Genomic DNA, 136,046 nt, shown 5'->3' with positions numbered 1-136,046 from the left:
GTTACATCCACATCAGAATTATCGCAACCGTCGATTAACAAACCAATGAAGTAGATCCGACGGGCTTACCTCCTCCCCGTATTTGTCGTCGGGCACGCCGAACGCCACGCCCTGCGCGATGTCTGGGTGTTCCAATAGCACCGCGTCCACTTCTATCGGAGAGATCTTCTCGCCTAAGGAAGAGATCGAGAGATCAGACGGTTGAGATTGAAAAACGGACGCAAGGGACGATGGGATTTGGGGGAAGATGGACGCGTACCTCCGCGGTTGATGAGCTCCTTGATGCGGCCGACGAGGTGGAGGTAGCCATCGGCGTCGAGGAAGCCGACATCCCCGGTGTGGAACCATCCAAAGGCGAAGGCCGCCTTGTTGGCTTCTGGGTTATTCTTATAGCCCTTGGCCACGTTAGGGCCCCGGATGCACACCTCCCCGGGAACGTTTGGCGGGCGGCGCGCGCCCTCCTCATCCAGGATTGCCATCTCCAGTCCCGTCGGCCGCCCCACCGCGCCCGGCTTCCGTGGGCCGTCCTCCGGTAGTGGATTCGACGCCATCTGGTGCGCCGCCTCCGTCATCGCGTACGCCTCCAGCACCGGCGCTCCAAAGGCCGCCTCCAGGTGCTCCAGAATCGCCGGCGCCAGCGACGCGCTGCAGCTCCGGATGAAGCGGAGCTCTGGGTAGGCCGGCTCGGGCCGCGTGGCGTGGCGGTCGAGAAGGATTTGGTGGATGGTGGGCACTGCTGAGTACCACGTGGCACCGGAGGCGCGCATGTCGGCCCAGAAGGTGGAGGCCGAGAAGCGGCCGGCGGCTGGGAGGGCCACGGCTGCGCCGGCGGAGAGGGAGGAAAGGAGGGCGGCTACCAGGCCGTGGACGTGGAACAGGGGGAGGACGATTACGGTGGAGTCGGTCTCGCTCAGCCGGTACACGGAGCGGATGTTCTTGACAGAGGCAGCCAGGTTGCGCTGGGTGAGGGGAACGCCCTTGGGCCGGCTCGTGGAGCCGGAGGTGTGCAGGAACAGCGCGACGTCGGAGGGGTCATTGACGCGCGTGTCGAGCGGCAGCGCGGTCCCGTCTGCTGCCGTACTGCCGGTGGGGAGGGAGAGCTCGAGCGTGCCGGAGGCGTCGGGGAGGGACGCGGCGGAGCGGGGGATCCCGAGCTCGGCCGCGGCGGCCTCCGCAGCCGCGTTCCCCTCGGCGTTGATCACCAGGAGCTTCGACTCCGAGTCAGAGAGGTAAAACACGAACTCATCCTTAGTATATGCGGGGTTGAGCGGCGCCGCCACAGCCCGGGCGCGGATCACAGCCAGGAACACGATCACAAGCTGCACGAACACAAAAGCAACGGCATCGTCAGCGGCACGGCCGGCAGACTCCGCGGCGGATATTAATCAAATCAAAGCTAAAGGAAGCCAAACGAACCTCGACGGTGTTGGGGAAGGCCAGCGCAACGACGTCACCAGGGAGCACGCCGGCGTCGGCAAGACGGGCGGCGGCAGCATCCACAAGCTGGTGGAGGCGGGCGTAGGAGAGTTCGAGGCGGCCCGAGATGGATATGGCGCGCCGGGAGGGGAAGTCCCCGGCGGCCTTCCTCAGCACTCCAGTGAGAGTGAGACCTTCCATCGTCGTCACCCGCTTCGATACCTACCCAAGCAGAGAAAACAAAGCTACGACACAAAACTGCACCAACCGAAAAGGGTACAAGGGACAGTGGAAGAGGGATAGAGGGAAGGGAGAGAGGGGATGGCTTTAAATAAGGAGAGGACGGTGGAAACAAAATAGCAACGACACGTGTCAACTGTAGGAAGACGCGTATGGGCGCACGGCTCCCTTCGCGTTCGTGGCCTCAGCGGTGACGGGAGATGTGACGGCGAACTCCGCGGTCGTTGGTTTCGGTTCATCGCAAGCTGTCGCTGTGCGCGGCTTCTCTTGTCGTGTAGGAGGAGAAGGGAAAGGGTGTGGAAAGCGGCATACGCGACCGGATCCACCACCTTGACCGCGGTTGCGCGTGCGCCAGCGTCTTTCTTTCTGTCAGACGTGGTTATGGTGTTTATCCGGTGACGATAAGCCAATGACCGCGTCGTCTCAGATTTAGGCCCCCCGGGGGACGGGGGGAGGGAAAACAGCTCTTCGACCCCTCCAAGAGGCAAGCAGGACGCGCCGACCCCATTGCATCCCAAATGCCTCGAGAGAAATACAAGTAAATATATTGTTATTGTTATTGTTATTATTATTATTATTATTATTATTATTATTATTATTATTATTATTATTATTATTATTATTATTATTATTATTATTATTATTATATTTAAAAAACCTCACATTTTGAGTGTTTTTTTTTACCGGTGTCCTTTATTTTATTTTTTAAACAGTATCCTTAATTTTAAAAATACCTAAACTTCTTTCAAAATTTTGTTTTGATCTTATTATAATATTTTTTGATCAATTATAGTATTTTGACCATTATAATAAAAACACTATAAAATCTATTAAAAAATACTATAAATAATTTAAATAGAGTCATAACCTCATTCAAATTAACTATAAATTTTAAAATATAATCTTGTAATGATGTATGAGTAATGATGAATTAATAATATTTTTTAGGTCACTTAAACCAATCAATTAGTTGGATTCAAAACAATCATATCCCACTGCACATCTCCATGACATGTTGATCAAATAAATAATCAAGCTAAAGTGATGCCGACTCAGCATCAACATGAAGGTTCATGCAGTCAGTCCTACATGATTTATAGCTTGTTAGAAGAAAATAAAACTGGATACATATATTCATTAGAAAAGATTCTCTCTCCTACACAGACTTAACTTGACTGACTTTTAAGCTGCACCGCACTCAACCTGTGCACCAATCGATTCAGCCTTTGTCTAGGCATCAGAAGTGGCTGTGTAGGAGGCTGCAACCATTCAACGTTGCTCGGAATGGGAATGTGGTGGGCGGCTGTAACATTCATCTTTTTTATTTTATTTTTTTTTCTTTTTTAATATCGTAACACTTCACAATCTCCCATCCAAAGTAATAAAATAAAATTATTATTCATTTTTGCTTGTCGAGTCATGATTTCGTCTCCACTAAACCATTAAAGAATCCGTTTCACATTAGTTTATTAGTTTTAATTAGTTTTTTCATAACATCTATTATGTATGTATCCATGATATTATCCTTCATTATTATTTTTTTTAAGAAAATAGATAGCATCCTTCATTATTTTATTTATTATTTTAAGAAAATAATATTGAACTCCTATGTGTTTTTACCCATGATATAAGATTGAATTTTTGCTTATGTCTCCACTAAATTATTCATATTTGCTTATCAAGTCATGATTATATCTCTACTAAATTATTCATTTTTTATTATGTCTCCACTAAACCATTAGAAAATCTGTTTCACATGAATTTATTAGTTTTTATTAGTTTTATCATAGCATGATTATCCATTGTGTTGATCTTCTATATGTCTATGATATTAGACTTTTATGTGCTTTGAATCAGAATATAATATTGGATTTCATACGATGTATAAAGCACTTTGATTCACAATACAAATAAATATTTTTCTTGTGCCCAAGTTCTTCTATTAATCTTATAACTCAAATTGCCTCTTTCCAAGCTTGTTTAGTTGTTATATACTTGATGTAATTTTTTAAAAATAGTTATATCTTTCTTTATTTTCTGTCTCAATTAATTTACATCTTTAGAATCTTATTTGCTAGTCCCAAGTCCCTCTCTTGCTAGCCAATTATCTTTAATTCTTTGACTTGATGTTTATTAGATAGTCATTGACCAACAAGTCATCAACATACAATATCAAGATAAGAAAACGAGCATCATACAATATCAAGATAATAGATACAATAGTAGGAACTGAATCTATTATGTCAAACACTAGCAATAAAGGAATCAAATCTCTTGTACCAATAATTTGATTTTTGCTTTAAATTAAATGATATAGATATTTGTTTAACCTACAAACTAAGTTCCCTTTTCCTTTCTCAACAAAGCTCTCTGGTTGGAGCATATAGGTTTCTTCTTCAAATTCACCATAATAAAATGTTTCACATCTAATTATTCCAAATGTAAGTCAAATAAGTATTTGAACTATAGTAAGTCAAATAATAAATTTTTTTTTATTAAAATTAGTATCTTCTTTTTTAGCATATTTTTCACCCCACTCAACTTTATTGTTGTTATCTCTCTTAATCTTATAGACCCATCTATTTTTAATAAAAAAAAATTTATGGTAGAAGAACATGTTCACATATTTTTATTTTTGTGTAGAGCTTCAATTTCTTGCTAGATTGTTATCATCTACAAAGATATATATGGACTACATGTAGCCTAGCCTTCTAGAAAATTGATGACTCTTCATCTTTTGTTAGAAAAAAAATAATACGCATAACATTACCCTCTCATGAGTTGATTGTTAGACTTGTTAACCTTGAATTGCATTGATACTCGTTCATTATACTCCGACATCATCGCTTATGAACAATTTTGATTTTTTGATATTGAATCTTTTTTACTCGAACGTAGTAGTTTTTGAACTTTTTATCATCATGTAAACACCAATACCCTTTTGTCCATATTTAACAAAGCTAACATCTATACTGTAATTAACTTGTACTTAGTGATATCCCTTAACTCCATCAAGATAACTCGAGAATATATTTTTCTGAACTTAGAATCAAGCTTTGTTCTGTCTTTAAGCATTGTACATACATTATAAACGTACGTAGGACAACCAAATATATGTAAAGAAGAAGCTTACCAATCCATATATTTATTGATAGGTGTCTTAAACTCAATTGCAATCGGGAGACTAATTAATAGCATAATAAATAGGTAGTCTTTACTGCTTTTGCCCAAAATGACTTGGGCAGACATATAGTATTAGTAATGCTTTAGTCCTCTTCAAAAGAGTGAGTTATATGTTTGTTTATCCGCTCGATCATACCCATTTTGTTAGGACTGTACGAATATCAAACTCTCTCCACTCGTATATTCTTCTTCTCCATTATCTATCTACAAACAAACACTTGATCCTTTTCCCATATTCAAGTCTTACCATTGATTTAAAAGATGAAAATACTGAAAACACATGTATTTTTCTTGTTTGAATACACTTAGCATTAATGAATAAGGGAAAATAATTTATGCCGCTTAGTGATGTAATTGATGACTGACTTCCAAATATCAAAATGAATCGATGCAAGCATGTATGTTAATCTAACAAATTTTAATCTATGTTTTTTACTTGTTACACAATGCTTATAATAATACTATATATATATATATATATATATATATATATATATATATATTTATATTTATATTTATATATATATTTATATATATTAGTTGTGATCTTCTCTTCCTTTATAACTAGCATACAATCTTCTTAATCTTATTCTTAGGGTATGTTGTTAGATTTTTATGCCCTTTATAATTGGATAAGATATATAAAATAATTAATTGGATTCTTATGAAATATTTTAGCCAGGATTCTTTTGGAGATAACCTTGATGGGAGGAAATATCCTAATATCTTATCCTAAATCCTTTGCTCTCGTCTATAAATAGACAAGACTCTATCACGTACAAGACCTTTAGGACTGAAACATGTATACATAATTAAACTAGATCTAAGTAACTGATTTCAATCCTGGCGTACAGATTATTTTCGTATTTTAATATAGCATATTACAGATTTTTATACTTATATCATAGCCTAGGTATTTTATATCAAATGTATTAGATCTATTAATTTATTTACGATGCATGGATTACCTTTATCCTCTCAGAATTGCTAAGCAGCAATGGTCATCGTCAACCTTGCTGCGAATCTGTTGGCGGCAACGTCTCCATGCCTGCCTCAGCGGTTGTAGCCGTACGCGGGCATCACAGTGCCCATGCGACGATCGACCGCATGCAAGCAGAGAGCCCCGACGACAGCCTCGCGCGGGTGGGCCGCACCCATGCGGCGACCTCGAGCGGCCAGGTGCCGCGCACAAGCGGCGTCCGTGAGCGGGTAGGCCGCGCCCAAGCAGCAGCGACCGCGCGTGGGCAGAGGCAGCCCTGCGGCGGCAGCGACCGTGCGCGGGCAGGTACCGCCACAGCGACCGCGCGCTGGCAATAGTCACAACCAGCCGTGCGCGTCGCGCGGGGGCAACGACAGCATCGCAACGGTCGCGCGCGAGCAGTGGCAGCCTCGTGGCAACAACGCCGTGGCGGCAGCGGCCGTGCGTAGGCAGCCGCGCCGCTGGTAACAGCAGCAGCCGTGCGTAGGCAGCCGCGCCGCTAGTAACAGCAGCAGCGCCGCATGTGCAGGCGACGACGACAAGGCAGATTAGGGTTTTTGGCATAATTATGGTTTTGACCTCGAGGCTAGATTTTATAAAATTATAATTATGCCCTTTGTAAATTTCGTAATTCCAATTTATGTTCTGTCAACATATTTATAGTTTTGCCCTCGGGTCTAATTTCTGTCAAATTATAGTTCTGCCCTTCATAAATCACATATTTCTGATTTATATCCTATCAAATATTTATAGTTTTATCATTATGAAATTAAGAAATTTAGTTTATGTTCTCAATTATAAAATTAATAAATATGATTTATTATAATTATGATTAAATTTAATCATGATTATATTTTTAATCATTTGATTGGATTTAATTTTGATATATATATATATATATATATATATAACTATAAATTATGGTTTAGTTTTATAGTTTTCTCATATGAATTATTGATTATACATGTGGTAAATAAAATCAAAATCTAATTATTATTTTTAGAATTTTATTTACTTATTCACATGTATATATTTGAAATTATAAAATAATGTTTACTTTTCATATGAAGGCATGATTTATATGTTATCATGATTATCATATGAGTTTTCTTTTGTTGATTAATATTCAATTATTATGGTTGTTATTTTATTATTGAACTGCTTAGCATTAATGTTCAATAATTATTATGGTTGTTATTCTATTATTGAACAACTTAGCATAAATTAAAGAAATTTGATGAATATTATTTGTAATTCATCTCCCTAAGTTTTATCTGATTTGTAGTTGCCAAAGTGGCCTGGGATAATAGACTTTTATGATATGAATTACAATAAAAGTTGTATCATTTATAGGATATTTTAAATTTTATTTTATATTATTGTATTGGTCTTGTAGTCACTAAAGTGACATAGACTAATGACTTATAAAATAATATTAAGGAATTAGTCCTAAATGATATTAAGAAAATAATATTCATAATGACACATATAATTAGGAGATTTGGATAATCCTAAAGGAGAATCTAATTCAAATAATTATGTGATGGGGGTAGAATATCCTTGTAGTTTTGGGTTGTATACCCAAAGGTAACAATACTATTCCAAAAGGATTATATCAATCCTTCATAAATATTCTTGAGTGAATACTAGATATGTCAATATTTCACCCAAAGGTGTAATATAGATGATATCAATAGCTCATCAATTTCTAACAAACTCAAAGTATTAATGTTATTCTATATTTTTATAGCGGTACTTCCGCCTATACATTAGTACTCTTTGGATCAAATTATTCAGAATGATTAGAGCATGTGAAATTTACACTGGGTATATTAGATCTTGATTTAGCATTACTTGTTGAAAAGCCTACAGACTTGACTGATGAAAAAAGTACTGTAGAATAAGTCAATGAAATAAAAGCTTGAGAAAGATATGATAGACTTAGTTTAATGTTTATAAGAATGACAATTGCAAATAACATAAAGACTTCATTACCGATTGCAACTAGCGCACACAAATATTTAAAGGTTATTGAAGACAGATTTAAATCTGCTGATAAGTCATTAGCTGACACATTAATGAAAGAACTGATTATGGCTTAGTATGATGGCACTCGAGGAATTCAGGATCACATCCTCAATATGGCTGACAAAGCTGCAAAACTTAAAACATTAGGCATGAATGTTGATGAGTTTTTCCTCGTGCAGTTTATTCTCAATTCTCTTCCTTCTTAGTTTGGCCCATTCAAGATTCACTACAATATAAATAAGAATAAGTGGGACTTAGAATGAGTTAACTAGCATGTGCGTTCAGGAAGAATTGAGATTAAGGTAGGAAAGTTCATATAATGTCATGACTACTACTCACAGAGCTGGTAATAAGAAAAGAAAGTTGAAGCATTATCCATCAAAAAGATTTGCTGGGTCTGGAAATATTAAACAAACTAATGAAAAGAAAGCTTTTATTGTAAAGTGCTTCTTTTGTGGTAAGAAAGGACATGTGAAGAAGGACCGCATCAAATGTAAGATTTGGTTCGAAAAGAAAGGTATTAACTCGACTTTTGTGTGTTTCGAATCAAACATTATAGAAGTTCCTTCTAACACTTAGTGAATTGATTCTGGTGCTTCAACTCATGTTACTAATAACATGCAGAGATTTTTTTCAATTTAGAAACCAAAAGAACATGGAAGATTTATCATTATGCGAAATCGTCTTAAAGCGAAAGTGATATCAATGGGAACTTATCGTCTATGCTTAGAGACGGGTTATGGATCTTATTGACACATGTTATGTTCCTATAATTTCTAGAAATTTAGTTTCTCTTTCTAGAATTAATAAGTTAGGATATTGTCTTTCTTTTGATAGTGGCAAACTCAGTATGTTTTATGATTCAATAAAAGTTGGTTATGAAATTCTGTGTGATGGTTTGTATAGAATTAATTTAGATCTTGAGTTTGTAAAGACATTAATGACCATACAATCAAGTGTTAGATTGAAACGTAGTTTCAATAATAAAAGATCTATATTGCGGCATAGACGATTGGGGCATATCTCTAAGGAAAGAATTAAAAGATTAATAAAGGATAATATTTTGGAACATTTAGACTTCACTGATTTTGATGTTTGTATATATTGTATTAAGGGAAAGCAAACTAAACATATAAAAAAAAATACCACAAGAAGTAAATAACTCCTTGAGATTATTCATACTGATATTTACAGACCACTCCATATTCCTTGTTTTAGTGGAGAAAGGTATTTCATCACATTTATAGATGATCTATTCAGATATGGCTATGTTTATCTAATACATGAAAAGTCTCAAGCCGTTGATACTCTTGAAGTATACATAAATGAGGTTGAGAGACAATTAGATAAAAAAGTTAAAATTATGACAGAGGTGATGAATTTTATGGCAAATATGATGGATCTGGTCAGAATATTGGTCCTTTTGTTAGATTCCTAGAACAACGGGGTATTTATGCTCAATATGTATTACCAAGTGTGCCACAACAGAATAGTGTTTCTGAAAGGCGAAATCGTACTCTTATGGATATGGTTAGGAGCATGATGAGTTATTCCTCTGTACTTGAGTTGATGTGGGGTGAAGCTCTTAGGACAACTATGTATATCTTAAACAGGGTTCCTAGTAAGTCAGTTACATCAACTTCATTTCAGTTATGGACTGGTAGGAAGCCCAGTCTGAGACATTTACATATTTGGGGATGTCTTACAGAGATAAAAGTATTCAATCCACATGAAAAAAAATTGGATCTAAGAACTATTTCAGGATATTTTATTGGTTATCAAGAAAAATCCAAGGGATACAGATTTTATTGCCTTAATCATAGTATGAGGGTAGTAGAATCTGGTAATGCAAAATTCCTAGAAAATAGCGAAATAAGTGGGAGTGAAAAATCTCGAAGGATTAATTTTGATATTAAGGAGAAAGGTTAATTCTCCCATATCATTTCCTATTCGAGAGATTGCTATTCCTAAAATCAATAAGAGTATTGATGAGGGTGCACAACAAAATAATATTAAAGAACTCTCATATGATGTTGATGTCGTCGCTGATGATCTTGTAGAACAATCACAATTAACAAATTTGAGAAGATCTCAAAGGAAAAGGAAACATATCATTTCTTATGATTATGTGGTATATCTACAAGAATCAGATTATGATATAGGAATAAAAAGAGAACCCTTATCATTTTCACAAGCTATAGAAAGTAATGATTCTAAAAAATGGTATGATGCAATGAAAGAAGAGTTAAAATCAATGGTCTAGAATAATGTCTAGGATCTCGTTGAATTACCCAATAATTGTAAAAGAGTCGATTGTAAATGGGTCTTTAAGACAAAACGCGATTCAACGAGCAATATCGAATGATATAAAGCCAGACTTATGACCAAAGGTTTTTCTCAAAAGGAAGGCATCGACTATAATGAGACTTTTTCTTCTGTTTCTAAAAAGGACTCATTGAGAATCGTCATAGTATTAGTAGCTCATTATGATCTTGAGTTGCATCAGATGGATGTGAAAACAATATTTTTGAATGGGGATCTAGATGAGGAAATATATATGGAACAACTTGAAGGATTGGAAAAAGAAGGTTGGGCTTGTAAACTTAAGAAATCCATTTATGGCCTTAAACAAACTTCTAGACAATGGTATATAAAGTTTCATAATACTATTACTTCTTTCGGATTTAAGAAAAATACTATTGATCAGTGTATATACCTGAAGGTAAGTAGGACAAGTTTATTATATTGGTCTTATATGTGAATGATATTTTACTTACCAGTAGTGATCTTGGTTTATTGCACGAAACCAAGATATTTCTCAACAAGAACTTTAAGATGGTTGATATGAATGAGGCAACCTATGTTATTGGCATTGAGATATTCAGGGATAGATCTCTAGGATTATTAGGATTGTTTCAGAATAGATATATTAATCGTATCTTGGAGAGATTTAATATGCAGCTTTCCTCAACCAATGATATACCGATTACTAGAGGTTAAAAATTCAGTCAAAACCACTGTTCAAGAAATGACTTAAAAAAGAATCAAATGAAAAATATTCCTTATGGGTACGTAATTGGAAGTCTAATATATGTTCAAACCTGTACAAGACCATATATTAGTTTTACAGTTGCAATGCTGGGAAGATACCAAAGTAACCCATGAATGGAATATTGGAAAGCTGCAAAGAAAGTAATGAGATATCTGCAAGTGATGAAAGATTATATGTTCACATATAAGAGATCAGATTATCTTGAAGTGACAGGATATTCAGATGCTGATTTTACAAATTGCCTCGATAGTAGGAAGTTCATTTCAGGATTTGTATTCTTATTAGTTGGTGTGGCAATTTCTTGGAAAAGTGCAAAGCAATCGCTTATTGCATCATCAACAATGGAAGCTGAATATGTGGCATGCTTTGAGGTCACAAATCAAGCTTTATGGTTGTGAAATTTCATCTTAGGACTTGGTGTGGTCGATTCAATTGCCAAGCCACTAAAGATATTTTGTGATAACACCGCAGTAGTTTTGTTCTCTAAGAATGACAAATACTCTAGTGGTTCCATGCACATTGAGATAAAGTACTTGATGGTTAGAGAAAGAATCTAGAAACAGCAAGTATCAATTGAAAACTTTGAGCATCTCTATGATGATTGCTGATCCATTGATAAAAGCCTTACAGTGTAAAGTATTCAAAGAAAATATTCTTAGAATGAGGTTTGTGAGCAAGTCATGGTGATGCATATTTATGTGGATGCTAGCTATTATTGACATTCTTCTTGTTTAATTAAAGTTATTTGTTTCTGCTATCCTATTTATATCTATATTTATGCATATTATGGTTGAATGTAATAATAGGATTGTCTTGACAAGATAAATTATAGGGGTCATTATGGACTATATTAGGAAAGATTAATAATGTTGTGATACATAGAAGGGAGTATGACATTGATGAAATACAACTGTTATGACTAGCATTGATAGTTGGACTTAATATAATATTATTATGTTTATTGGACTTATTGGCTTATTTTAAAATTCATGGGTATGTATAAAATACTTTTTTAAAATTCTTTGGAATCCAATTAGATAAAATTATTTTTCAAACAAATTTTATTTTATTTATTTTGATTTTAAATATATCTTTTATATCTTATTCTAGACCCTTTGTTCTTGCTTATAAATAGATAAGACCTCTAGGGACTGCATAGACGCACAAGACACGCATAGACGCATGTCTCTATCTGGGATTATAATTTTCTCAACTCTCTCCCTAAAACCATCAATCTAGTTAGTCCTGTGAAAGGATAGGAAGAGAGGAGAAATAATCTAGTTCTTCCATACAGATTGACAACGATTTTGAATTAAGGACGATGCTTTGCAAATCAAACAGAAATATCTGAACAGATAACATCAAAAGGTATGCATCGTTAAACTAGATTTAAGTAATTGATTTCAATCCTGATATAAAAGTTATTTTTGTATTTTAATATGACATATTACAGATTTTAATGCTTTCATACGTAGCCAAAGTCATCTAACTAACCTAATGGCATATTTTTCTTTAGGTTTTTGACATGTCGTACCCTGAATAGTGAGAATCATACCATCATACATCTTTATCCTAATAGTATAATTATCAATAATCTTTATAGTATGATCATTACCCAGAAAAAAGATCCTCCTAAGATAGATAGATAGATTAATACTGATATAACTATTCTCTCTTAAATGCCATGCATCTATAGATGTTACTAAATCAACTAGCTAGAAATGAACAAGCTTCTTTCCACCAACTTTGGGAATCAGTGCCCATGACCTGTAAAACTAAGTAAGCAAATTGCAATCGAAGAATCTCCAGCTTTATGAAGACACGAGTCAGGAATGAGTCTACCACCACTAAGAAAAGCGGTGAAACTCCATGGGTAAGTGGATTCACATGTCATCATCTCCATCTCCATCTCCATCTCCTTTGGTGGATTCGTATAAACAGACCAAGACCCGACCCTCTTTATGCAACATTCTAAATGATGACATCTATGCAGTTGGAGCAAATAACAATGTGATACGAAGATAAATACAACTACGACGACATAGAAAAGAGACGCGCGCGAGCACATTTCCTCCAAGCAATTTCAATAGTGTGCCTTAGTCTCGTTATATGAAGATAATACGACGACAACATAGAGAAGAGACACATGCAAGCAAGCACACATTTCCAAGCAGTTTCGATAGACGACATCATCTTCCTTCTCTGATGCAAACATCTTCTTCGCATGAGTGAGAGAGAGAGAGAGAGAGATAGCACAATAAAAGACATGTGGCTTCTTCCATGGTTATAAAACCATGATTAATAGACATGTTAATCAAGATAGATATTTCCATAGGAAACAAATTAAATGAAGAAAACCTTTATCCTCCTCCTCCTATGTTGGTCACTTTCCTTTTATTTTTCGTATGTGTAATGTACTCGGTACATCGATTCTCTTCCCATGCCCATGTCCGTCCAACTAGAGCTTCATGCACTAGTGGTTCATCATTAAGTTACTTAATCATCTTTTTTCATTAAATATAAATAACAATATATATATATATATATATATATATATTCGTTCAATAAAATCATTAACTGTATATTTAAAATGAAGAGAAAAGGGGTAGGAATCTCTTTTGGTCGTTATGGACGTCAACAGCAGAATAAATAAATAAAATACTCACATAATAGATGGAAAAAAGGAAGTAGGACACTTTACTTTGCTCGTCCGCACTTGACATATATGCATTTATTCATTTGGAAAATCCCGAGCAAAATTCATATCAAATTTCTTCTTCGGCAATATCAAGAAAAGAAATGGTCATTCGAGAATGGGTTGGGCTCAGTTTGCCAAAATAAGATGGATATAAGGCCCGGTCCAGCAATTTGGAGCTGCGATTGATTAAACATCCCTTCTCCTAGTTTTACCATCACAAAAAAATATGAACATCTCTCTCTCTCTCTCTCTCTCTCTTTCTTTTCCATCACAAAATTCTCCCCCTTACGAATAAAATGATAAGTAGAAGAAGAAGAAGAAGAAGAATTAGTAGAGCCTCCTTTCTACTCCTCAGCAGCAGATAGATAGAATTAGTAGGACATCACTCGAAGAAACAAAGAAAAGGAAATAAAAAATCACTTGGTGTATAAATTAGTCTGTGGATGCAAGGAAACCAGTTTGCAGTATTTGTGTTTCATTTAAGAAGCCTTGTGTAAAATTTAAAGATCATTTAAGACATCTCTTCTCTGTCTTGAATGCTGCTATATCCTCTGCATTCATCAATAAGCTCATCACCTTTGGAGTCCGATTTGGTTGTAACAAGGAACTGATTTGGTTGTTTCTACAAATCTATGTGACGTGTGTAATCTCCTAAAACTTGTTGTTTCCTAACAAAAAACTCATCATGAAATTACCGGTAGATCTAATTCTTTAATTTAGATAAACCTTTTTGTCCTTCTTTATTGCAAGGAAAAAAAAAAAATAGACCAACAAGTGTTTCTTCATCGGTAAGAAACAAAACGAATAAGAAAGACAAAAAGGAGGAACAAAACGAATAAGAAAAGCAAAAACTCCTTGTTAAGCAAACAGAGTTGATGTTCTACTATAGCAAAAGCTTATTCAATGAATCAGTGAGCATAGCAAGAACCTGGAAGATGATGTCTGTTGTTTGCCAAAGCCCAGAGAGAGAGAGAGAGAGAGAGAGAGAGAGAGAGAGAGAGAGAGAGAGAGAGAGAGATGAAGATTCAGCAACCGACGGAAAATTCCTAAGGAATCGCATGATCTCCTAAAACCATAGGTGGAGAAAGAAGGCAAAGAGGAAAAGGGAGATCAATGCGATCCCTTTGGAATTCTCCTTCAGCTGCCCATACCACGAGACACACCATCCAGCTTCCATCTAAACACACACACACACACACTCTCTCTCCAGATTGAGATAGAAGAGGACATGGAAAGAGGAGATGAGATTATAGATATATATATATATAGAAAGAAAGAGAGAGAGAAAGAGAGAGAGAGAGAGAGAGAGAGAGAGAGAGAGAGAGAGATCGGGGAGGTGAAATGAAGGTTGTAGTCTCTCGTGGACCAGTAGTTGGTGTTGCTGCTACTGTTGTTGGTGTTGTTGCTTTGCTTCACGTTAAGAACACGAGGGGCGGGAAGGTGTGAACGATGGACCCCCAAACAACGACTCTTCCTCTACTCTCGTAATTGACCATAATACCCTTAACATTTACAAATATTATATATATACATTTTTTTATTGTAATATATCCATTTAGGAGAGTAGTTACGAACAAAGTACGATTATATTTATGTCACTTTATTATTTTTTTTAAAAGATAGATGATAAAAATTAGATCGAACTTGGTTGCTTACGATAAACTATCAAAATCTTTTATCACGCCTTCACGTTTGTCACTCACTCGTAAACTTCACATTGACGAAAGCTTGATTAAATTATCTTATTTTTATATTATTAGAATTATTTATTTTTATATTTATGTCTCTTTCCATATGCCTTTGGCGTCGTATCAATTTATGACAAGAGCCCTCTATCATATCTAAATATGCATATAAATATAAATATTTTATTTATTTCACAACGAGGTTATATATTTTTGTCACCTCTCTTTCCATAGATCCTGCAGAAAGCCTTGTCAATTTAACTTATTACTAATGAAAATTCTTTATCGATTCATTTGGCTAATTATTCTACCAAAGAAACATTTTATGGCATAAAATGTTCTACAACTCGAGGATGTATATATTTTCTTATCCTTCTCATCCTCCTTGTTTCTTGGGTGGTCCTCCCTATTGATTGTTGCCACCAAGTCCAACACACAAAAAAGTGTAATCGGACTTTAGTGTAGTGGTTGGCTCCTTTCTTCATCTTGGAAAATGCCTAAAGTCTCAACTATGATTTGGATGCATACAACAGCTCCCAATGGAAGTCTTTGTTTGTTCCTCACAATAATAATAATAATAATAACTAGAAAAATAAAAAAAATCTATGTGATAATGTCAAGGAGAATTTTGGCAATATGAGTGAGATAGCAATTGGTCAAGTTATCCACATCACAAGCAGACCAAACTTTAGAAGCCCATGCAACAAAGATGCCGTCGCTTTCTCTCACAGTTGGGACTCTTTCCAACCTCCACTTGACATTAAGCAGGATGATGTATACAAGGAAGAGTGCTAATGATACTAAGGTATCTGAGAGAAACATCAAATCCTTTGGACTGGTCATTAAGTTCTTATACACACGGAAATCCTATCTATTTATTTATTTATTTAATCTTCTTTGGAGAAAAATAATATTTTTATTTTTTTTAATCCATGAAATCAAACTGAAAGACATATATCTCGACCGGTCAAAAAAAAAATAAAAAAAATCAAATTTCTAGTAGTACACGAGTTGGAAAAGGAAAAAAAAAAAAAATCCTCGAATGAGAAATTAATATCATTAAATTAAGATGTGATTAGATGCCACAAAATGAGTAATTTTGTGATGCATTGCATTGCAGATGATATGAAAATGGTAGGTTAACAAGGTATGGGTTATGAAGTGAACTCTACACTTGCTTGTCTCTAGAATTCTTCCTCAGAAAAAAAAAAGTTGACTTTTGAGACGAAGACACAAAAAAAAAAAAAAGTATTGCTGCCATCAGTCACAGAGGAAGAAACATGTGGGACAGTGCGTGCGTGTCCAAATGCCAGAGAAGAAAGGAGATAAAAAGTTACATACCTCGCATACACTGAAGAAGGCCGGCAGCGGTTGCCATCAAGAGGTAGCAAACATTAATAGGAAGAACGTGGGCAACAATTAATGTGGGAGACGCACTACGAACACAGCTTAATCAATCCACCTCTCAAGCTTATATTATTTGCTCTCCAAACAAAGTTTCTTACACGTGGCTGCAAAACTAAAGATTGAAGTAAACTAAAAATTTTTCAAGCCAATCAGGTATTCTATTTAATTATGCTTGTGTAATCCAATGTTTGCAATTCAAAAGGAACGACAATAACAATTTACTAACTCGTTATGCTCCTGCAAGTAGGTATCACGACAGGGATGAAAATGACTTTGGAAAAACTAATTAAGAATTCATAAAATCATGATAAATTACTAAAACAAAACACTATTCAAGCTCACAAGAAAAAACCCCTTCAAGGATTGGATAAGATGCCAATTATATTAGTGATCTCAAATCCAAAATAAAAGAACGAGAATAACTACTTTTTATCAAAAAAGAAAGTTGACCCACTTACCTCAATCATATGTGCCAATACTTCTCTACTACTGTATCTAAGTCATCTCGATATATGCTGATTGGCATGACAGTCCTTGTCATAGAAAAAGAATCCTGGAGTTTCCAAGAAAGAAAAGAAAGAGAGGATGATCTAATGTTTGTTATAATCTTAAGAAACCACAAAAATAAGCACTTAACAAAGGCAAGTAAACATCAAAATCTCAGCAATTAAAAATAATAAATTTAAGGAGACAATTTTAGTCTCCCTTCCCTTTTTGATATTTTATTGTGTTCTCCACTTGAAAACAGGTGTAAATACATGTAGCAAATTACAAGTACCTTGTTATTTCCAGATGCACATGGCAAGGTGACAACAGAGCCTGGCCACCACAAATACAACAGTATCACCATTAGCCTAAGACAACATCAGAGATGAAGAAGCAAAGGAGCTATTGCCAATAATTTTTTATTGAGAAAGATTTTAAACTCTATGAATCGTATCGAAAAGTGGGTAAGATACACATACATCTCATACATCCAAGACAAAGACTTGGATGCTAAATGTGAGACACATTGCCTCTGGATCAAGCAACAATAATATGGTCACAAAAACATACAAGGTAAATACCCTAGAGAAGGCTATGCTCAAAGTAAAAGAAAAAAAAAAAAAAAACTTTAGGACATTAGTATCAACCAAATAATTCATTTGGTTCAAGTGCTTTCCCACGGAACCAAGACATCTCACATATCATGTGGAAAAATATGTACTTGGGAGTCGCAATCTTCCCAGTAGACATGGTCATGTGAAATGTCAGCAGCAAAAGGCACCAACTAGCGGCCTGCAACATTCCACAGGCCAGAGATAGAGCAGGCCGGCCCCACCAGCTCACATCAATCCGATGTCACCGTGCTCCCTTGGCCTGGTTCATGTGGACCCGACCCTTCCACTTGCACCGCAACACAAAGGACTCCTCATAGACTGCCATTAATCCCCATCACTTTCTTACAACCATGGATGTTGAACAGTTCTTTAAGAATGTCTCCATGTGAACCCTTTTCATCTCATAGAACAACAGCATGACTTTATGGACCTGTGCAACAGTAGCAAATGCCGAGGCCCACTTCAACGGGATCATGATCATGCACAGGCTAATGGCTATCATCGCCAAGCTGTGGACCATCTGTGTTTTTGGTCGCATCTTTAAAGCATTCAGTGCATATTTGCCAAGAACAAGTACTCACAAGCGCAAGAGTCTGGCAATTGTTACCCCCAAGTTGATGATTAAAGTTTTACTGTAATAAGTACAAGAAAGAAGGAAAAAGTCATGTAAGCAGTTGATATATTTCAAAATCTTGTCTAAATAGCAAAACTATAAGAAAAAACAGTGGCTGAAATAATCAGAAACCTAAAAGTAGTAAAAAAATTTGTTTGGACACCTTTGGTCTGAGACACACCAGTCTGATCATAGATCACTGGAACAAAGGAAGTTTGAAACAAAAAGCGGCCACAAAATCCCAACTGTTTGGGGTCAGCTAGAGGGACATTTTCCCATCATCAAGCTCTGATTAGGTCAATATCACTAGTCAAACTAAGAAAAATCAGATCTTTTATTGTGACCATCTCAACAACTACAAGAGCTGGAACACCAACTCATCAAATACTGAAACCTTCCATCCTTGACAAAGCAAAAGACATTAGCTAGATCAGATAATAAAGAGAACAAGACTTTCCTGGCTATAAAGTTACCGTTCAGAATGAGAAATATATAATCATAAAGTTTGTCTATGTTTCTGCTGATCGTAATGCAAAGCAGATGGTAGGATAAGGGACTGTGCAAGAGCCTCAAGAAAATACATAAATTTGCTAAATAACAATTAAGAAAATATAAAATATTACTAAATTTCATGGTAAAGCTATTAGCATGCTGATAATATAGAAAAAAATATACAAATTGACATTATTCTCTAAACCATAACAAATCAACTTTATTGAGTGGTTAGCACTTTGCCCTTATAGACGAATCAGCAAGATATGAAAGCAGCTAGGATGCCAAAGTTTAAGAATGAAACCAAATAAAACAGTTTTAATCATGGCCAATCACCATCAACTAGCATATAACTGCCTTGTTGAGGATACAAGAGTTATCACGAAGCCAAAGCAAGTCTGACTGAGGCATACATGGACAGTTACAGACTCAGAAGTGACAATTAGGCATCACAATCAGGGATATCTATCATGTTGCGTAAGAACATTCCAAAACAAAATTAAGCTACTAAACATGAATGGTTACAAGAGTGGAACGGAACCAAGGTTTCAAATCTCAACCTTACCAATTGGTATATAGTATATACCTTATTTACTGGTATAATACCATTCGCTACTATTTTTTATTATTTTATCCAATAAGACCAAATGGTACAGGTTGATACTCTGGTACCATATCGGTCAGGTAGCTTACCAAAACTAGTATGGGACTGGTATTAAATCCTTGTCACAACAGGCAATCTTTACATGTTGGGTATGAGCTACACTAGCACCAAAACACAATTTGGCAAATAGCTGTGACCCCATGATGTGTCAGGGAACAAGCAAGTTCTTCAGTCAGGGAACAAGCAATTCCCTGAAGAGTTACACATATAACATGTTAGAAATTAATCAAAGGTCACAGCAAAAGGTTTCCAATGAAGATGCAAGTTCACAAGCTCAGGATTCATAGAGAGAGCAAAATGAGATATAATCAAACAATAAGCTCAGAAGAAATAGTTCCAACAGGCAAAATTTTAAGGAAATCTCCAAACGAATGAATGAGGAAGGATTAAGTGCTTATGAACTATTGAATAACTGATTACAAGAAAATTAAGAAGACAGCTTCATCTCTAGCATTGTCTTACTCACGGATGAGATCTCACCGGCAGTGTAGACCTAGGTTGATGACGATCATGTACGAAGGCAAGGTATCATGCAAGATGCAAGATGCAACAATGTTATTGCATGTAAAGCCATCACCAAATGAATAACTAAAGAATAAACAGTACAAGAATAATGACTGGGGACTATTCTTTTAAAAATTGAAAGCCAAAATAACATAAACACCTCCCAACTTACTACGTCTTTTGGCTGTTCTGTGAAGAGGCCTTTTGTTTTCTCTCCATAATTGATCAATGTCACTAAATCTTAAAACTTCCAGTAAATCAACTGCATCCTGCAATTTCTGATGCAAATTAGATCCAAAACTTATTGAACCTCTCCGTTTTGATTCTCTCTGGCAGACTGGGGGTGTATCAGGTCCACCTACATTGCTTGATCTGCAAAATTTTGATAAATGATCTAATATCCTGAAAAAGTTATATATGTTTCAAGAACAAAGGCCTAAACATGGAATATCATATCAAAATCTCATCTTCTCTAGGAAATAATTCACCATACGTTTGCATTGAAGCATCATAGTATGTTATTGAACATAATAAGGAACCATATTTAACTCTTTCATAGAAAGAAGGGCATTTCAATTACATCTTCGACAACTGAGAAAATAATTTGCGAGAAGTAGAGCTCTTTTGTTCCTTGCACCTTTAAGTCTTTTTCAAATAGTCTTACAGTCTCAAAAGTCAAGTTTTATCTGATGTGTAATAGAACAAAATGAAATACCAGCATGCTTGACAGCTATTCTATAAGACATGGATACTTGTATTCCTGGACAAAAGTGAATTTAGCATTGTAATGACAGAACTGCATCAAGAAACTGTTAGCAATAACAGACTTAAGAAATCATACAGTTCCATTTCTTACCTCTCTTCATTGCGCATCGCTTGTGGAAGAGATATAAACTCCTCAAGAGATGGCCGACATGCCGGACAATAGAAGGTCTTTTGAGGTGGTTCATGCAAGTCAATGCAATCAAAATGGTACCATTCATCACATTGGTCACAAGCAATCATTGCTCTCTGATCATAAGGCTTCCGACAGATGCAATAAAGTAAACTTCGAGCTCTTAAAGACTGAATCAATTTGAATAAAAATGAGGATGAGTAATAGCTGATTGCAAGAGTCTCTCAAATTCTACATTGTACAAGAGTATATACCTTCAACTCCTTCTCCAAGTTAAGAGGTAAATTTTCACCTTCACTTATAAGCTTATAGACCTCGCTTAGTGCAAGGTCCCCTGAATCTGATATAACCTGAAAAACAGAAGTACATTGGTTTGTATTATGCATCTAACACAAAGTCAAGCAACATTTATGGAGTGCTAAGTCATTTACACCTTTTTGGCAACATCTGCCCATCGCAAGCTTATCTGCCGAACTTCTGCAATTTCCCTCATAAAATGATCTTCAGATGCTATGCCCATAGCTATACCCTGCAATGTCATTACATAGAAACCACACCTGAATGCATGAATAGAACCCTACAGCATCAAGCAGGGGGAAGAGAAGAGCAAATGACATAATTTATGGTTTTTCAAGTGAGCCCATTTCCACAACAATTAAAAACTAAAAGGTTCAACACTGTAAGATCAGCATCCTTCAGATAGCCTTGGATTCAGTAAGGTTATGTCTAGAACTAAATAACTATTCACATGATCTGTAGTTTGTGGATGATAATTCACAGAGGTAACTGGTCAAAGTGTGTTCAGTGAAATCTGAACAGGATCTAAATGTTCGAAGAGGGTATGCTTTCTCAGCTATTGCAGCAAAGCAGTAATCTTTCTGGGTTCTTTTAACTCAAGATAGGCACTAAAGGCTGAAATATCAAATAGGATTTTGAAAAACCATACTATTTCTGTAACATAAATAGCATTCTGCTTAATGTGTTAATGGGAATGATGGGTCAACAATGGCTTAGGTCCGTAACATGATGTTCTGGTAGGCTTTCTTTGGCCCACACCATGAGATACTGGGAGGCTGTCTTTGGCCAGCACCATCATGTCTTGGTACGATCTTATTAAAAAGATAGTGGGAGAGTAGATAAAATGAAGTCTCCACAGAAAATATGAGCTTAATCCTTTTTTTTTTAAGATGAGCTTAGTTAACTTATAACATCTTGATGGAGAATATAATTAATACACCCTTTGGTTTCAGCTCCTATCCAGGAATTTAATTTACTAGTTCAAGTTAGAGGACAGCTCAGACAAAGTATAGACAGTTCTTACATATGGTATTTTTCTGTTTAAAATCAACTATGACAAGGTCACGAAAACAGCTGGAGGTTTTTCATTTGGCAGATTGGTGTCAGAATTTTCTTTAATTAATAGGATAGTGCTCAAAGGAAGCCTGCTTGCTGAAAATTAAATGCTTTCATTAATTCCCATCAGAAAAATATTTTCTTGTTCGCCATCTTGCTGGACCTCTAAATGAGCTTGAGTTTGTTAAGCACATGACAGATCATCTCATCACTTTAAAGCAGATGTTAGTATTGATTACCATATATTACCCCGAGGTTTGCAATACCATCTGGTATGGTTCGGTACTGACCAGTCTAATAGCCTACCAGTACATGGACCAGGATAAATAAACCCGATGATAGCACAAGGCTTGGACCACCTAATACAGGGCCCACACCACCCAATATATCTAGCCTAGGGCCTATACCGTCGGACACAGGACTTGTACTACCCGATACAGGGCTTATACTAGGCAGTGATTTTTTTATTTTTCAGCATTTTCAAAACACGGTATGTGTAACAACACACTATATGTCAGTATGGCTCAAACCTCTTCTGGCCTTGATCTGGACCTGTACCCAAAATTAAAACTCTTGATACTACCCATGAGGAGAATAAAACAGACAAGTATCTGGCAATCTCTTGAGGGACAGTTGAATATATTCTTTATGCAAAGGTCATCGTCCTGATGGATTTAGCCAAAGATGATTGGTCTGTTAGTCATGGAAACTGTTGACAATGTAGAAATAAGGGGGCTAAGCATGGACAGAGTGTGAATCCAAACTTTAATTAATCAAACCCCCTCTCTGCTGCTGCGTGCTAAAGTGAAAATCGACAAAAGCATCGATATATAGTTAGCTAATGTGTACTTCTATATATTACAATCAGTCATTACTTGTGATGGGAAAATGCCAGAACCAAAAGGTAGCACTGCGAAGCATGAGCTTCAAGAAAATTGTTAGGTAGTTGAAGCTAGCTGTAGTGGAGATCAGCTCCTAGAGGTTATTCCAATTCAAGATTAGCCATTGACAAAATCAACCAATGTTGCATTTCCCATTGAAATGGTCTGTCATTGCTAAGATTACTCGATTCAAAGAATAATTCTACAGTATTAATTTCACTTTCAATATACAGAGAGGGATTGGTTAATTGATCACTTATCACACCTATAGCATAGCTACGATGAGATATGAATCTTGTTATGATATCTCCCCAGCTTGAAAAGTATGTTAAAAGAGAATATTGCTGGGTGGATTTATGAAAAAATAAAAATCACATAACTTTGGATTACAAAGAATATCATATTTGAACCCATGGAGTGGTTTGGTCAATGACATCAGTACAAGGATTTTGATGGGTCAAGATAATATGTAGCCCTTTTTTATTTCACATGAGCTGCACCTTTGACATAGCAAATTGCAAATTTGACATGAGCATGAATTTGCAAATTTTTTTCCTTTCATGGTCAACTTACAATAGATGGTACGGTTCCTGCATGGATGTTCACACGAGTTTCTCTCATTGCTGAAAAAGTTCCTAAGAGGTTTTATTCAAAGGATTTCAGTTTCCTGGCACATAATGTCAGTAATCTGATGGCACTGTATGAACCAAGCAGCATAGTCAGCCATTATTTCATGGAGATGAACCTTGCTTTCTTGCTCAGAAAGAACAAAGCCGGAAGGATTTTTTTTCTGATGAAATTTTATTCATATTAGTTACCACCTACAAGTCTATTAGATATGAAGGATTAATAACTAGTTGACACTACAATTAAAGTTACAATTGGTTATCAGTGGAAAAAAATCTGGACATGGAGCAGATGTTCATTTCAAGCTACGGATTATTATTTTTATATGCAAATATTTTTGATAAAATCCCCAAATCTAACTCAAAAGACTAAATATCAGATAAAGAAATCCAGCAATGACAAAACAAATAATGCTTTTTACCTCTTTAATAAGACGCTGAATTTGTTGGAGGACAGGCTTCTTTGATCCCCTCAAAAGCTTTTTGACTCTGACTTTCCATGAATTTTTAGACAATGCCAACTCAAGGTTGCAGCAATCTTCATGATCATATATCCCAGCAACTGCTATTGCCTGATAGATAGAGACCATGGCTGAGAAGTTACCATGCATGGAAATTAAGTAAATGAAACCACCATAACAAAAGTATAGCTACTTGTATTACTTTTTTTTTCAGAAAATAGAAAGTATTATTCCTGAAGAAGGTTATTACATACTAAACCATGCTCCTTGGAGCACAAAAGAGGAAAAAAAACCCGGAGGCCATTCGTTTTTCCAGGTCTTGGTGGCCTTTGTGTTTTTGGCATATTGTGCCAACTGCCAAGTGCCAACCAATGTGCACAATTATTTCCTTCTCTCTAAATGTGAAGGAATTTGCAACTTGTATTATTTAAAATTAACGTCGAACTGCATAAAGAAAGACAAAAGAAAAGGAACCTTCAAGGCATTCAGAAAACTCTCTGAGATAGAGCTGAGGTCATTGCCATGGTAAGTAGTATGATGCACTATTTCAGTTAAATTAAACTTGCACTCCAGTGCTTGTTTAACAATTTCTTCTACCAAATTCAATTCTTTGAACCTGCAATAAAAAATCAGTTGACCAATAACATAATACTACTAAATGAAATTGAGAAACTTAGACAAAAAAAATATACATTTTTTAAGGATTTTAATCAATCAGGCAAGTTCAATGCTGCACATAATACAAATTGATGCTGCAAAGTCAATAGTTTTGGAACAACAATATCTCATGACAGGAGAGAAAGATCATCAATTTCAATCTATGACTGTCATTTAATTGAAAAAACAAAGGGCATAAGAATAATAAATCTCATGTAACCATATTGACTGTCATAAAAAATCTATGTTGAAAAAAGAAGTCCTCGTGAGAAAATTAGTGAAATACCAAAAATTCAATTCACATACTTATTTACAAAATTGAGCACTTTAGGTAACAACCTTAACTGTTGTTTTTATTATCAAAAGCATAACTACCAGATCTGGATTTGGCAGCAACTTGACCAAGCGTCTGGTTAATGGGTCAAAAGTTGGACAAATTGGTCAATCAATTGGATCACGTCTCCAGGAAAAAAGAAATCAATTGAATCACGTCTCCAGAGAAAAAGAGATTACAAAAATAAGAAACATATATAAAAACATAAGAAACAAAAAATAGAAAAAAGTTAAACATTAAGAATTTTGATGAAAATAAGGCATAAGATAGTGACTAAGGACTTGATTCCAAGGTCTTGAGGGCTCTTTTAGATTTTTTTCCCTCTGCTATTAAGATAGCGACTAAGGACTTGATTTTTTTCCAAGGTCTTGAGGCATAAGATAGCGACTAAACACAAATGGACAGAAGTAATACCAGTCAATGACTGTTTCAAACAGGAACAAGAGAGGTTTTTCGCATTTTAAGTGATTGTAGAGTGGCCCAGTCTGGATTTGAATTGGCTAATTCTTTCAGCTAGCAGAAAACCAGCCAGAACATTTTCAATCCAACAGTAGAATCCGATCGATGAAGTAACCACTTTACAATTTTTTTGGTTTTGTTTTTTTAGCAAAGGATAAGTGACGAAGGTAAGATTTGAACTCAGGACCTTGCAATCAACTATCAAGGTCTTAACCAGCGAGGCTAGTCAGAACCTTCAAAAACTATGTTGGATGAGGTATCGAACCCTCAACCTTCAGTGGTAAGTGAGTCTGTGTTAGGACTCTAGCTTGGAGAGTCCTAATTGAGAGGGACATTCATGTAAAACTGTTAGGACTCTAGCTAGGAGAGTCCTAATTGAGAGGGACATTCTGTTAGGACTCTAGCTAGGAGAGTTCTAATTGAGAGGGACATTCATGTAGGAGGTTTTTTCTTTTAGAAGAATTAGGAGTTGTAAGGGAATAGGAGTCTTGAGTAGGAGTCCTATTAGGAGTTGGTTAGAAGTAAGAGTCTTAAGTAGGAGTCCTATTATGAGTTAGGGTTTAGAAGCCCTATAAATAGCTATGTATTCCATCACTTTTCTTAAGCAATAGATGAATCTTTTCTGCAGCCTTTGAGCAGCAACTTGGAGGGAGGAACCCCTATAGAGTTCCAAGGAGGCCGATCCCCTAAAGAAATCAACCCCAAGTTTAGAATCTGCAAGGGTTCTATCACCTGGTATCAGAGCAGCGTTCTTGGCATCTTGCTGCCCTTCCACTGCCATCCATCAGCCCTCCACAACCGCCAAAAGCAATTCCCACAATTGCTTAAAAGATCGTCGCCGAATTCCGCCATCATCTCCACCACCGCGGATCATCCTTTGATCTCCCCATGAATTGCAACATGTTCTGGTTTCCTACCTTACTGCTGCTACAATTTAGTTATCCTTATTCGAAAATCCAAAAAAAAAAAAAAACTGTTCCTATATTGCTGCATAAACCTTTCGTCACAAAGTTTTCATCTCTACGACGAAAGATACATTGCAGAATTCTAACCGCATAGTACAATCTGTTTGATCTTGCTACTGTGCTTTTTCTATCCAAATTTCTATGAAATTTTTATGACATCTTTGACACTTCCTAACAGCAGATTTCCCTTTGGTTTTTTCAAAAAATTCTCAATATAAACCATTGATCTTTTACGTCTAATCTGCTATACTTGAAAATCTGCACTGTAAAATTTCAGTCGCATAGCACTGTTTGTTTGATCTTGATACTATATTGTTTCTATCCAAATCTCTACGAATTTTTTAAGACAGCTTTGACACTTCCTAACAGTGGATTTCCCTTTGGTTTCATCAAAAAATTCTCAATATAAACCACTGATCTTTTACGTCCAATCTGCTATACCTAAAAATCTGTGCTGCAGAAAATTTCAGCCGCATATTGTTGCCTTAACCCATCTATTTGTAATCTTTTTTGGTTGGATCTCGCGCGCGGAGCGATATTTTCAGTACCACAAAACCGCGGATGCATCTATGGTGAAAATTGCAGCTATACATCTTGAAGGGGATGCTACACAGTGGTTTGACTGGTTTGAACATACTTATGGAGTTCTTTCATGGCGACAATTCAAAGAAGGACTGCTAATCCGCTTCAGACCAACCGATTACGAGAATATTGACAGACAACTAGCAAAGATCCGACAAACCTCCACCATTCAGGAGTACCAAACTAGGTTTGAAAGGTTATCTAATCAAACTCGTGATTGGTCTCAAAAACAGCTATTGAGGACCTTCATTGAGGGCTTGAAGCCGGAGATCCGAGGAGAAGTTAAAGCGCGACAACCGTATACGTTGATGGCAGCCATCTCTTTCGCATGACATCAAGAGGAGCAATTGAACCATGAAGCTCGGAGGACTAGGGTCGCTCCTCAACCAGTAATATTGAAGCCCTCAGCCCCCCCTACAATCGACCAAGTCCCTACACCAAAGAGGTTAACAAGAGAAGAGCTTCGGGGGCGATATGCGAAGGGGTTATGTTGGCATTGTGACGAGCCGTGGAGCTGTGAGCATCGCTGTAGTAAAGGGAGACTTCTTATGATTGAACCAATAGAAGAAGAGGTCATTGAACATCCAGAAGAGAGCCTTGAACATGAAGAAGAAGATGAAGATGAAGAGCCACAACCGACTGAAGTTACGGTACATGCACTAGCCGACTACTCAAACCCGCAAACGATGAAAGTTGGAGGCCTTCTCAAACAACAACCGATCACTGTTCTCATCCACACGGGCAGTTCTAATAACTTTATAAATAGTAAGGTTACTATCCAGATGGCCTTATCTATTGAGAATTGCAGCAGGTTTGACGTTAAGGTCGTCGACGGACGGATTTTGAATTATGATCGTAGGCGCCCGCAGGAGAAACTATTGCTGCAGGACCAAGAGATAATTGCAGATTTCTTCCTTCTCCCTCTTGATGATCATGAGGCCATGCTCATAATTAAATGGTTGACGACATTATGTGATATTTCTTGGAATTTTATGCAACTAATTATGAAATTTTACAGTAAGGAGAAACAGGTGATACTGAACGGGAAACGTGAGGGTGACATAACGACGATTTGCACACAACAAATGAAGAAGGTTTTGCATAAAGCATGCAGCGGCCTTTTGGTACAACTTGAGCAGCAAACTAAGGGAGAGTCAATAGAATTTGAAGATCCAAACCTACTTCCTTTGCTTGCTGAATTTTTAGATATATTTGACGAACCGCACAACCTATCTCTTACCAGTCGGCATGATCATTATATAACAATTCTTTCAGGCAAACCTCCAGCAAATACTCGGCCATATCAGTATCTACATCTCCAGAAGGATAAAATAGAAAGGATTGTATAAGAGATGCTCGAAACAAGAGTTATTTGGCCAAGTTGCAACCTCTACTCTTCACCGGTGCTACTTGTACGCAAGAAGGACGGAACATGGCGAATATGCATTGATTATTGAGCTCTCAATGGCATAACCATCAAGAACAAATACCTTATTCCAATAGCAGATGAATTGCTAGATAAAAGGGAGCACAAATCTTCGCAAAGCCGGACCTTCGATCCGGGTATTATCAAATACAAGTGTATGAAGAAGTCATATCGAAAACCGTCTTTCGAACACACAACGGCCACTACGAATTTTTACTTTCTTCAACAAAAGGTGAAATATCTTGGGCATATCATATCAGAGGAAGGTGTGATGGTGGACCCCTTCAAAATTGAAGCAATGCAAAACTGGCCTACCCCGAGGAACATAAAATTGCTACATGGCTTTTTGGGTTTAACAGGCTACTACCGTAAGTTCGTGAAAAACTATGGAAAGATCAGTGCACCACTTACTTCCTTACTGGAAAAAGATGTCTTCCAATGGTCGGACAGAGCCTCCACTGCCTTCGACAAACTTAAGGTAGCCATAACGACGACGCCCGCGCTAACACTACCAGATTTCAACCAACCCTTCGTTATTGAGGCCGACGCATCTGGAGTCAGAATTGGAGTCATTATCATGCAAGATGGTCGACCATTCGTATACACTAGCAAGGCATTATCTCCCTCCCATCAAAATAAGTCAACATATGATGAGATGCTTGCCATTGTGTGCGCAGCAACGAGGTGGAGACCCTACTTGATTGGTCGACGATTTCAAATTAAAACCGACCATAAAAGCCTAAGTACTTTTTGGAGCGAAAGATATTATCCCTTCAGCAGCAAAAATGGGTAACAAAACTTCTTGGATTTGATTATGAAATAACTTACAAAAGGTGAAAAGAGAATGTTGTTGCAGATGCGCTTTCGCAGCTACCCGAGCAAGCTGAATTTTCGGTCGTTTACTTCCAACCAACGACTTCCTTGAGGATATTAAGATGGAATGGCAGGAAGATTCAGAGACCAGTAAGATAAAAAAAAAATTAGAGGAAGCACCAAGCTCCGTGGCTCATTACAATCGGGACTCAAAAGAATTATGCTATAAAGGACGCATTGTGCTTGTGACAAATTCTACTTGCATCTTTAAGAGCAGATTTTGGACAAAGTTATTCCATATGCAGGGTACTAAATTGAAAAGGAGTACGACATATCACCCACAAACCAACAGCCAGACGAAAGTTTTAAATAGGTGCTTGGAGACAGCCCAAAGCCACCCACCAAATATGACTACCCAAAGAGAACTCCAGACCCAGCCATGTGCCATTATTGATCGACGGATCGTGACTCGACGACGACAACCCGCTAATGAAGTGCTAATACAGTGGGCGAACCTACCAATAGAAGATGCCACTTGGGAGAACTATGATGACTTGAAGATCAAATTCCCAGAATTCACGAATCATCAGCCTCGAGGACAAGGCTGATTTGAAGAGGGCGGGTCTGTTAGGACTCTAGCTTGGAGAGTCCTAATTGAGAGGGACATTCATGTAAAACTGTTAGGACTCTAGCTAGGAGAGTCCTAATTGAGAGGGACATTCTGTTAGGACTCTAGCTAGGAGAGTCCTAATTGAGAGGGACATTCATATAGGAGGTTTTTTCTTTTAGAAGAATTAGGAGTTGTAAGGGAATAGGAGTCTTGAGTAGGAGTCCTATTAGGAGTTGGTTAGAAGTAAGAGTCTTAAGTAGGAGTCCTATTAGGAGTTAGGGTTTAGAAGCCCTATAAATAGCTATGTATTCCATCACTTTTCTTAAGCAACAGATGAATCTTTTCTGCAGCCTTTGAGCAGCAACTTGGAGGGAGGAACCCCTATAGAGTTCCAAGGAGGCCGATCCCCTAAAGAGATCAACCCCAAGTTTAGAATCTGCAAGGGTTCTATCAGTCTAGTACATTTTTCTTGTTGAACCAGCTAATCTGATCTAGTTTTGAACCTTTTGAAAAGTGATAACTATGGTCAAATGTACTCCATGTGTCCATGTTGAGCTCTCCCAAACCGCTGGCACTTCAGTGATGAAGATAAAATTGATTAGTGTTAAGAATTGGAATTGTAGAAGTTATGGTATGTATTTAATTGATTAGCACTAGGATTGATAGGTGAAAGGTGTCGTGCGTGCATGTGAGTGGAAAGTGCTATGGAGCAAAAGAGAAAATGGCCTTTGTGTGCGAGATGTGTGAAAAGAGAAGAGAGCAGATAAGCCTTATGACTTCGGTGTAGGTCTTATCTCTCAACTGCCAACTTTTGCTTTGTATTTTAATTACTTGCACATAATCCCTGAGTCAATTGAAAATTAGTGTTACAAAAACAAATCGATGTGAATTTAAATCAGCACCTAACCTGCAAATGTAGATATCATTGAATTAATTAAATTTCCAAATTTACATTTATTGAATAATTATTAACTAAACAAAGAAATGACTATAACAAGCCATTTTAGTTTCTCAAAATAAATTCTATAGCATAAAGAGGATTTTGAAGGTTCTGAGATATCACATCAAATTTCAAATTCATCATGATTTTACTTGGTTAGCAAATTTCAGTGTCCTACAGAGAGATTATCTTAATTTATAGTACTGTTATTTGTGAACCATAATGTTGTCATCACCACTAGTACACATAAGGTCATCCTACCAAAAGGTTGTAGGCCACTCACCACACATTCCAGCTTAAGCAGAGGCTAACAAGAACAATGAGAATAGATAAATGAAAGTCAATATTTCTAGTCTTAGAGAGGTTGTAGTGATACAAAGGTAGACAATCAATACATGAAATGCTATAGCAATATGATACAGCCTCCGAATCGAGCAAATCACATTATGCAATCATTGAAACCAAAATCAAAAAAGAAAAACCTGCTTAAGTCAAAAGAATTTGAATAAAATTTTCAAATAATTCATAACTCTAAAAATCTTCAGGCAATGGAAATGAGAACATTTATGTCCATAAATCAGTGTTCTAGTTTGTAATTATTTAAGTTAACTAGGCTGTTTTATTAAATATCTGCACTTCGTTAGAAGGAAATATCACATTGTATAATTAGGTACGCATCTCAAAAATAAAACATCTTAGATTCTCTTTACCTTGCATGGAAATCCTTTGCAGCATATAAAAGTTCGCAGAATGATTTAATTTCCGGGCAGTTTCCTCTAGATATCTGTAACAAGCAATACCAACATAAGATGAATGAAAAGTTCCCTCAATATATCCAATGTGGAAATTGACTATAAGATGATTACCAATGTTTGGTTTCCATTTCTTGGTAGAGATCCACTTTCCACACACAGGCAAAAAGGACAAGAATACTCACTAGTCATCCCAGCATTAGCAAGTGGTGGTCCCACACATGAGTAATGGAACCTGTCAACTCAATTATGATATTCCTCAGAATAATAAAACATACATGTCAACCCTAATTGACAAATAGTCAATTCCGCATATTCTAGCTTGTCAAGATACACATTTGAAACAGTAGAATCAATTATACAAATGCAAATTAACTTAAATAGCTTTTAGCTTCTATCTGCTTCCAATTTCCTCCTGAGTCAACATTTCACAAAAAAATTTACAGTTCTGAATTACTTACTAAAAAATGTACAACCTGATTTTTTTATTTCGATATTTGTATAATAAATAAAATGTTTCAGTTGATTGCTTCTTCACATGCTTCCAGTAGCAGGCATATATCCAGAAGTGGGAGAACTAGTACATAGAAGCAGCACTCCTTTAAAAAAGTGATCACAACCAAACAAATACAAAGGTACTCAGATGATGAGACCACAACAACTAGCCAAGAGATGGTGCCATAACCTGAACAAAAGTCTATTGCTACAGCTAATTAGCAGCCTAAAATGTGCAATTCCAAGGGAAAGTCCAAATCAAGCAGATTAATAAGGAATATACTTCAAATCACTCAAATTGATTCAAGGCAAAAGTGATGTTCAATTTAACCGTGTCAAAGGTGCTAGACGCTAACAGGTGGCAAGGTAGACATGGAATTAGCAGGCATATAACCAGAAGTGGGAGAATTAGTACATAGAGGCAGAACTCCTTTAAAAAAGTGATCACAACCAAACAAATACAAAGGGACTCAGCTGATGAGACCACAACAACTGGCCAAGAGATGGTGCCACAACCTGAACAAAAGTCTATTGCTACGGCCAATTAGCAGCCTAAAATGTGCAATTCCAAGGGCAAGTCCAAATCAAGCAGATTAATAAGGAATATACTTCAATTCACTCAAATTGACTAAAGACAAAAGTGATATTCAATTTAAGCCTCAAGCCAGTGGTGTCAAAGGTGCTAGGCGCTAAAAGGTGGCAAGGTAGACATAGAATTAGCAGGCATATATCCAGAAGTGGGAGAATTAGTACATAGAAGCAGAACTCCTTTAAAAAAGTGATCACAACCAAACAAATACAAAGGGACTCAGATGATGAGACCACAACAACTGGCAAAGAGATGGTGCCACAACCTGAACAAAAGTCTATTGCTACGGCCAATTAGCAGCCTAAAATGTGCAATTCCAAGGGCAAGTCCAAATCAAGCAGATTAATAAGGAATATACTTCAATTCACTCAAATTGACTAAAGACAAAAGTGATATTCAATTTAAGCCTCAAGCCAGTGGTGTCAAAGGTGCTAGGCGCTAAAAGGTGGCAAGGTGCCAAAATGGCTGCCTGAGTGAAGTGAGGCACTCACGAATATCAAAATATAAAATATATATAATTATTGAGAAATATGATCATTAAAATAAAAATGAGAGGAGCAAGGAGCTATTGGGGAGGAGGAAGGAGAGGGGGCTATCACGGTCTATGGAGTTTCGGATGGGAGGGGAGCATTAAGCTATCGGAGGAGGAGAGTGTGGTGAATGTCGGTTGGGAAGGGAGGAGGGAGGAAGGAGGGGAGCTATCAAGGAGGAAGGAGAGGGGTCCAATGGGTCCAGAGAGGAAAGCTATCAAGGAGAACAGGAGGATGGACAGGGGGGTTGATGAGGTCTAGGAAGGCTCAGTAGGGAGGGGGAGGGATAGTGGAAGATCAGAAGGGATGATAGTGATAGGGAAAAGAGAAGGCAATGTTTGATATGCTCAAAATGGCACGAAACGAGCGATATGTACTGGTCAACTGACAGGTACACAGATCAGCCCGTTTCGAGTGGTACGTAGGAAAAGGTCAGGTATCAGTCGACACGGGTGATGTAGCTATATCGACCGATACAAGAATTTCCAATCAATACGGGTCAGTATCTGTCAGAATATCAAACCGATATGGGTCCCAAATTGTGTCAAGTTTAACCCCAACCATCAAATTGACCACTTGGGCCTCTTTTAGGGCTTTCAATCCCCTTCTCCCCCTCTTTCACTCAACTCTCACTCACTCTCATTCACTCTTTTATTCTCACACTCTTGCATATGATTAAAGTTCGTAGTCGATGATTAGTGATAATTAAACTATTGATTTGGATGAAAAATGGATTAGAAGTCAAGATTTATTGAAATTAATCTCCAATTTAAAGATATTTAGCTTCTTTCTATGTTTTATTTATGCAAATTTACAATGATTAAATATAAATAACATTATTCTCCTTTTCTAGACCCAATTAAGTATATTATCTTACATTTACAGCCAGATTAGGGGTATTTAAGGTTAATCACAGCCTTATGCATTTATTTATGCCTCATATATACTCTATTCTTAATTAAATATAATAAAATTACCATTAAATTAGGACAAAAAGTCTAAGGGATTTTTTTAAAATTTCTGGCCAATTTTCAGCCTTTTTCCAAAAATTACTATGTACTGGCATACCAATGTATTGATGAACAAAACGGTGGTACTGACCAATACATATAGGTCCATCCATTGACTGATACCACTAGTCAGCAAATACGATGGTCCTTGGGGGAGAGAGAGTTTACCGCAATAAGAGCCCATTAGAGATCCACTCAACGCATAGAAGTCGCTCGCCGAAGGAAGACAACATCATTCGTTTGCCGAGGAAGATGTAATCGTCATTCGCCATTAAAGAGGAAGGCGCTATCACCATTCATCGTTGGAGAGGCAGAGACACTCTGCCACTGATTAGGTTTACTAAGGAAAAGAAACAAGTTTTCATGGGTGAGTGGGTGTTGTGTGAGGAAGAATTAGGCTCACATTTTATTGGCTCAGTCAAACCATAATCAACAAACTAAGCCCAATTTGGTGTGGTTCAGGCTTGACTCAATTAGATTTGGTTCAGGTCCGCTTGAAGCACTCGGCGTTTGAGATCAAGCGTGTGCCTAGGTTGCGCCCAATTGAAGGTGCCCACCTGAACCTGTTTTCAACTGCTCGAGCCTCATCTCACCACACTTTGCCCAAGCACCCAATGACTTTAGTTAATTCAAAATTAAAAGCTCTTCAAGATCAGTCCCATGAACTTTTCTTATATGACTGGGACTTCAGATTAGCTTAGCTCTATTTGGCATCCACTAAGATGGAACCCAATCAGTAGAAATAAGTTACACAGCATGTATAATATATTACATTATGAGCATAATCGAGCCCGGCAATCTTCAGGCCTGAGAATTGATTCAAAGCCCACTTATACTATCAGCCAAGTTAATCCAACTCTAAGTGGCCAAATCTATTAGCAGATAAGCAAGTCTCGTAGCACCAATTTATGTCGTAAAACTTCAAAATTGTAATCTAAGTTGACAAGTTAATCAGGCACCTTACCGATCATCACATACGAGACAAGTATATACTTCTTCATTCCCTGCATAATTGGGGCAGCAAACAGAGAATTCTCTGGCTCTTCGTCCTTTGGAACCACGATAGACACACAAAGCCTTGTCAAGTGAACCTTTGATCTGGGAAGGTAATAATAACTGTGTAAACTTCTTTAGGAATTCCTAACCAATAATATATGCAAAATTGATGACATGACATACTTGCACTAGCCCAGCTGACAAGGAATCAAGATCACCAACTACTGGGTCCAAAAGAACATGGCACTCAGACATCCAATTCTCAATCTTTCCTACTTCAGAAGCTACTCTATAAAACTCAGAACACTCAAAGGCAACAGCTTCTCCATGTTCCTGCAATGATGAGAATTTAAATGACCAATGCAGACACCAAAGCAAGACTATTTAACTTAGCAAGTTTTATATAGGTCAGTAAAATAGCAAATGATTCAAAAATTCTAAAGAAACTACAATAATCATAGACTGCTGTACTGCCCGAAATAGTATGATATGGCCAGTACATACCGGTCCAAGCATGGGCCGATATGTAGACCACCCCTGTTTCGGGCAGCCCAGCTAAAACAATAAAAATAATCAAAAGAAGTGGTGAGCCCCTGTCCAACTCAGCAATTAAAAAAACAAATTAGGGCTCGCGAACGCAAGCCCTCTTCTCATGTACAATGCAGCTGCTGCTTCCGCTTCCACTGTCACTTCTGCTTTGCCACTCCCACTTAACTGATGCTTCTTCTCATCCTCCTCTTCTTTCTTCTTATTCTTCCTTTTTCCTCCTCCACCGCTTCTTCTTCTTCCTTCCTCCTTCCTACCATCTTTGTTCCTCTACCACCCCTTCCTCTTCACCCTCTTTCTCTTCCTTGTCAAAACACTAGTACACACCGGCATACCATGTTTGGTACAGATCAGCATGTATCGGTCTGATAGGTTGCCGAAATGGGTCTGGTACCCGAAAAGGCAATCCTTGATAATAATAATAATAACCATCTAAAATGTTTTGAAACAAAGTTCAGCACATCTCTAGTTCCTGATTTACAAAACTATGGTCTTCAAATATCTTATGTAGATTACTAAATAAATAATACATATAAAAATAATCTCTTGTAAGTTAGAAAAGCCAAGAATTTCACTTAACTGTCTAATATGTGCATTCATGCAAAGAACCAACATTGGTAGTCTAAAGAGGAGACTAAAAACTGCGACATCTATTGAGATGTCTTAGTGACACAAACAATTGCTAATTTATTGGTAAATTTGTTTGAGACTATGATGATCACGACAAATTATTAATAGACAACAAACACCATCTATTTGAGCCAATAAAAGCAATGGCTATAATGTGGCCGGACAGTTGATTTGTATCTGGTAAGAATGGAGAAATTATCTAGGGCACTCGAACTATTTGATCATAGCATGTGACTGGCTTACCTTAAGCTCCAACAAAGAAGGCCAAAGCTGTTCACTAGGCAGTTGAAAACAAGCATTAACTTGCTTCAACCAGGATCTGCATCAACGCATTGAACAGATTAGGTTTAGTTAAAAATATGAAGAAAAATCCGATAATGATCCCACTTAGGCTAAAACAAAGGACAAACAAAGAAGAACAAGGATAAACAAACTTCTTTAAGCTTTCCACTAAAATATGTAGTGGTTTTAGTTCAGTTACCTCGATGCTTAAACAAATTGTGACCATGATTGAGTTGCATTAGTGTTTAGAGCTTTACAACAAGATAAAAATGTTTATAATTAAACCAAAAATAAGAAACTAAGAATATCCCCATTCATGGGACTGAAAAATTAGATTGTTTGTTATTTATACCTAATCAAACAAAACGTAGTGATGCAAAGCAGACTGCAATAGAACTAGTTTACAAGAGACAACTTGAAAGTTGATTAATATTAAGGCAAAGTTAAGCAAAAAATAATATAATACTTGCACATTTGGGAAAATATATAGAGTACCATCTCCAACAGCAATTTTCAAGGGCACATCCATCAAATTCATTAATTAAACAGTAAATATAAACTGAAAAGCAAAATTTGCAGCTAACTTCTATGGATCATTTACTCGTACTTGAAAAGACACCAATTCTATATCAAACTATCAATAGATATTAAATATTATTTTTAACTGAGGATTTCAAAAGTGAAGCTCCTCTTTGTGGCAGCATGCTTGTAGATAAAGAAGTAACTCATGTACCTCTCCATTGGCATGCCTATGTGCAGTATTCTCTCAAAGTGACCATTCCTAATAACCTCTGAGAGAAAAACAAGAAACTTCAATCGGTTCCATGATATCACTGGTGGTAGCTATTCAAGTCATTTCCCATTTCTTATAATTCATTTTAGATCAGAAATTTAGACAAAAACTGCAACAAAATTAGGAAAATGATAGCTAATCATCCAGTTTAAAATTAGAGTAAATACTGGCATCATTCTACCATTATATAAAACATTTATCATGAAATCAACCTCTTCTTAACCATGCTTTCACTACTCTAGGTTCTGCTTACAAGATGATGGAGTTGGTAAGTCTGTATGTTCCCTGTTATGGAGCTCAAACAGCATTAGGTGAAAATAAAATATTAAACATACATCAATAAGTAAAATATGATTTTCTTCCAGTTAACCACTTGAGTCCGAAAAATTCTATGAACATTAGTTCTTTAAAGCTATGTCTTAGAAAGACCATCAGGAAAAGGAATTTGGTAAGATGATTGGCTAGTGACAATCTTACAATTGCCCATATACAACAATTCACAATAACATCTTAAGATAAGTTCTGAAATCTATACACATAAAATGTTTGTTCTACCTGATATCCATGTTACTTGTGGTTACAGATGTAGATTTTGCAGGCTATAAAACCCATGCTCAACATTATATGAAAGAGAAAATATAGAGAAAATGAAGACTAACTTATGTTTCTGGATGGCACTTTGAATCTGAGAAACAATCAACGGATAAGGAACTATATATTTCTGCAAATTGCATTGGAAGCATGTTAGTCAAGATTGCCCAGCAACAACAAATCAGATTAGGTCAATAAACATAATCAGAAGAATGAGTTAACCTGAATTTCATCTAAAATTGTTTCAACATCTTTCAACTTGCACCTTTTAAAATTATGAGGTTCTGGAAGTATAGAAAGTGCTTTCCTAAGACAATTGACTCCCACAATCAACACTTCAGCGAGATAACTATCTGCAAAAATGATGGGAAGACAATCTGCATCTTCAAGCAATCTTTCAACCTCCTGTCAACCAAACTGAATTAGTTTTTCATCTAAAGGAGCAACCATGAACCAATATCTGGTACTTTATCTAGTAACAACTTCCATGAAACCTAAGCAAAAAGGCTACACAACCTCCAAGTTACACATGAATGTAATACCAATAACTAATGAAGTTCACCTTGCCAGAACCAAAAATTAAAGCAATGTCAAAACGTTCCACTAATAGCAACCTTAGAAGAAAAATTAAGTAAACAAACTATCCAGTCAATGCAGGATACAAATCTAGCAACAAAAAAAAAAAAGCAAACCAATTAATAAGCCAAGGATATATCACTAGCAAGGAGAAGAAAACCATCAAAGCTACATTCTTGAGAACAAAAAATATAAAGTCGAGACATAGGAATGAGGAAAAGCCAGTGTTCTAAACAGCACTATACGTTATAAGGTGACAAGGTCCCCCATTGCTCAAGATGCTAGGTGCTAGCTTAGGTGCTCACCTGAGTAAAGTAAGGCACTTACTTTACAAAAATCATTAAAATAAAAACAGGGTTGAGAGGGCAACGAAGCAAGAAGAGGGAGGGAACAGGGAGGGAGGGGACAGTAATGTAATCATGGTAATTGGTTATTGGGAGTGGAGCAGAGAGGAAGCAAGAGAGGAGGGAAAGGAGAGAAGAAGACAAAGAAGGTGGGAGATAATGGGTTCGGCCATAGAGAGAGGAAAGGAGACGAGAGAAGTGAGTGCCAAATGATGTGCTTGCCTAGACAGCAACCAATTATGTCTCGCCTAGGCCCACAGCATTCGAACCTTGCCTAGGCAAAGGCCCAAGCCTCTCGTCATCATTGGAAGAAACAAAGCTTTTATTTTGGACAAACAAGTTGTATCATATTACGATGGCAGTATCAGCATGGCCAGTACAGATTCACCTGCCAATCCATGCTGGTAGCATTCCACAAAACATGGCAGCACATCAATAGCATGGTCCCTCACCATTAAATTCAATTATTGGAAATTAAAAAACAAATTTTTTGAAATTGAAGAATAAAATTTGATAAAACACGGATACCAAGAAATATGAATAAAGAAATCACCATAGTCACAAGCAAGAAGCAACAAAAAGAAGCAAATGTGGTGAATAACTTTTCACACACCAGATTGAAACCTGTATCATATAGAGAAGAAAAAAATAAAGAGTCATGTTTTAAAGGATTTTTAAACACAAATTGCGAACCATCTATGCTATTGTACAACTATTAGCCCAAAGGTCAACCTTAGGCCTTATGCATGACAACTAAATTGTTTTTCTGGAAAGTTATACTTTTCATTAGTGTTGAACAAGAATTATACAATAAAAAGTTATTAAATTAACATGCTTTGGTGTAAGACACGCCAGATAAAGTCTTAAATCCAACTAGTAGTATAAAATGCATCAACTGAGATTTTAAACACTTGTCTGTGAGAGACTAGGTCATACCACATCAAACAAATTAATAAAGGCAACAAATTAATAAAGGCGATAGGCAACTGCATGTTGATAACTGCATATGATGCTGTTGACATTACAAGATTGACAAATTCCAAGCAGACCACAGAACAGATTTCGTCAATGCATAAAAGGCGCAATCCTGATGTTTGATGCAGAAAACACTGTCAGAGGGACAAGGATAAGAATAAGGCACAGTCACAAAGACTGGAAAGCAAATGAGGAGCTGAGATGATTCAAAGAGAAATACCATGAATCAAGGATCACTCACATAAAAGGATTTCATTGACTTACAATTCTATCAGCCTGGTTTATGTTTGATTACATTGAAGACAAATACACACAAGGTTAAATGATGTTAGATGCAGAAAACTCTGTCAGAGGGACAAGGATAAGAATAAGGCACAGTCACAGAGGCAAGAAAACAAATGAGGAGCTGAGATGATTCACAGAGAAATACCATGAATCAAGGAGAACTCACATTGTAAAAGGATGTCATCGACTTACCATTCTATCAGCTTGGTCAATGTTTGATTACATTGAAGACAAAATACACACTAGGTTATCTGAAGGTTTGCACATTTTTTATTACTGAAAAAAAGCACTGTTTGATTTAACTCCTGGGATAATGCTGAGCCCCTCTCCGGGAGTCCATGTTCAGCTGCAATGAATATGCAACCTGTATCACCCTTCGTCATCACCAGCTTACATACCAAGGCTTGTAAGTGGAATAATAACTGTACTCCCAGTCTGTATTAGTCTGTATACACTAACCCCCATGTAACAGATACATAAGATGGTATCAGAAATCCAACAATTACTTCCAGTATCAGAGTTATCTACGCGTTATCACCATGATACAAGCAACATCAACTCATTCTAATACAGTTGCACATAACAGCCATTTTGCACCATTCTTGATGCACCCATTCTAATGAGGCATCACCTACAAAACCACTGATATTGACAACAGCCACCAGAATCAATAAAACCATAATTTGTCACAATTTTTTCTTTCAAAGGATGTCAGCAAACCAAGTGGGACCTAGCTGACCAAACTCAAAAAGTACCAAACTGGTTGGCAAATAGATTAGATGGTATCAGAAATCCAACAATAACTTCCAGTATCAGAGTTATCTATGTGGTATCACCATGATACATGCAACATCAACTCATTCTAATGCAGTTGCACATAACAGCCATTTTGCACCATTCTTGATGCACCCATTCTAATGAGGCATCACCTACAAAACCCCTGATAATGACAACAGCCACCAGAATCAATAAAACCATAATTTGTCACATTTTTTTCTTTCAAAGGATGTCAGCAAACAAAGTGGGACCTACCTGACCAAACTCAAAAGTACCAAACTGGTTGACTTGACACTCAAATCTTAAATATCTCTAAATATAAGGTTGTCTATGTGAGACTTGCATTCCCGACACAGAAATGCCAACTGCAGCCACTAATGGAAACACCTGGGGAATCCACATGGCTCTCCACTAAAAATGATGGAAGAGACAAAGTGAGCTATACCAAATCCCACCTCTTAATGTTTTTAATATTAAGCTGCCAGAATTTTGTCCACATGACTTCAAAATTCAAATAACTGCAATTATGGAATAACAGGCTTGAAAAGCAACATACCATGTTAGTTTCTTACAAAAACCTAAATTTCACAATTTTAGCTTCTAGTGACTTTTTTCTCACATGGATGCCTTGGGCAACCTTCTGAACATAAGTTCATGTTAATTATATAGAACTCATTCATCAGTCAAGGAAGTAAAGTGGATGCTCTAGGTGAGCAACGTGCAACTGCAAACATCTTTTAGCATGAATTTATTAATGGAAACCATGAATAATACATGAGCATTTGAATAAAAAAGAAGATAATTACATGACATTTAAAAGCATGAAGTGCAATTGTAGAAAGTAGCAACAGGTACAGTTCCATACATGGTCTGCCGTACCAAAGCATACCGCCCGGTACCGTACCGGGCGGTATGTACCGGTCCGACAGGTTCTCGGTACGCGGACCGTCCGGTACCGCTACAGTGCTACAGTATTATACTATAGTACTGCTACAGTATAAAATAATATAAAACTATCGGTACACCAGGGTGTACCGCTCGGTACACCCTGATGTACCGCCCGGTATACCGGTACCAAACCGAGCCCGAGTCAAAATTCCGGTACGGTACGGTATGGTATGGCGGACCTTGGTTCCATATAATCTAATTGGACTGATATTACCTCAGGTACAAATGACCCACTGATACGTGGGTAACCAAATGCAAACCAAAAAGAGAAAAATTACCTTTAGTAGCGGAACCTTGTAGCAGAAAGAGAGTGCTGTCGAGCACCACTGCAAAGATGAAGATGCATTTCGCAGTTCAGGCAACTCTTTAAAATGAAAACACAAGGACTGCCCGTCTTCTATAGCAGAATCAACTTTGCTGAGTAGTTCTACGATCTTTGTCAAAAAGTTATGGCCAACTATGAGATCTGCATGATGTATATTAAATAAGGATTTTGCATGTTCCAATAAAGAATAAGCATATTGCACCCATCGTTCAACTTCCTTCAGAATGCTCTGAAGCTTTTCCGAAGCATCTACAGTGACTTTTAAAAGTTCAGACTGGGAAACCAACTCCTGCAAAAATGAGATGCAATTGAGACAAATTCTTAAACATAGCTTGTATGAAACAACAAAGCAATTCAGGAAACAATGTGAACCTTCAACTCATCAAGTTTAAGCAAATGATCTGATGGATTCCTGTTCATAGTTTGTTCCAAATACGGCTGAGACCTACTTATCCATAACTGAGCCACTGACATTGCATCCTGGACATTAGCAAGAGAGGGAAGACCAACTAATATCCCCTCTGAGTCCCTGAATTGAACAATGATTATACTGTGAAAGACTGACCACAATGCATAAATACAGCTTATAGTAGCCTACTTTTCACCTTATAATGTTCTGAAAATCAGAGATGTGTGCTACATGTTCTAGAGCAGATTTGGCTCTTTCTTCCCAAGAAACAGCTCTTCTGAGAACTTCAGAAATATCTATAAATAATTGTTCATTCTCAATTTCCAACCTGAATAGAACATCACATAGAATCAGAACATTTAGAAAATTATACATGTTCCTAAGACGAAGTAAACTAAAGCACCACCAAAAATTGAAAAAAAGAACTTACTGAGAAGCTTCATTCAACACTTGCTGAATGAAACCCAAAGGCATAGGAGTAGCAAGTGCCTGCAGTAGCATATAACTTAATCCATGATGATGAAGTACAAAGTAAACTACAAGAGAGCAAGTAGCTAAAACAAACAAATTTAGACCATTGCATATTGTTAATCATAATTAACATACACATACAGAATAACATAACTGATTGAAGAGAAAATGATCAAAAGGTTGAGAACCTCAAAACTTTAAACCAGAAGTAGAGGCACAGAGGGAATTAAGCTACTTATGTTGGACCTTATGGTCTCAAATAAAAGATACATGAAATCGATTTGTAATCATCAACTTATTAAATCAAAAGTACATCGATTAAATAGGAAAGTCATTATTTGGCTGGCAAATAGGCCAGATTTGAACATATTTTCAACAAACAGGTTGTAGAAAGTGAAATGAAAACCCATTCAGGCACACACCAGTCCAAAATTACCTAATTGTCAGTAAAGCTGTAGGTAGAACCGGAGAAGGATAAATGAAAGAGCTACAAGAATCTACACCAAATAGATCTAACATCACAAACCACTTACACTATATGAAATAGACAATAATTCTGTCATGTACAACATTTGCTACATTGACAACAACCCTGTTAAACTTGACTAATATGATTAAGGTGTTTTAAAGGGTCTATCAAATTCTCATTCAACTCCTTCCAATGTGAACTCGACTCCTTTCATGTGAGAAAAGAACATACACCAAATGAGATCAAACATCACAAACCACTTACAATGTATGCAAGAGGCAATATTTTGTCACTATAATATTTGCTACACAGATAATGCCCCTGTTAGATTTGACTACATATGTAATTAAGATGCTTTGAATGGTCTAACAGATTTTCTATGTTCAACTCCTTCCAATGTGAGCTCAATGCCTTCGAAGTGAAAAAAGGCCTACTCGTACTCCAAAGTGTCTGCTACATTAGCATGTAGATGAATTTTGGGGTATAAACAGAGTTTCATAAGTCTGTGATGCCTTTATCTACTTTTAAATAAATGAAAATGAACAATAAACACTAATCACTAAAACACTATCCATTCTCTTTCTTCTTTGTATAGTATGAGATATTCAAAACTAGAAATTTCAAGGTACTGCAGAAAAGAACTAATACCTTTAAAGCGTTCTCTCTACATATTGACTTTTTTAGTTCAGCTTTTACAAGAGGCAACTCGTCAACTGGTCCACAAAGAAAAGTTGAGATATGATTGTATAAAGCATGGGGGAAAATGTACCCAAACATTTTTCCCTCCAACTATATAGAAAAGAGAACAATTTTGAAAATCCATACCCTGCACTCTCAACAACTCTCCAGCTTTCAAGATGTGAGAAAGTTCTATAACAATGTTCCCATAGTCGTTTCGCTCATTAAGATTTTGCAAAACATCTTGAAGATGGCAAGCCCAGGAACAAGCATCAGATCTGTATTTCCTTAGGAGATCTATCTCTGGAATGCTGACTATCAGATTGTCTGCAACTATAAGGAAATCTTCAAGTTCCTGTACAAGGAAGTTGTCAATCTTCAGTTCTGAAATATAATTACAAGTGGATTGCAAAGTATATAACACTAATACATTAATCACAGAACATTTATGATGATTACAACCTTCAATCTGAGCGGCCCTTTCAAGATATCTTCACATCTGATTTTCCATGATTCAACGTCTTTATACATGTTTGAAAATGAATCCACTTCTGGAAGGCTAACATGAAGCTCTTGCATCTATCAAGTGTGAAGATCGTTTCAAACAAAAAAAAAGCTCCTTGGATCATCCAAAATCAAAAACAAGAAAGTAAAATAACATAGAAAAAAATGTAGGTATATATATCATCTTGTTGCAAAGATACCTCTGATTTTAGCTCGTTAAAGAAATCAATGTCGATAGAACCAGGCTTTTTCTCCATCAGGCACAAATGAGCATTATTTAACCAATTCTGCAGTATCATGAAAAGCAGTAATAAAGGTGGTCCTGAACATTAGAAACATTTGGCAAATAGCAAAGGTAGCAAACGAGATGGTAACAGTGAGATGATCACCAACTATAAGACATGATACTAATAACTGCCCCTTTTTGAGCAGTCCATTTTGGTTTATTATTTTTTCTCAACACATGCCACTTGGGATTTGCACACAAGATGCTGAATTGTGAGTGTCTGCCACTTGTGTCACTGCACATCCAACCACAGGCCAGGACATGAAAACTGGATGTCCCACCACTACTCCTCTTCCTCCTCCACCCTCCTCTCCTCCTCTCCTCTTTCCCACCTACTCCTCTACCTCCTCCCCCACACCCCCACAACCCTTGTTGGCACAGCGATATATAACAACGTACCAACATACCATGTATTGGTATGTTGACATGGACCGGACCCATATTAATCCAGCCATGGACTGACATAGGTTAGGTAACCAAAATTGTAATGCTTGATTCCTAATTACAATTATAGTATTTAGTATTACATGGCTTGACAGCAAAAGGAGTTCCACTTTTTGTACACTTCTCACTTAACAATCAACTTCATAAAAATGTTGGCTTGACTTGGTAAAAAATTATAATAATCCCAAGAGAGAAATCAAACAAAAATTCAGCTCATATTAGATATCTTCTGAAAAGAAATCAGAATGAATCAAATGTCCCGTAAATTTGTAAAAAACACAATTCCGAATCTAATCACAATCATCTTAAGTTTATCTTCTGATTCAGAAGATCTAGACCAGTAGGATCAGTTTTCCTCCCATCTCTTTCAAGCCTATATAAATTAAAAATAAGAGCTGGTTGCTACTTTTTTTTTTAAATTATGAAGCATATCAAAATTTAGATTCAACGAAGTTATTCTTCTACCTCCCTATTGGTGCAGGACCGTCATCAATGTAACACCTATGCACTATGAAGCATATGTCTAATGTGAGACCAAGATCCCTAAATATGATGCCTAGAGACTACAATGAGTCCACATCAAACCCCAATTATCTTCTTCTCTACTTTCTTAAATTTCTTAACATCTCTACAATTACTTACTAGTCCTTTAGACTTCCACATGCTTTTACTGTGAACTATTGCATTGAAAGTTGAAATTTCTTTAGTTATAAATTATTGGACAGTGAAGAAGTAACTTGGCATGACTATTTACTGTTCTACAATTCCAGAAGTCGTTCTGACCTTAGAACATTGTCAACAATCTAAACTCTCTGTTATGCTTCTAGTCCCACATTACAAGGAAACAATAACCAAAAGATTAAACATAGTAGAAATCATAACATCAGCTTATGTAAGCTGATCATCTCACAACATAGTGACACTGTTTGACTAGTCCTACCTCCATAATGGAAAAATAAATAAAAGAACAGCTGACAACACAAAGCTGATTTCTAGTATTAATGACTATATAAGATAATGAATCATACCTTTGCAGAAGCAATTTCACAAGATAATCTTTCAGTTATCTGAAGACTAGCAGGAAATTCAGTAGTTCTGTTGTACAACATTTCCAATTTGTCAATCTGCAGTTCACATATTGAGGAAAAATTAATCTGAAGTTAGAATTTGACAAAACTAAGGAAAAATTAATCTGAAGTTAGAATTTGACAAAACTAAGTGCAACTGTAACTTGTACGACAAAATTACATGGTCAACTAATAACGGTAATGAATGTTGATAAAGCCTTAATCAATGTCATAGAATGAAGTAGTGCAAAGGAATTCATAACCCAGTCAATTAAGCACTGTTATTAATTGAATACAAAGTCTAATTCCATCTGATTGACGTGAGACAAAACAGTAAAATCAATATATCCATCAGATCTTTACTGGTAGACAATGGCAAACTTATTTTTACATTCATATCATGAATCATTCACAGTTTTCCACTTACACTTAAGTAAGATGAAAGAGCAGATTGTACTTCAATGACTAAATTCTGAGCGTCCTCTGCCAATGTCTGTACAGCAAAAGAAAGTTAAAATAGAACTGACATGGCAAAAGGCATAAAAGCAAAAGTTTCTGGAATTGAATACAACGCAAGATTAGATAGCAGATTTATAAACCTTCAATTTGCTGGAACCAGCCTCATAACATGGTAAAGGTCGAAAATTCAGCAATTTTTCTAACTCATCCAATGATACTCTCTCATTGTACTTCTGTGGACAATGCATGAAGCTCTCTACTTTAGACACACAGCTATTTATATCAAGCGCCCACCTTTGAGCTTCAATTAGCTTAATTTTCATATCACGCACCTATCAAATGTGACATTGAAACTATTAGACATAATATAGTAATTTTGACAACTGTGCAAATGCAATAAGACATCTTACAGGATCCATGTCATGATCAGCCCAAAGAAATTGTTGAGCTTCCTTTAGAGCACTAAGATAAGCAGAATTTTCAAATGGAATCTCCAAAATGTGGCAGGAATGTGAAAGCCAATCTTCAGCAAGTTGTGAATAGGAAATATCACCACCTTTCACCTGAGTAGATCAAAGACCTTTGTCAGTGTAGACAAGAAAATGAAAAAAATATACTAAATCAAAGCCAAAAAAGAATGCCATTATTTCTGTCCAACAACTCAATAATGTTACAAAATTCACACACAATTAACAAATTCAATCTCAAGATAGATTTAGGATGTCCAACATAGCTTCCAGTATTATTTATGAACTCCAATCCAAATTTACAATGGACCAAGAATATGCCAAACTAAAGTACTAATTTTATACCACAGGTTCAAAAAAAAAATCTTTAAAATCTAAATTCAAATACATTCTCATTTTGATATAAAGTGACAAAGTTATTCTAATCCTCTTCCTTATCCACAACCTCCTCATCACCACCAAGCACAATGATGAAAAGAAGACAAGGGAAACTGCAATGTGAAGTGAACAATAGTGTTGATAGAGGTTGAAAGATGGAGGTGGAGCAGTGGTGGCATATTGGTGAACGAGTCATTAAATGTTGTAGGGCTCAACACGGTAAGGGGGGCACTAATAGTGGTGAAGGTTGAGTTAATAAATAGCAATAGTGGTGACCGTGGTATGGTGGAATAGAGATGGGCAGTTCTAAGAGATATATAGAATATAGGTATATGTCATTCAGCCAGTACACCTAGCATCACATAGGGTTGGTAGTTGGTACAACACTGGACTGTTGTGTACTGGTGCTAAGGACTGGGAATTAAATTCATAATTAAAAGAGGCAGGTTTCACCATTTCGAGTATCGGATCTGTTTTGGAGATGTCGGTACAATATGTATTAGTCTACACCAGTATACCAACACATGATATGCTAGAGCATGTCGACGGGGACTCAGGCAAGCCGCATCTAGATGGTGAGTTGGACTAGTACGTACCGCCCATACCATGCCGACTCGAGCGGTACAACAAACTATGAAAAGGTATTAAACATTGGCACACCATGGTGTTTCAATATGTCAATAGCAACATAGGGTTAGTGCACCCATGTGCCAACACAAAAATAGCCTAAAACTACCCCTGCCCCTACCATAGTAAAAAATAGTCCACAAGAGCACCACAGTTCTATCACGGACTTAGCTGGCTTTGCATAAATCGTGCGACACCCTTGTGTGTCCGTCCGCAAAGGGTCAGCCTCCCCGAAACATTTTATGGTTCCTTAAGGACCTACAAAAGAGAAGACAGATTAGAGAAAGCGTTTAACTAGGGATCCACAAGGAGCCATTTCAACAAACACTTGATAGGTAATGCAGATTACAAACATGGACTTCGTAAGCTCTGAACGATCGCGCGACAAAGGGTCGAAGGTGATTCGCCACAGACCAAAGTCCTCATAATTGCCCACATAACACTATTGTGGAACAATGCAGCGAACCAGCCATAAACACTACCTCAAAGGCCCATCCAACCATGTGCCACACCAAGGTAGCTCCTAGGTGTTGTATTGGCTAACACTCTGCACTACTCTGCGGAGCTTGTTAACCCCCCAAAAAGCTACCTGGATGGTCTGTTTCTAGGCAGTTTTGCTTCTGCACGACAACTGCACACAACCTGCGTTTACAAGCCTGAAACGGTAATAAAAGCCAACCAAATTGGGGCTGCCATGCCTATTGCCAACCCTTTACACGTTGTGCAAAGCATGAATAAAACCAAAAGACATGAACATACATAAGCATTACATCAAACACCCCGTTTATAGCTTTGTCTATAACATTCTCTCCCACTTATTCCTTCAACGTCCTCGTCGAAGCCTTTGCAGACACTGCATCTCCTCGCCTTTGCTAAATCATCAATCTTTTGCTACAGCTACAACACCCTCTTGGCTCCCAACTGCTCTCCACCGTTGTTGTTAAGTAGTCAACTTTTGATTCGCCATGCTACTTTAATTCGCAAATGACTCTTGACTCTGGTGTGGGGTCAATTGAGTTGTGCTGATCCTTATTGGTTCCTACAGATCCTTTAGATGAAGGAAAAGACCTTCTTTATTATACGTCAATCTCTTAAACGTCTCACACCGCTTGAACTGGATGGATGCCTCTTGGAGCTTTAACGAGCATTGCCTTATAAACTTTGAAGTTTTTGGGGTCTTTCCTTCATAAAATTTGCCCATCGATTCCTCTTCAACCTAGTTGTCACCTCCAAGTAGGTTTGCATCACTTCTGCTTTTGATTGGCATTCTGTTGGGAAATGAAGAGAATCTACTCCTAGTAGCACCAACACCATTAGTGAGGATTTGACAATTGTTATCTTTCACTAAGTTTCTTCGAAGGGTCTTTGAACATGTGCAAAGCTTCTCTGATTGATAAATAAAAAACATGAGGTACTCGGTTTCGCTCATTCTCTTAAGAGTTGAGAAGGCAAAGGTTACTTGACTTCGCCCACCTCCTCGAGGGTTGCACTCCATGCATCAAGCTGGTTACTAGCCTTCACCTACTCTTTGCTCGCACTTCCGAAGCACTCAAAGTGTTTGCACTCCTTACATTGAGTTAACTACTACAATTCGCTTTCTCACTCTCATCGTACTTCTAGAATGCAAGAAGTTTATTCCGAAAATAGCAAAACTTCGCCCCGACTTGGAGCAAGTCTCTACTAGTTTTGGCCACCTTTGAGATTGTACTATCTCCTGCATATTTTCTATCGCCTACTCCTCTGAGTAGAAAAGGTACAATACCATGTACAGCCTACTTCGTTCCATGGTCGAGCACTCCTGCATCGACCCGAAGTCCTCCACTTTTGAATATTTTGATAAGAAGCCCATTAACACCAATCTTACAAAGTTCACTGGCCTCTGCCCTTCAACCTTGTCTCGATACTTGAAGTTTGCCTCTGCATTCTTCACCTCCTCGGCCCATTTCAGGACTAAGCGCTCTCCCTCCAATGAGAGCAAGGGATCGATAATTCCACGGAAGTCTCGCCTATGTAGTACCATGACGCTACCATGCCCATGGCCCTATAATCTGTCTTCTTGCATATGTGTCCCTGTCTTCGCGATCGGTAGATCCGCCTCTACGACACTACAGCACTCCTCCGAGTCTACCTCTATTCTAACCAACACTTGATTTTGGGTAGCTGAGTCCCTCGCTTCCTTACCCCTTTCGACCACCTACTTCAACACCATTGTGGTCTCCAAGCAATTCCCCTTGGTCGATGGAAAGATAAACTGCAACTCTCATGCATGACATCCACTGTCATGTTGCAGAACTCGCTCCGATTATATTCTCCTTAACTTCCTTGGTAGCAACGTTCGCTTACTTAACTTTGTCCTCTAACTTGTCAGGCTCCTTTAAGCGAATATGAGCTTTGGAGCAATCTAACTCTCCAGTCGCTCCGATCATACCTTCGTATGATCAAATCCCCCCCCCATGGGACTCATTGGTACTTGCACTCGGAATTCCCCCTCGGTAGTACACAACCCCCATATGCTAATGACTAAGGCTTTCATCCAATACAAAATTTGATGCACACAAGGAATATCCACCTCTGTGGTACCATGACATTCACTCCTTGAATCCATAGCCCTTCTTGCCATCGTGTTGTTCACTGAAGTGGAGCTCCCAGTAGCTCACGATCATACATTTATATGATTAAGTCCCTTGCGGGATTTCTCTCGCGTATGTCGCATTGCCTTGGATAGTTCCACCACAATCTGGTGCACCATGTCGCCTCCTTGTGACATCTTTATTACATTCTGATCTTTATAGGATGAACTCGGTCTGCGATCTCTCCATGTGTGGCCTCTGACAACACATCGCAAGGCCTCTGCCACATATGATTGTGGTCGCTCCTTTGGCAATCGACATTCGTCCACTCGCACTCGGGTCACACCCGGACAATGCACAACTTTAGGACAGTCCGTCACCTAGTAGCTTTCGAAGCCCATCGACTTCACTGAAGTTGGTGTATCATTGTTTGGATCCTAGGCTTTTGCCCCCCAGTACAATCTCTGATGTGCACCGCTTCTTTCACGACAACTCGAATGGCAGCACTGTGGCATATTCTTCAAAAGTACCCGCCTTTGCGTCCTCTTGTCCCGTGCCAAGGCTTTCTGATCCCAACTTCGCTTATGCAAGTTAAGTTGTCTTAGTTCCTCCGTCAAATGCTTCATCGAGATAATATGCATATGCCTCGAAGCTCCCTTTGTCATTAGCACCATGCAGGATAAGTCTGCTCCATCAGAATGAGGGACCCATGGATCAACATGATCTCACTCTTGCCTCTACAAGAGTTCATATCCTTAACCTCTGTCCAAAGAAAGCTTCGTGCCCCTGCTCCATGTTCTATCTTCTATGTCGACTCCCTTCATGCGGCTTAGGCACTTCACAAAGTTCCACCAAAGTTGCTCCGCCCTTTGGTTTGCATTGAGTTGTTGGTGGCCCTCGCACCCACTATTTCACATCGGCTCCAAGTGTGCCTTCATTTGGTATTGCCTTGGGTTACTCCCCCACTTGATCTCACAATGTATCCACCAACACATTACCTCATGCAAGATCATACAACGACTCCTCGCCACTCAGTCGGTCCATTGAGTTTCGTGGAGTTGTTGTCTTGAGGTACCCTTTAACATGTGTAGTCTGTTGCACATGATTCTCCCTCTAGAGAACCGAGATTTATCCCTCCTGGATATCTATCTTATTGGAGCAACTTTCCTCTTCGCATCCTTCCCTCTGGAAGTTTCGGAGACCACCATCCTCTTAGACTACTTCGTCTTGCTTAATAAGTGCGGAGGGCAAACGCACTTGATAGATTACAACTTTTCGCTAATACAACGCCTGCTGCACCCCTCAAGGTCTAGCAATATATTGAACTTGCTGCACACTTCAACCTCCTATGGACGTATCCTTCCCATACTAAAAAAAAAAAAAGTTTCAAAGCTCCACTGCGCCGAGTTTCGGTCGTCTTAGGATGGCCACGAACAATCCATCGTTCGCATACAAGCCCTTGCATGAGTACCGAATTCTTCGAGTTAGTAATTCACCTCACCTTTATGAGCTTTGCACAACTCTTTCGATCATTGAGGAACCCACCTTGCATAGTCTCATCCTTTGCCAAGCACCCTACGCCTTGCCTTAAGTACCGTCAAGTTTAGTTGCCAACATCGATCCGCAGCTCGAACTCAACCATTCCAACCTTTGTGCACTACGCGTTCTTCCCGACTCACTTGTCCTCGTGGTATCTCTCGCACAAAGGGTTGGTCATTCCTCTAAATGTCAATCTTGGATGTCCGCTCTGAGCGACTCCTTTTCTTATACCTCAATGCTCGTTTCCCCCAAACGATTGCACGTGCTAGCTGCCCTCAACACAGCCCCGCTAGATCCCTCACATTTGCATGTCAAATATTTCTAAATGTGCTTGTCCTGCTCTAATACCATCTATCACGAACCTAGTTGGTTTGCCTAATTCGTGCGACACCCTTGCATGTCTGTCCTTAAAGAGTCAATCCCCCCGAAACCTCTTATGGTCCCTAAGGACCTATAAAAGAGAAGATAAGTTAGAGAAAGCATTTAATTCAAGATCCACAAGTAGTCATTTCAGCAAACACTTGATACGTAATGCATTAATCAAACACAGACTTCGCAAGCTCTAAACGGTCACATGATAAAGGGTCCAAGGTGGTCCGCCACAAACCAAAGTCCCCACAATTGCCCACATGACACTGCTACAAAACAATGCAACGAACCAGCACTAGACACTACCCTAAAGGCCTATCCAATTATGTGCCACTAGGGTAGCTCCTAGGTGTTGTACTAACTGACACTTCGTACCACTCTGCGGAACTAGAAAACCCCCAAAATGACTACCTAGATAGCCTATTTCTGGGTAGTTTTGCTTCTGCATGACGACTGCACAACCTACGTTTACAAGCCTGAAACAACCACAAAATCCAACCAAACTAGGGCTGCCAAGCCTATTGTCAGCCCTTACATGTTGTACAAACATGAGCATTACATCAAACACTCTGTTTATAGCTTTGTCCATGACAGTTCGACATAGCTTCACAACAATCCTTGCTTGGAATCACGTTTATTTTTTGTAATGAATAATGGTGTATATCTTTGGTTTCAAAAATTTCTTTCCGCTTCTTCCTTAAAGTATTATTTTAATTCATTATAACAAATATCAGGATATTAATATGTTATTTTCAGCAAACCCAATTAACTAGGTGGTACTGCAGTTATTTAATCCAAAAGGAGTTAGATTTATTTTTTCATTTAAAGATAAATCTCTGCAAATTGAAGAATCACAGCTCAAAATTTGACAAGATAATTATAAAAGTCATCATGTAAAATTATTTTCAAATGCAAAAAATATATTATTGAAAAAGTTCATATGGGAAAAAAATCTCATATTTTTTCGAGATAGCATACAAAAGTGTAAAAGAACCTTCTTTGTTATGGCACTTGATCTATTAGGATATAAATTACACCCTGGGCCTTGAGAAAGTCTATTTTGTAAGGTCTCCACCATGTTTGTCATTTCAGATACAGAAGACACCATATGCAATAGATCACCAAGCTCCGCGAGAGTATGACGGTAAAGGAGATGATGCTTTTCGGGTTTGCATTCACAAAGATGCCTCCAATGCTAACAGATTAAAAAAAAGGATCTTGGTTATCAAAATGCTACACCACAAAGACCAGCAAGCATGAAAATTTCCACAACTTTCTCACACTTGTGAAATTATGACATGACTGAGTTAATGAGAAAGTAAATTTTGCATCATCTAGTGTCAACCATGTGTAGACCACATAGGAAATCCTAGCCAAGTGTTTCATTAGCTTTCTGATCAACAAAATAAAGAGTGTCACAAACTACGCCAAAGGTGAACATAACTGAAACATGTGTTACTACTGTTAAGGACAACACAAGTGTCAAGTGACAAATATTTTAGGAATATGACACTTCCATAATTCCATTATGCAAACTTGTCCCAATGACTGAATCTGCAGAAATGGTGAATCGTGATTAATCAGAAAGTGTAATTTCTTTAGGATCCTTAGATAAATCACTATAAAATGTAAAACCAATATTCTATAATAACTTTCAACGAAAATGATGGCACCATGCTTTCTTGGTTCAAGGTGTCAAGGTGCACCATAAAGTGTCTTCATCCTAGTGTTAGAAACCAAGACAATTATCTATGGTTTGAAAAGATGCTAAAACAGAGAGCAGATGCTACTATTTATCTCATACGTGAATGAAAAAGACAATGTGGTAGTCCAAATCCAAAACACGCATGAGAATCATGTTAATCAAAAATGATTTATAATTGTCACATTCCAAAAGAAAGAACAAAAAGTTGCTGATCAAGGGAGCTAAAAAAAAGCTGCTGCTAGTATTAATAATATTAGGAAGCAAAATAAAATAAATTAATTATGCAACTTAAAGACCCCTTTACTATCAGGCATTTTTTATAATCACTCATACATAGAAGAAACTGATGCTCATTACTTTTGTTTTACCAAGCTGAGCAGGATCCTAGATTGGATATATACTTGCACAAAGCATCTTTTTTGTTCCATTCAAATGGCAGTCATCGGATTTTTTTAAGAGAGATGTTTAGGAGACTCAGACTGTTTGATGCATGTAATCCAGAATTTTGCCAACATCTGCAGCTTATGTTTGAATAAAAGTGGTGAAATTTTTTTAACTTGATGAACAACACTTACACATGGATGCTTGCTTCCATTTATCATTTAAGTTGGTTGCTGGTACATACCCCCTTAAATTGCCATTACCATTTTTCTTCTTAAAGAGACAAAGACAATAGTGAAAAGGCAAGCTAGAAAGAACATAGATCCTAATATGCCAGACCTGTAGTGGTCCAACAGTGAACTGGTACAAATATCTGTATCGAGATCTAGAATCTTGGTATCTACAGCCACATTAATGTAATTCAAGAATCTGAGGAGTCATGTGGAAGAAAGATAACCAAAATTGGTATGAAATTTGAGTTATTTGTTAACATTTGCATGGTAATCATGTTAACATCTTTACCTAAACTATTTCCTATTTACTTAGACAACATATGTTCTTGGCTGAGAATAGTTATTATTTCCAAGACAACAACATACCTCAAGGCAGACAAAAGTAGATGGTCTGCAGCTGCATGTAATGGCGGAAAGATAAAGATACTGTTGACATATAACGCATGCAGGATCCTACAAAATTTCTCAGGTTCTTGATCATATCAGAAAAAGACTTGAAGCAAATTTGCGAACTGAGATAGACAGTTAGGCACAACAAATAAAAAAGAATCTACCTCTTCACAGCCCACATAATTGGGATGTTTCTTTGGGCACATTGGAGAAGATCTGACAATACCATTAACCCACAACTGCTCCCTATACTTCTTTTCTCTAACAAATACCATCTGCATTTCTTCCTTCAGATAAGGCAAAGCTTTGGAATCACAGTCGCTCTACCAAAGAGTGTAAAATGAAGTTAGGAAGATTTAAATGCCCTAGGAAACAGTACCATTGATTTTAACACCAAAATTTGAACCAAGAACCACTAGGGAAAAATGACAAGTCTGCATAGCATTGTGCGAAGGCAAACTTTGAAAACATTGGCCAATTGTTGAAATTAAGAATATGAGAAAGTAACCATACAGAACAGTACAGGCCTGAAAGAAATGGCAAATAAAATAAAATATTACCAAAAAATCATAGGATGATCACATGGAGTCAACAGCTACATCATGAAAAGAATATATAGTATAGATGTGACAAATTGTGTAAACAAAATGTCAAAAGACATCCTGTTTTGCTACCAAGTATTTTTTTGCAATTTTCATATGGTTGCACAAGTTTTCATGATCATCACAGAGTACTCATTTTCTTTAGGTAGGTGTTCATCATTTTATAAATTTGATCAAAACATATTAATCAACATATAAACAAACCTGAAATGGAACTAAACATAATAACAATGTCGATAAGGAAATTGTAAAATAAATGCAATTAGGAATTAGCCAATAATCAAATTTAACAGGTCACCATATGTTTTATAGATATGGCTAAAATGAACAAAGTAACACCACATTTAGTAAATGCAATGACACAATAAGAAATGAAAAAGAAAAAAATTAGACATATTCAAAGTTGACAAGCCTTTCCAAAGTCAATAACATAAAAAAGAGCATCAGCAAGGTCACAATGAAGTCAACCTTAACAGCTACACAAAGAAGTTCTTCATGAGATAAAACAGCAGCCTTTCGATACAACCGATACAAGTCTGCTCCAACTCCACCATGAGGCAACCAGTCCGCAGGAGCAAAATTGACAGCTTCAGCACAATTTAAGCCTGAAACCCAGCCGTTAAGCTTTGTTGAATAAATTACAAAATGAACTAGATTTGGAATTCACAACACCACTGGTCAGTTAATTAAATGACTACCTACCAAAATTGAAACCACCATGAAAGGACCTTGGAAAAGTAATGACAAAGTTTCCAGGCTCCTGCAAAGGAGTGCATCTCTTAAAAGGTCACATAAATGTTTCCAACATGAAATACTATTACTATTACCACCAAAAAAAGTTACAAAAAGCTGTCATCTCCTTTCATGTTAAGGATAAATCTGAATGAGAAAGAATGATCACACTCCCAGTACCATACGAGAAAACAACATTTTGGATAAAACTTTTTCATTTCACTAACCTGCAGAACACTATAAACTGGAACACCCTTTTCCAGCAAAATAGAGGGATTAAGCATTGTGACAAGCTGGAAAAGCAAATCTGGTTGTGCCTCAAATAGATCTGGAAGAGTCGTTCGCATAACCTGTAAACACGAAAAAGAACAGGTTAGCTAAAACCATGAGGATCAAGATGGTCCAAAAGATTCATCCAATAAAATGACCAAAAAGATAAAAAGATATTTCAACAATGCATGAGAAGATCATATTTCTTGGACATGCATGAAAGTGGATCTATTACAAACATCCAGTTATGCAGCATACAAAACAAAATTGATGAGCTAATAGTCACATAGTCAACCTCATCAAAGTTCAAAGCTTATTAAATATTCTACATCTCCACTGTATTTCCGCCCTGCATGTCTTGGCTTTGAATGTTTATATTTTAATTAAGTTCTAAATTACAAAAACTTTTGTCTAAACAAGAAGCAATACATTTGAAACAATAATTCAACCAAAATGAACCATCAAATGACTTAAAACCATTTTTCTTCTCATGCGTGCTTCAGCAAGATTTCAACGTCTCGTCCACAAAAAAAATTCCATAAGAAACTGCTGACCACTCCATTTATGATATAGAGGAAACACTGATAAAATTTAAGATATTTGAGTGTCATATTTAACTACAGAATCTTGTTGACTCCAGTACTACTGTTACAAATTCATTGGATATACAAGTATTTATAGATGACTAAGAAGACAAATTACCTGCTCAAAAGCATTAGCCTCAGATCCTGGCACACCATACCAACACTTTGGTTCTCCCCTGAAATTACACAATGCCAAATTAGATTAAATAATTGCCGCTGGAAGAACTATTAAAACTTATGTGAACATGTATGTGCAAAAGAAAAATGTGCAGTCTTTTTGTATTCTGTTGAGTATTAGAAAATGACATAAACCAAAATTTAAAAACAAGAATCAAAACAAAAGAAGGTAATAAAATGTGGTATCAATCGGTTATGTTTCTAGATTGACAAAATTTTTCAAAGCCAGATTCATTGAGGTAAGGTGCTTATGTTCACATGATACATGAACAAGGTTACATGATCATATGAACCAGGATTCTCAATTTCGATATGTACCACCCGATACGGGCAGTACGTACCGGTCCAAGAGGATACCGGTACACAGACCATCCTCTATAGGACAGTACCAGTGTTTTGACCAGTACCGAGGTGTACCGGCCGATACCGCCTTAGATTTCGACCGTTATCGAGGCATACCGATCGGTACACCCTGGTATGGTAGGTGAAGGTATTTTTAAGGTTTTAGGATGTACCATCGGTACACTCTAACGTACCGACAGTATATACCGATACGTACCATACCAAGCAAAGCTCGATATGCCGATACAGACCGGTATTCAAAACCCTGATATGAGCATCCTTCATTAACCTCGTATCTACTTGTTGATGTGCTATGTTTCACACATTTACACAAATACAAGGGATGGAATTATTTTTTGATTTACAAAACAAGGTTATGTGATCATACAAACATCCAGCACCAACCATATACTTAAAAGAACTACACCAATGGCTGATACATCTCTTAAGTCATTGGATAATGTCCCTTTATCCACTAGATAGGAAAATGATGCAAAGCATTTGGCTTACATAAAACTCCCATTAGATACCTAAAATTTTGTACATTTATAGGTGAGATGTGCAGTTTAATTAGGTTGAATTGCCTATCTAAACAATGACCCAACATTAGCTATAACATGCTTGTCTCTGTCAAATCTTCTTTTCAAAATCATGAACAGATATATTCCACAATATCAGATTCTCAAAAAAAGTTGAATGAAAAGATCCTATTGCCTCTGAATTTTCTATCTAGCAATATATCCTACCCATGATTGCTAGCCACTGCTGACTGACTGTTGAAAATTTTCCTCAGGTTCAAAAACCAGGGAACTTTCAGACAACATATATTTAAAACAATCAGGATGTCTAATGCATATTAAGAGCATGGTTTTTAATTTCGATGTGTATCGACGGTACATACCGGTCTGAGAGCCTCTCGGCACACGGACCACTTGCCACTGGGCGGTACCAAATTTTTTACCCCGTATCAAGCGATACAGGGCTATATCGGACGGTACTGACTTGTACCGGGGGTACCGATCGATTTTGACCATTACCGACCTTTCAGCTATTTTAGCTAAAATAGTTGAAAACACTAATACAATAAGTACTAGTGTTTTTAGCTATTTTAGGCATGCCACTCGGTACGCCCTAATATACCGTTGGTACACCTTGGTATGTACCATACCGAGCAAGGCACGGTACGTCGGTATGGATCAAAATTGCGAGCATTGATTAAGAAAAATGACTGTCTTGTGATTCCTTACTTATATGTTGCTCATGGAAGAATGCTCATATGTTATGCTTTTTTAGCTGCATTATTTACCAACCATTCTATACACATGTATGACCAATATGGAGCTCTGCCAGCATGGTAAACATAGATCCAGTTTGACATGCATTGGCATAGAAAGATATAGCCAGCATGGTGATGATGCCTTTGTAACTAAATGCACCTTAAACATAACCATGTGTAAACATAGTGTGACAGAATGCAGTACTGCAAGAAACTATGTGACAGCCAGGGCAGGCAGGTGCCAAGACAGTGCGAACAATCTATGTCCCCACAAAAAAATTACACCCAAAAAGCAAAAATGCATGCCCAAGTCTATCCAACATTGGAACAAACATATGCAATTACTCCAACATGGCAACCATGAATGAAGATAAAATCATGAAGGCTAGAGAAAGGGTTAATCATAACAAGTATAAAAAAAATGTAAAGACGTTTGAGGAAATTGAAGATTAATCAACAAAATCTTCTAGTCTGTAGGCACCAAAATTTCCTAGATACCCCGCACAAATGCCAGATGTGAAGTCCAGAGAACCTTTAAATGAGGTCAAAAAACACATATGATAGATAGAACAATCAAGAAATATTATATCAGTGACAAAGATGAGTAGGAAGCAGTAACTCCTAAAAGTAGAAAAAAATATTCGCAGCCAATATTAGAAGGAAATAAACAATTTATGGCATTTGACTACTAGTGTTTTAAATTTAGTATAGGGAGAAGAGATTTTGAATATCATAAGCATCTCATATTGAATTGGATGATCAAACCAAGAATCATTTTTGGAAATGTTTAGAGTTATAGAAGGAATGCCTTCAAATGAATTTACAATTGAAGGGTTTTGGATGACCACTTTCAAATAAGTACATTGGAACTTCAGCCGTAAAAAGAGAAACAAGGGCATGGTGTAGATTTTGTTACTTATGATTTCATAAATGTCACTAATCACTTCAAGAAAAAAAAGACAAATGCTTGATTATTTTAACTTTTAAGAGTGCTCATGACTCATGTTTACAATCATATAAATTGTTTTTTTAACTAGAAATGCCAATAGGGTTATGTGTACGGATTATAGGCTCTTAATAATTAAAATGCAAAAAGAGAAAGGTTTGGAACTTGGACATGGACAATATTAATATCATATGATTGTTGATGGCCACTAAAATTAGCAGCATAGCATTGGAAATTTTTGGAGAATCTAAAAACAAAACTGTAGCTTTTGGAGAGATCTGATGGTGGTGCGAGAAAGTTGAAACGCATTTGCTACTAGAGATCATGCTTAAAAATTGGAAAATGGAAAAAATGAGTAAATTTTTATAAGATATATAGTGACCAAAAAAGAATAAAAAAGGGTCATAAGTATGACAAATACAAGGTTTATGGAAAAAATATTGCTAGAAATTATGTAGTGAACATTCTAAAAAACCTTATCTCAAGGGATAGAAAATAGTGGTAGGGATAAAAAATTCTGTAGTCTCCATAGATTTGTTTGTGAAATTAAAACTAAGGTAAAAAAAAACTGGAAAAAAATAAGAATGCGGGACCTGATGGTATTTATATTGAGGTTTGAATGGCGTTCAAAGATTAGGCATAATTTGATTGACTAGTTTATTTAAAGATACTTTAACAATTAAAAAAATCCACAGCTATTCTATTTATAGAGATTAAAATAATGAGTTATGAAGAGTGATTGATGATAAAATAAGATGTGAAATAAGTAATTTTAGTTTGTGCTTGCTAGATCGACCATGAAGATATTTATTTTAAGGCAATTAATGAAAATTATAAGAAAAAATAATTATTTGGAAATAGTTTTTATTGATTTAGAAAAAATCTATAATGTTCCTAGAGATTTATTATTGTGGATTTTAGAAAAAAAAGGTATAGTCACTATTTATATTAATGTCATGAAAGATATGTATAACAATCTAGTCACTAATGTTTAAATACCAGGGAGTGTGCATAACAAGTTTTCTATCACTGATTATTTGAGATCGATCTTGGTTCTTATCTTTTCAAATTAATAATGGATAAACTTGCTTTCATATGCATAAACAGGACAAAGCTTCATGATATATGTTATTTGTTAATGATATTATTTTAATTAATGAAAGTTCAAATGGAATTAGTTTCAAACTTGAGTAGAAACAAGAATTAAAATGAAGATGCTTTAAATTAAACAGGAGTAAGACTTAATACATGAGATGTAATTCAAGTAATACTAAACAAAAATTACAAATGTAGTTAAAATGAATGAAGAAGTAGTTTAAGTAAGAATTTTAGGTACTTTAGTTTGATTATTCAATATGAAGGAAATATTGATGAAGTTATGCTCATAAAGTAAATGCTAGTGACTTTAAAAAAGAGGAACCTGGGTGGTTGAAGAAGAAAAAGATGCAAGCAGTTTTCTATCGTCATCAGATATTCTTTAGATTAAAAGAAAAATTAACAAGATTATTGTTAGGCCAATCATGCTTTATGGATTTATGATCAAGAAACAATATATCTAAAATTTTGGTATCATTGAAATGAGAATGTTAAGGTGGATGATAGAATAACAAATGTTTTCATTGGTGAACAATTAGACATAAATTTGACACAGAATATAAGTATGGATGTGTTATAAGGAGATATATAACCGTTATAGTTAGACAAGATGATGACTAGAAAGTATAAACAAACTTTTGATTTAGCTAAAGATATTATTTTGTACTAAGTTCAATGACAGAAAAAAATCCATGTAACCACCCCCACATAGTCGGAAAATGGACCATTACAGCTTGTTATTGTAACATAGATAAAGAAGTCCTAATTTAGGGCGTATCGCCACCTTTTGTTTTACTATTCTTCTTCAAAGTTGATGCATAGTTTTCACCTTTACAGTAGTGATTATTCATCATAAAAGATTGCTTCAGCCCCACTCTGCACTTCCTAAAAAACAGTTAATTATAACCTTTACAAGGCATAAACACTCTCCACCTCCTAATAGCATGGATGAAAGCACACAAAGCAGTCGCCCAACCAAGATTAATTTGAATCCAAAGACATTATTTCAAAGAAGGGCCAAAAATTAGGCACCTGAAATAATAACTTTCACACGAACAAGACAGTCCCCTAAAATGACAACCAAATACATTTAAGATAAACCTAGATTATAACTAAGCTTAGCTCACTAACTCACCCAACTAAACAACTCGAGATCCTACCCAACCAGCTGAACCTTTCATCTTAGGACTCAAACTTAAAAACCAATTTTACATCTTATTCTCACATTTGCTGCACCAATCTGAATCGAGCAAAGCAATCAACTGAGACAAGAATGTCTTTTAAGTGCATCATCTAGAAGGCATAAACAAGCTATTGAGTCATACATACATTAGATTAAGAAGCTTCAACAAAAAACAATTCATTATAGCAAGGAGGATCTCCAAGCAACTCAAATGGCAAAGCATTATTGTTTCTGTTGATAAATAAGATAACTTTTGTAACCTCTATTAGAATTTCAGAAAGCCTGTGCCCTGGAGTACTTCTTCCAAATCGGTGCCAGTACAAGGTGCCCACCTCATCGATCAAACCGAGATTATGATCAATAACAATTTTGCCAAACCATAATCTGGGGTGACAAAAGGAGCTACCTAGAATAGATAATTGTAAGTACCAAAATGATTCATGTTATTTCAACCTCTTGTTTTTACCTCCATTCGCCTAGGTGCCAAGGCAAGTGTCCAGGTGGTAAAACAAACTGTGGACCACTAAATGTGCATACATAAAATCCTACAAGTGCACACATCAGAAAATAAAGATTCATATATATACATGTGATTTTGGAGTATTTTGTAAATTCACTAGACCAACACAAAATGGACAGTAGATCAAGGTTCTAAATTTCACATGGACCAGCACAGACCATGCTGTTTTTACCAACCCGAGCATGAATTGGCATGCTGTCACGGACTTAGCTGGTTTTGCCTAAATCGTGCGACACCCTTGCATGTCCGTCCGCAAAGGTCAGCCTTCCCAAAGCTTCCCATGTCCCTTAGGACCCACAAAAGAGAGAACGGGTTAAAGAAAACGCCTCATTCGGGATCCACAAGCAAACATTTCCGAAAACACTTCAAAGACAATGCAAATTACAAACAGACTGTACAAGCTCTGAACAGTTGCACAACAAAGAGTCAAAATAGTCCACTACAGACCGAAAATCTCTCACAAGTGTCCACATGACACAACCTTTATTTACAAGCCTAAAACGACTACTAAACCCAACTAAAATGGAACTATTAAACCTTCGGCTGTCCCTCTACATGCTAAGTAAAGTATGAACATACCAAACGACACGGACATACATAAGCATTACATCAAACATCCTGTTTAGAAGTTTGTCCATGACATTCTCCCCCGCTTATTCCTTCGACGTCCTCGTCGAAGCCTTTGTCGACACTGCAACTCCTCGCTTTTGTTGAGTCTTCAATCTTCTGCTCCAACTGCAATGCGCCTCTTGGCTCCCAGCTGCTCTCCGCTGCTGTTTTTTTTTTTTTTTTTAGTAGTCGAACCTTTGATCTATCATGCTGCTTCAACTCGCCAATGACTCTGAATCTATTGTGGGGTTGGCTGAGTTGTTTTGATCCCTGTTGGTTCCAGCGGATCCTCCAAATGAACGAAAAGACCATCCTTACTATACGCCAGTCTCTCAAATGTTCATGCTGCTTAAATTGGGTGGATGCTTGTTGGAGCTTTAACGAGCATCGTCTCGCAAACTTCTGAAGTTTTGGGTCCTTCCTCCACAAAATTTGCCCATTGACTCTTCTTTCACTTAGTTGTCACTTCCAAGTAGGTTCGCATCACTTCCGCTTTCGATTGGCATTTTGTTGGGAAATGAAACGAACAATCTACTCTTAGTAGCACTGATCACCGTTGGTGAGGATTTGACAACTATTGTCTTCCATTATCTCAGAAGGGTCTTTAAATATGTGCATAGCTCCTCTGCTGGATAGATAAGAGAATTGGGGTACTCGGTTTCGCCCATTCTCTTAAGAGTTGAGAAGGCAAAGGTTACTTGACTTCGCCCGCCTCCTCGAGGTTGTACTCCATGCATCGAGCTGGTTACTGGCCTTCGTCTGCTCTTTGCTCACACTTCTGAAGCACTTAGTGTTTGCACTCTTTGCGTTGAGTTAGTTACTGTGATTCACCTTCTCAATACCATCGAACTTCTGGAATGCAGGAAGTTCACCCCAACTTGAAGTAATTCTTTCATAGGTTTAGTCGCCTCTGGGATTGTACCGTCTTCTCCATCAACCCTGTCACCTACTCCACTGAGTAACAAAGGTACAGCACCGCGTACTGCCTACTTCGTTCCTTGGTCATGCACTCTTGCTTGACCCGAAGTCCTTCATTTTTTGCTATCTTGATGAGAAGCTCGTCGACACCGGTCTTATGAAGTTCCTTGGCCTCTGCCCTTCAGCCTTATCTCGGTACTTGGAGTTTGCCTCTGCATGCTCCACCTCCTCGACCCCTTTCACGACGAAGCGCTCTCCCTCCATGAGAGCAAGGGATCAATGGCTTTCACGGAAGTCCCGCCTCTGCGGTACCATGGCGCTGCCATGTCCATGGCACTACTATCCGTCGTCTCGCATCTGCATCCCTTTTCTTCACAATCAGTAGATATGCCTCTATGGTACTCCTCCGAGTCCACCTCCATTCTAACTGATGCTTGATTTTGGGTAGCTAAGTCCCCCTGGACTCATCGTCGCTTACTCGCCTCTTTCGACCCCCTGCTTCAACACCTCGATGTTCTCCAAGCAAATCCCTTTGGTCGATGGAAAGACAAACTGCAACTCTCATGTATGGACTCTACCATCACGTTGTAGGTTTTGCACCGATTCTGTTCTCCTTAGCTTCCTTGGTAATAACGCTTGCTTACTCGACCTTGCCCTCTGACTTGTTAGGCTCCCTTAAGCGAATATGGGCTCTAGAGCAATCCAACTCTCCAGCTGCTTCGATTATACCTCTGCATGATCAAGTCTCTCCCATGGGACTTACTGGTACTTGCATTTGAACTTTTTCCTTGGTGAAACACAGCCCCCATATGCTGATGACCAAGGCTTCCATCCGATGCAAAATTCGATGCACGCACGGAAGACCCGCCTCTACGGTACCATGGCCTTCACTCCTTGAATCCATAGCCCTTCTTGTCGTCGTGTTGTTCACCGAAGTTGAGCTTCTAGAAGCTCCCGATCATACCTCCGTATGATCTAGTCCCTCATGGGACTCATTCATGTGTATCGCATTACCACGAACTGTTCCACCACGATCCGCTGCACCATGTCGCCTCCTGGTGACATCTCTATTGCATTCTGATCCTTGTGGGATAAACTCGAATTGTGATCCCTCCATGTGTGGCCTCTGCCAATATATCGTAGGGTCTCTTCCACCTTCGATTTTGTTCGCTCCTTTGGCAATCGACCTTCATCCACCCACTCTTGGGTCACACTTAGATGAAGCACCGCTCTAGGACAGTCCGTCGCCTAGTAGCTCCCGAAGTCCCCCGACTTCGCTGCAATTAGTGCACCATTGTCTGAATCCTGGGCCTCTGCCCCTACCAACACAATTTTCGCTGCGCACCGTTTCCGTCATGGCAACTTGAATAGCAACACTGTGGCATATTCTTCAAGAATACCCGCCTCCGCGTCCTCTTGCCCCGTGCCAAGGCCTTCTAAACCCAACTTCGCCTCCGCAAATTGAGTCGCCTTAGTTCCTCCATCAAATGCTTTTCCAATATAAGGTGCATGTGCTCAGAAGCTCCCTTCGTCTTTGGCACCATGCAAGATAAGTCTGCTCCGTCAGAATAAAGGACCCATGGAACAACATGATCCTGCTCTTGCCTCTGCAAGAGTTTATGCCCTTGACCTCTATCCAAGGAAAGCACTATACCTCCGCTCCATGTTCCATCTTCTATGTTGGCTCCCTTCATGCGGCTTGGGTACTTCGCCAAGTTATACCCAAGTTGCTCCGTTCCATGTTTTTGCATTGAATTGATGATAGCCCTTGCGCCCACCATTCCACGGGTCAGCCCTCCCTTGAGTCCGATGCCTTCATTCGTGTTGATTTAGGTCGCTCCCCCACTTGATCTCGCAATGCATCCACCAATGCATTCTCTCGAGCGAGATCATGCGACGACTCCTCGCCGCTTGCTCAGTCCATTAAGCTTCGTGGAGTTGTTGTTTGTTGAGATACTCCTCCTCAACATGTGAGGTCCGTCCGACATGATTCTCCCTCTGGAGAGCCGGGACTTATCCCTCCTGGATAACTGTCCCGTTGGAGCAACATCTCTCTTCGTTTCGGAGACCACCATCCCCTTGAACTACTCCGATTTGCTAAACAAACTGTGCATTGTTCTGCCTCCTGCAAACGCACTTGCTAGATTACGACTCCACGTCAATACAGCCCCCACTGCACCACTCAAGGCTTAGCAATATGCTGAACTCGTTGCACACTTCAGCCTCCTACGGACGTATCCTTCACATGCCGAAGAGAAAGTTTCAATGCTCCATAGCGCCGAGTTTCGGTCGCCTTGGGATGGCCACGAACATTCCATCGTCCGCATACAAGCCCATGCATGAGTACCGAATTCTTTAAGTTAGCAATTCCCCTCACCTCTGTGACCTTTGTACAACTCTTTCGTTCGCTGAGCAACTCATTCCACCTTGCATGGTCTCATCCTTTACTAAGCACCTCGCTTGCCTTGAGCACCATCAAGTATAGTTGTCAACGTTGAGCTGTAGCTCAAACTCAGCCATCTCAACCTTTGTGCGCTCCGCATTCTTCCAAGCTTGCCTGTTCTCGTGGTGCCTCTTGCGCGAAGGGTTGGCCATTCCTCTGAATGTCAATCTCAGATGCCCGCTCATCCGAGCGACTTCTTTTCCCAACATCTCCATGCCCGTTTTCCCCCAAACGGTCGCGCGTGTGCTGACTGCCCTCAACGCAGCCCCGTTAAGTCCCCCACGTTTGTATGTTAAGTGTTTCTATGAGTGCTTGTCCCGCTCTGATACCATCTGTCACGGACTTAGCTGGTTTTGCCTAAATCGTGCGGCACCCTTGCGTGTCCGTCCGCAAAGGTCAGCCTCCCCAAAGCCTCCCATGTCCCTTAGGACCCACAAAAGAGAGAACGGGTTAGAGAAAACGCCTCATTCGGGATCCACAAGCAAACATTTCCGAAAACACTTCATAGACAATGCAAATTACAAACAAACTGTACAAGCTCTGAACAGTTGCACAACAAAGGGTCAAAATGGTCCACTATAAACCAAAAATCTCTCACAAGTGTCCACATGACACAACTTTTATTTACAAGCCTAAAACGGCCACCAAACCCAACTAAAATAGGACTATTAAACCTTCGGTTGTCCCTCTACATGCTAAGCAAAGTATGAACATACCAAAAGACACGGACATACATAAGCATTATATCAAACATCCTGTTTAGAAGTTTGTCCGTGACAATGCGAACCACCCCTTTTCAGATGATTCATGGGTGCTTCATTGGTTATCAAGTAGTAACCCTCCTGAACTTGGTGGTAAGCCTGGTTCAATCCCTTTTTTCTTTTAATTTAGGGTTAAAGCAAACCACTCCAGTCTCCCTCCTCTCGATAACTCTAGTGGTCGGCCGGTCGCCATCCAATTGCCTGCTGTCGCAAGCTCACCATGTACGACTCCTCCTCCTCTTCCTCCTACACCACCTACTGTCACAAGCCAACAGCTTCCTCCAAACCCAACATCACCCCCCCCCTCTTTTTTTCTCTTTTCCTTTTAATACATGGTGCATCGATACACCAATTCATATTGAACCCATATCAGTCCCTTACCCAAGGTTTTAAACCATGTGTAACATGATATTGGGCATTGTTTTATACAAACGATCAAATGAAGTAAGCCCTTCACCATGTCCAAATGCTCAAAACATGAACTTGTTAGATTGTTGCATAAAGAAACTCATGTTAGTTTAAGGGCATCCTAGTTGATGCACATAAAACGAAGCTTCAAACATCGTAGGTCTTGCCCCAATGGAATTGATTTTGACCTTCAAGAAATACGTGCCCCGATGACTGATTTAAGTTTACATAATTGTGACCTTAGTCCTCCTAATCAAGGATTGTCATGCCAACAAGCACATATCGAAATTTGTCATGCTAGAAATGCATCAGCAAACACCATGCCAACTTTTTATTGAATGAGATGACAAATAATTGGATCAATTTTACAGGTCACTAGCATAGTATGAAAGATATCAACATGCTCTCATGTCATAAAACAATAATCCTTACTCCTAATCAAGGTTCTGAATACCGTACCGTACTACCAATCAAGGTGTATCGATCAGCTGTCGATACGGTATGTACCGAGCTATATCGAGCATACCGAGCATATCGACACATGATACACTAAAGTGTATCAATGTACTACCCATATCGGTCCTTTATCGAACCGGTACATACCGCCCATACCGAGTGGTACAGTACGGTAAACCATGCTACCAATAGAATTTCAACTCAACTCTAGATGCACATGCATATATAATAAATGAATAGGAATCTACTTTTCTGACATAAGTCAATAATAAAATTATCATAATTTACTATCTTCTAAATATATGCCTAACTGATTTAATCATCATTATATCATCTTATACCTATCTGTTTAAATGAAGCAATTTGGTATCAATTTGGAGACGGTATCTATAGTCAATCTCAATATACTCAAATAAAGCACAATGGTATCAATTAGAAAAGGTATCTGTGCAGAAATATATACATACCAATGCAGGTAGTTAATTGAGTAAAAACAATGATCCTCAACATGCCAACAAAAGGATGAAAAAAGCATTCCCACATAGAGCCAAGGAACCATGACACCAGCAATATTCTCACGGACTGCACGAAGCATTGACCCCGGCAACTTTGGCAGGTTATTGAGGTTCCATGGACTTGAAGCATATTGTCTCCAGACATTTGGATCTATCGATGATGGAATTGGATCATTTGCACGAGGGAATCCACTTCCATACAACGATGTATCCAAATCGCTTCCATACATGACCTCCACTTCTCCTGATCTGCCTTCCACAATCTCCCAAAACCGCTTTTCTATCTGCACACGACTGGCATTTGTCTGCCCAAACCACTTCCTCCTCATCCGATCATCCATTCGCTTAAATGCATTCACCGAGTACAGCTTCCCAGGCACAAAACCAAAGCAATCCGTATCAGAATTCAAGCACTCCAAGCAATACCAGTTCCCTGATGGAATTTTCTCCAGAGGCGGGGACAAGCAGTACAAGTGACAGCCTTTATCGCATCGATCACAAAGGAGCATGACTTCCCCATGCAACCCGCTCTTGCACTGCTCGCAGATCTGATCCAACACCTCTTCAACCACCTCCTTTGCTCTCTCGCAGCCTAAACCCTTCCTTCTCCTCTTCCGATTGGGGATCTCGGTCTGGGCAGAGGTATTCCGATCTGGGCACCGCCTGGTGCTCTTGCCCTTCTTGGTTCCCCGGTCCAATCGGCTGTTGTACTCCTCGTAGTCGTACAGATGCTCGCGGTAGAGCTGGCAGAGGACGTGTTTGGCGCACTCGGAGATCTTGATGGCCGGTCGGACGAAGCGGGCAACGTCGGCCCAGCGCTTCTCCGCACAAACCATGTCGTAGCCGCCGTAGCGCTTGACGGCGTTAAAGAGGCGGCAGAGATCAAGGTCATCGCCCTCGAAGACGACCCGCCGCGGGAGGGATCGCTTGCCCAGGTGGGATTCGAGGAAGCGGCCGTACTCGAGGCGGAAGGTGGCGGGGTCGCAGGAGGGCGGTCGGGCCTGGAGGCGGTGGATGGCCTGGGACTTGGTGGGGAAGGTGAACGCGGCGCGGTCGAGGGCGAAGGGGGGGTTCCAGGACCGGGGAGGGACTATTCGGCAAATGCCAAAGGGCTCGGCCAGAGGGCGAATCTTGAAGATGAAAGCCAACGGGTCCGCGAATTCCTCCTCGGTGGGGTAGAAGACGGGTGCCTGAGGGACGACGGTGGCGGAGGAGGATGAGGAGGCGGCGCTGCCCAGGGCGTGGCCTAGGACGCCCTTCTCGACGGCGCGCGGTCGACCTTTGCCCATCAGGAGATCGCGTAGGGTTGCGAGGTCGGAGGGAGAGAGAGAGAGAGAGGGGTGTTATAATTGGTAAAGAAATAACGGTAAAAAGATGTTCCTGGTGGGAGAGAGAACACGACGCTGTCTATCCACGTTTTTGCTAATAAGTGAGTGGGACCACAACAGGAATCAACTCTTATTCCAATCCGCAGGAAGGTAAGATAAGAGGGTATGAAACACCATCTACAAAATAGAGAGAGGGCACGTCATTCGTCGGATTTCGGATCTTTTATCGCTCCTTGCATCATTAATATTAATTATATCATTTCAATATATATTCCTAAACGATTTCTTCTTGCTTTATCCTTCTTTTCAACTATATGGATCTCAAATGATGTTTGTACGAACCTTAACTTTTATTACGTTATCTAAAATGAATTGTCCTACAAATTGTAATCATTAGATCTTTGTCGATAAAAGAATTATACTAACGATTCTCACTTCGTTGACAAAACTAAAACCATACAGGACGATGGATTTGACATTGCTCAAATTGGATTGCCGTTTGCTTTTTGGAGTACATAAATGTCAAATTTTGGGTGTAGCAATGGAAACCAACAAAGTTCGTAAAATTTAGTCTAATTATAGTCTGAATTCCAAGTGATAAGATCCATCCAAGGTTTAGTTCATTTTAAGGTAGTCCTGTGCAATTTTGTGATTTTTATTATTCTTCATGCTATTTTCCATTAATTTCATGTTTCTATTCTGATGTTTATGCTTCTCTTTGATGTTTTTTTTTTTAATATTCTCAGCTTGCTTTTATCTTATCAGAAATCTTCTATAAAAGAGAATTTTGCTCAAAAAAATACCCTTATGAAAGGAATTACCTTTCACATATTAATTAATTAATTAATTAATTATATATATATATATATATTCAAACTTATGCTTCTCTTTGACTTTTTTTTTTATTTCAGCTTGCTCTTATCTTTTAAGAAATATCGATAGACAATTTATTTTTTAATATATTCCTTCGAGCAACCTCAAGGGAGAGAAATAGAAATTTCTATTACAAATAACATTTCACAAACTTAAAAAAATGATATATATTTGTTTTGTTAATATCTATATGATTTTATATATTATATTTCCTTAATTCTTCATAATCTTTTGTATTAATTTTACTTTTGTATTCTCAAGTTCATGTTTCTATTTTACATTAAAAAAAAACTCTCAGCTTGCTTTTACCGAATAAGAAATATTTTACAAGAGAGAGAGAGAGAGAGAGAGAGAGAGAGAGAGTTGTCATTTTTAAATATATTCATCCTTGTAAGTTTGAAATTAGTGTATTCGGACTTAGATCATAAGATAACATGTAAGTTCGGTCTAATATTAAAATCATATATATATATATATATATATATATAATCTTAATATTCGTCCAAATAATTACAGTAATAACTACTCTGAAAAAATAAATAAAACTTAAAATTTTGACCAGTATAATCGTTTTCAATGATACTCTTAAAGAGGTATCGATGACGATTGAAATCACCGCACCTGCGATTAACTGCATAGGCAAATAAATTTGTGTACATCTAGTGTTGATGATTGGCTGAAAGAGTCGTGTCCGATACGCCAACCTCTTAAAGTCCGAAGCCTTCACAAAGAAGAGGTCAAGCTGAGTGCCCTCGCACCACACGCAAAGTCGCGCATGCAGTCAAATCCACATTTCGATCTACTCATCAGAATTCCTCCATCGCACCTTCGCCTTCTCTGCCTCTTCCAAAACTCCTCTCCTCGCAGTACACGCAGACTTTGTAAGCAGCGGATTCGCTTTATACTTTGCATCGTATTGACTGGGAGACGATGTGGACTGGATATTTTATGGGGCACACTGAGGAAGTAAATTCTGAATCCTTCCCTTGGAAGAAGAGAAGGCAAAGGAAACGAATGCAATCTGTCGCTGAACAGCAACAATATGATCTATATCTTGCTCGGAATACAGAAACCGAAACACCTCCGGGAAAGAGGAGATTACTAATCCAAGCCATACTTCACACGATATACAGAGATGTGAAGAAGACGAGTATGATCAGCTGTCATCAGCTTCTCTTCTTTGCATGACTGCATTGACTCCTCGACCCAAACACCTGCTCCATCTCTTCAGCTCCGATCTCGATGAGCTCCGCTTCGGGCCACAGCCTCCTCTTGCACCGCCGCGCCGTACCTGGCTTCCTCGGCGCCGGCGGGCAGCTCAGCGTGGTGGACGGGAGCTTGCTCTCTTCGGCGGTCGGCGTGTGGCACTCTTCGTCGTCGTCCTTCGACGGCGGCGCCATCTTGATCGGCCTCAGCGAGAACTCGGGCGGCGTTGTGCGAGCGAGCTCCGGGGAGGCGGACATTTCAAGATGAGTGCAAGGCTTGGTAGAGAAGGTTGGGGAGGGGGATGTAGGAGAAGAGGAGTTGTTGGCATGACTGTGTTTGTTCTTATATGATTCTTTTTCCCTTGTCAGCTCTCCAACTCTTGACCTACTCTCTTCCATATATGCTTTCTTCAACAATCATCTCCTGTTATTTTCTTGGAATCTGCCTTGTTTTCTCTCTTGTTAAAATTACAAATCTGATCATATTTCATCTTTACGCTTTTAAATAAATAAAATAATAAATTTTAAGATTATTTCGTAGAGAAAGTTATATATATATATATATATATATTTAAAATTTATTCATTGATATGAGATTATGACACATGCATATATGATGACTATCGTTACCATACTCTCATCCGTTGATCAACACATACATGAAATCTTCACTGGATCAACACCTCAGTTTTATTTGGACAATAAGACAGTCAAAATTATCGTATGAAGTCATGTGACATAAATAAAAGTATATGTCAACACTACTCCTGCCTTCACCATATATATATATATAATATTACATGTTGGATTTTAGTGCTAAAAATATAATTCAAATTATGCATCGACTATAGTTTTTAGTTGAAATTTAAGTCTAGTTGATCCTATTATAATATCTTACTCTCACACTTTTGTGTATTATTCTCGTCTTTTTATTTTCATTTTTCATTTTCTTCTTGTGAAGTACGAACACTCGATGATAGGCCACATTATTTTCAGCAATGCTTTGCCTTGTTGTATGAAGCCCAACAAATGTCCATATTACAAGTGTAGCCCAACTATACCACTCACTAATTATGCGCAAACGTGACACATATTCATGTATGAATTACACAGCGATATAGTTAGCTCTTATTTTATGGTAAAAGTAACTCAATTCCTGTTTCTTATGTTTTGCCAATAGAAAGTGTTTTATCTTTATTTTCTATTTGCAAATCAAATAAAAAAATTAGAATTCATTACAAGAAGAGAAGATTTACACTTGATCTACAAACCCAATACTCAATTACTTTTTTTTTTGTCCCTTTTTTCTATGGATCGATCCAAATCGGTTTTTCTAAAAATATTATCATATTTTTGTATAGATTTTTAATAATATTAAAAAATTATAAATAAAAGAACACATGAAAATTTAAAGGAAAAGATGTAAGTGATTGGAGTATTCTGGGTATTACCTTAAAATAAGAAGCGTTGCTAGAAAATTCTGAAGAGGGGAGGTGACAGTTAGTTAAAAAGAAGATTTAGATTTTTTTCACAGTCAAATTATTTATATAAATAAATTTATATAAAACATATATTTTGCACTCTGTGCTGATCGATCAGTGAGTGTATTCAAAGTGAAAACTGTATGCTCACCAACTCCAGTTATTGGAGTAGATGATGGGACTCTGTGCCTCGTATCTGTTTCCGGAAAAGATACAGTTAGCTCAGAAACATAAAGTAGTGGCGTGGAGAGCTCGCCGTTGCACGTCCCGCGCCGCGCTAACGATGGTTTTCTGGTTCTAATTTTACCCGATTTCTTTGATTGGAGCATAAGCGAGGACCCACATGGGGTTGCACTGTTGATTCCAGTAATGCTGCCAGATGGTAAATTACGGAGGGCCGGAAATAAAATGCCGCCCTGACAGACGGTATTCTCATCCTCCTCAAATGCCGTCGACGCCCACCGCCGCAGGTCCAAATCCGGTCTTCCCCACACAAGCCAACCTCGTCGCTTTCACAACGCCCACGCTCAAAATTCCCTTCTTTTGTCCTCCTCGAACCGATCCCACTTGCATCTTCTTGTGTTCCTGGCTAGAGAAGTAGGCGGATCAGTCGGTTCTCTTATTTTAGGTAAATTTCTGTTCAGAGCAAGGATGGCTTTTTCGGTTTCTGGTCTATCGGATTCTGTCAGTCGGTTCCTCTTTTTCCTCAAATTCATAGCTTTGTCAAACTTTTTGAATTTTGAACCCTCGTATGCCCCCAAAGCAACGTTCTTTTCTGGTTGATTTGAGGTTTTCTTGCTTAATCTTGCCTTGTGCGCTCGGAAAAGTTCTCTTCCATTCCGTGCAATGTGATGGCTGGGGACCGAAGCTGAGTGGAACCTTACACAAAAGAATGGATTTTTCAACGGTTCAGGCGACGCAAAGAAAATTCTTAATGTCAGCAACAGTGGCATGGAAGTTCTTTGAATCTTGATCCAAAGAACGTCCGTTGATATTAGCAGAGTGGAAAAGGGTAGAAAGAAGGTTGCTTTTTTTGGGGTGTGCTATAGAGATAATATGGAGTCACTGTGGAAGCTAACTTGTTTGCTTGAACCGGGATCCCTCGCTCTCATTGGGACAGCAATCTTAGTAACCTTTGTATCGGCTTCTCGAGCTCTGGATCACGGCAAAGAAATGCAGAAAAACCTGAATTTCTCAGAGGCATCGATAACTTTGGACCGGTCCCAAGCTGTCATGATTCCCCATGCTAGTTCTTGTAGTCTTCTATTGATGTTCTATCTTTTCTCATCTGTGTCCCAACTTATCACTGCCTTTGTGGCTGTCGGCACAGCCTCCGCACTCTACTTCTGCCTTATCCCGTATGTTGCTTACGTCAAATCGCGGTTTGGTGTGGTTGATCCATTCATCTTGCGGTGCTGTTCCAAGTCTTCGACACGAAGCCAGGGAATGTTCCTGCTGTTTTCTATAGGAATTGTGGCAGCTTGGCTTGTCACTGGGCATTGGTTGCTGAGCAATCTACTGGGGATATGCATATGTGTTGCATTTGTTAGCCACGGACGACAACCCAACATTAAGATATGTTCTTTGCTTCTTGTCTGCTTGTTTCTGTATGACATATTCTGGGTCTTCCTCTCGGAGAGGTTCCTCGGAGCAAATGTTATGGTTTCAGTTGCAACACAAAAGGCATCTAACCCACTTCACAATGTGGCAACAAGCTTAAGCCTTCCAGGATTGCAGCTGATTACAGAGAAGTTGGAGCTGCCTGTTAAAGTTGTTTTCCCAAGAAATTTGTTTCCTGGGTTAGTTCCTGGAAGCAGCAGCACAGATTACATAATGCTGGTCCTTGGAGACATGGTATGATGTATTTCAGTTGTAAATTTGGTTTGGTTTGATATTATGTGTTCGTTAAATTATAATCAGTTTGCAATTTGAGTCCATTAGCTATCTGATTGTTTTGTTTATAAAACGTAGCAGCATTTACATATTTGTATTTAGTATCCAGTAATGTCAGTTTGAATGGTCTCTGATCTTTGCATATATGCAAAGATGCTAATGATACAACATACATTAGACATAAGTAAATTATGTTGAGAATTAATTCATAGTAGTTATCTAGGTAGTTACTATGTTCTAGGTAGTTATAAGCATGTTCTAGTAGTGACCCATGATCTAGAAGTTATAGGGTAGTTCCTACATCTAACTTAATCATGGGTGACATAGTGGAGTAAGATAGTTACCATTAGGTTCTATAAATAGGACCATAGTTCATGAAGCAATATAAGGAGTGTGCACTTGGGAATATCTTGTAAGCGTTCTTGTCTTACCTCTTATTTAAATACTACAACGGTTTTCTTAATCGAAAGGACTCTTTTTAATTGCATCATAGTATTCTTTTTTTATCATTTTCTTGCTCCTCCATCGCCAACATTTGTGGTATCAGAGCCATAGCAATGAAGTATTGTAGAACATATGAACAAGTTGCGGATATCCTCACCAAGTCGCTTTCAGTACAAAAGCATATTTATTTCATGTCGTAAATCGGTGTATGTAACTATGAATCAATAGGGAGTATTGAAAATTGATTCATAGTAGTTATCTAGGTAGTTACCATGTTATAGGTAGTTATAGGCATGTTCTAGTAGTGACCCATGATTTAGAAGTTATAGGGTAGTTCTTACACCTAACTCAATCATTGGTGACATGGTGGAGTGAGGTAGTTACCACTATGTCCTATAAATAGGGCCATAGTTCATGAAGCAAGATAAGGAGTGTGCGTTTGGGAATATTATGTAAGTATTCTTGTCTTACCTTTTATTTAAATACTACAACGGTTTTCTTGATCGAAAAGATTCTTTTTAATTGTATCGTAGTATTATATTTTTATCGTTAATAGTGCATGAACCATCATCAAATATAACTGAATATCCATCATCTATCAATTGGCCAACACTCAATAAGTTATGCGATAAACTAGGAACAAAGAAAACAATATAAAGGGATTTTACCTTCCCTTGACTTGTCTTCATCTCAAATGTTCCTTTCCTTTCTACTTGGATTTGCTTGTTATCCCTATATCTTACTTTCAACCTATGAGTTTCATTAATATATCTAAATATTAATTTTATGCTTGACATATGATTATAACATTCACTATCCAGAAACCAAATATTATTAACTTATGAATGAGTCATAAATAACTTACTATTTTCTTTATTTTCCTCCACATAACTTGCTTGCTTTTCTCTTTTCCAGCAATCTGCTTTCACGTGACCAAATTTTTTTATAATAGTTACATTGAATTCTACTCTTATAATTTTTTTGATCATAATTTGATTGCCTTTGTTCATCATGCCCATCAAAGTGTCATCTTCCTCTTCCTCTTCTATTTCCTCTACCACGAAATCCTCCTCTGTCATTTTTTCTTCCTGTTGATTTTTTGTCTTCTTTTGAAGTAGAAGACTCTCCCTTAACCTGAAATATCTTTTCTTCACTTTTTTCAAGTGTCCTGTTCAACCTTGCTTTATATGCTTACAAGGAACCCATTATTTCATCAAATGAAAATATAGATAAATCTTTTGACTCCTCAATTGCGGCAACAACATGATTAAATTTCGGAGTTAAACTTCTCAAAACTTTTACAACAATTATATGATTAGGAAGATGTTCACTATAAGATTTCATTTGACTAACAATTTCAGTCACTTGAGAAAGAAAATCTTGCACTGATTCATTGCTTTTTATGATAAAAAATTTCAAACTCACGACGAAAGGTTTGAAGTTTTACCGTAATTACCCTTGATGAGCCTTGAAATTCATTTTGAAGTATCAACCAAGCTTACTTTGAGGTTGTCGCTATTATAATTCTTGAGAAGATTGTCTCAAATACCGCTTGTTAAATGAAGAACAATGTTTTTGAGTCCTTCTTTCTATTCTCCCTCAACCTGATTTTTTCATTTGGATCCGCATATCCATTCTCTATTAAGACTTGAATAGAGTCTTGAGACTTGAATAGAGTCTTCATCTTGATACTTCAAAATTCATAACATTTGTCCGAGAAAATGAGAATAAGGGGTTGAGACATGGAATTGCCATTAAAAGCCATAATGCCCAGTTCAGATTGAAATTTAGCTCTGATATAGCTTGTTGAATGAATAACAATGCTTTTGAGTCATTCTTTCTATTCTCCCTCAGCCTGATTTCTTTATCTGAATCCGCATATCCTTTCTCTATTAAGTCTCAAAAATCCTGAGACTTGAATAGAGTCTTCATCTTGACACTCCAAAATTCATAGCATTTGTCCGAGAAGATGAGAATAAGGGGTTGAGACATGAAATTGCCATTAAAAGCTATAATGCCCAGTTCAGATTGAAACTTAGTTATGATCCACAATCTTGGGTATTCAAATCCAAGTGGAAGGGAAAGGAACAATTGAGGCGAAGACAAATCAAGGGAAGGTAAAATACCTCAATAATGTTTTCTTTGTTCCTAGTTTATCACATAACTTGTTGAGTGTTGGATAATTGATAGATGATGGATATTCAGTTATATTTGATGATGGTTCATGCACTATTAAAGATAAAAAATCTGGTTTGATTATGGTAAATGTTTGTATGATGCAAAACAAGATGTTACCACTTGATGTTTCAAATATTAAAAAGCATGCTCTTATCGCAATTCAAAAGAATGAGTTTAATTTATATCATTTAACATATGGACATCTTAATATTAAGGGTTTAAGGTTGTTAAATAAAAATAAATAATTTTTGGATTACCCAAAATTAATACACTTGATGTATGTGAAGGATGCATTTATGACAAACAAAGTAAAAAATCATTTCCTGTTGGAAAAGCATGGAGAGCATCTAATTGTCTTGAATTAATTCATGTTGACTTATGTGGACCTATGAATACAAAATCATTTGGTGGAAGTCAATATTTTCTATTATTTACTGATAATTATAGCTGCATGAGTTGGGTATATTTTTTAAAACTAAAATCTGAAACATTTGATAATTTTCGAAAATTCAAGGCACTTGTAGAAAGGCAAAGTGGTAGATATATATAGACACTTCGGACAGATGGAGGTGGTGAATTTTTATCTAATGAGTTTAATTCTTTTTGTGAAAAAATGGTATTCATAGAGAATTGACAGCACCATATACACCAGAGCAAAATGGTGTAGCTGAACGTAAGAATCGAACTGTTCTTGAAATGACGAGAAGTTTGCTTAAAGGAAAACACCTTCCAAATCAGTTTTAGTAGAAGTAGTTACAACAGCAGTTTATTTGTTAAATATTTCACCAACAAAGGCTGTTATGAATCAAACTCTTTTTGAGGCTTGGTATGATATGAAACCAAGTGTAAAGCATCTAAGAATTTTTTGTTGTATTGCTTATGCTTTGGTAAATTCATAAAACCATCACAAGCTTGATGAAGAATTTGAAAAATACATTTTAATTAGTTATTTCTTACAATCCAAAGCATATCGATTGTATAATCTTATTAATGGCAAAGTTATTATTAACAAAAAGTGTTGTGTTTGATGAAAGGACTAGTTGGAATTGGGAGACCAATGAAGGTGGAACACAAATTTAGATTTCAACAGAACTAGACACTCTAAAAAATCAAGTGACAGATCCTGCTCCAACAAGTTCATCGTCAACCTCACCTAGTAGCAGTTCAAGTTTTGATTCCTTAGATAAAACTACTCCAGGAAAATTCAGATCACTAACAAAAAATTATGACTCAACATTTACTTTATTTATTTCAGATCCTATGACTTTTGAGGAAACAATTGAAAAAGAGGAATGACGAAAAGCAATGAACGAGGAAATCAAATCAATTGAGAAGAATGAAACTTGGGAGCTAATAAATCTACCGAAAGAAAAGAAAACTATTGGATTAAATGGGTGTTCAAAACAAAGTTTAATACAGATGAAAGTATCCAAAAGCATAAGGCTCGGCTTGTAGCAAAAGGATATTCACAACAATAAAGCCATAATTGCAATGATGAAGAATCCAACATTTCATGGAAGAATGAAGCATATAGAGATACGCTATCATTTTATCCGGGATCTTGTAGCAAATAAAGCCATAGCAATGAAGTATTGTGGAATAGATGAATAAGTTGTAGATATCCTCACCAAGTCGCTTCCAATTCAAAAGCAGGTTTCTTTCATGTCGCAAATCGATGTATGTAACTATGAATCAAGGGGGAGAAAGAAAACATTATCTAGGTATTTTACCTTCCCTTGATTTGTCTTCGCCTCAATTGTTCCTTTCCATTCCATTTGGATTTACTTGTTATCTCCAAGTCTAACTTTCAATTTATGAGTTTCATCAATGTCTCTAAACATTAATTTTATGCCTGACATATGATTGGAATATCCACTATCCAAAAACTAAATATCATTTGAGATATCATTAACTTGTGAATGAGTCATAAACAACTTACTATTTTCTTTATTTTCCTCCACATAGCTTGCTTGCTTTTTTCTTTTCCAGCAATCTACCTTCATGTGACCAAACTTTGTACAATAATGACATTGAATTCTACTCTTATATTTTTTTTTATCATAATTTGATTGCCTTTATTCATCATGCCCACCAAAGTGTCCTCTTCCTCTTACATTTCCTCTACCACGAAATCCTCCTCTGCCATGTCCTCTTCCTGTTGATTTTTTGTCTTCTTTTGAAATAGAAGACTCCCCTTAACTGGAAATGCTTTTTCTTCACTTTTTTCAAGTGACTTGTTCAACCTTGCTTCATGTGCTTGCAAGGAACCCATTAGTTCATCAAATGAAAATATTGATAAATCTTTTGACTCCTCAATTGCGGCAACAACATGATCAAATTTCAAAGTTAAACTTCTTAAAACTTTTGCAACAATTATATGATTAGGAAGATGTTTACTATAAGATTTCATTTGACTAACAATTTCAGTTACTCGAGAAAGAAAATCTTGCACCGATTCATTGCTTTTCATGAAAAAAATTTCAAACTCACGACGAAGAGTTTGAAGTTTTACCGTAATCACCCTTGATGAGCCTTGAAATTCATTTTAAAGTATCAATCAAGCTTGCTTTGAAGTTGTCGCTGTTGCAATTCTTGAGAAGATTATCTCATGTACAGCTTGTTGAATGAAGAACAATGCTTTTGAGTCCTTTCTATTCTCCCTCAGCCTGATTTCTTTATCTGGATTCGCATATTCATTCTCTATTAAGTCCCAAAGATCCTGAGACTTGAATAGAGTCTTCATCTTGATACTCTAAAATTCATAGCATTTGCCCGATAAGATGAGAATAAGGGGTTGAGACATGAAATTGCCATTGAAAGCCATAATGCCCAGTTCAGATTGAAACTTAGCTTTGATACCATAAATGTTGGGGATGAAGGAGCAAGGAAACGATAATTACAGAATACTACGATGCAATTAAAAAGAATCCTTTTGATTAAGAAAAATGTTGTAGTATTTAAATAAGAGGTAAGATAAGAACACTTACATTATATTCCCAAGTGCATACTCCTTATCTTGCTTCATGAACTATGGTCCTATTTATAGGACCTAGTTGTCACGAACTAAGTTGGAATTGCTTAAGTCATGAGGCACCCTTGCGGCAAAAATGCGAACTTAGCTTGCGTTGCCTAAGTCACGAGGCACCCTTGCGACAAAGACGCGAACTTAGCTTGCGTTGCCTAACTCGCGCTTCGTCTTTGCGATTTGCGTCCGCAAAGATTAGCCCACTTGCAACCTCTCGCAGGCCCCGAAGGACCTGTAAAAGAGAAAGTTGATTAGTTCGAAGAATGAGCGACGAACAAGTCCCGACGTATCACGAAAAGGGGAAGCTTTATAAGCAATTCAGCAAGCACCTTATGTACGCAAGAGAAAAGAGGGAGAGGAGGAAAACAAAGACTTTAGAGGGTTGAACAAATAGCTGCAAGTCCACAAACAACTGCCCACCGGGTGTCGAGCGCGACAACAAGTTCCGTCAAGGTAACGTGCGAAAGATTGTTCAACGCCCGACACTATACCGAAGCCCCATCCCCCATGGTGCCACCCGGGTGGTTCCAGAGTGTTGAGATGGTTGACATTTTGCGTGCAGCAGTGGGCTGCAGAAAACAACCCGTGGCACACGAAAACGGAGCTGTTTAGCTCGGTTCGGTGAGCGGTCGCACTATAGCGCTGCAACTTGTTCGAACTTATATTTTTACAAGCAAAAAAACTTAAAACCAAGCCAAAACATGCTGCCAAGCAGCTGTACATGTAGATGAGAGCGATGAACAGTTCGTTGAATGAAGCTGTTGCGGGTGCGCGACGACCGTTCGTGACATTCTCCCCCACTCAAACTGTCGATGCCCTCATCGATGCTTGTTGGTAGTTGTTGATAATTGCTTCTTCATGTTGCAGGGCATCTTCGGGCTCCCAATTGGCTTCAGTTCGGGAAGCTTTCACCACTTCACCAAGTACTCGGTCTGCTCAGCTCCATTGGGTAGCTTTATCTTGCGATCCGCTAAAATAGTTTCAACTTGCTTCTCGTAGGAGACTCTGGTGGGGGGTAGTCGAGTTAGAAAACTTCGGAAAGCATCTTGTGGATCAGAGTGGTAGGCTTTTAAGTTGCTGGCGTGAAGAGCATTATGAATTTTGAACCACGCCAACAGCTGCAACTTATAGGAGACGTTGCCCACCCTGCTGATAATTGGGAAGGGCCCTTCATACTTGCACACCAATCCTTTGTGTACTTTGTTCCTAAAGAATTGGAGTGATGCTTGTTGGAGCTTTACCAGCACCAAATCGCCGACCTTGAACTCTTGCGGTCGCCTTCCCAAGTCTGCTCATCTCTTCATCCTTTTTGCCGCCTTCTCCAAGTAAGCCCACGTAATATCTGTATTTCGGTGCCACTCCTTTGCGAAGTGGTAGGCTGACGGATTACTCCCACTATACCCGATTGCCATGGTATGAGGAGTTGACAGTTGTTGTCCTGTAATGATCTCGAAGGGGCTCTTGTTGGATGCAGAGCTGCACTACAAGTTGTAGGAGAATTGGACAATGTCCAACAACTTCACCCAATCTCGTTGGTTGGCACTCACGTAGTGCCGAAGATATTGCTCTAGGAGTGAGTTTATCCTTTCGGTTTGGCTATCCGTTTGGGGGTGCAGGCTTATAGAGAAGTATAACTTGGACCCTAATAATTTGAATAGCTCGGTCCAGAATCATCCCAGGAATCGAGCGTCTCGATCACTAATGATATTGTGCGGGACTCCCCAATACTTCACCACATCCTTCATCATCAACTTGGCCGCCTCCTCTGCTGAACAGTGTAGAGGAGCAGCAATGAAAGTTACATACTTTGAAAATCGATCGACCACTACGAGTATCGATCCAAGTCTCCCTACTGCGGGCAAGTTTAATATGAAGTCCAAGGAAATGCTCTCCCACGGCCTTTCTGGTACAGGCAACGGCTACAAAAGTCCCACTGGCTTCCGTTACTCCACCTTGTCTTGCTGGCAAGTGAGGCACGTTCGAACATATTCCTCCACATCAGTCCCCATCTTCGGCCAATAGAAGGCCCTCTCCATGAGAGCCAAGGTTCTATGAATGCCGGGGTGTCCAGCCCAAAGGGAATCGTGACACTCTCTTAAGAGTTCATGTCTCAGATTGTCTACTCGAGGAACATAAACTCTATTTCCTTTGGTGTAAACGAGTCCATCCTAGACCTAAAACCGTTGTGCCTTGCCTTCTTTAATGAGCTGTATCAAGGCTTTTGCCTGAGGATCACTATACAGTCCATCCCTGATCCTGGAAAAGAAGTTGGAGTGCAACTGACTTGCTTAGCCTCTGCCCTCCAATTGTACGACATTCACACGCTCCACTTTCTGACTCAATGCATCGGCCACGACATTTGCCTTTCCGGGCTTGTACTCTATTGCCATATCAAACTCAGCCAGGACGTCCTGCCATCGTGCTTGCTTTGGGGAGAGTTTCTTCTGAGTTTTAAAATAGCTTAAAGCGATGTTGTCCGTCCTTAGTACAAATCGCGATCCAAGAAGGTAGTGTCGCCAAACTCGTAGGCAGTGGATCATCGTTGTCATCTCCTTCTCGCGCATCGGATACCGTCGCTCGGTCTCGTTGAGTTTGCGGCTCTTGTAGGCCACCGGATGACCCTCCTGCATGAGTACTCTCCCAATAGCGAAGTCTGAAGCATCTGTTTGGACTTCGAAGGGCTCCCCATCGTCCGACAATTTAAGCATCGGTTCTTCTAATACAATAGCCTTTAGATCTTGGAATGCAATCTCACATTTATCAGACCACCTCCAAGGTTGCTGCTCCTTCAGCAACTCCGTCAATGGAGTTGCACGCTTCGAATACCCCGCTATAAAGCGTCGATAGTAGTTGACGAAGCCAAGGAAGGATCTCAACTCTGGCACCTTCTTTGGAGTTCGCCATTCCGCAACCGCTTGCACCTTCGATTTGTCCATCCGAATGGAGCCATCACCGATTCGATGCCCCAAGAATAAGATCTCCGTTTGGACAAAGTAGCATTTCTCCCTTTTCATGAATAAAGTGTTCTCCCTGAGAACCTTGAAGATCGTCCGAAGGTGCTTCACATGCTCCTCGAGCGTTTGATTGTAGATGACGATATCGTCTAAGTAGACGACCACGAACTTATCCAAATACTCCTTGAATAGCTGGTTCATGAGAGTGCAGAACATGGCCGGAGAATTGGTTAAGCCGAAAGGCATCACCAAAAACTCAAACGCTCCATACCTCATCACGTAGGTAGTCTTCGCTTCGTTGCCTTCAACAATGCACACCTGCCAATACCCCGATCGAAGGTCGAGTTTTGAGAAATACTTGGCTTTGCCCTATTGGTCGAACAAGTCCGCGATGAGCGGGATGGGATACTTGTTCTTTACCGTCACTTTGTTGAGGGCTCAGTAATCGACGCATAGTCGGAGGTTCCCATCTTGTTTCTTCTGGAAGAGAACTGGAGCTTCGAATAGTGCTTTAGAGTTGCGGATGAGACCACCGCTTTGCAGTTCACCTAATTGCTTTCTATGTTCTACCAACTCTAGCGGGGGCATGCGGTAGGGTGGTCTCGCTGGAGGATTCACTCCCGGCTCCAGCTCGATGTTGTGATCCACACCTCTGCGTGGCGGAAGAGTCTTCGGCAACTCGGGTGGTATAATGTCAGTGAACTCTTTCAGGACGTTCGCCACCACAGCAGGTTCATGAATAGCCTTCTCGTCAAGTGGCTCTAGCTTCATTGTTGCCACGAATGTTAATTCACCTTTTTGCACCCCTTTCTTCAGTTGTAATGCCGATATATGTTGGGGTTCCCTGGCTCCTCTCCGAGAGACGGGAACCACACAGGAGTCGTCACCTCCCATCACACATAGGGAGTTAAGGAACGACATTGGCACCAACTTGGCTGCGTGCATAAATTTCATTCCAAGAATCACTTGGAAGTCATCCAATGGCACTGCCATCATGTTTGTGCTCCCGCTCCATGTTCCGATCTTGATGGGAACTTCCTTTGTCAACCCGAAGATTTGCTTGGCCTCCGAGTTCACCGCCTTCATTCGACTTAGGCTCTTCTCCAAGATCAACCCAAGTCGCTTTACTTCTCGATCGGCGATAAAGTTGTGGGTAGTGCTCGTGTCCACCATTGCACGAGTCGTTTGGCCATTGAGCTTAATGTCTGCGTACATTAGCTCGCCACTTCCTGCTTTTTGTAACCTTGTCTTCGTGTTCTCCCCCACTTGACCCCGCATGGTGTTCAACAAACGCATTGCTCCTATCCGGGGTCCTTGCGACTCCTCATCGTCGCTGCTGGATTCAGAACTACTCGAACTAAGAGCGACAACCTTACCCTTGTCCGATCGGCGGGGGGGAGGGGGGGGGGGTGGATGAAAGCTGTTAAAGTATTGAGTGCCTGTTTTTGTGGGCACTCCCTCACCATGTGCGGCACTCCGCATAAGAAGCATCCGCCAGGTTTCAGGGCCTTGCCTTTCGGGCTTGGCCCTTTGTGGGAACTCTTCTTCCTCTGTTCGTCTCATAGCTCCTTCCCTCAAGAATATTTTGGAGGGCGATTGCTTAAAGATTGTTTCCTTTTCCCCGGGTCTTCGGAGGAAACAAAGTCGGTGAGCCTTTCTGTGGCAGCAATTGCCCCGATCACATCAGCGACATTCCTTTGATGTAGTTCTTGTTAAACCCATGACTTCAAACCATCGAGGAAGCTGAACAGCTTATCCTTCTCGGACATGTCCTATATGTCTAGCATTAGCACAAAAAATTGCTTCATGTAGTCTCGAATGGAGGTATTTTGGCGGAGTTGTCTCAACTTCCTTCTTGCGACGAACTCTGTGTTCTTCGGTAGGAACTGAGTTCTCAACTCCCGCTTCAGGTCCTCCTATATGTCAACTCGATACCGACCTTGTTGGATCTCCTCCCAACGGGTTCGCCACCAAAGTTTTGCATCTCCGTTCAAATACATTGTTGCTGTAGAAACTTTAGTTTCTTTAGAATCAGGCCTTGTAGCTCAAAAGTATTATTCCATGTCGAATAGGAAATTCTCGAGCTCTTTGGCATCTTTGGCCCCTCCATAACCATGAGGCTCGGGTGCCCTTAAGTTTTGTGACGGCGCAACATGGGTGTTGCTTCCTCCCGCATTTAGTGCTCTTGTGAGCATGGTCACCCTTGAAGTGAGTTCCGCCACAACTTCCTGCAGGTGTTGCACAGAGTCTTTGGTGTCATCTGACAATCGGTCGACCAGGGCCTCAACCTTGTCGATCCTAGACTTCGCTTCTCCTTGCGAGCTTTCTACCCCAACCAGCCTTCGTTGGCCATGGTAGAGTTCCTCCAAGCTCGCTTCAAGAACATCCAAGCGGGTTTCCACCGTTGTGAGTCTCTCCTTATGACTCTTTTTCTTGGTTGGCGCTCCAGATTGTGCCTCCTCTGCTCGCGGAGAACAGCCAACTTCTCCTGAGCAGCTCCAACAGCATGAGAGCGAGTGTGCACTTGCAGCCCACTTGCGGCTGCTTGGGGCAAGGGTCTGGCTTGCCCCGTCTTGCTTGATTCGCCACGATGCTTAGCCATGGCAAAGTTGCGAAGTTCCTTCGCTGCTCGCTCGAAGTGCTTGCCCGCTCTGATACCACAATGTCACGGACTTAGCTGGAATTGCCTAAGTCGTGAGGCACCCTTGCGGCAAAGACGTAAACTTAGCTTGTGTTGCCTAAGTCGCGAGGCACCCTTGCGGCAAAGACGCGAACTTATCTTGCGTTGCCTAAGTCGCGCTTTGCCTTTGCGATTTGTGTCCACAAAGATCAGCCCACTTACAACCTCTTGCAGGTCCCGAAGGATCTGTAAAAGAGAAAGTTGATTAGTTCGAAGAATGAGCGACAGACAAGTTTCGATGTCTCGCGAAAAAGGGTAGCTTTACAAGCAATTCAGCGAGCACCTTGCGTACACAAGAGAAAAGAGGGAGAGGAGGAAAACAAGGACTTTAGAGGGTTGAACGAACAGCTGCAAGTCCACAAACAGCTGCTCACCGGGTGCTGGGCGCGACAACAAGTTTCCGTCAAGGTAACGTGTGAACTTGCAAAAGATTGTTCAACGCCCGACACTATACCGAAGCCCCATCCCCCATGGTGCCACCCGGGTGGTTCCAGGGTGCTGAGATGGCTGACATTTCGCGTGCAGCTGCGGGCTGTAGAAAACAGCCCGTGGCACGCGAAAACGGAGTTGTTTTGGGGCTGTTTTGCTCGGTTCGGTGAGCAGTCGTACTATAGCGCTGCAACTTGTTCGAACTTACATTTTTATAAGCAAAAGGACTTAAAACCAAGCTAAAACATGCTGCCAAGCAGTTGTACATGTAGATGAGAGCGACGAACGATTCGTTGAACGGAGTTGTTGTGGGTGCGCGACGACCGTTTGTGACATAGTGGTAACTACCTCACTCCACCATGTCACCCATGATTGAGTTAGGTGTAGGAACTACACTATAACTTCTAGATCATGGGTCACTACTAGAACATGCCTATAACTACTAGAATATGCCCTTGGAAGTTGATGTGCAATATGCCTTTCAAAACTAGCTTAAAAGAGGGTAGCTTTCTGAGTATCTGGTTTTAATGTTGAAAGATGCATTTGGCATCATGGACCATGATGACTATTTAAATTTGTCATGTATCTTCCAGAAGTTAAATTTTTATTTGGCATAATGAACTATCATCAACAAGATATCTGATTGTGGTTTCTAAGCAGAAAGATGGCAATGTTGATAGACCGGAATAATGGTAGACAAAGTTCCAAAATTATTTAACTATAGTATTTATTGGCTGCTAATTATAATAAAACATTCATGATAAAAATTGACTTTTATTGAAATGGAGTTTGTCGCACGAAAAGAGTTTTATATTGAGCAAAAAGCAGCAATTGTTGAATAAATTAAAGTTATAGTGTCGAAGTTCTGTAAAAATAATGATGTCATAGAATACCATCCTGTCTGATTATTAATTCAGATGTGTCTCATGTATATTTGTGATTATCTACTTTGTAATGCTTACTATGTAAATCAAATGATGATGATGATGCCATGCCTTGCTTACATAATTGTGGCTGCCATGCTGGTAAGGTAATGACAGTACACAAGCATGTCTCCATATAGCAGAGCATGGAGCAATATCTTTTTTCTTTTAGCGTGCTTGTCACAGGTAATATCTGATTGAATGTTGTGCCACATCAGTGATCAATCCCATCAATGCTTGGACATAATATTTATAGATTTCAAGATTCAAGGTTCTTAGTTGTGCTTGATTCAGTCTACCAGTGTAGGACATACTTTTGAAAGCTATTTAGGATTTTAAACATTTGTTTCAGTTCTTGAAGTCTGACATTTTTTATTTCCTCATTCTAGAGAGGTTTGCTTTTTTTTTTGTATCTGAACATTATCTTCTAGGGAATTTTTAACATGAGCGTTATTGCTGCTATCATCTACGAACACATGATTATATTCTGCTGCACATCCGATCTCTTGATTGTCTTAACATTGAACCTCTTCTGGTGAAATCCTGGAAAAATTATCATTTCTGAAATACATTTATGATTCAAGCTTCTTTCGATGCCAGAAAAGATCATGCTGTTAGTCGTTTGTGAGCAATACAGGCCTTTTGAGAAACTTCGAATACACGGTTATTGCAGGAACCTTATTTTTCTTTGATTTGTGACTGTGTCCTCTCTAGCATCTAATTAGAAGGTCAAAGCAACAAGCATTGCATTGTGGAACTTCTCTTAGATACTAAAATGTTTTGTGCTTTTTTTCAATAGCACACATTAATGCGGCCAAATGAATTGGAAATGGAGATGGATAGGTAGAGGGTAAAGGTATTTATGAGTTACATCAGGAAACATGTGTTCATCTTGTAAGAGAAAAGTGGCCATTGTTCGCATCGCTGGAAAAAGCGTGTGTCCATCTCATGATAATTCATTGTTCTCTTGACCTATTAAACGTCCTTTGTAGCCACATTTTGTCTATCTATGCACTTGAATTTTTTATCCTAGAACAAGAGTGAATTTTGGTCGATATTATACTTTATTCATGTTTTGGTAATAATATCTTAGTTCATGTCTATTTCTGGTTCTCCTAAAGTTGAATGCATATTTTGTATATTTAGTAGAAATAATATGACCATGAAATCTGATTAATTATATTTCTACTCACAGTTTTCTTAATCCTACAGGCTGTTCCAGGTATGCTTCTAGCTTTGGCACTATGTTTCAATCACAGAAAGAGTAGAGACATGGCATGTATGTCAGAATTATCCTCATCAAAGCAGCACAAATACATATGGTATGCGCTATTTGGGTATGTGGTTGGACTGATCACTGCTTTAGCTGCTGGAGTTTTAACTCAATCCCCCCAGCCTGCTCTTCTTTACTTGGTAACTTCTAACCACATGCTGTATTTAGTCAGCGTTGCTATAATTTTTCTCTGTTCAATGTTATCACAAACAACTATTGCAATCCCATAAATCTGGACTATAGACAATTCTCTCCCTCAACAAGGGCACACATTTTGTTAATCGCAGTGATATTCCGATACTTGTGCTATTATTCCTTTCCCTTGACCATTTGTAATTCAGTTACTCTCTATTTCATAATGTGCATCCAAACAGCCATATGAAAGTACTAATGACAACCATATGGTTCACCACAATCCTAGTATTTAGCATATCATCTTGGGCGTATATCAATTAAATGCTTTTTATTTTTGTATCAAGAAAGCCTGTGAAAGAAATGGCTTCAGAGTCTTGTAATGTGACTGCAGATACCATCTACTTTGGGGCCTCTTGTTTTCCATTCTTGGGCAAGAAATGAACTAAGCGAACTGTGGCATGGAGGCAGTCCAGCTCCGAGTGAGAAAGCTGGCATGCTGAACTGCTGCACTCTTCTGAGCGGTAGAAATGTTATATATGAGTTGTTGTTTATGCTTGAGAAGTTATATAAAATCTAGTATATTTAATGCCATGCATTCAGGTCTTCTTTTCGTTAGTAGTAAAGTCAATTTGTTTTCTCTTATAGTTGAACATTTTGTGTGTAGTTGCAGAGTTTCCAGAATCGACAATTTGTACCTTATCAAGTGGTGTTTTTGTTTAGTCTGTCCTTTTTGATGAAATATGTTATGGTATGTTACCGATGATGTATTCGTGGATCTTTTAAGTGATTCACTGTTTATGTTTGATTTTTCTGATCCAACTCCAGGATTATAAACATTTGTGCTTGTTAGTCGTTAATTGTAAGGTCGACAACTACAGAGTTACCAATAATCCAAAGAATTATTTGCCAAGAATCCTGTATTGGGAATGTGATGATGATGAGTTAAGTACTCTTGATGATGGTTGGCTTATAAATAAAAAAACAACTAATCATGATTCTTATGGCCAAGAGGGTCATCTATGTGGATAATAGATTAGTGATTTGGCCACAGGGTTGTCATGGCACTCACACACCAATTCTCTCTGCACAATTTGGCAAGTGGTAGAGGTAATATATGATTTATTATGTTTGCCTCTTGGTCACGTTTGTGTTATCTAAATCATTCTCGACTCTTACTTGTAAGTATTGATATATGCAAATGAAGAAAATAAGTTGAAGTGACAAGCATACGTTTGCAGTCATATACCGATCCATGAATTGATTTGTTAGGATTTTAACGCATGAATTGGCCTTTTTCTAACGTGGAAAGCGGAGAAGGAATTACAATGAAAATTATTAATTTCTGCTATTAATAGTTGGATTACGAGAGTCTCATCACCATTCCTTCCTTTTCCTCATCAATCAAATGTGATTTCCAGTTTCTTTCTAACATAAAACAATAAAGTAACGTATAATTATGAGATATAATGGATATTAAAATAATATAAAATATTACGAGTATAATATAATTCAAATAAAAAGCCTTATTATTAGTGAAAGATATTTTGAAATAATTAATTATGTTAGTTTTCTTAATCCAAACACACAACAAGGAATGCAGTGGGGCAATTTGGTCATTTTATTTTGTCAATTTATTTCCAATTTTAACAACAAATTGGTTCATAGTTGAAATAGGAAGGAGAATCAACTTTAAGATTTGTTAAATTGGACTTGGAATGCTCAAATTCCTCCATACATTTAGTTGATGAACTAAATGAATGCAATTGGAATGTACCAATTCATATTCATTCCATGTTTGGTTGTTATTAACTCCTAAATCAGAATTGACAATGTTCTGCATAATTTTTACTTTTCCCTATTAAATATTCTTCCAATAACAATGTCCAACTCCCACTTTTATGGCAGTATTCCAACTCAATCATAATCAAACCATGAATTGTATGTATATAAGAAACTTTTCTTTTCATTAAAAACTACATCAAAAATAAATCCAAAGCTGCAATAAATATAAATATAAATATATATATATATATATAAATATAAATATAAATATATATATATATATATATATATATATATATATATATATATATATATATATATGTGGTTGTGGTTGTCTTCTGTGGTTTCATCAGCTTCCTTGTAGCTATAGGAGTTCTCGATACCTTCTTCGTTGCTCTCTACGTAGTTGTTGGTTTGGTGGATCTCATCGACTCATTAACACTTTTCTTCTTTATGATGGCGAAGTCTTCCTCTGCTGTTTCTACTCAACTGCTGCTTCTCCTGTGCTGTTCTCTTCTCTCTTTCGAGCTCGCCATCGCCGCTGGCACTGCCGATGGATCTGAGAATTGGGGTTACGTCGAAGTCCGACCGAGTAATTTCCTCATCCTCCATTTGCTTGCGTTCTCTGCGTTTGATCACTGTTGAGCGCTGAATTCTACTGCAGAGGCGCGCATGTTCTGGTGGCACTACCGGAGCCCGCAAAGAGTCGACGGTGGCTCCACTCCGTGGCCGACAGTGCTGTGGTTGCAGGGTGGACCTGTAATTCTCCTTCAACGCAACTGTTGTAAGCGACTCTTAAGTACCTGAATTCTGATCTATGGCTGTGGCTTTCCATGGCGAAAGGGAGGCTCTGGTGTGGCGATTGGCAATTTCCAAGAGATCGGGCCATTGGACACGGGTTTGAAGCCTCGGAATTCGACATGGCTGCACAAGGCAGACCTTCTGTTTGTCGTGAGTCCTCTACCCGATCTCCGACTTGTTCTCATTGCTGTTGTGGCTTCATCTTCTTCCTTCTGCTGCATGGAAAACGCAGGACAATCCGGTAGGAACAGGATTCAGCTATGTGGAGGACGAGAGCCTCCTCGTGAAGACCGATGTGGAGGCAGCAGTCGACTTGACTACCCTTCTCAAGAAGCTCTACGGCCAGAACAAGTCATGGCAGAAGAGCCCACTCTTCATCGTGGCAGAGTCTTATGGAGGGAAGTTTGCGGCGACCGTCGGCTTGTCGATCCACAAAGCCATTAAAGCCGGCGAATTGAAGCTCAAGCTTGGAGGTAGTCTCTTCTCTATTTCACATCTTACACTGGTTGAGATCACGGAAGAATACAATTTCCTGTGGCTTGATGTATGTGAGCAGGTGTTGCTTTGGCTGATAGCTGGATGTCACCAGAAGATTATGTGGTAAGCCTTCATGGATTCTTGCTGTCTTAAGAAGATATAATTCCATTTCTAGACCAAATTATGATTCCTCTTTCCTATGATTTTGTGATGCAGTTCTCCTGGGGACCTCTGCTTCGAGATGTCTCAAGGCTTGACGTTAAAGATGCAGAGAAATCAAACGTGTACTCTTCTTTGAATTTAAGGAGCGATCGATTAGTTTGCCTACATGATGTGCTCTGATCTGATTCGCAATGTTACAAAATTTCAGTATTGCTGAAAGGATCAGACAAGAGATTAAGGAAGGTCGAAATGTTGAAGCGACGAACTCATGGAGACAGCTGGAGGGCTTCATCAGTTCTGCCAGTAATGATGTTGTGAGTTGCTTTCCAAGTGTAGAACACAGAAACAAGTTGATTTCAATTAATTCCACTCCAGATTGTTCATGAGTTTGTACTGAAAATTCAATTTACAGGATTTCTATAATTTCTTATTGGATACGGCGAGTGATCCACTGTTGAAGACGGAGGTCCAGGAATCAAGGAAGCTGACAATGGAGACATATGCAACATATCTGAGCTCCAAGGCTGCCACCTCCGCTGTTGATACTTCAAGCTTCATGAATGGTGTCATCAGAGAAAAGCTGAAGATAATTCCAAGAAGTGTGAGGTATGTTCGAATTTTATGATCAATTCCGAGAACACAAGCTATCAAATTCATGGCATTAGATCAAACACGGGCTTAATTGACCAAATATTGATCTTGCAGCTGGGGAGGACAGTCCGGTCTCGTGTTTGATTCTCTTTCGAATGATTTCATGAAGCCAAGAATCAAGGAGGTAGACCACCACCCAAAATTAAATACCTTAGCAAGTACATTAGGGAAATGATATCCAATGCAATCGACTTTTACTCTTGCAGGTTGATGAGCTTCTTTCCCTGGGAATCAATGTCACCATCTACAATGGACAAGTAAGAATTGCACACCATTTTCTTGTTACTTGTTACCCCTTCGGTGACCCACAGAAGAAACATTTACCTTTTAAGATACTGGTAGCCATTTGATCCTCCAATTATTGGATGGTGACCATATTGGCAGTAGATTGAGGTGCTTTTGCTTGTCATTTTTTTCTTGGAGTTGTTCTGCCACTATATCTGATGATTCCAACCTGAATAAGAACATATATGACCTGCTTTTGCTGAAGGTTAAGAAGCTTGGAATGTTCCAACTTCAAAAACCACTCATTTATTACTAGATAAAATGCTGTATTAGGTAGTGCCAACAATATATTTAACTCGAGCCTTTTTTTTCCTAGTAAGCTGAATTCAAGATGTGGTGAGTCGAGGATGAACAGTAGATGCAAATTAGAGCAAGCAACACAAGATTTAGCAAATTAGACAATGTGATATAAACAACATAGAATAGAAGGATAAGGTGGAAGACAACCTCTGTTGGCCCCAGTTTCTGTATTGAAGGAAAGTTTCCGAGGATATCTATCTACAACATCTCAAGGTACTTGCTTCATGATAAGATCTGAAGCTAGGACTCTTAAAAACTGTAGACACATTTATGGAAACTGGTAAAAGGTGCTGTTTCAGTAATTGCTTATGGATCGATCGTCAGTGACATTAGCGGGAAGAGATGCACTTGTGTTGCAGTTTTTCTGAGAGAGACAGAATATGAACTGGGATATGATAGAAGAAAGACAATGTTTTTTAGTTCATCGATGAGTGTTGTTCTCTAAATGCTCTGATCCTCCTTCTGCCAAGATTGTTGTCAGATTAGACCTTCTGCAAAGTTGGCAAAAGGTTTTGACCCTGCAGTAATACTGGAGCAACAATAATTCCAGTGGGCCACAAACTGGATTTTATGTATTGAAATTAATGAGTTGATCTTAGGAGAGAACATGGCAATGGTTTTTTGTCCAGTTGCACAACATGTCGGTGCTATGAAGATGATCCGTTGTGGAATCTGATTATGAATTTACTAATATCTCAATCTGGATTCCCACGCATGGAATTTCTAGAGGAAGAGAGGTGTCAATTATTAGGCTCAAGTCAGTTTGACATTAGTTTTATGGTACACCCACAGTCACTTCACATGTCAAAGAATTTGAGGTGATTCCTCTCTCTCTCTCTCTCTCTCTCTCTTGATTTTTTTGTTAGCTTTTAGCTATGATTGCTGGAATGTGTTTCCCTGCGTAAACAACTGTTATCATCATCACCTTTTGATATGAAAAATAATCTGTAGTTCTTGTCAAAATAATATTTACTTAACAAAGGCAGGAATCTTTTCTTGTAACTGATTCATGCTGAGTTCTTTATTCTATGTGAAGGTTGATCTGATTTGTTCAACCAAGGGCACTGAGGCATGGGTTCAGAAGCTGAAGTGAGCATCATATACCACTTTTAACCTTTCCTGTTCTAGACTTATCTTTCAAATCCTTGTCCAGTTCTTGAGTTTAGTGAATGACCTTTCAAATCCTTTGCAGATGGAAGGGGCTAAAGCAATTCAACAGCATGGATAGAAAGCCTTTATATTGCCATGGTGGGGAACAGATAACCAAGGGTTTCCTCAAGTCTTATCAGAACTTGCATTTCTATTGGATCCTTGGAGCTGGACATTTTGTAAGTGTTCTTTTTGTTTCATATGGTGTTGTAGTAGCGCTAAGGCAACCAACACTGTCATACATCTTAAACAAGAAAAATGAATCTTGATTAGAACAACAGTTGTGCAATTATTTTATTGAATATACTCCACATGGACATTAGGATTCAGAGCATTCCAATTGTTTACACTCCACACAGAAAACATATACTTTCAAAACAGATTATAATTTCTTGGCCAAAGAAAGCAGGTGACAATCCTGTGTACGCTGCTGACTGGTATTTCCACAGCATGCACTTATTTCCATGCATTTATAACTCATGAAGTCTCATGTCTCCCAAGAAAGAGAGTCCAAAATCTTCTTATAGTGCTCCCTGCACTCTGCATGTACCTTTGGATTGACCAAGAGAAGAAATCTACTCGTAACATATTATAATTTGTTGACCAAATAAAGCAAGTGACAGTACTATGTACACTAGCGATTGGTAATTTCACTGCATGCACTTGTTTCACAACACTTGATTTGCATGCATTTGTAACTCATCAAGTCCCATTTCTCCCAAGAGAAAGAGTCCAAAAATCTTCTTGTGGTGCTGCTCTCTGCTGTCTGCCTCCTCTCTCCTGCATGGCCATGGCCTGTTCTTCTTGGTCACTTCTGGTAATCTTTCAACAAGCCATGGTCCCCCGGCTACCAAGTTTCATTATTGTTCTTAGGAGTCGTGCAGTGATGAGTTCAGCACTAGAATGATTAGTTTTTTTTTTTTTTTAACACAGTTGCTGAAGATGAACACAGCTTCAACAACATACTACAAGGACAGATGATGCCTTTCTTTTTCCTCTCAGAACAAACTGTGATCTTCTCTATGCAGGTACCTGTGGACCAGCCTTGCATTTCACTGCAGATGATTGCTGCCATCACCCACTCTCCTGCTGTTTCTTCCTAGAAGATGAAAAATGTTTGCTGGTTCACATGGGAGGAGGAATAAAGGATGGAATGCTAATACAAAAACAGCATCCATGGCAAGCAGAAAGTTCCTATCCATTCCGTGGTGCATCTTCATTTCATGTTGCTTTAGTGGAAGAAGGGGAAGCAAAAAGAGGAGCTGTTTGAATCGAATTATCAATCAATGTTTTGGTGGGTCTGAATCTGTACATTTGGACGAATACCAAATGGAAATAAAATACAATAAATGTGGGAGGTTTCAATCATTCATGTTGATTGATTAAACAAAGAGCTAATGATGGATTATTCTATTGAAACTTTGAGGTGGTGCTGATTTCATTCAGAAAATGGAAATTGGTATTAATAACCTGCACCAACAACATTTTAACTCCTACGCCAAGATCAAGAAGATTCATTGCTGAATTCAAAGGTTATGTTATGTAGGTTATGACAGCAACATCAAGCTTTGCTTTAAAACGTGCCACGGAGAAACACCTTCAGATCTTATTGGTGCAATCTGATGCATCGAAAGTGATAAACTGGTTCGATAAGACGAGCAGGGTTTCATAGAGCTTTAGATATTTTGAAGTTAACCAAACAATTTAATGTGACATAGTTTTATTTTTTCAACAGAAATACCACCACCCTTTTGATGAATAATCTTTTTAACTTCAGGTAGAACATAAAAAATCAACTTTAATCTGAGAAGTTGACCTTTTATTTTTTTGTTTTTTGTTTTTGTAAACGAACAATTTTTGAGCGCTGGCTGGCTGAAGATTCTCTAGGTAACATATCCTGCAGTGTTCTGTGCCAGGAGATTAGCTTCTGGCTAATCTTAACCAAAATATGATGAAAGGAAGACAGAGGACCTCCAACTATGAAAATAGTCTCTCAACCTATGGGTACTTAATTCAGTAGAGTTCAAATTAATAAAAAGGAGACTTGTTATGGAGATTCCCCACAACAACAAAATAGAAAAAGAAAGATCTAACTAAGCAAATAGATTTTTTTCATGTCAGATTCAGTTTCAGAATCTTTATGCAAGAATTAGATACATGTATATGTTTCCAAGTGTTAACAGAAACCACAACATCACAAGTCACAGACCAAGTTGAACTTCGGTGCACTCCTAGAGACCCACAAGGGTTCATTTCTTGTCCACCTCCGTTCTAGTTGATATTTACATCATGAATGATATTACTGTTCTACCGAGTAACATAAGTTGTTCTCCTGAAGACAATTTACATCATGTCTTCATCACATTCAAAAGATGTTTCAGAACAAGTCCACAGATTTATTTCAGCTAGTTGGTAACGTGAATCAGTTGGAACAACAAATTGCAGATAAATATGTTTCTACAGCTTTAAAATTGGCACCGTGTCGAGAAAAGTCAGTTTGCTGCAACTTTAGTCTTTTTTGTCACTTGATTCTGCGGCAGACTTTGGTGGTTCCACTTGATTCTCTGTCTCATTTAGATCCTGCAACACAAACCAGGATTGAATAGATAGCATAGGATTAGAAACAGAAAAAATCACACGAAGACAAGTTTTCCACAATCACTTCTTTTTCCCCATATAGAGAGCATAAAATGGCCTGTTTTCAATGTTCGGTAATATAAGAACATTCTTCAGGATCTAAACTGAACATGCAAATGGCAAAGGAACTTATGTTCTCTACTGATAAGTTGAAGCTCTCTAGTAGTGAGCTGTTAAAATAACTGTTGTAGCTCTGACTACAGAGTTAAAAATATGAATGCACACTTCAAGCAACAGAAAATTTCCATTCGAAATAATAAAGGCGACAAAAGAGGGGAAAATAATCATTGGCCAATGCCTCAGAATACTCTATTTACTGGAGGTTCTGGAATATCCAGAAGCTAAAAACTGAAAAATAAATTTGTAAACAAGGATGTTATGATTTAATATTTCCAGGAAGGGGAGAACACATAAGTATTTTTGGTGAACCAAAGATAATACAAACAACTTTCACTTGGTCAACTTAGATACTAGTGCATTTGATGCACTCATCGACCTCTCTCCACACGATGACTGGCTATTAATTCAAAATAACTATGGAGTCAGCTACTGATGTTTTGATCATCCTCAACAATTGGTAGTATTAGTTACTACATTCATTTTGAACATTGATATGATCGTTGTGCATCCATAGGATAAAGAACTTATAGTAATATTATAGCTGCATAAACAGAGTGTTCTATAATTTTTAAATGCTAATCATAAAAGATTGAGGCAGTACTCTGCATCCATTGTACATTTTAAATATGAAATTGCTAAATCAGGCTGGACCAATCTTAATGAAAACTTCCTTGTGGCAAATGCAACAGTACTCTGTTAACGTCTCATCCCTTAATTAGAAAATCACAACTATTTTCTTCAGATGCACGAAAAAAAGATCGACATGAGAATAGAGGAAAAAAAAGGAAAGTATTCATTCAATATAATAAACATTACCAATGCTAATCACATCATAATTGTTTGCAATATAATATTTTTCCCAAAAAATGTTATCTAGTCAAGTATGGAAATAAGGGACGTCTTTCTTTATAACTTGACCATAATTTCCATTTTACACATGGTTAGCCATTGGTTTTAAACATTCCAAAGCATATAGACTAGATAACCCATGCACTCATCAGCCTAATTGGCAACTATGGTATATAGCACCAGTTTAACGTCTTAAGGTCAAGCCAGTAGCTAACAAAAATGGCTTAAGCCTTATTGTGTACAGGAAATCCCCTTGCATCCAATTGTTACCCCTGACCACACCAAAATAACTAGTTTTCTACCAAATTAAACCCATATTATAAAAAAATTGGCAACAGAACAGAATTCCAAGATAGATCCATGATGAACTTTTCAAACAACTTCAAATTCTCAACATTCATACATTGTGCTAAATTTTATGCAAAATAAATATAAAGAAAGTGGATTATGTTAAACTAGAAGGTCAATTGGTGAGTGAGAAGTTCCAATCTAGCTTATGCAACCAAGAAGCAAACTGCCATACTTTCCTTACATGTCGGAATAGCTTTGAGACAGAAAAAATTACAAGTTATAAGAGCCAAAATGGAAAAACAATCCCACATCACAACACAATAGTCTCGCATTCTCTAAAGAGATTTATATTACATATGGCATTGGTTGCATTGTGCCAATATGACTTTACCTTGGTAGGAGTTATAGCTTGTCATTGTAAATCAACTAAGAAGTTTAAATCTAACTCTTCAATAATATATACACTATTAAAGCAGAATCATTAGCCTACGTACTCCATTTTTCTTGGATGCAGGCTTGTAAGGACAAGCAGGTGGCACCCTTTCAGGCTTTCTGTATTCCCATCCAAAAAGATGATAAATTTTACCCTGTAATAGTGTGAAGAAGAATATACATTAGTAATCCTCAAGATAAGATATATAGAAAGAATCAACAGGTAGAATGAATATGTTCCAATATCTGGCATAGAAACTACAGCTACTGCAAATCCTTCAAGTACAACAATGCTGTCAAATGTGCTGTCAGTTATATTTATCTTCAGTAACATCCAATAACAATATCCATTTTATACAAATACATGAATGAGATGGATTGTAGTAAGGGAATTATGATAGTATGAAACACCAAAAGGGACAAATTCGTAATCTTATTCTCTAAATTTCATTTACATACTGTCTAAATTACCAGTGAACTTAGAGAACCATAAATGGTTTGTATGCCACCATATTACTTGGCAGAGATAGATTTACTGAAATGCAATATGTGAACTAATATTTACTGAAACTGCCTTTAATGTCACTACCACTACTGTGAAGAAATTTCTTTATTAACTATTACTTAATGTCTGAGTCTAGTTCATCCAGTTTGTCCTTTGCAAATATCTCAAAAAGATTTCGCAGTGTGGCTGCAGAAAAGTATTCCTCAACTCTATGCCCTGTTGTTTACCATACAAATGAATGGACTAGGCAAGAAATGCTATCAACAAAGCATATGATAGACAATTTGGCGAAGTAAGCTGCAGTTTGCTAAATTTCGACCCAAATAAACACTCATATTGGTCATTAGCATTTGAAGGAAAACCAAAAATCGTAAAAGAATAGCATCATTATATAGTTCAATAAACTATACTTCTTCATTAACTTATTTGATATAAAGTTGATAGTTACATCAGATTTTTCACAGAAATAGTATATATTAAATCACTAAGACAAACAAGAACAGGACACAAGATGAGCCTGCTATAGTCTGCTGAAAAAAAATATTAGGATCCTTCTTTCTCTTCTTTTTAAAAAAGTAATTAACGTATTATATAATATGATTCCATGAATTAAAAGCACGAACCTTTACCCTTAGTTCTTCATAGACAGAGATTTATGGATAGGGTTTACTTGAAAATAATTAAAAAAGAAGTAGAACGGATGGGAGAAACCTTCAACAAAGACAAACGTTTAGGCAATAAGTACCAAAATCTTCGAATAGACTAGAATAAGAGACCACAATTTAACAAAAAGAAAACTAAAATGTAGATTGCCGCACGATTTAGAAAGGAATAGAAGACAACATAAACTAAAACTAAATCGAAAAATAAAATTTTGCATAATCATCAAACGCACACGATACCGCTCGAAATTTCCAGAGGAAAGGAATTTTGACGCATACGAAACAGGAAGAATCGGAAGAGAAGATCACTCACGACAATGACGTCGAAGAGCAAAGGCAAAGCATTGACCACCGGAATCAAGAAGAGGGGCAACAAGCACGCCAAGCACACCTGCAATCTCGATCACAAAAGACAATACTGAGCGAATCCAAAGATTCTTCCTTTTCTAAGGGAAAGAGAGAGATTTTCGGAAATCACGTTGACAAAGTTCAAATAAATTGTGCCCTCACCATCTTCCGCACTCCTCTCGATTCCGCTTCGCAGGTGTTTCCTGTCGAGTGCTCTGAGGTATGAAATAGGTCAAAATCGACGGAAGTTGAGACGCGAAGTTGGGGATTGAGTGCAATGTGGGCCGTTGTCAGACTCGATATAGCCCGTCCATGGGCCACGTAATATGTAACGTTTGAATAATTGTATCTACATACTTAATAAAAATCTATACTAAATAAATAAAAAATATACCTATTTTTTTTAAAAAAAAATCACTTGGAAATATATTTATTTACATAGTTCAAAAAATAATATAATAATATTCGAAAGATATATTTCAAAAATTAAACAAACTAAATTTTGAATTAATTTTATAAAAATAGATTCATCAATTTGCTCTTATAAATAGGACTCTTAACAAATCATTTTTAGATTTTGGTATTGATTAATAATATCTAATATTCTCTTGACCATCAATCATTCGCTGTATTTATTCTATATCTCAAAAATTTTAGGACAAATAATACATACAAGATTACCAAAATTTATTTAATATAGTTTACAATTTCCATCCACATTGTGAAGGCATTTCAACTGTATATACATATATATACATATACATATATATATATATACATAAATATATATATGTATACATACATACATATATAAATATATATATACATATAAATATAAATATATATATATATATGTATATATATATGTATACATATATGTATATGTATATATATACATATACATATACATATATACATATATACGTATACATACATACATACACACACACAAATATATATATATATATATATATATATATATAATATTTTATTTTCTTAATATATATACGCACAAATTTTAAGATGCTTATATTTATGCTTCTTTTGTTATATTCATCCAAAAAAAACTCAAGTTAATCACCTCTAGTAGTTAATTTGAATTGTATATAATACCTAGAATATTAGGTCTTTTACCATCACAAAAGTCAATAGAGGAGGTTTTAAAAATCATTTTTATGAGCTAAGAGTTTCAAGATTTCTGTCTATCAAACTAATAACAATCATTTGATGGAGATTAATTACGAAGCAGATATGTATGCAAGTATAGGGTTTTCCCTGGAATCCTGGAGGTATAAATATGAAAACTATTTATCAAAATGGATACATAAATAAATGTAATTTTATTTGGATAAAAAAAGAAAAAAATTTCTGTGTTGTATCATGCTTGCCTGCAACACAAAAAGTGAATTAACTGCAATAACAATTAGTAGACTGTAAATTACTACAAAAATCTGTGCTTAGATGCCCATTGGGATGGAAATTTGCATGATAAGAAGCTGTTATCCCAAGCATTCTTCACCTTTGCATTCATTGCATTATATTCTTCAGAATCTAAAAGAAAATATTCCAGCAACCATTCTCCATTTGTATACAGAAGACTAGCCAATCACAACCTCTGCATGCATTATTGTTGTCAGCATTTCTGGATTACATGCTGCATGATTTTTCTTCCCATGTCTGGCCACTAAGCTTAAGAAGATTCTCTTCATCATTTTGTCTGGAAACATGGCTTCAATTATATTACTCCAAGCACAGTGATGAATGAGTGGAAGAATAGATTGGTCCCGCAGCTTTTAGGGTGTGCAGGTACTCTTTACCCTAGCTTGGCCTCCCATTTGATAAAAGAAGACACTGTGAGAGGAGCCCAGGGCACGTGGTGCTACTGTATGCGAGCAGCATGATTCCTCTAAATATGCTCTGGGAGATGATCTGAACAAAGCTTACGAGCCAAAAGAGTTCTTCCATGCATTCCGTCATCTGGGACCTTAGAGTACATGTAGGTTGCTCTAATTTCTGGTTTGCACATGATTGTTGCATACAGCTACACAAGGAATTTTGAAGTGCACTTCAAGAATCTGAGAGGACTTTTCTTCAGTGCACTTTGCATGGTTTTTCTTTTGTGGTGTGTAGGAAGTGTCGCAAACAGCTACACTAGTGTTGTGCAGTGGACTTGCATGATCTAAGAGGGCTGGTCGGATACATGTAGGTTTCTATATTTTCTGCTTTTGTAGATAAGTGTCGCAAACAGCTACACAAAAAAGTTATGCAGTACATTTACGTGATCTAAGAGGACTTTGGTGATGCACTGTAGATTACTCTATTTTTCTGATGGGTAGATATGTTTTGCTACCAGCTTTCACAAGAGTTCTGCAGTACACTTACATGGGTGTGAGAGGGCTTCAAGATACATATAGGTTTCTCTATTTTGTAATTTGTAGATAAGTGTTGTAAGGGTTCACATCAGTTTGATTTATATTGTTTCTGATGCATCTATAGTCCAATTGAATCAAATTTTTACTGCTTTTTTTGTTGATATCTGAAAAGTTTCGACTCAAGGTCAACTTGAGTTGTCGTGGGATTGACTAAAAAATTCTCCAATTTTTAGTGATAGATCCCTCAATGATCTTACAATAAGATATATTATTAAGGTTTATAATCTCATGTATCTTGAGCTATATGCACAGGCCTCTAGAGAGCTAATCTAAAGATGGTTACTGCACAACCAATCACAAGCCTTTAAAGTCATGTCATGCTCTCTCAACGTAATTGATTCCAGAAGATATGACAAGTGAGCAAGACAAATCTAACACTATATACTGCACTACAAACCCATTGCCTTTTTCTCCTTCTCTTTTGCTTCTCTCTCTGGCCCTTTGCCCTCCTTTTTTCCCTTTTTATTGTCTTCAGCATAACTATAGTAGAATGTAGCGGCAGGAAAAACTATTACATCACTGTCTTGTAGAATACGTAGCCTCTTATGGCATCTAGCAACAAGGAATAAAGGTGTTTGCAGAAATGCTTTCATGGTTCTGTGGCTCCTTCAGCTCCAGCACTCGGGCGTCAGCGAATGGTCCCGCTTGGGATCCTTGCAGTAGTTGTAGACAAGGTAGTACCGCTGCGCCCACTGCATGGCCGCGTACTGGCGGCGGCTGAGCCCGTCGCCGTGCCACGAGGAGGGCACCGGTTGACAAAGCAGCGGCGCGAACGCCGTGCACCCGCGGACGACGAACCGGGTGAACCGCGCCACGAACGGCTGGTACCGGTAGTCCGCCTTGTACTTGCCGTCCTCGGTGGCCCACGACGACGCGTCCCAGATCGACCCGTACAGCCACATCGGCCGCAGCGGGAACGTCGCGCCGGCGTTCTTCCTCGGGTACCGCCGTATCGGTATGTCGTCGACGAAGAAGCTGTAGATGGTGAGAGATAGCCAGCCATGAGGTCGTCACTGATGGAGACATCGATCGAACGGGAAGAATCTACGTATCCCATCAGCTAAATGAGTGATAATTAGTGACGGTGTCTTAAACTGGACATCCCAAAATGGATGTTACAGCGGAGGAGCATCAAGTCCAATGGAGTCGGACCCGTACGCGCTCTGTTTGGCTTGGAAGGCAGTACAAGTACTCCCTTTTAAGTTATTCCCAAATTGCAAATCTACTGTTCATTTGGTGGCCACCAATATCATGTCGACGGCATGTACTCCCCTGCCACTGTTAACACAGTGCAGTGATGTGCGTTGCCCATTAATATTGTCCAAAGCTACTTTGTAGTATACCGACACTAAAATCTTGTTAAAAGATTTGCTTTTGGCTTGTATGATTCATGGATGGTAGCGCAGAAGATTCAGTAAAGCCATGGAGTCCAGTCAAGCTTTTGCTTACATGATCTCGTTTGGGTTCCACAGGATGGCGTAGTTGTGAAACCCAGCAGTAGGATCAAACCAGAGGTGGAACTTCACCTCCCTGCCGATGATCCTGCCGTCGCCGCTTCCTCTCACGTACACATTTGTCTGCAGTGTGTATGGCTTCCCGGGCGTAGTTCCCAGGAACTCGATGTCCACCTCATCGTGGAATCCAGGATGCGCTTGGTTGTTCGAAAGCTGGGGAGAAATCAAGGTTGCTCACACAAAAGTGGAGAACAAAAAAGGCCAACTTTTGAGTGAAAGAGATTTGAAGGTTGCTCACATAAAAAGCTGTGATCACTCCTGCAGTGTAGCCAGGTTGAAGCTTGATTGATGTGCCAAAATACCCATTACGAAATGGGCGAATAGATTTGAATCCACTTCCTGTCACCATTGGCGCATTAGCAGAGCATGCATGAGCAGCTGATATCAGAGAAGATTCAAGCATCAAAGAGGAGAGGAAGCTGACCTGAGTTCCTGTCGAGCCAAATCGTGACCGAAGACTGGTCTCCCGAGACCGTTTGGTGCTCGGGACCCCAAAGATTGTTGAACCCCCGGTAGAAGCCTCGCAGAGGCCTGAACCTGTAGCTCGGGTAGTAACCAGGAGAAGGCTGGGCGTTGCTCCAACGCAGCATGAGAAGCACAAGGAATGGCACAAACAAAAGAGCCATGGAGGCTGAGAGTTATGCGAGGCAAAAAGATGGAAACAGATGAAGTAAATAGAAAGACTCCAGCTCCTACAGCAAGATAAGACTAATACTGGGGGGAGTGTGACAGTGGACAGAGCTGGGGCAAACAACTTAATGGGTTGGGTAGAAATGGAGTAAAAGAGGTAATGAGATCCGAGGCTTCATGGTTAAGAGGAAGCACTACTGTGTTCCTACACCCCCTTCTCATCCCTATTTTTAACTTGGCTGGGGCTCCCTATGGAAAGGGAGAGGAGGTGGTGGGAGATGGGAGGTTTCGTACCTGTAGCACAGCAATGGCTTGTAAGCTTGCGGGGAAGTCCTCCCATTTTTGTGCTATCTTGGCTCGTGGCCAATCATTTTTATCTGACTTCCTTGACCCCTCACATTGCCCCTTCACCCCATTTTGTTCTCGCTCTTCTACTGTTCCCGGGCCAGTGCCTGTTTGAGGAGTAGATAAGCTCCAGTAATTGCACACCACCACAGCTAGTGGTAGATTTTGGTGAAGCAGCAGTATCAGCTTGGTGAGCCTTTGTTGTTGTTGCTGCAGCAGTGCCACTGTTGCTCCTCCCACAATGATGAGCACCTCTTCCACCATGTTGACCTTGTTGGCCGAGGGCTCATGTGACTTGCCCATGAACATCGCCATGAACGCTTTAGTGGAAAGGGTGAAGGAACGGAGGATGACCACTGCAAAAGGCAGCTCAATCGATCATCTTTAATGTCAACTAATTTCTTGTACTTGAGATGATGCCCTGCTCACTTTTCCTAGGGGCTCATAAAGTCAGCAAGACTTGCAGCTGCGCTCCTAAATCACCAAGCATTAATGCGAAAGTGTGCCATTTGTCTAACAGATCTATTCAATGCTTCTCCGACCTACTTGTTGTTGTTCTTGTTCTCCATCGACTGTATCCAGAGAACCCCAAACAGAGCTTCATGGTCTACGGCATCACAAGTAGGATCATTCGCCATTGACTACGGCATCTCTCACTCACTGTATCGGTTCTACGTACCTACCTGCTACACTACAAAACCAGTGCAAAGTAGCCGTTGGGGGAGAAGGAATCAAAGCATGAAGCGAGGCGTGTGAGCTCATGATGCGAACGCTACTGTTTGCTTTCGCCGATACCCATGCAGGGCGGCAGGGTGCGGACACAGCAGCTAGCGGAGAGTGCCGTTGGCCCAACTTAACGTTGGTGAAGAGAAGACGACGTGCGCCGTTGCCTCTGCCGACAAAATTTGGCTGCTATGAGAGGAGGACGCGCGCAGGTGCTCGTGAAGGGCGAGCGAGGGGCGGGGGCGGCGGGGACGCCCCTTCGCCCGCCCGGACCACCTTTGGGGACCGCCGCCTGCATGTGTGCCAACGACGTTCCGCGAAGAAGAAGAAGAATCCCGTGCCCCCGTCGAGTTCATACCAGAAGTATTAACGATTACTCCTCGGACTGTACGAACTATTATAAGTATTGGCAAGCATAATACTTCAATTTTTTATTAATAAAATATCAATAAAACTTCAACAACCCTAATTCCTTATTTTTACTAATGTAATGTTTCATGCTCTTTCCTTTGATGTCTTAACACCATCCTCCTCTTATTGTGTACACCGGCATATAAATATATTATAAAAAAGCCTATAGATGTGGTTAAATCAATTGAGATATTTAGTACCAATAATATGAGAGGTAAAAAGATCTTACAAATTATAAAAAATTTTATATCACTTTAGATGTTATACTTCTTTTTACGATTTTATCAGTTTTTATTTTTTAGAATAATGAATATAAACTATTAAAATAATAGTTTTTGGTTTGAAATATTTGGTGATGACTACTCTATCAATCGTATAGGGCTCGAAGAGAACCTTTTGAAATTGAGTCACAATAGTAATTTTAAATTTGTTTAAAAAAATTATGAATATCATAGATGCATGTCATGAGGCCCAAATAGCCACCTATATAATGTTTAATATGATGTTTTAAAGTGAGCAGTGAGGAATTTAGAGTGTGAGTTTAGTAACTTAGGTTCCTTTATTCTTTCTAGCATCTTGTAAACTATCTATAACAATGATTATATATATATATATATATATATATATATATATATGTATATGTGTGTGTGTGTCCAAATGATTAAATGACTACTGTTTAGTTCACAAAGTGCTTCCTCTCGATAAAAAAAAAAAATTCTCACTATTGTTCTTTCATTAATTTATTAATACTAACAATTAATTCTATAGGAATTGGGCAATTGTTTTAGAATAACATCTAGCGTTTTTACAGCATAAATGCCATTTCTAAGAGTTTATATAAGAGGAACATGAAAGCCTATCCAATTTAATCTTAAGATGTTAAAACAAGTACATTTTTTTCCCTCTATAATTAATCGGGGGTGTGTTTGGAGCTTGAAAATGATCAGATGTCATTCGGATAACTTTCATGCTCTAATAAAAGGCCTGCACCTTTCGACAACACGATAAGCCAATAACCAAACTGCTGCAGATGCTGTGTGCCATCAGCAATGCATCACCGGGCAGGCCTGCCGACACTTTCTCTTCTCCATGGAAGATGCCATACTGTGAGATATGTTCTGTGCTCATGTAGCTTGATTCATTCATCTATTTCCCCATAAAAATAATGTGATTAGAGCTCATATTATAAGCCGTGATTGGCAATCATATTATTGTTGGATCGAGACATTCCAATATAAAATGTAAGCTTGCAAGACCATAAAGATATGCTTTTCGCTGTTTCACTAAGATCCATAAATATCATGAGATAAGCTTTCAAGACGTCTATTTCTTCAAGGTGATTTAACATCAATCACTTTCGATAATTATTGGATGATCCTAATGCAAGATTTCCATAGCATGTAAGCAAAATTATCACGATAACGTTAGAAAAACTTTCCTTCTCTCTTTCCAAAATCAGATTCGTGAATGTAGTCTTACTATGATCTTATATTTTTCGAGTGGCAAGAAGAACACAAATTATTTTATTTTTGTAAATAATAAATGATGAAAACAGGTTATGATTCTAAAATTTTACTATCAATAATTATGATATTTACTGAGTTCGTGTGTCGTTGTTGCATTCAAGACCGGAGCTGACGCTGTTGTTAGTCAAAATGTGCGGGCCTACTGCTAGAAGAATCCATTTAGGATGAGTGGTCAAAATCATGATCAAATTGACAAATTGAACCATTTTGACATCATTATTCCTTTTGCCACCGATCCAACAAGAAGACTACTTGCTTGGTTCATCCTTCGTACTTTTTAATTGTCTACTAGTGAAGCCTGGTTGACCATTAGTCCTACCATTGACATCCTATTCGTAAGGAACAGGAATGACATTTATCAGTACCATATCATAACACAGAATCTTTTCTTATTAATTCACTTTATGTATTATAACGGATGATAGGTACGTAATTTTAGGTAACTAAACTAAATTCAAATATCTCAAACTACCCATCCTTTTTTGGCTACCAAAAATTAAAAAAATACCTTATTTCACTTATAAGAATAAATTAGCTTAGGATAGATACCTCTTATAAAAAAAAAAAAAGGAGATTTTGCATATTTTAGATTGACAATTCAATAACTCCACTCCAATTGAACTCATTAATAAAGCCATAATTGTTAGCATAAAAATTATAATTATATTATTATATAAAAAATTAATATCAAAATTAAAATTAAATAATTATTAATCAAAGATTATACTTGTGTATCTTTTGATGTTATTTAGAAAGTCTTTATCTGATCTACAAATGTACCGTCATCGGATTCGAAGGCTATAGCAATGTCAATTTGTAAGGAGAATTTGATTCAATTTCTTTTCTCTTCCCATCGTTCATAAAATCGCTCTAAGAGGAGATATATACTCTCTCAAGAACGTCATGCAATGTCATGCTATTTCTCGTATTGAGTCTCTAGGAGATCCTGTCTATTTGTAGATAAGAGTAGAGGGTATAGAATAAGTAATTAGAAGAGTCCCTCCCATCAAGATATCTCCTAAGAAATTTTATCATAATTAGACTTTCTTTTTATTGATCGATAAATGTAATCAAAATTTAATCATATCTATAATATATCTTGCTTAATTAGATAGAGTCACATAATCTAACATTCTCCAACTTTACCCATTAATTGATAAGATATAAAATAAATTTAAAATCAAAATAAATAAAATCAAAAGTTATTTAAAAATATATTTATTTAATTAAATTATGAAACTCTAAAAAATATTTTACAAGTGTGTACACATTTTATAAAATAAGTCAATAAGTCTAGTAAATATAATAATACTACATTAAGTTTGACTATTAATGCGAGTCATAACGATTGTATATCATGAATGTGATACTTCCTTCTATATACACATATAAATGTAAACAGAATAGTAAAAATAAATAATTTTAACGACGTAAATAAGAACGCCAATTATAATGTCCACTTAATATGCATTACTATATCTTTCATAGATTGCTCAAAAACTTAGAATATGTTCTTTTAAATACCTTAGATTGATATTAATTATTTTTAAACTTTTTCTCTTACTATCAAATACTTTATACCATAATATATAGAATTACTATAATACTTACTATTTTTAGAGAAGAAAACTATTGTAATATATAACAAAATATCTTCAGCGACTTGGTAATTGAGTTTGACCATACTAAGTCTTAAAGATAAAATTTTACAATCATAAAGCTTGATTAATGATCTCAAAGCATGCTATAAAATTAGCTTCCATTATTAATAATATAATAATAAATTGCTTTATATTTTTCCTTGTAAATTGCTTCTCCAACTAATAAATATAAAATGTAAAGTGGACTTTCTACGAGTTAATTTATAGAATCATCATATGAAAATATCATTATTTGATCTAATTTGATATATGTAAGTATATAATTCTTTGTCCCTTCTAAATATCTTATTATTTTATTTGTAGCCTTTCAATGTTTTATTTATAGGTAACTCTAATATCTACTTACACAAGTATTCTAACTATAAAATTGATATCTAGTCTGATATAAACTTGAGCATATAATAAACTTTTAACTGTATATACATAAATAATAATTTTCTTTCACTTGATTCTTTTTTAAGTCATTTTAAAAACACTTACTTTGATTTTTTTTTTTTATCATTTGCTGAATAAAATTGTAAATTAAATACTTGGTCAATATATCATTTTTGAGATAGTCCCAGTGATCCTTGAGATATATTCTTGAACATTTCAATGTCAATAACATAAGCTACCTCATTCAACTCAATCTTAAAATTCTTAGTAAGAAATATTTTAGTTTCGTATAATAAGCCAAGATGACAATTGATAAGTAAAATTTTATCTATATATAAGATCAATATAATAAACTAGCTCCTATTGATCTTCATATATAAATATTAGTTAATGGTATTTTTCTTAAATTTGAAAGAAATAATGATATTATGAAACTTTATGTACCATTATCTGCCTACTTATTTAAGTTCATAAATAAGTTTTCTAAATTTATATACTAAAATTTATATTTCTTTTCTATTTTTTTGAATCATCTATATTAATCCATATAAATTTTCTTATATAGATTTCTATTTAGAAAAGTTATTTTTAATTCATCTATTGTAACTCAAAATCATAATAAGCCACTAATATCATAACGATTCTTAACGAGTATATTAGATAAATATTTAATACTTTTTTATGAGTAAAATATCTGATCATAAGTCTAACTTTATATCGTTCGATACCATCCTTTGAGTTATGTTTATGTAACAGACTCTTTTATAGTTATTGAGCAATTTGATAAGTTCTCAAATACTATATATATTAACTTCTTGTAATAAATATAAAGAGTTAGACTTAGTCAAAAAGAAAAATTTATCATTATAACAAATATTAAAAAATTTTAAAATTAGAAATAAATTATTAAACATTATCTTTGCTAACAAAGGTCATATATATAGAAAAGAAGGAAAACACTCCACAAAAGTTAAATATATTTGTTAAAGGACCGTATGTTTCCCCTAAAATTAAATATAATTTTTCTGGTAGATATAGACATTATGCTCATAAATATTTATTTAGAAAATATAACTCATATAAATTAATTTGGGTTCCTAAAGGAAACATAAATGACTTTATGCCAAAAGTTAAGATACGTAGATCTAACCATGAAGAACCCAAAGTTAAATAGATACCTATAATAAACCTATCTTTCTTGTAGAAATATATACAATTGAAAGCTAGGAGTAAAAATAAAATCTTGATAGTGGATGCTCAATGCATATGACCGGAGATCCAATATACTTCACAAAGCTCACTAGTTGAAATAATAATAATAATAAAGGAAATATCATTTGAATTAGAATTATTAATAATAAATCAAATCTTTTGATTAAAGATATTTTATTATTTAATGTGTTATATTATTGATCTTGATGATTTTTGTGATGAAACTTATTTTTCGGTTTTAAATGATGATGTATGACTTTTGCATAAAAGACAAAGACATGCTTGTATGAAATCAAAAACATAAATGAAAACAAAAAAAGGGAATGCTTTTTTTTCTTGAAAATGTCTATATCAAGTTTTTCAATAAGATATTGATGAATCTATTTATATTTTTTATGAATCTCTCAAACTATGAAAGTGATTTTGATAATTTAAAAATTAAATTTGAATGAGTTTTATTCAAATCTTTCACTTGATACTTGAAATTTTTTTTTTGTGAATCAAGATCTTTTATTTGATCTCCTATGATTCTATTTGCTATTTACTAAAGAGAATATTTATCTAAATAAATCATGATTTTTCACTTAATTTTTTGGAATTCATGACTTAAGATTATTTTTGAAGATCGTTTACTATTTGATCTCCTAAGATTTCTTTTCGTTATTTACTAAAGATAAAATTTGTTAAATTGAATCATGTCTTTTGGTATTCACAACTTGGTTTTTCATGATCTTTGATATTAATATTTTTTGTATCATGATTATCATATGATGCCTTTGTGTTTATAACATATATACTCCATCATCAAATCAAACTTATTTTTGATATCTTTTATATGATGATTTAAAAATTAAAGTAAAGGGAAAAGAATTATACCATGTATCATTCCTTTCTTTCTGACAATGACAAATGGAGAGAAAGAATTGCTAGCCTGCACATCTCAAAAGAGAAGCAAAATTTGTTACCTTGCACAATTCAAGAAGAAGAAAAAACATGCAAGCTTGCACATATAAAAAAAGAAGCAAAATTTGCTAGCTTGCACAATTCAAAAAGAAACAAAAATTTTCAAACTTGCATATCTCAAGAGAAGCAAAATTGCTAATTTGCACATCTAAAAAACTTGCTAGCTTGCTTGTTTAAAAAATATACTAATTGCACTTTTCTCCTTTTTGTTGATGACAAAGGGAGTGAAGTATTGATGATTTAAAAATATTAATATTTTGGTATCATGCATGTTATGCCCAAAGTAATGATGATTTGAAATTTGAATCATGCATGGTATTATGTACTTCGATGTTTTGAAATTATGGTGATTATGCATGCAATACTCATGATTTGCATATAATAATGTAAAAGTCATGGTTTCAAAGGTTATTACTCTTTTTGAATTCGAGTTTGCTTTATTTTGATATGACATATAGGTAGGAGGAGTTTAGTTAAAACTCCATCATCAATTGGTTGTCATCATCAAAAAGGAGGAGATTGTTGAATCTCAAATTTTGATGATGAACTCAATTGATGAAGTTATGATCTAATGAGCATTTGAGTGATGCAGGACTAACTTTGATCATGGAAAGGTAAATTGATTGAAGTAGGAGAAACAAACGTTAGGCTAGAGAGCATCATGTCAAAAGATTGAATGTCGGGTCAGAGGATTGATCGACGTGTCAAAAGGACTTCATGCCATAAGTTCGGGAATCGGGCCAGAAGGATCAAACATTGTGCCAAGAAGATCGGATGTTACGGGAGGTCAACATACAGATGGATCGAGCAATACGCCAAAGGAGAGGACGAAGCGTCGAAGGATCAAACGAAGTACCAGATGAACTAATGACATGCCAAACAATATAGGATTCATGCTTGTAATTATGTGTGTCTAGATTAAAGTAATTTAGGTCTTAATTAAGTTAGTTTTAGGTGTAACTATGCTAACTCAATTAGAGGCCCATTGGGCCTGAGTCGGGGCTGATATGGGCTCATTGGGAGGCCCATTTAGTGACTCACAATTGGGTTAGGCGGTGACACTACCAGACCAAGCGGTGGCACCGTCAGACCAGGCAATGGAACTGCCTATAAGCTGTAATGTATGAAGTGTACATTTTTTGGAAGACCTAACGGTAGTACCATTAGTGTTAGGTGATGGTACCGCCTAGACTAGTAGTGGTACCACCCAGACTAGCAATAGTACCACCAGTACATGGTCTCCCATGTGTCAAATAGTAACACTTCCTAGATTGGATAGTAGTACTGTCAGTGGTCAATCCTGCAAGTGGTGGTACCACCCAGTACTAGTGATAGTACCACCAAAACCTTGGAAACCCAATATGAGACTCTTTGTGGCTCCATTTTTAAAGCCATTTGGGGCCTATAAATACCTCACTCTTTCCTCATAGTGTTTAAAAATCCTTCTAAGGGGGGAATGAGGTCTTAGTGTATAAGAGAGGTATAAAGGTTCTCTCTTGAGACTATGAAAAGGAGAAAGAGTTGTAAAGAGGGCAGTTGATTTTGTTGAAAAATCTTGGGGGTGACATTATATGCGCAGTAGAAGAACAGAAAAAAAAATCCTAAATTCCCAAAGATATATTCATCGTCATTGGAAGATTGGTGCGTAAAAATCTATGAAACAAAAAATCATGTGTGAGATAGATTGTGTTACATAGGGAGATCGTATATCCTTAAATCCCTGCAGATCTCTAGGAGAGGGTGAAGGAGGTCAAGCGCCATCCTTTCTAGCGGTGATCCACACAATAGGGCTGCGATGATGCTCCTCAAAACTCTAGGCCTACTTCGAGGTGGAGAGGGGGAGGAGAATAGGAGAGGAAGCAAAAGACTCTAGCCTATGAACTATTGAATCACTTATAGAGGTCCCTTGTAAACTTAGCCCTAATGGATCCTCCCCTATTGGATATTGGATCTCCATCTAATTACCCAAGCCTCTTAGATTAGTGGATCTTTATCTAATAATCTCTTATGAGCTCTTATTGGATCTCATCCATAGGATCCAATAATTCATGGGCTTATTGGATATCCAATAAGACAATGGCTCTAACGGATATCTCATATCCGAACCTCTACTCATCGTAATGTCTACCATATGTGTGTGATCCTCTAGGCCTAATATCGAGCTGGCCATGAGTCACACCTGTCAGAACTCCTTCTGGCTTAATAAATTATTATCTTCATAATAATTTACTTGACTCATCAACTACGGACGTACTAGGCCACTACGCCATAGTCCCCAGACGATACAGGGGAATCTAATCCATTGGACATGTCTGTCCTCAGTTACCATATACCTATAGTCTCTCATCTATCTAATATCCCAGAGACCATATATCGAGTATGGTACTGTCAAACCCATACGGTTTCTACCCGAGTCTCGCTCTAATTGGATTCTCTCGGAGAACATTTTCTCTCTCAATCCGAATGACCATGGTCAGAGATTTGTCTAAGCAAGAACACATGAGACATTCCTCTCATGACATTGAGAGTGGATGATCCTCTATCGAGACTCAATAGCCCTCGTAAGGTTGATTACCACTCTCGATGACCGGTTATGCTAGATCTAGGACATCCAAATCCATAAGTCTGGTATCAAAGAGTGGAGCACTCATATAAGACATCCTTAGTGTCTCAAATATAAAGGCCAGATATACCACTAGGACTACGGAATCACTGTCTGACAATAAGGCATCATCAACCATTCAGCATTCCGTAAGTGGATCAATTAGTGAACTCATTCCCTAATAAGCACCTGTATTATATCCCTAGTGTCCCTACATGAGTAGCTATGAGACCAACTGCATCCATTATATGAATGGGTATACAACACGCCAGTATGTCCGGTTATCTCGATGTCCCTCTCGAGTAACCTATGACCATGATTATTTAGGATATGCATTTAAAGGTGAATCAGTCTCATTATCGTGATCTCATCATGATCTAATTCTCGTTGCATAGATCCAAGGACATCACTATATATATATATATATATATATATATATATATATATATATATATATATATATATATATATATATATATATATATATATATATATATATATATATATATATATATATATATATATATATATATATATATATATATATATATATATATATATATATATATATATATATATATATATATATATATATATATATATATATGCAACAAGCAATATAAAGTGATAAATGACAAAATACAATAAGCAAAAAGACTGTGTGTTAAGTCACACGTGCCATCACTCACGTGATTGGCTTGTAGGACACATATGACTAGCAATCTCCCATTTGACCTAAAGTCAATCACATATGTGTCTGATCCCTATCAGACCCCTATGACGCTCAAAGACAATCTGAGACAACAGCTTTGTCAGTGGATCTGCAATGTTATCTTCGAATGAAACTCTTTCCATTACTACATCTCCTCGGGTCATGATCTCTCCAATAAGTTGGAACCTCCTCAGAACACTTCTGATAAGACCCTAGTTCCCTCATTTGAGCAATCGTCCCTAGTTATTGCAATATAACGAAATCGGCTCCTCGCTACCCAACATGACTCCTAGATCTATAATGAACTTCTTTATCCAGACTCCCTCTTTTGCTACCTCTACTATAGCAATGTATTCCGCCTCTATGGTCGAGTTAGCAGTAGTATCTTGCTTGTAACTCTTTCAACACATTGCTCCTCCATTCAAGGTGTACATATACCCCGAATTCAACTTGCTATCATCAAAATTAAATTGAAAACTCGAGTCTGTGTAGCCTTCAACCTTGAGGCTACTACCTCTATATACTAGTAAAAGACCTTTAGTCCTTCTTAAGTACTTAAGGATACACTTTACTGCTTTCCAATGCTCCAAGCCTGGATCCGCTTAATACCTGCTCGTGATACTCAAAGCATGTGCTATATCAGGCTTGATACATAGCATGACATACATGATACATCTTATTACTAAGGCATAAGGTATCCTATCCATGTTCGCCCTTTCTTTAAGTGTCTTTAGGGACATATTCCTAGAAAGCGATATCCCATGTCTCATCGGTTTGAGACCTCTCATGGAATTTTTTATGCTAAACCTTTTGACAATGGTATCTATCTTTATAGATCTGAATCCTCGAGATATAAGATGCTTCCCCTAAGTCCTTCATGGAGAAATGTCTAGATAACCAAGTGTTTACTGTGGATAGCATTCATATATCATTCTCAATGATTAAGATGTCATCCACATATAACACCAAGAAGGTGATAGCTCTCCCACTTACCTTCCTATACACACAAGGCTCATCTTCGTTTTTAACAAAGTCATAAGATCCGATTGCCTCATCAAATCTTATATTCCAACTTTGAGAAACTTGTTTTAGTCCATAAATGAATCTAAGTAACTTGTACACCTTATCTGGGTAGTCCTTGGACACAAATCTCTTGGGCTGTATCATATACACCTCATCCTCGAGGTTGCTATTGAGGAACATAATTTTCACGTCCATCTACCATATCTCATAATCATAGTGTACTACAATAATCAATAGAATTCGGATGGATTTTAGCATGGCTATAGGTGAGGAGGTTTCGTCATAGTCAACGCCTTACCTTTGACGATACCCCTTAGCCACTAGCATTGCTTTATAGGTCTATCTTTCTATCTACTCTAATCTTTGTTTGAAAGATCCACTTGCAACCGATGGGTACAATATCCTCGGGCGCATCAACTAAGTTTCAAACCTAATTAGAGTACATGGAATCTATTTTAGAATTCACGACTTCTTGCTACTTCCCAAAGTCTATACTCATAATAGCCTCCTCGTAGGTCTGAGGATCAATATCCTCAACATCCTCTCCTCCAATATGTCCTTCATATCTCTCAAGAGGATGAGATACTTTGCCAGACCTACATAAAGTTGAAACTTGTGTGTTAGGTACTTGAATAGACTCGGGCTGTAGAGTGGTGCTTAAGCCAAGTTCTCTAACCTCGCTTAACTCTATCATTCTCTCACTATTTCTGCCAAGAATGTGTTCCTTCTCAATGAATACCACTCTCTTAGCTACAAAGACCTTTTGGTTCTCGAGATGATAGAAATAATACCCACAAGTTTCCTTGGGGTATCCCACGAACTTACACTGCTCCGTCCTTGATTCCAACTTATCAGGGTTGTGTCTTTTAATGTGGGCAAGACAATCCCAAATATTAACAACCTTAAGATCGGGCTTCATCCCTTTCCATATGTCATATGGTTAGATACTACCGACTTAGTTGAAACTATGTTCAGAAGGTAAGCTACGGTCTCTAGAGCATATCCCCAGATTGAGATGGGTAGGTCAGTGAAACTCATCATGGATTGTACCATGTCTAATAGTGTACAATTCTTTCTTTCAGATACACCATTAAGTTGAGGTGTATAAGGAGGTGTCCATTGGGATAGAATCTCATAGTCCTTGAAGAATTGAGTAAACTTTGTACTTAAGTACTCACCTCCTCGATCTGATCGAAGAGTCTTGATACTCTTTCCAGTCTGGTTCTCCACTTCGTTCTTATACTATCTGAATTTCTTAAAGGCCTCAAACTTGTACTTCATTAAGTACATATGTCCATACCTTGAGAAATCATCAATAAAGGTAATTAAGTAGGAGTAACTACCAATGACATGAGTTGACATGGGTCTACATACATCACTACGTATGAGTTCCAATAGCCTAGTGGCTCTTTCTCCAGTTCCACTAAATGAAGAGTTGCTTAGTTTTCCACGAAGGCAAGGCTCACAAGTTGTATATGACTCATAGTCGAATGGATCTAGATATCTATCATTTAACAACTTTTGAATCCTTCCCTCATAGATGTGACCTAGCCTATAATGCCATAGGTATGCACTATTCACCTCATCTCGTTTCTTTTAGATATGCTTACATTTATGATATGTGGAGTAGTGTCTAGCATAAGTAAACTATTATGCAATATTCCTCTCGTGATGATCTCAACATCTAATAATATTAAACAACCATTATTCTCAAAAACTAATTTATATCCACTAACTGTTAAATATGAAATGAAAATAATATTTTTGATAATAGAAGGAACAAAATAACATACATCTAATGCAATAATATCTCCACCAAGCAGATGTAGGGCGACCTCACTAACAGCTACTGTAGTAACTTTTGCTCTATTGCCATCTTAAGGTCCATCTCACCTCTCACTAGTATCCTAGGCCTTGCCAAAACTTGCAACGAATTGTAAATATGCTAAAAACTATCGGTATCCAATATTCATGTGTTATCATAAGAGTCTGACAAATGGAGACTGATCATGAATGTACCTGAAGCTTCTCCAAGCTTCTGTTTTGCCTTCTTTACAGGTACTCTTTGTAGTTCCTCTTTCAGTGCCCATCTTTTCTATAGTGGAAGCACTGACCTTTGTCCTTTATCAGGTCTTTCTTAACAACCTTTGCTTTACCTAGTCTACTCTTGCTTTTGCCCTTGCCCTTCTTAAGAGACTTTTCTGCTTTCCTTTTCTTTCTGGCCTCACCAGTGTAGAGAACTGACTTCTCTTTCTTGATAGTGCTATCTGCCTCCCTCAACATATTGAGGAGCTCAAGGAGAGTCACCTCAAGCTTGTTCATATTAAAATTTATTATGAACTATGAAAAGAAATCTGGTAGGGACTGAAGCACAAGATCCACACATAGGTTATCCTCTAGATCTATTCCTAGACTTATGAGTATCTCTATCCACTCAGTCATCTTTTAGGATATAGTTATGAACCGGTGTCCCCTTAGTCATCCTAATGCGGAAGAGGCTCTTTAATATCTCATATCGTTGAGTCCTTCCCTGTTCCTCAAATAGTTTGCGGACATGTAGGAGAATGGATCTGACATCCATCTTTTTCATGCTGTTTCCGTAACTCAGGAGTCATGGAGCCTAACATGTAATACTGAGCAAGAGTGGAGTCATCAATGCACTTCACGTAGTGAGCGATCTCATCCTCGCTTGCCCCTTCCTCGAGCATAGGCATCACTATATCAAGGACATACGCGATTTTCTCCCCGTGAGAACAATTCTCAAGTTGCAGAGTCAATCCGTATAATTTGGATGTGAGGTGGTTGACATCAAGTATGCCAAGTAAGAGATTTGAAAGCAATATTTTCTAAAAATAAAGATATAATAGAAATAAATAACATGTAGATTTTATAAAAAATAAACAATCAAGATATGGACTTCTATCTTAATATGCTCTCACTATTTTACTAGCGAGCCACATGACACCCTCAGCACATGAAACGGAAGTCTCCGGTAGATTTTTAGTAAGGATCAGGATCTAATCAGCGTCTTAGTATAACCTTGAGGGACTCGACCAATCGCACTAAGCCCGAAAGGTAGGTAACTCTTACCGATCACAACTCCTTGTGATTCCCATCCTATTTGGCCTCCGAATCACCATAGTCTGGAGGGACTCGATGAACCATGATGTTCGGTTAAGTCAACACTATCGTTACAAGATGAGTGATTTGATGATATACCCTCGAGGGATTCGACCAAGCATACCATATCCTCAGGTCTTCGGTGACATCTCTATGTCGTAGGCAAGATAGCGAATCACGATAAAGGTGAGCCTCGAAGGACTCAACCAACTCAACCTACATCGAGAATTGATCCCTACCTATAACGATAGAAGACCACGTGGGTCCATCTAATTGCCTCACATTTACCGATTTAATATTGTCGAGAGATGGGTTTCTTTGATTTGATTTCCTAATATGACATATCACACACATACATATTTAATATATATCTACATCGCATGTATATATATATATATATATATATATATATATATATATATATATAGTAAGTGTATAAACAATCACACATCACATGAGCAATTACATCAGATGATCATGGACTACAACCTAATGTGATCAGGTCCGAGCCAGTAGGCCTAATCACTTACATTAAGATCTATGTGTGCAGCAGTGCATCTTTATACCCTATCATCCATCTCGTCCTCGTCGATTCCGTCGGCAACGCATCTCCATGCATCGCGATCATCCGTCTCATGGGTCCTGCTATCGCTTCCATGCTCCCGCTATGCCTCCTCGTGTGATTACAACTTAATCATAGGCATGTAGGTTCGATAATAAACAAGAAATAAAATAGAGGCTCGTAGGCCCCAATAATAATAATCACAAGTATACACATCACACGGTCCATGATCATCCGTCCACATTTCATACATCACGTGTATAAATCATCATCATATAGGACTACTAGATAATAATAATAAAATAATAATCAATTAAACTTTTTAATTAACTAATATTTTTTGAAATTAGGGATATGTTATGTAAGGAATTTTCTAATTTATGAGGGGTATTTTCATAATTTGGACAAAAGATAGAATTTGAAATTTCTTAAAATCCGAGGGGCAACTTGTTAGGTCATGCTACCACCACTATTGGCAGCTCACGAGCGGGCACAATAGGCACTGAGTCTAATGAGGTAACTAGCCAATAATTGGAGTTAACATAGTCCACTCATTAGACCCTTATAAGCCAAACTTAATCTTTGCTCGATGTGGGACTAATTGGGATGTCACAATCACCCCCACTCAATTAAGCTTGACGTCCTCGTCAAGGCTCAACCTATTCGAGCCCTCTCATTTTGGCTAAATGCTAGGTCGGCTCTGATACCAAATGTCACGACCCGAGTCTGATGAGCTAACTGGCCAATAACTCCGTTTGTTTGGTCTAAACCACTGACCAAAATGCTTAAGCTGAAGTTAACGTAGTACACTCATTATACCCTTATAAGCCAAACTTAGACTTTGCCCACTTTCGATGTGGGACTAATTGGGGTGTCACAACATTGATCAATCCTCCAACCCGATGTCCAATCTCTGACATGATGCTCTTCGGCCTAATGTTTGATTCTGCTTTAATGATTCAAGTCCATGATCAAAGTTTCTCTTACGTCACTCATCTTAAATGCCCATTAGATCATAACTTCATTAATTGATTTCATCATCAAAATATGAGATTCAACACCTCCTACTGTCGAGTTTCTTTTGATGCGAGTCGAGCTTTCTGACTCATGCACCTCGGGTATATTTTGTCTTGTGCCTCTCATTATGGTGAGATTCTTTTGATGCAGATCGAGTTTTCCCAACTCACACACCTTAGGTATATTTTATCTTACACCTCTCGCCATGATTGTTTTCTTCTGATACAAGTCGGGTTTTCCCGACTTAGGCATCTTGGGCATATTTTATCTTGTGCCTCCTGTTGTGGTGAGTTTCTTCTAATGTGAGTTAGGTTTTATGGACTTGCATGCCATCGGCATAATTTGTCTTATGCATCTCATTGTAGTGGGTTTCTTCTGATATGGATCGGTCTTTCCCAACTTATGCACTTGGAGCATATTTTATCTTATGCCTCCTACCGTGGTGAGCTTCTTTTGACGTGAGTTAGGTTTTTCTAACTTACATGCCTCGAGTATATTTTGTCTTATGCCTCCAGCCATAACTGATTTCTTTTGATGTGGGTCGGGTTTTCTTGACTCACGCATCTCGGGGATATTTTGTCTTGCTCCTATCATAGCGGGTTTCTTCTGACGCGGGTCAAGTCTTCTCGATTTGCACACCTCAAGAATATTTTGTCGTATACCTCCTATTGTAGTGAGTTTCTTCTAACACAAGTCGGGTTTTTTCAACATATATGCCTTAGGTATATTTTCACTTGTGTCTCTCATCGTGGTAGGTTTCTTATGATAGGGGTCACTTTCCCAACTCTTACATCTCAGACACATTCTGTCTTATGCCTCTTACCATGATGGGTTTTTCGATATGGTCTTCGCACATTGGTCACTTGGGTCACTTGTGCACTTTCTATGGTGGTCTTCATATGTTGGTCTCTTGGGTTGCTCGTGCACTTTTCTAAAATGTCCCTTCATTAATCGATGTCCCTTTGGAAATGACCCGAGGAGACACTTGTCATCATTGTGGGAGGAGATTGGTCAACTCCTTATATGTCCCCCTTGAGCTTGGGGTGTTGAGGCTCATTCTTCCATTTGAACCTTCAAAGTCCCCTTAAGAGCCACCTCTACTTAGCCTTGGTTGCCTCCAAGGCAGGTTGGTTTCTGAGCTTTCTGTCTTCCCAGGACTTCAGCTTTTCACACCTTGGTCTTCCAGCATTACGCTCTTTCGCCCCTGTATCCATTAGTCAGGATCTCTTTCCTTTCTCACACCAGTTCCTCCTAATCTCATGGCTACCGATCAGTCAAGGTGGTCGATGCTTCGTCCTCGAAAAGCCCAAGGGTGTGGGAAGTCCTAACCTCTCCCTTGTTGGGGGAGTCAATTCCCATGAATCATAAGGTTCTTCGGGCCCTAGAGTCCATGAAAAGCACATATAACAAAGACTTAATATTGAGTGTATTACTCCTGGATTACTTGTGGACCGTGGGACTTTATTTTCCCTTCCACCCAGTGATAGTGTCTTATCTCCAATGGTTGAAGATATCACCTACACAAATGGTGACTAACTCATGGCGTAACCTAATAGTGTTCATCGGAGAATGTAGACACGCCAATATTACCTTGACTCACACACTCTTTGTTACCTACTTTTGGTTGTGCAAGGGGAAAAGTAGCTTCTAACTAGCTGCTTGAGAGAGCTTCAAGGTTAGTAGTGCCCCTTCCAACAATAAGGGTTAGAAGGAGTGCTTCTTCCTTGTAGGTTTGGGTCGGGATTGGGGGTTCAACCTCGCATGATCATCACACCCATATATAACATACTTCCTTTCTTATTGGATGAGGTGGTAGATGAAGTGCCCTAGTTAAGAGACATTCTCTTCTTCTGAAGCCTTCCAGAAGATGGATAGGACTGGTTGATCGACACAGGTCTTAGCCTGGCTCCTTGGAGTATGACTTAAGTGTCCCGTTCCCCTCTTTCCTTTTTGTACTTTAAAGAAAGCTAACTCGTGTAGCCTTATGGTTTCGATTTTCTACAAGTATTGACCTTTACGCTTTGAAGAAAAAGGGAACTAGTTTCTCTTCAGGTAGGACGATGACCTCTTTGGCTCCTTTGGCTATTGTTTGCGAGTTGCCCTCGAAGGCTTGTGACTGACTTGGTCCGACCATTCTTCTTGCATCGACAAGTAGAAGAATAAGAGGTTGAGAAACTTGAGGGGGAGCTATTGAATCTTGGGCTATTGTTTGCGAGTTGTCCCTACCCTTGATAGGATGAGGAACTTGAGGGGGAGCTATTGAATCTCAGATTTTAATGATAAAATCAATTGATTTATAATCTAATCCATGTATTGAGAAAAGTGATGCAGAACTAACTACGATCATGAAATGATAAAATAATTAAAGAATCAAATGTTAGGTCGGAGTCAAATATTGGGTATCGGGCTGGAAGAATCAAACAATGTGTGATGAATGGATGGATCGGGCGTTACATTGAAGGTTCGGACGATGCACCGAAAGCTTACCGGAAGCTCGCTAGGAGTTCATCGGGAGTTCGCTGGAAGTTCACCGGAAGTTTGGATGAACAATTGACATGCCAGACAACTAAGATTGCTTGTATTATAATTGTTTTAGTCTTAATTATCGTAGTTATGTGTCGATTTAAGTTAGCTTGGGGAGTAATCCTATTAACTCAATTAGGGGCCAATTAGGCCCGAATCAGGATTGAATTAGGCCAGATGGATGGCCCATTCAGTGACCCGAAGCCATGTTAGTCGGTGACACCACTAGGGCTAGCGGTGGAACTGCTTGAGGCTTAGCCTCCTAGGTATTGTTTGGGTGATGGTACCACCCAAACTGGGTAGTGATACCACTGGCAGTTAATGCTGTCAAGTGGTGGTATCACCAGAGCCCAATCTCCAAGGCTCTATTAGGCAATTGTACCGCTCAAACTAGTGGTAGTACCACTAGTTGTCAAGGGAGCAGACGTTGGTACCGCTAGTACCCTAGAAACCTAAGATGAAATACTTTTTGGCTCTATTTTTGAAGTCATTTGGGGCCTATAAATACCCCAAAGTATAATTTTTGTTTAAGGAAGGGTTGAGAGAACTGTAAAGGTTATCTTATAAACTTATGAAAAAGAGAATAGATCTATAAGAGGGTAGTTGATCTTCACTCATTAAAAGAAGATCAATAGTGAAAGTCGGTGACCTCAATGGAGGAGGAATCAAGAGTAAACGTAGGTCATGACAATCAAACTACTATAAAATTGGTATGCCTTCTCTTCTTTGCCTTTTTCTTTATATTGCTTACTAATTTGGTTACTCAGTTCATTTCACACTTTCTCTAAGTTCAAACGTATTTCCGATACGATTTTATCGAACAAAGTTTTCAAATCGCCGACGGTTTTATATAAACACTAATTCACCCCCACCCCCCCTCTTAGTGTCGATTCGGTCCTAATAATTGGTATCAGAGAAAAGGTTTTTCTCATTTAGTTTAACACCCAAGAAAAATAACCTTTGTCAGTAATCAATAGGGTCTTTCTATCACTCGTCCTCCTATATTTAATGGGACGGACTACACATATTGGAAAACTTGAATGAGAATTTTTCTGCTTTCTATAGATTTCGATTTATAGAATATTATTAAAATTAGTTTTCAAAAGTCTTCCAAACCAATGAACGGATGTAATAATTTGGAGAAGAAGACTTTTTCGTTGAATATTAAAGCAATGAACGTTTTGTTTTATACTCTTGATAAAAATAAATTTAATCGGGTTTCTATATGCAAAACTACATATGATATTTGGCACACACTCGAAGTCACACACGAAGGCACAAGTAGGGTTAAAGAATTGAAAATTAATCTTTTGGTACATAGCTATGAGTTGTTTTGAATGAAACCATGCGAGACCATTGGAGACATGTACACCTGTTTTACATATGTCATCAATAGTTTAAAGGTACTTATTAAAACTTTTTCTAATTTTGAACTTATTAATAAAATACTAAGATTCCTTCTAAAAAATTGGGATCTAAAAGTAACACCAATACAAGAAGTAAAGGATCTGAATAACTTTTCACTTGAAGAACTTACTGGGTCTTTGATGACCTATGAAATGACATGTTTAGTACATGATGAACTTGAGAACAACCTTCCAAAGAATAAGAAGGACATGACACTTAGAACCAAAAAATATCACTTGGGAGAAAACTCAAGTGATGATGATGCTGACTTGGTACTTCTTACAAGAAAAATTTAAAAATTCTTCAAACGAAACAAAACAAAACAAGATACTAAAAACAAAAATGAACCCAAAAAGGACACAGTGATATGCTATGAATGCAAGAAGCCAAGACATTTCAAAAATGAATATCCCCAAGTGAAAAAGAAGCTACCAAAGAAAAAGAAGATGCTCAAAATAACTTAGGATGATTTAAGTGTATCCGAAAATAAGGAGCCAACCAACAAAGAAGTTGCATTAATGGCATTTGGCAATGAGGTATGTTACTCAAACGAATCTTCCTTATCTTACGATGAATTATTCAATGTATTTAATAACATATTTGATGATTTTAAATTAATTAGTAAAAAGTATAAACTGTTAAAAAAGGATCCTGTCTCTCATGTTAGGAAATTTAAAAAATTTAAAAATAAGTATGACGATTATATGTTAGCTCCTTGCGCTAAGTGTGAAAAGTTAGATTCACTTAAGAAAAAAATATTTTACTACATGTAATATTAGAAAAATTTAAAATAGGTAACAAATCTTTAAATATGATCCTTGCTAATAAGGGTCATGTTCATAGAAAGGAAGGAATTGATTTTGTGAGTAACACTCAACAAAAGCCAACTATCTACATTAAAGGACCCACATTACATGTTTCACTCGGAAATAAATGTAATTTTTTTGAAAGATTTAGACATTGTGCCTATAGACATTCTTTTAAAAGGTATAGTCTACACCAATTATTTTGGGTTTCTAAAGGAATCATGAATAACTCAATGCCAATAGCTAAGATAGATAGGGCTATTAATGAGGGACCCAAAGTTAAATGGGTACCTAAAAGAAAACCCCCTTTCTTATTGATATGTTTACAAGCAAAAGCTAGGAGTAAGAAATGATACCTTGATAGTGGATGCTCAAGGCATATGATCGGAGATCCAACACACTTCTCTAAGCTCACTAGCCAAGACGAAGGATATGTCACCTAGATGAAGGATATGTCACCTTTGGAGATAACAATAAAGGAAAAACTATTGGCAAAGGAACCATAGGTAACAAGTCAAATCTCTTGATTGAAGATGTGTTATTAGTAGATGGTTTAAAACATAATCTACTGAGTATTGAATCTCAAATTTTGATGATGAAACTAATTGTAGTGTTGTTCTAATATACGTTTGAGTGACGCAGGGCTAACGTTGATCAATAGAGGTAAATTGATTAAAGCAGGAGGAATCAAACGTTGGGCCGGAGTGAACATGTTAGAATATTGGACGTCGGGCCAGAGGAACATACGACGTGTTGGCAGAAGGCTTAAAGCCGAGAATTCGGGCATCGGGCCTAGAAGTGTTGAATCTCGGATTTTGATGATGAAGTCAATTATCATTTGTTATCTAATCCATATGTTAAAGATAAGTGTACATGATTAACTACGATAGAAGTAAGACATGCAGCAAGAGTTACGCCGGAGTCAATACCATGATCACGTTGGGGGTTTGAGAGTTCGACGGAAGTTCGGACCGTCATAAGAGGTTTTGCGAGAACAAATCCGAGAAGTCCAGGAGCTTGCCAAAGAAGCTCGTTGGAACTCGCCAAGTGGATCGTCGCAAGTCCAGGAGTTGGCCGGAAGTCCGCCGGAGCATCACCAAGGGTTCGTCGGATGTTCATCGGAAGTTCGCTGGACGCTCGCCGGAAGAAGCGATTGACGCACCGGAGCAAGTTGCAGTAAACGTCTTAAGAAATATCATAGTTAACATATAGATTAAGCTAGGAATGGGAGGTGATCCCATTAACTTAATCTGGGGGGCAATTGTGCCCTTGACATACCCAAACTAGACCGAATGGATCAGACCATTCGGACCCAGATTTCCTGGCCAGCGTTGGCACCGCTTGGGTCGGCGGTGGCACCGCCTAGGAGACGGTCTCCCAGGAAAGCTGGGCGGTGCAACCGCTCAGGTCAAGCGGTGGCACCGCTTGGGCTTAGTCTCCGAGCGAGACTAGGCGGTGCAACCGCCTAGGTTAAGCAGTGGCACCGCCTGGGCTTACTCTCCGAGCGAGACTAGGCGGTGCAACCGCCCCAGTCAGGCAGTGGCACCGCCAGAGCTCTGTCTCCGAGCTCTGTCAGGCGGTCGTACTGCCCAGTCTGACGGTAGTACCGCCAGGACCCCTGAAATCCGGGAGATGACATTTTTGAGCTCCAAATTCAAACCAGTTTGGGGCCTATATATACCCCACCCTTTCCTGCATGAAAGGGCACCAGAAATCCAATCTTACTCTGTGATTTTTAGAGCTCAAAAGTGTTGTAAAGGCTAGAAGTTCTCCTCCCTCTTTTCTTCCAAGTTTTGATCTTTCAAGAGAGGAGTAAAAATTCTATAAGGGTTGTCTCCTAAGCCCGTCAAAAGGAGTGAAACTATAAAAGGGTGATTGGCCTTCGCCTATTGAAGGAAGGCTTCTAGTGGACGTCGATGACCTCGTCAGAGGAGGAAGCCAAAAGTGGATGTAGGTCAAAATTGACCGAACCACTCTAAAATTGCGGTGCTCTCTGGTTTGCATTTATTCTTGCTGCTTACCTTACTGCAAACCTCCATATGTGCTTTACTTCCTCATTACTTTTGCCGCACTCCTTTAAGAACTTGCTTTCAAGTTAAGTTTCCAAAAATGGTTTTACGTCGGAAACAATTTCATCGTATGAACGTCGTTTTAAATCGTCAAAAGTTTTCTGCTGCACTAATTTCATCGTATGAACGTCGGAAACCCCTCTTAGTGCTCTTGATCCTAACAATTGGTATCAGAGCCAAGTTAACTCTCAAATGGATTAAAACCCAAGAGAGATGGCATACGCCGGAAACCAAGAGGGCCACTCTATTGCACGTCCACCTATGTTCAATGGGATGGACTACACCTATTGGAAGATCCGAATGAGGATCTCCCTTATTTCAATGGATTTTGAACTTTAGAATCTTGTCGAAAATGGATTTTTGAAGTCTTCTCTTCCAATGATCGATTGGAATAAATTGGAGAAGAAGACTTTCGCTCTTAATGCAAAGGCTATGAATGCCTTATTTTGTGTGCTTGATAAAAATGAGTTCAATCGTGTTTCGGTTTGTAAAACTGTATTTGATATTTGGCATACACTCGAAGTGACTCACAAATGCGCAAGTAGAGTGAAAGAGTCAAAAATCAATCTTTTGATACATTCTTTTGAACTTTTCCGGATGAAACCGAGCGAGACTATTGGCGACATGTACACCCGTTTCATGGATGTCGTCAATGGTCTAAAAGGACTCGGCAAAAGTTTTTCGGATTTTTAGCTCGTAAATAAGATTATAAAGAACAGGAAGGATATGACACTTAGAACTTTAGATGACCACTTGAGAGAAAACTCAAGTGATGAGGATCGTAACGATGACTTGGCACTTCTAACAAGGAAATTCAAAAAATTCATTAAGAGAAACAAGTTTAAAAATGACACAAAAATAAATTTAAACCCAAAAAGGACCAAGTTATTTGTTACGAGTGCAAAAAGTCGGGACACTACAAAAGTGATTGTCCCCAAGCCAAGAAGAGAACATCAAAGAAGAAGGCGCTCAAAGCAACGTGGGATGACTCAAGTGCGTCCGAAGAAGAGGAGTCCAACACCGAGCAAGTTGCTCATTATGCCCTAATGGCCATCGGAGAGGAGGTAACAAATTTAATTGATGCAGATTTATCATTTGATGAATTATTAAATGCCTTCCATGACTTATTTGATGAATGCAAAACAATTAGTAGAAAATATAAATTGCTGAAAAATAAGCATGATAGTCTTGTTAGCAATTTTGATAAATTAAAAACTGAATATCATGATAGTTTAGCTCAATGTGAAAAATGTCATGATCTAGAAACTCTCCAAAAGGATAACTTGCTACTTAAGGACGCCTTGAAGAAATTTGAGGTTAGTAGCAAGTCTTTGAACATGATCCTTACAAATAAGGGTCACGTTCCCAAAAGAAGTGGAATCAGATTTATGAGAAGTCCTCACCAAAATCCAACCACCTTCATAAAAGGCTCTATCTTACATGTTTAGCACCAAAGCAAATGCAACTTTTGTTGCAAACATGGACATAAAATGTATTATTGTCCATTCAAGAAAATTAGTCCGAACAAATTGATTTGGGTTCCTAAAGGAACCATGATAAACTCTATGCAACATAATAAACAATGTAGATCAATTTTTGAGACACCCAAAAGTAAATGGGTACCTAAAAATTATCCTTTCTTATAGAGACATACACCATCACAAGCTAGGAGTAAGAGATGGTACCTTGATAGTGGATGCTCAAGGCATATGACCGGAGATCCATCTCAATTCTCTAAGCTCACTAGCATAGACGAAGGCTATGTCACATTCGGAGACAACAACAAGGGTAAAATCATTGGCAAAGGAACCATAGGTAATAAATCTAACTTCTTTATTGAAGATGTTTTGTTAGTTGTTGGTTTAAAACATAACCTCTTGAGCATTAGTCAATTATGTGATAAAGGATATATCGTCAAATTCAAATCTAATACTTTCATCATTGAAAAACCATACAAAAACACATCTATGATTGCATTAAAATAAAATAACGTGTACACCATTGACATCAATGATCTTTGCAATGAAATGTGTTTCTCAGTTTTGAATGAGGATGCTTGGCTTTGGCATAGGAGATTAGGTCATGCTAGCATGAAACTAATCACTCAAATATCATCCAAAGAACTTGTACGAGGAATTCCTCATATCAAGTTCATCAAAGATAATGTATGTGATGCTTGTCAATTAAGAAAACAAATTAAGGGTAGTTTCAAATATAAGAATCAAATAAGCACCTCTAGGCCCTTACAATTAATCCATATGGACTTGTTCGAACCAATCTCTACATCAAGCCTAGGAGGTAGCAAATATTCCTTCGTCATTGTAGATGACTATAGTAGATACACATGGACTTATTTCTTGAAACACAAAAATGAATGCTTTAGATATTTCATCAAGTTTTGTAAACTTGTTCAAAATGAAAAGGGTTTTATGATTTCATCAATTCGAAGTGATCACGGTGGTGAATTTCAAAACCGTGATTTCCAAGAATTTTGTGAATCTAATGGATACAGCCACAACTTCTCTACTCCAAGAAATCCTTAACAAAATGGAGTAGTCAAAAGAAAGAATAGAAATTTACAAGAAATGACAAGAACCATGTTGAATGAATATAGCCTACCCAAATATTTTTGGGCCGAAGCCGTAAACAATGCATGCTATATTTTGAATAGAGTTCTAGTAAGACCCTTACTCACCAAAACTCCCTATGAGTTGTGGAATAATAAAAAACCCAATGTTTCATATTTTAAAGTTTTTGGGTATAATTGTTTTATCTTGAATGAAAAAGATGCCTTAGGAAAATTTGATGCTAAATCCGATGAAGGAATTCTTCTGGATTATTCTTCGGTTTCTAAAGCTTTTCGTATCTTTAATAAAAGAACTTTAATTATAGAAGAATCCATTCATGTTGTTTTCAATGAGATTTTTGAAATCAAGAAAAATGATTTTGATAATGATGTTAATTTTAATTTTTTGAATTTAAATGAAACCCCTTCTCCAACTAGCAACTTGGATGCATCTACTTCTGAAATATCCTTACCCAAGGATTGAAAGTATGTAGATGCTCATCCTAAGGAGTTAGTCCTAGGAGACACATCTAAGGGGGTTCAAACACGTTCTTCTCTTAAAAATTTTTGTGCCAACGTCACTTTTCTCTCCCAAATTGAACTTAAATGTATTGACGAAGCCATGATAGATGATGTTAAATCTCGTATTTTGATGATAAAACTACTTGATATATGTTTATGATTTAATATGCGTTTTGAGTGACGCAGGATGCTTCGATCAGGATGAGACAATTAAAGCAGCAACATCATGTTGTGCTGGAGGAACATGTCAGAAGATTGGACGTCGGGCCGGTGGATCGGTCGACGTATCGATAGAAGGCTTCGGGCCGTGGACTCGGGCATCGGGCCAAGAAGAGCGGGTATTGTGCCAAGGATATCGGAGTTGCGGAGCCAACTGGCCGATTGGGCAATAGGCCGCAGGAAAGGACGATGCGTCGAAGAATCGGACGAAGCGTCGAGGGACCAATGACATGCCGGACAACTTGGTTAATCGCTTAGGATTAATTGTCTCGATCGAAGTTTTGTTTTGAGTGTGCAGGATTAACTACGATGGAAGAAAGACATGCAGCAGGAGTTGCGCCGGAGTCATGACAATGATCACGTTGGGAGTTCGAGAGCTCGACGGAAGTTCGGACAGTCGTCGGAGGTTCTGCGGGAACGAATCCGAGAAGTCCAGAAGCTTGCCAAAGGAGCTCGTCGGAACTTGCTAAGTGGATCATCGCAGTCCAGGAGTTTGCCGGAAGTCCGCAGGAGCATCACCGAGTGTTCATCGGATGATCGACGGAAGTTCGCCGGAAACTCGCCGGAAACTCGCCGGAAGAAGCGAGTGACGCACCGAAGCAAGCTGCAGAATATGTCTTAGGAAATAATCGTAGTTAGCACTTTGATTAAGTTAGAAATGGGAGGTGATCCCATTAGCTTAATCCTGGGGCAATTGGGCCCCTGAAGAACTCAAATTGGGTCGAATGGTTCAACCCATTCGGACCCAGGTTGCTGTGGGAGGTGCAACCGCCCAGGCAGGGAGGTAGCACCACCTAGGCTATGTCTCCCAGCGAGACTGGGCGGTGCAACCGCCCCAGCCAAGAGGTGCAACCGCCCAGGGCTCAGTCTCCGAGCGAGACTGGGCGGTGCAACCTCCTCTGTCAGGAGGTAGCACCGCCAGAGCTCAAGTTTCGAGCTCTGCCAGGCGGTGCAACCTCTCCAGTCAGGCGGTGCAACTGCCCCTAACAGAGAGGTGCAACCGCCTGGGCTCAGTCCTCGAGCTCTGCCAAGCGGTGCAACCTCTCCAGTCAGGAGGTGCAACCGCCTGATCCCGGAATTCTGGGATTTGATCGTTTTGAGCTCCAAATTTGAACTGGGTTGGGGCCTATAAATACCCCACCTATTCAGCACTGAAAGTACAGAACACACACTCGAAATCTTGCTATCTTTCTGTGTTTCTTAGAGCTCAAAACTGCTAGTTCTCCTCTTTCTATTCTTCAAGTTTGAGTTGTAAAGAGAGGAGAGAAAACTTCTGTAAGGGTTGTCTCCTAAGCCCGTCAAAAGGAGTGAATATGTAAGAGGGTAGTTGGCCTTCGCCTATTGAAGGAAGGCTTCTAATTGACGTCGGTGACCTCGTCGGTGGAGGAAGCCAAAAGTGGAGTAGGTCAAGATTGACCGAACCACTCTAAATCTCGGTTTGCATTTCCTTTAAGTATTTTACCTTCACTGCAAACTTCTCAATAGCTTACTGCCCTCTGCGATTTTACAAACGAGTTTCAACGTTTAGACGTAAATCTGCGTTTAGACATAAATCTGCTTTTTCGCATGATGATCTTATTGTAGATTACATTTACGTTTTGAGCTGTACAATAGCAGCACACTGCCTTTATACTTCTGCTTAAACTGCGTCTTATCTAATCAAGTGATTTACGAATCGACACTTAGACGTAAATCTGTTTCTTTGTACGAACGTCGGATTTCAATTTGCGCCGATATTCTGGTTTTCATCATAGCTGCAAACTGCCTGCATAGATTGACTGTAACCTTGCTTAGTATCAACTTTCATACAGAGTTGTCTTTATCGTTCAAACGCAGCTTTCGGTTTTAATCGCAGAAAGTTTTCCGCTGCACTAATTCACCCCCCCCTCTTAGTGCTCTCAATCTTAACAATTGGTATCAGAGCGGGGTATTTCTCATTTCGGATTTACACCCGAGAGAAATGGCTCTTCAAGAGGGCTTTTCGGTCTTTCGTCCACCGTTCTTTAACGGATTGGACTACACTTATTGGAAAACTCGAATGAGAGTTTTCTTGATTTCTCTAAATCTGGATTTATGGAATATCGTTGAAAACAGTTTTCAACTTCCCTCTAAACCGATGAACGAATGGTTGGATTTAGAGAAGAAGTATTTTTCTTTAAACGCAAAGGCTATGAATGCCTTATTTTGCGCTTTGGACAAAAATGAGTTCAATCGGGTTTCTTTGTGCGAAACGGCTTTCGATATTTGGCGCACTCTTGAAATCACGCACGAGGGAACTAGTAGAGTCAAAGACTCGAAAGTTAATATTTTACTGCATGATTTCGAGCTTTTTCATATGAAACCAAGCGAAACCGTTGTTGACATGTACACCCGTTTTACGGATGTCGTCAATGGTTTAAAATCACTTGGTAAAAGCTTTTCGGATTTTGAACTCGTTAATAAAGTTTTGCGCTCACTTTCTAAAACTCGGGATTCAAAAGTAACTGCTGTTCAAGAATCGAAAAACTTGAACCAATTTCCACTTGAAAAACTAATTGGTTCATTGATCACATATGAAATGACGTGCAATGCACGTGAAGAACTTGGGAACCACCTTCCAAAGAACAGGAAGGATTTGGGACATAGAACATTTGAAGACCACTCGAGCATAAGCTCAAGTGATGGTGAACTTAAACTACAAATGAAACAAAAATTAAAAAGTAAAAAGAACAGAACTACTTGCTTTGAACACAAGAAGAAGAATAAAAACTAGGATGAATCGAGCTCCTCCGAAGACGAGGAGAAAATCAACAAAGGCGAGGTGGCAAACTACGCCTTTACGCCTTTCGACGCTGAGGTAATCAAAATGCCTTTAATTTACTTTGAAATTACATGATGCTTTTCATAAAGCATGTCTCCTTTTTTAATTTTCTTGAAAATTGCATGTTTAATAATTTTATAATGAAAATACAAACAATTAGGAATCATGCTTATCATTCTAGTAATTTTGAAAATAATCATGAAAATTGCATGTTTATGATAAAAAAATAATTTTGATTAAAAAT

The 136,046-nt window shown here is 38.1% G+C and overlaps 6 protein-coding genes across 10 annotated transcripts in view; 2 read left to right on the top strand and 4 right to left on the bottom strand.

Annotated features, from left to right (window-relative positions):
• Nucleotides 1–1,720, bottom strand: part of LOC135649932 (probable CoA ligase CCL9) — a 2,139-nt gene extending 419 nt beyond the window's left edge. Inside the window, exons 1-3 of the mRNA XM_065168910.1 lie at nt 1,417–1,720; nt 260–1,319; nt 70–173 (exon numbers count right to left, since the gene is read on the bottom strand). Of these exons, the coding sequence (XP_065024982.1) occupies nt 70–173; nt 260–1,319; nt 1,417–1,617 (1,365 nt within the window). The 5' untranslated portion in view covers nt 1,618–1,720. The remainder of the gene's footprint in view (nt 1–69; nt 174–259; nt 1,320–1,416) is intronic.
• Nucleotides 1,721–17,560: 15,840 nt separating this feature from the next.
• On the bottom strand, nt 17,561–71,132 carry LOC103998506 (lysine-specific demethylase JMJ17). Of its 4 annotated transcripts, XR_001975627.2 has the most exons (35): nt 69,743–71,132; nt 58,260–58,317; nt 57,515–57,637; nt 57,258–57,315; nt 57,024–57,160; nt 56,118–56,276; nt 55,930–56,016; nt 54,239–54,439; nt 47,705–47,857; nt 47,435–47,626; nt 47,263–47,328; nt 46,797–46,892; nt 45,239–45,325; nt 44,997–45,113; nt 44,682–44,889; nt 44,505–44,569; nt 43,347–43,405; nt 43,113–43,244; nt 42,880–43,036; nt 42,461–42,796; nt 38,500–38,682; nt 38,346–38,407; nt 36,855–36,930; nt 35,619–35,768; nt 35,404–35,537; nt 31,930–32,050; nt 31,774–31,847; nt 24,752–24,893; nt 24,239–24,388; nt 21,390–21,485; nt 21,211–21,306; nt 20,918–21,126; nt 20,234–20,433; nt 18,565–20,050; nt 17,561–18,420 (listed from the first exon to the last, which is right to left on the bottom strand). XR_001975627.2 is itself a non-coding variant. In XM_009419990.3 (34 exons), exons 1-34 carry the CDS (start codon nt 71,077–71,079, stop codon nt 18,410–18,412), a joined length of 5,532 nt encoding a protein of 1,843 aa, XP_009418265.2. In that variant the 5' UTR covers nt 71,080–71,132; the 3' UTR covers nt 17,561–18,409. The 4 variants fall into 4 exon arrangements, 2 of the variants coding, with proteins under 2 accessions (XP_009418265.2, XP_065021911.1); XR_010500895.1 differs by lacking the exon at nt 54,239–54,439; XM_009419990.3 differs by lacking the exon at nt 18,565–20,050.
• Nucleotides 71,133–74,961: 3,829 nt separating this feature from the next.
• On the top strand, nt 74,962–91,416 carry LOC103998522 (signal peptide peptidase-like 1). The gene is made up of 3 exons (XM_018831513.2): nt 74,962–76,531; nt 90,416–90,616; nt 91,003–91,416. Exons 1-3 carry the CDS (start codon nt 75,734–75,736, stop codon nt 91,186–91,188), a joined length of 1,185 nt encoding a protein of 394 aa, XP_018687058.2. The 5' UTR covers nt 74,962–75,733; the 3' UTR covers nt 91,189–91,416.
• A 1,326-nt stretch (nt 91,417–92,742) lies between these two features.
• LOC135584460 (serine carboxypeptidase-like 51) lies at nt 92,743–97,604 on the top strand. 2 transcript variants are annotated; one of them, XM_065167652.1, is made up of 13 exons: nt 92,743–92,985; nt 93,058–93,152; nt 93,237–93,344; nt 93,427–93,667; nt 93,751–93,794; nt 93,888–93,955; nt 94,042–94,147; nt 94,246–94,439; nt 94,539–94,608; nt 94,691–94,741; nt 96,106–96,158; nt 96,262–96,397; nt 97,247–97,604. In XM_065167652.1, the coding sequence occupies exons 1-13, from the start codon at nt 92,847–92,849 to the stop codon at nt 97,319–97,321; spliced, it is 1,380 nt and encodes a 459-aa protein (XP_065023724.1). In that variant the 5' UTR covers nt 92,743–92,846; the 3' UTR covers nt 97,322–97,604. The 2 variants fall into 2 exon arrangements, with proteins under 2 accessions (XP_065023724.1, XP_065023725.1); XM_065167653.1 differs by lacking the exons at nt 96,106–96,158; nt 96,262–96,397; nt 97,247–97,604 and adding an exon at nt 95,086–96,089.
• An 850-nt stretch (nt 97,605–98,454) lies between these two features.
• LOC103998521 (uncharacterized) lies at nt 98,455–102,335 on the bottom strand. The gene is made up of 4 exons (XM_009420008.3): nt 102,225–102,335; nt 102,028–102,105; nt 100,610–100,702; nt 98,455–98,798 (listed from the first exon to the last, which is right to left on the bottom strand). The coding sequence occupies exons 1-4, from the start codon at nt 102,225–102,227 to the stop codon at nt 98,727–98,729; spliced, it is 246 nt and encodes an 81-aa protein (XP_009418283.3). The 5' UTR covers nt 102,228–102,335; the 3' UTR covers nt 98,455–98,726.
• Nucleotides 102,336–104,812: 2,477 nt separating this feature from the next.
• LOC135648846 (probable xyloglucan endotransglucosylase/hydrolase protein 32) lies at nt 104,813–107,972 on the bottom strand. Its single transcript, XM_065166818.1, has 5 exons — nt 106,933–107,972; nt 106,433–106,574; nt 106,247–106,347; nt 105,944–106,161; nt 104,813–105,469 (listed from the first exon to the last, which is right to left on the bottom strand). Exons 1-5 carry the CDS (start codon nt 107,296–107,298, stop codon nt 105,103–105,105), a joined length of 1,194 nt encoding a protein of 397 aa, XP_065022890.1. The 5' UTR covers nt 107,299–107,972; the 3' UTR covers nt 104,813–105,102.
• Nucleotides 107,973–136,046: the final 28,074 nt, after the last annotated feature.

The sequence above is a fragment of the Musa acuminata genome, chromosome BXJ3-9 (genome assembly GCF_036884655.1).
Source record: "Musa acuminata AAA Group cultivar baxijiao chromosome BXJ3-9, Cavendish_Baxijiao_AAA, whole genome shotgun sequence".
Classification (NCBI taxonomy): domain Eukaryota; kingdom Viridiplantae; phylum Streptophyta; class Magnoliopsida; order Zingiberales; family Musaceae; genus Musa; species Musa acuminata.
Note: the sequence above shows the minus strand (reverse complement) of the source record. Positions and strands in the feature narration are given on the sequence as shown.

Excerpts from the sequence above, each read along its gene's own strand:
- LOC103998506 (XM_065165839.1), bottom strand. The coding sequence starts at position 71,079 with ATGGGCAAAGGTCGACCGCGCGCCGTCGAGAAGGGCGTCCTAGGCCAC. Across the intron at positions 35,769-36,854 it reads CTTCTTTGTTGGAGCTTAAG|GAACATGGAGAAGCTGTTGC; the intron begins GTAAGCCAGTCA and ends TCATCATTGCAG. Across the intron at positions 35,538-35,618 it reads TGTCAGCTGGGCTAGTGCAA|ATCAAAGGTTCACTTGACAA; the intron begins GTATGTCATGTC and ends TTACCTTCCCAG.
- LOC103998522 (XM_018831513.2), top strand. The coding sequence starts at position 75,734 with ATGGAGTCACTGTGGAAGCTAACTTGTTTGCTTGAACCGGGATCCCTC. Across the intron at positions 76,532-90,415 it reads TGCTGGTCCTTGGAGACATG|GCTGTTCCAGGTATGCTTCT; the intron begins GTATGATGTATT and ends TTAATCCTACAG. Across the intron at positions 90,617-91,002 it reads AGCCTGCTCTTCTTTACTTG|ATACCATCTACTTTGGGGCC; the intron begins GTAACTTCTAAC and ends ATGTGACTGCAG.
- LOC135584460 (XM_065167652.1), top strand. The coding sequence starts at position 92,847 with ATGATGGCGAAGTCTTCCTCTGCTGTTTCTACTCAACTGCTGCTTCTC. Across the intron at positions 93,345-93,426 it reads AGGCAGACCTTCTGTTTGTC|GACAATCCGGTAGGAACAGG; the intron begins GTGAGTCCTCTA and ends TGGAAAACGCAG. Across the intron at positions 93,956-94,041 it reads GATGCAGAGAAATCAAACGT|TATTGCTGAAAGGATCAGAC; the intron begins GTACTCTTCTTT and ends ACAAAATTTCAG.
- LOC103998521 (XM_009420008.3), bottom strand. Across the intron at positions 100,703-102,027 it reads TGCTCTTCGACGTCATTGTC|GGTAAAATTTATCATCTTTT; the intron begins GTGAGTGATCTT and ends ACACTATTACAG. Across the intron at positions 98,799-100,609 it reads CTGCATCCAAGAAAAATGGA|GATCTAAATGAGACAGAGAA; the intron begins GTACGTAGGCTA and ends TTTGTGTTGCAG.
- LOC135648846 (XM_065166818.1), bottom strand. The coding sequence starts at position 107,298 with ATGGCGATGTTCATGGGCAAGTCACATGAGCCCTCGGCCAACAAGGTC. Across the intron at positions 106,348-106,432 it reads TTGGCTCGACAGGAACTCAG|GAAGTGGATTCAAATCTATT; the intron begins GTCAGCTTCCTC and ends CAATGGTGACAG. Across the intron at positions 106,162-106,246 it reads GAGTGATCACAGCTTTTTAT|CTTTCGAACAACCAAGCGCA; the intron begins GTGAGCAACCTT and ends ATTTCTCCCCAG.